General features: G+C 41.6%; 1 protein-coding gene and 1 non-coding gene across 6 annotated transcripts; one reads left to right on the forward strand and one right to left on the reverse strand.

The window, feature by feature from the left end:
• Positions 1-17,929: 17,929 nt before the first annotated feature.
• On the reverse strand, positions 17,930-87,885 carry raly (RALY heterogeneous nuclear ribonucleoprotein). Of its 5 annotated transcripts, none has more exons than XM_028998736.1 (10): positions 87,835-87,885; positions 85,227-85,302; positions 35,127-35,400; positions 30,158-30,230; positions 29,668-29,715; positions 26,405-26,562; positions 25,182-25,295; positions 22,309-22,448; positions 22,163-22,207; positions 17,930-18,410 (listed from the first exon to the last, which is right to left on the reverse strand). In XM_028998736.1, the coding sequence occupies exons 3-9, from the start codon at positions 35,380-35,382 to the stop codon at positions 22,166-22,168; spliced, it is 831 nt and encodes a 276-aa protein (XP_028854569.1). In that variant the 5' UTR covers positions 35,383-35,400; positions 85,227-85,302; positions 87,835-87,885; the 3' UTR covers positions 17,930-18,410; positions 22,163-22,165. The 5 variants fall into 5 exon arrangements, with proteins under 5 accessions (XP_028854569.1, XP_028854565.1, XP_028854568.1 ...); XM_028998732.1 differs by having other exon boundaries at positions 25,182-25,298; XM_028998735.1 differs by lacking the exon at positions 87,835-87,885 and adding an exon at positions 87,619-87,818 and having other exon boundaries at positions 25,182-25,298.
• A 55,362-nt stretch (positions 87,886-143,247) lies between these two features.
• On the forward strand, positions 143,248-143,412 carry LOC114801484 (U1 spliceosomal RNA). The gene has a single exon (XR_003751535.1). It is a non-coding gene; the product is annotated as a U1 spliceosomal RNA (small nuclear RNA).
• The last annotated feature ends 767 nt before the right edge of the window (positions 143,413-144,179 follow it).

Genomic DNA, 144,179 nt, shown 5'->3' on the forward strand with positions numbered 1-144,179 from the left:
TCTGAGAAAAGATTATATAGCAAAATGTGTGCTATGTATTTATATATATATATAAATTCAAATTTTATGTAATTTTTTTCATATCTCCTGTAAAGATGACATCTTATAGGGCTTGTGTTTAGCATATTCAAAATGCTGCTGCTGAGTTTTACAAGAATCTTATTTTTGTTGGTTACAGTGTTGATTGATTGATGTTTGTGCTGGTTTATAAATCTATAAATGCAATATCTTGCCATGAAATTAAAAATCCTCATGTTTAAAGTTCTCACCTACCCAACCTTTTGTGTCACAGAGAGGTGTCAATTTAAAACAGTTAGGTATCAATTAATTAACAACTAATTCTTCCTTTTTACATCATTTACTATTTTATTTAAATATTTTACATGTTTTGGTTGATTGCCTGTCATTTTACTCTATTTGCAAAGTACATAAATGAAAAGCACTGTAAAAATTCAATTCTGTCTCTTAATTCGATTTGTCAGGCCAATTTTGCCAAAATAAATAAATAATAAACAACTAAATTGCATCCTCATGAGAGCTATGTTGGAATGGGGGCATGAACTAATAATGGACTGTGAAATACTGAGCAAAATGATTTATTTCATGTTCATACGTCATACCTACAGGTAGAGTTTGCCAATTGCCCCCCTAATCCCCCGAAGTATTCCTTGATTAAATGATTACAGGTTGAGTGCTTTTAGTCAGGCATTTTAATAGTCTGGTCATAAGAAGAAATCATATCTCTGACCACATCTTGTCTCTGTACAGACCATTTTTTAAAAACAGCAATATCTTCATGGAGTGAGCAGCTTCCCAGAACACAGGGTGAAAATTAACACCACATTACATTACATTACATTTATGGCATTTGTTAAACGCCCTTATCCAGAATTACTTACAGTAAGTAGTTACAGGGACAGTCCTCCTGGAGACACCCAGGGTTAAGTGTCTTGCTCAGGGACACAATGGTCGTAAAGTGTGGGTTGAACCTGGGACTTTATACATATATAAATATGGCTCTATTTAGACATATCTATGTAAATATAACACACATACATGTTAGTGTAAGCTCATTACTGCTCACAGAAATCTTGGTTCTACTGTATTCCTGAACAAGGACAATATGATGTCAACGGTAAAGACCCCAGATGCCACAAAGCCCTGTGGAGATGGCAGCCACACACTTCAGCATCCATAATTAGCACAGCCCTATGATGACCCCAAAACTTGAATCATGTCACGGTCACATGCTCCGGAGTTCCAGAACAGGGCGTCCGGCAGAGGAAACCGAGCTGGAAGAACCTGTAAAAGCACATTTGCTTAAAGAAAAAAATCCAACAAAAATGTACTACCAGATATCTACTACGTGATTGCTACAAACTACATACAAAAAATTAAATTTTAATTAATAAACTCAAAGCCTTGAATGCTGTGCTAACAGGGTCATTCTGTATTTCTTTATCATTTGTCGCACTTCTATTGGGAGCCACTAGGTGGAAGTACTGTGTGACCTAGACAGATGGGTAGATAGATAGATAAATTTGATTGACTAAGCAAAGGAAGTGACCTGCATTTCACCAGAGAACTGCCCATGTGATGTGTTCATGCACTTTATCACTTCACACTACAGGCTCCTAATGACTCTCTAAAAGTGCCAGCATGGACAGGAAGTCATCAGGAAGTCATTAACATCTGAGAGTGAGTAATACTGAGAGAAATAATGTGCTAACCCTAACCTGTGCAGTGTCTTTTAATAACCTCATCTTCCTCCTTCTTTCAGATTTTTCATCTGGTCCAAACGTGGTCCACAGGTACCCTTCTCTGGATACAGAAGAGAATTATATCCCCATGGTGGCCCAGACTAGATTTTCCAGATATGGGAAGTCCAGACACAAATGTGGACCAGAATCATTTTCCAACCTATTTGCAAAAATGATCATCGTGAAGACATCGTGCAAAATTATCCCACATCAGGAATGCTGTCAGCCGGAATCGTAAGACAGGATAAGACCGAACACGTGCAGGATCAAAGCCAGATGTACCTCATCTCTGCTGGAGTTGGCCCACATGTGCATGCTGTGTATACAGGAAAACATGCGGACATGTATTTGTAGTGTATGTAGTGTTTTGCATTGTAGGATAACATTACAGTAATACAGCTGTAGTTTTTTTTATACAAATTTTGATGCAGCTTAACTGGTCACATTGACACAAGATTTTTTTTTGCAATGATGCAATAAATCCGCGAATGTCAATCGGCACATGGATGAGATTAGACAGAGACAATTATGAAAGATATGAAGCTATCTGAGCCACAAAGCTCCAGTGCAGGATAAACAAAAAGAAGCCATGCTTTGATGTAGCACAACCAATACTCTGGGGGCAGCAAAGGCCACAACAAATTGTTTCATGCTGTTAAAAGCCTTAAGGGGGAAAAAAAAAAATCTAATGATCCATTCAGGGGCCAACCCAAGCCTTTATGGGGCCCTATGCACTGGTGCTTGATTATAGAGTAGTCAAATAGTCAATGCTCATGTATTAATCAAAAGTAAAAATGAGTATTAATTTCTATATTGCAAAATAATTGATATTACCAGCATTCCCCCGAAAAGCTTCACACGGCACAAGCATGCAGCACCTCCCCCACCAGAGACGGAGCATGTGAACCCTCACAGCACCACAACATGCTGCTGGTGGGCCTTACGCACAGAAAAAAGTAAATGTGAACCTGGCCAGCGCAGGAATAATTACCAATTAGCCAATAGCCAGTTGTCGAGTTGTGAAAACAAACCAGGGTTGATGGTGAATTTTATCAGACATGTGCTGATGACAGTGCACATGGTGTGCGGCCAACTTTGTACCATTTTTATAGTTGTTTAAGCAAAAACATATTTAATATATTCTACTATCCTCAAGCAACATGGATGGTGTAGATGTTACGTGTCAGATCCCAAAGAAGTCAGGTTTTGAATTTTCTCTCAAATACCGGTGTGTGCGCTGCACTCTAATCCTTTAAAAATGCGTTTAATGATTATTGGCACTGTTGGCTTGCCACAGTGGAGGGAAAGTTACGTATCATTATTATTATTACTACTACTACTTAACGGGCTTTGCTACGCAGATAGATCCATGTGGTCTTGTTCTTTGCATATTAAGACACATTCATACAATCTAGTTTGTGCATTTGCCTATGAATTCTGTTCTTCTAAATTCCATGTTTTCCGTTATAAACATATTTACTTGCCTGAAAAAAACTGTGTGATTATGGAGTGGATGTGAAAAAGAACATTTAATGACATTTACCATTTGCTTTTGTAAACCATTTACATGTAAACAATAATTCACAATAATATGTGCTTCACAATTGAAATCAACATAAAAACATCAACTAAAATACAATACCTGGAATACAAACAAACTTGCATAATGATAATAAATCACGTTTGGAAAGTTTGCGAGTTTGCCCGCCTCATCCCCCCTCAACTCGAGTACTGTACTGTTACTGTACTCACAACTCAGTTCTACCTCAGCAAACACATTCATTTTGGAGCAGTTGGAGAATGTAGACCTGCATACCTCATGGACATGCGCTTCTCAGTCTGTACCCACACGTGGGGTGGTGGTGGCCTAGCGCTTAAGGAAGTTGACCCGTAATCAGAAGGTTGCAGGTTTGAATCCCGTTCCACCAAGGTACGACTGAGGTGCCACTGAGCAAAGCACCGTCCCCACACACTGCTCCCCGGGCACCTGTCATGGCCGCCCACTGCTCACTCAGGGTGATGGTTAAAAGCAGAGGACACATTTTGTTGTGTGCACCGTGTGCTGTGCTGCAGTGTATCACTTCACTTTTACTTAACTTTCACACACCATCAGTGCTCTCCAAACAGCGTCTTTCCCCACCAAAATGTATCTTGGTGACACCACGGCCTACACCAATTTACACTAGCTTTGTCAATCTGTTGCCTAGACATATCTTCCACCATTGCTTCCCACCATTCTTATTGTGCCAGTAGAATTGCCAGGTCTTGCACCAATTCCAGCTTCATGTTTCATGGTCCTGTTTTGTCAGTCCCATTGGGGCTGTCAGACTTATTGTTGGATTCTTCACCTCATCACCTGGCTCCTTGTGTTCTTCTGCCTACTTGCCCCAATCTCCCACCATTTTGATAGTGCCAGCAGGGTTGCCAGGTTCACAACTGAAATTTTGTCCTTAGCACCTGGCTCTGCCTTGGCGGAGCTTCCAGCTCCAGTGGGGTTGCCAGGTTCAGCACCAGTTAAGGCTCCTTTATCCCTGTCCCCATCTGCCTTCGGTTTAAGTGGAGCTGCCAGGGTCAGTGGTGGTGCCAGAAGGTCTGTCAGTCCTGACTGCACCTGGACTGCACTCAGTCTCCCCTCTTTTCTCTCCTAACCCTCTCTCCATTCTCTGTGTGTGTCTCTCTTCCCTGTCCTTCTGCAGGGAGGGGTGGTCTCCTGTGCTCCAGTGCCCCATCAAAGCTCTCCTGCCAAGTGCAGTCATTGGCTTCCAGACCGGAGGAGAGAAGCTCTGGAAAAAGAGGTCCTGAGGGTTTTTAGGCCATCTACTACATGGCTGGCTCCTGCTTTATATATACACGCTCCTGCTATATGTATACATGTTTGTGTGTGTGTATACATACATACGTACGTACATACATACACACACATGCACACACTCTCGCACACACACAAATATGTATGTACACAGATATGTATAATACCACTATATATATACAGTGGGGCAAAAAGTATTGTGCCAAAGTATTGTACAACTTAAAAAGATGAGAGAGGCCTGTAATTTTCATCATAGGTATACCTCAACTATGAGACAAAATGAGAAAGAAAAATCCAGAAAATCACATCCTCTGATTTTTAAAGAATGTATTTCAAAGTCAAAGTCAGCTTTATTGTCAATTCTGCCACATGTACAGGACATACAGAGAATTGAAATTGCGTTACTCTCAGACCCATGTGTCACGACCATGCGGGCATGATGCGGCGGGTGAACGGAGAGGAGGACGAAGAGTGACGAGGAATGACGAGGAATGAAGGACGCTTTCACCTGACATCACGGAACAGGGGTTTAATGGTGAATCACAGGACAGGGGAGACATCCGAGACGTAGACACTGGTGAACATGGAACATAACTTTAAAGACCTGACAGTGAACAGAAATGAACAGGGCAGCTTTATACAATTAACACAGGTGAGAACGATTAGGGAACATTACACAGGACAACAATTAAACTCCGGTCCGGATCCTGATCCTGATCCGGACCGGAGTACCGGACCGGATCCTGACACCATGGTGCTTACAAGTAACATTAAATACAAACAGTAACATTAAATACAAAGGTATACAGATAAGCAAATGTATAAAATTTTAAAAACACAATATACAAATAAGGGCACATGGTGGAGAGTGCAAACCACATAAACAATGTGAACAATGTAGTGCAACAGAGCTTGTAAGTGTAAAAGTGATAACGTGACAAAGTGACAAAGTGAGGTAGTTGGCAGACCAATGCTGCACAGAGTGACCGGTGCACGGTCAGTTTGTGTGTGTGTGTGTGTGTGTTAGAATTCAGAAAGTTTGTGGAGCAGAAGAGGGGAGTGAGGGGAGTGGGGGCAGAGCCAGGAGAGAGTTGAACTTCCTGACAGCCTGATGGGTGAAGCTGTCCTTCAGTCTGCTGGTCCTGGCCTGGAGACTCCGCAGTCTCCTCCCTGATGGCAGCAGGCTGAAGAAGGTTTGCATTGGGTGGGTGGGATCGGCTGCTATGCAGAGGGCTTTTTTGGTGAGGCGTGTGCTGTAGATGTCTGGGTGGGAGGGGAGAGGGACACCGATGATTCTCTCAGCTGCTCTGACTATGCGTTGGAGAGTTTTATGGCAGGACATTGCAGGCTCCAAACCACACAGTGATGCAGCTAGACAGGATGCTCTCGATGGTTCCTCGGTAGAATGTGTACATGATGGGGGCTGGTGCTCTTGCTCTCGGAGGAAGTAGAGACGCTGCTGTGCTTTCTTGGCCAGTGCAGTGGTGTTATTTGTCCAGGAGAGATCCTCAGTAATGTGCACACCCAGGAACTTGGTGCTGCTCACTCTCTCCACGGATGCACCATTGATGGTCAGAGGAGCATGCTGAGTATTTCCTCTCCTGAAGTCAACAACAATCTCTTTCGTCTTCTCTACATTCAGGGAGAGATTGTTGTCTCCACACCACGTGTCCAGGCGGCTCACCTCACTTCTGTAGTTAGACTCATCCCTGTTATTAATGAGACCCACCACAGTCGTGTCATCCGCAAACTTGATGAAGAGGTTGGAGCAGTGTGACCGAGTGCAGTCAGCAGAGTGACGAGAAGGGGGCTCAGCACACATCCCTGAAGAGCCCCCGTGTTTAGAACGATGGTGCTGGATGTGTTACTGCTAACCCGTACTGCTTGTGGTCTTCCTGTGAGGAAGTCTAAAAGCCAGTTACACAGTGAGGTGTTGAGCCCCAGCTGGATCAGTTTAATTATGGTGGGAAATTAGTGGAAAATTAGTATTTGGTCACTAACAAAAGTTAATCTCAATACTTTGTTATATATTATATGTTGGAAATGACGGAGGTCAAACGTTTTCTGTAAGTCTTCACAAGGTGTTCACACTGTTGCTGGTATTTTGGCCCATTCTTCCATGCAGATCTCCTCTAGAGCAGTGATGTTTTGGGGCTGTCGCTGGGTAACACGGACTTTCAACTCCCTCCAAAGATTTTCTATGGGGTTGAGATCTGGAGACTGGCTAGGCCACATCATTGTCATGCTGAAAGACCCAGCCACGTTTCATCTGATGGAAGGAGGTTTTCACTCAAAATCTCACGATACATGGCCCCATTATTCTTTCCTTTACACGGATCAGTCGTCCGGGTCCCTTTGCAGAAAAACATCCCCAAAGCATGATGTTTCCACCCCCATACTTCACACGTAGGTATGGTGTTCTTTGGATGCAACTCAGCATTCTTTCTCCTCCAAACACGACAAGTAGAGTTTTACCAAAAAGTTCTATTTTGGTTTCATCGGACTATATGACATTCTCCCAGTCCTCTTCTGGATCATACAGATGCTCTCTAGCAAACTTCAGACGGGCCCGGACATGTACTGACCTAAGCAGGGGAACACGTCTGGCACTTCAGGATTTGGCGGCGTAGTGTGTTACTGATGGTAGCCTTTGTTAGTTTGGTCCCAGCTCTCTGCAGGTCATTCACTAGGTCCCCCCGTGTGGTTCTGGGATTTTTGATCACCGTTCTTGTAATCATTTTGACCCCACAAGGTGAGATCTTGACGTGGAGCCCCAGATCGAGGGAGATTAACAGTGGTCTAGTATGTCTTCCATTTTCTAATAATTGCCCCCACAGTTTATTTCTTCACACCAAACTGCTTACCTATTGCAGATTCAGTCTTCCCAGTCTTGTGCAGGTCTACAGTTTTGTTTCTGGTGTCCTTACACAGCTGTTTTGGCCATAGTGGAGTCTGGAGTGTGACTGTTTGAGGTTGTCTTTTATACTGATAATGAGGTGCCATTAATACAGGTAATGAGTGCAGGACAGAGGAGCCTTTTACAGAACAAGTTATAGTTCTGTGAGAGTCAGAAATCTTGCTTGTTTGTTAGTGACCAAATATTTTCCACCATAATTTGCAAATAAATTATTTAAAAATCAGAGGATGTGATTTTCTGGATTTTTTTCTCATTTTGTCTCTCATAGTTGAGGTATACCTATGATGAAAATTACATGCCTCTCTCATCTTTTTAAGTGGACCAACCTCCACAATTGGTGGCTGACTAATTACTTTTTTGACCCACTGTAGATACAGTACAGGTCACAAGTTTGGACACACCTTCTCATTCAATGTGTTTTCTTTATTTTCAGAGCAAAGGGTGACTATTTGGAAGAAACTAGAATATAAAACATGTTTTCAGTTATTTCACCTTTTTTTGTTAAGTAAATAACTCCACATGTGTTCATTCGTAGTTTTGATGCCTTCAGTGAGAATCTACCAATATAAAGAAAACACATTGAATGAGAAAGTGTGTCCAAACTTTTTCCTGTACTGTACACACACACACACACACACACACACACACACACACACACAGTGTCCCCCAACATACATGTGTCTGTGTGTGTGTGTATACAGTACAGGCGATGATGGGGGACACTGTTTGTGCGTGTATATAGTTTAGTTCTTAATAGATTTTTGTGCCTCATCTCAAGTGTGACATATATTTCCAGTCAAAAGTTTGAACACATCTACTCTGATGGCTGTGGAGATATAGAAGACTAAGAATTTAGAAGAATCCAATGCAGAACCATATTTAGTATTTTGTTGTAGTGATTCGCAGCATATCACTTTTTCCACATTTTACAGCCTTATTAAAAAATGGATTAAAATGTTTGTTTCCCTCTGAATTCTACACACAACACCCCTTAATAACACTGTGAAAAATGTTACTTGAATGAAACCTGAGAAAACAGTGATGCGCTGTGAACACTTAACAGATGCACTGTTTATTCAGATTTGCTGCTTCAAATGCTGCTTGTTGAGATGCTCATTAATGTGACTGAATGATAAGAAAGTATTCAGCAAAACCTTTAGGACTGTTGGAATCTGTCCCTGTTGTCTAAATTAAGGAGGTGGGAGGAGGACCAATAAATGACTAGGTGTGTTTAAATGTTGACTGGTGGTGTAAACATTTGTGTTCCAACGTGTTCCATTCGCTCTTTCAATTGATAATCAAAGGTCAAACAATTAAAAAGACTGAAGCCATGACACTGTAAAGGTACAACGTAATTGAAAATGTTTTCTGCAGTGTTTGTTTCATGCTTTGAAGGGAAAATACGTAGGCAGCCTGGCTTATCTTTTCAATTGTCATGTCTTCTTCCTTCTGGACATACGCTGCAACTCTTTTTTTTTTTTTTTTGTTTATTTTTGAATATTAATTGAAAATGGTAAGAATGAAAAATAAATGGGCTGTTCCTTTCTTTTCTTTATTAAATTGACTGTTTATGAAGATGTGTAGCTTGCTTTTGGATGAGGTTCTTTTACTCTAAATGTTCTCTGAAGCAAATTAACTCAAAAGTAAATGTAAAATCTAATAATCTGAACATTATTAATTTGAAAATAATAACTATGATAACATCTCTTTATAGATCCAACTAGCCAGAAAGGTTACAAAACCTGTGGGCAGAGATGGTGGGGAAACACACAACCACCATATCCCACAATGTGCAGTTAAAATGAAAGATATTAGCCAGTCTAACTGATTTAATTTACAGAACATAAAGCACATTTACTCCATTTAACCTGTAAAAGGATATATGGTTTGATATAACAAATCAGCTTTAATGTATGTGGAAATGCCATCAGAACATTTCAATCTATCAAACTGTTATTGCCAAGACATCAGGTTATTAAGCAGGATTTTCCATAATTTAAAAACAGCTCCCCCAAAAGATAACGTATAACGTTGGGTGCAAGTTTATTTTCTGCTTAAATAAGAGACTGACAGCTATTCTCAGTGTTCAGCAAGCTACTGTGAACTGCAAGTCAAGCCCTCAGGTTTGTGCACCTCGAGTTTCATCTCCCGATTGTGCAGAAGGAGATGGTCAGATAATTCAATGCAGACGTAAACGTCAGCATGAAAGCCTTTGCAGGGCATAGACGTCTGACCTCTGGAGTGTGTTTGTTCAGCTTTGCTGTATTAGTCAGCCTTGCTTCTCAGTATTGAGTTTGGCTTATTTAATTTGATCTCAGCTCCACCACCGATGTTATCGGCCAGTCATCATCTTTGTTTTCCTCTGGGGCACTTAGAGAATAAGCCAGAGGCAAATCACAATTTTATTAGACTTACAGACATTCAAGGACCACACAAGCTTCTAGCAAATGATTTAAACATCCAACTGTCTTCAAGGTGTATATATTTCATGGAAAATATATAGTTTTTGTAATAAATACCTAAGAGTAAAAATGAAGATTTTATTTTGAAATTATTGGTTTTGACTGAAATTCTCATCATTGAAATTCTCTTAATCAACAAATATGACAGAAAATAAAAGTGTTGGGCTGAAAAACAAGTGTTTCCACTTCACAAATAATAATAAAAAAATAATAATAATAAATGGTGCATATGTTTCTGCTTTAGCCAAATACGAGAAGCCAATTAAATAGTTTAGTTTTTGTGCTGAGAGGTATTTTCACCCCAGCAACTGAAAAAATGCCAGGTCAGAACAAATTGGTGTAATAGGTCTATCATCTAATTGGTAACCAATTAGATTAATTGGTAGATAGAAAAATTGGTCTAATAGCTCAGTCATCACCATCATGTAAGTGTGGTAGATGATCTGAGCAGCAGGAATTTCAGCAGAGTGTGGAGTGGGAGTGTACCTAAATAATTTTAGTTTTCATATTTAACAGTTGTCAATTAGTTATTAATTAGAAACCAATTAGTATAATTAGTAACCAATTTGTCCAATAAGTCAAAGTGAACTGATAGGTCAGAACTAATTGCAGTGTAATAGTGTTCACTGGGTTAATAATGATTAGATGTTCATATATACTTTACATGAATTCATGGCAGGACTAGAAGGAAGTTGGTGTTTTTTCCAGAGTGACTTACAAACAGTAGTTACAGGGACACTGGACACTCTCAGGGTCAATTGTCTTGTTCAGTGACACAATGGTAGTAAGTGGGGTTTGAACCTATGACACTGCTGTATTCTGGTTTATAAATGACCATTGACCACTTTTAGGACAAATGTGTGAAGCCCAGAAGAACACAATTAAAAGTGAAAAATAAGAGAATCATTTGACGTTACCAAAACATCATTTTAAAGGTACACAAATGTACAGGGGCACAGTGCAAGGTGTCTAGAAACAGATCATAACTGTCATGGCATAAATTTGGGAACAGCCTGGGAACAGATGCTTTGTGAGAGTAACTAAAAATAAAGAGAAAAGGGAGATTACAGGAGCTGTTTGTTTGAGGATTAAAATAATCCTCCTGTAATTTTAAAAAGATTAATGGCTCAAAGAAATCGAGAAATATGTTGTGTTATGTCTGGATCCTAATGGAGAAATCTAAGTAAAAAAACAATGGCATCTCATAAAAAACATACAAAATGACAAATAGATGTGAACCTAAAGTAAATCTTTCTATATTAAAACATAATCTCAAAAGGTTTACAAACAGATACTCTATGCAGTATTAATAAGAGATTTAACACCCATAGCACTATAGTAATTCAATGTGTGAATATGGCCACAACAGAAGAGTTGATCAAAGACTTCAAGGGATTGTTTGAAAGGTAGATAAAATGCCTCAATCCACAAGATACAGAATATCAAACCCAACCTGACTTAAAAGGAATATCATATGAGCACTGTACAAAGGAAAACATAAAATACCAAACTGCAGTTTGCCAAATGCATCAGAGCAAGTCATGTCTTTCTGGCAGAATATCATGTGAGCAGATTAAACTAAATTCAGTTTTATGAAGCATACTTTTCATACAGGAAATCAAGCAAATCTTTCAAATAAATTATATCTTTCAAATAATAAAAACTTGTTATGGATTTGATGTCTCTGGCACTAGGTGTGCACAATACCATGATATCTAGAGATTTGTTCATGTCTTCATGGGAATCACTCATCATAGTAAACATAAGACTGAAACCACTATTTCATAATGAAAATGATGAGGAAGGAGGACAGATATGAAATTTAGAGAGTAGGTGTAGAGATGTAGATGTAGAGTGAAAAAATGGACCAAGTACAGAACCTTACAGTACCCCAGTGGTGATGTGTAGTGAAGCAGAGCCCTGGTCAACATTTCCCAAAAGCATCTTGTTTACATACTATATGCAGAGTGAAGAAAAATCAATGACTGAGCACAGCTGATAGTTTGCAACATTTTTTTTTTATATGGACCAACCTATTTTCAGAATGTGCACCACTGCATAGGACAGAGGCTGAGTAGGTGGCTGAAAAGGAGAGGTAAGGAAGGGCTTCAGTACTGTACTGTATATACTAATGTACTGTAAAGAAATTATAAAAGTTGTGAGAAAATATACTGTATCTTAGTGCAACATAATGGTTGTGTCAAAAAAAGAATATTATGCTTTGTCTGTCATTGTGTAATTTTGATTACTCAAGTACTAAAGAGAACAAGTATTACAGTGTTCTTGAAACATTTCACTGTTCACAAACAATTTTATGTTGGCCGAGTAAGAGGGAGCTCCACGCATGCAAAACAGCGTTCTTCCAAAATCATCAAACTGCTGCTAGATGTGGTGAGTACTTCATGTTATCCAACTGTCCTGAAAAATAATCTGCTGATTTATAAGTTATGCAAGTTCTAATGCGTACATATGGTATGTAGATGTAAAAAAAAAAGCAAGCACTGTATTAAAAACTCATCTGATGTTACCTGGACATAAAGAGGCATGGCACAATAGAGGTTACAAGAATAAACAGTTTCTCATTTATTAACACAGGTAGATTATTTTTGCAGTAACATGTAAATCCTGTACTTTGACTTTTGCCATGGCAAAAATCATGGACTTTTGCCATGGCATGGCCCACACACCACTCCTGGTTGCCCACATGATCTTCTGCCAAATCTACCCCTGGGCACCTCAGCCAACCCTAACTCTTTGGGTGCGAACTCAATGAAATGGCATCTCTTGGCCCTCAATTGAGCTACCTGACCCCCCCATGGTCTTCTGGATTGTGGTCTCAAAGCTTTGGCACACAGAGAAGGGCAGATCTCATGCTAGATGGTCACCCATGGGGAGATGGACACCCCCTTGAGCTTGCAGAATGTCCCAACAATGCCTACTCACATTCATCCCTAAGTGCTGGTCCTTGACAAACACCATTCCCCACTGGGGAACCATGTTGAAGTCCAGCACTGCGTACCCCTCATACGGGAGGGACAGCCCAATCACCGAATGCAGGGTAAGTCATGGGATTTCTGCAGCCCCCTTATCTTCATACTGCCAACCCAGCACGTGAACAGGCTGTGACTAAATAGGGTGACCTGTGAACCAGTGTCAAGGCTACAAGCACCAGCCTACCTGCTACAAGATCTCCCATACATAGAGCTCCTATATTCTTGATATGATAAGATAAGATAAGATAAGATCAACCTATTAGTCCCACAAGTGGGAAATTGCATTTGTCACGGCAGAAAGTGGATAGAAACAAAGGTAAATATGTATATGTATTTATCTACAAATGTTCAATTGGAATCTGCACAAGTACAATGGGTATACCTGTACGATTGGTAACTACCAAGGTGTATTAGATGGAGCTGCTCAGTGCTGTCAGAGTTTCCTGCATGGGGTGGGAGATGTTGTCCAACAGCTTAGCCACCATTCTCCTGTCACTCCAGAGGGCATCCTAGAACAGAGCTGGCCCTCCGGATCAGCCTGTTCAGTCTCTTCCTGTCCCCAGAAGAGATGCTGTTGCCCCAGCAGACCACACCGTAAAAGATGGCTGATGTCACTACAGAGTCATAAAAAGTCTTCAGGAGTGGACCTGTACTCCAAAGGACCTGAGCCTCCGCAGCAGGTACAGCCTGCTCTGCCCTTTTTTGTAGAGAGCATTTGTATTGTGAGTCCAGTCCGGTTAATTGTTCAGATGAACCCCAAGGTACCTGTACCTCTCCGCAGCCTGAATGTCCATACCCTGGATGTTCAGTGGTTGCAGTGGAGGATGTTTGTGCCTGCGGAAGTCTACCACCAGCTCCTTGGGTTTTCCGGTATTGACCTGGTGGTACTTCTGCTGGCACCAGTCCACAAAGTCCCATGGCCATGCTTTGTATCGTGCTTTAAGATTCTACAGCTGAAACTGGGGCTTTAGTCAATGAAGAAAAAAAAGATGAAGATGATGAAGGGTATGCACACTTAAGCAAACATATTTTTCATTGACTATAGTTAAGATGTTTTTGTACCCGTGGCACACACCTTTATATCTGTATTTTCTACTCCAATGCAAAAATTGTCAGTAAAAGAAAGACCCATAATGTGCCACATACTTCACTAAGATAATCTTGCATATATGCTTTTACTTAGCTTTGCCTGCAACAAGAATCATTTCCAGATGGCCAGGTGCTCACAGGAAAGATAAAAGGTCCAAAGATCTCCCCCTCACTCCACTTCCTCCTGCTGGCTTTCTTGCTGTCTGTGAAGCATATCGGAAACCTCACAACTTTTGATGAACTGTTGGTCGATTTGTTACCACTGTCCTGGTCAGAGAAGTAAATAAAAATAAATGATGACATGCATACCAGCTGTGAAACCATGTACTGTGAAATGCTGAAACGTACTGCAGATTTTCAAACAGGAGAATACAAGAACATCCACAATGACTTTCATTTTCTCTGAGCTTGCTCTGCACTCAAACAATGATTTGTTAACTTAATTCAATTATGACACCTATTTCAACACATTTGAATTATGATATTTGAAACTAAGGCAGGCAAACAGAAAGGTCCTATGTGTGGAAATGGGTGTCATAATTGAATTAAGTTAACCCAACAAATATTTTTTTGGTATAGTGTTCAAACCCCCAAACACTTAAAAAAATATATGCACTTAGATTACCATTATATACATGGATAATAGAACAATCTAATGTGAATAAATATCAATTGGACTGCTTGGTGTGCATTGCTGCTACAATCATTTGGTTTATATGCTCAATATATGCAACTATATGCAACTTAAATTTTGGCTTGTGAAAAACAAATAATGATAAGATGCCTTGATAATTTGCATAATCTGTCATGACTCCACCCTTGAATAAAGAACACATTTTATGACTGTAATAGCTTGCCTTTTTCTGATGGGGGCAAAACTGTGTAGCTGTATTAAATCTACGCAACTATAAAATAATGTACACACTTCAAATGTTTGCTTTCATACACAATTTATGAAAGTCTTTGGGAGAAAGCACAGTAATTCATGTGAAAAAATAAAATTATTATGGTGAGAAACACACTAGAGAAAATGAAATTAGTGTGTGTGTCTGTGATGAAAATGCTAATTATTGTGGGTGGTCCACTCATGTGGCACAATTTGATTGGCTCTGTCATTTCAATAAAACAGAAAGATTCCAGAATTCTAGTCTGCTGCCAGTAAGGATGAAAGAACTCAGTTGGCAGAACTACTGTGCGTGAGCATGACCTCTGGTGGCCCTAGCCTTCATTAAAACATTCCAAAAGTCCCAACTAGAATAAATGTTTTATTATCTCTGCTCTGCATTATGTTAATAAGGTAACTTTAACATTTCCTCACCTCACAGCCTTGATCCCTCCGACTTTTGCTGATCCAGGGTTTACGTGGGAGAGAGGTCATGCTTGTGTATGAAATTGCTGCTCGACGAGTGGTCAAGAGGTCTTTTTTCTCCATGGAAATGCATAGTTCTATCTGGATTTGTGTGCATATCTACTTTTTTAATATACATGCTTGAGCTGCAGTTTTGCTCTGCATTTAAGATGATGCATACATGAATTGGTTCAAAAATGTACTTAGAAAGAAAGTTAGAAAGTGAAGCGATTGTCACTTGTCATACACAGCAGCACAGCACATGGTGCACACAGTGAAATTTGTCCTCTGCATTTAACCCATCACCCTTAGTTAGCAGCGGGCAGCCATAACAGGCGCCCGGGGAAAAGTGTGTGGGGATGAAGTGTGTCGGCAACCTTCTGATTACGGGGCCGCTTCCTTAACCACTAGGCCACCACTGCCCCACTTGGTGAGCAGCAATGTTTGAGTAGGTGGCATGTGTTGAAGTAGCATCCACATGAATGTACAATCTAAGGTTCCCGTCAGAACATTGCTGAAGGCCTCACACTTCCTTTGCCGTCTTGTAATCTTTCCACTGGTGCAATTTTTACAGTAAGCAAGCACCACACATGCACCTTGCCCTCCTCACAAAGTAAAACAGTACATGATTAATCAGGCAAGAACATTTACAACTTAAAACCACTAATAAGTATCCCAAATCCTTACACTTGTCCAACAAATATGGCACCCACTGTCAGGTGCCTTTATAACAAGATGATCAGTGGTGCTAATGTTATGGCTGATTGGTATGTGTCTGTAATCAGTGTGTTCAGCTCATTTTCCATCAGACCGCAGCTCAACTCTTCATTGCAGTTCCTGCTCAGCTTCAGCACTCACTCACAGCAGAGCGGGTGGGAGGATGAGTAACGAACCTGTTTTATAGGTTCACGCATACCCAGACCCTGACTGAACACATTGGCTGAAACCTGGTACCCACCATATCCTGACAAGGCAATGTGCAGGAGCGCTAATCAAAATATGACTCAACATCATAATTCAACAGGCAGAACATGTAGTGTTCAGAACGAGGAAAGTCAGAGGTTCCCTGTGGTGCTTCTTGGAAATGAGGGCGATAGGTGTGGTGTGCTGAGTAATTTGCTCCTCTCTGATGGCCATCTATTCAGAGATAGTCCTTCTGCTGCTGCGTCTTCACCTGGATCCTGCGGGCAGTCCTCCACGAGAAGTTCCCTGCCGCCCTGAAACAGAGAAGGATCCAACACCAGTAGGCAGCTCCATTTTATGTTTAACTGTTGGTGTGTGGAAGGTGGGCTTACCTCTGGTAACCGATTAATGCTGCGCTTTCTTCTCCTGTTCTGCCCCTTCAGGTCGCGTATATAAAACGTTTAAACAACGTATGTAGTTGACAAATGGACACAGCTTAAAAAAGCCAACCGACAGCCATCAGACAGACAGATAGTATTTTTATTTTTATGCCTTTATCATCATGAAGAATTGTTTTTTTTAGTTTTGACTGCTTTACTCATTTGAAAGGGGAAAATTGTTAGGTTTTTTACTACACACACACACACACACACACACACACACACACACACACACACACACACACACACACACACACACCTAGAGAGAGAGAGAGAGAGAGAGAGAGAACTTTTTCCTTAATATCACTGAATATGCACTTTTTCCATCTCCATTTTTTGTCCTTGCTTGACCTGATGTTGGATAGCATCATCGTTAGCACAATTTCCATATTTGCCAGATCTCTCTGACACTGTCTAAAGCATGAAGTGCATTCGATGCTTGTCATAAAGCAGCATGCCAGACAAAATCCTGAGAGGGCTGTGTTCAGATTTGGAACTGTCAGGTATTGTGAAAAAGTCCACTGAAAAAAAGCCAAGACGTGCTGTTCTGATATAATTTTTTATATTTCTAATATGGATTTAAGTGTTTTCTGATTAGTACTTCAGCATTATTTTATGAATGTTTAACCACACAAAAAATCTCAGCTGAAAGTTGGTTTTTGATGCTGTTTGATTTACTTTATTTAGTTTGCATGAGCTGCCTACATAGGATAGATAATATCCACATCAAATCGGAGATGACAAATTAGTGACCAGGGCGAAATGTTTTGGAAGAGCATTCTTTACCAAACCAAAAGCTCTAAAAAAAAGAATTCCATCCCTGAATGACCCTAACTCTAAATACTAGATGTTTCAGAACATCCCAGCAGCAGCGATTCAATTGCAAGCCTGCTGTCATCCACAAATCATTTCTTTTGATCTGCCAGCCTCTGTTCTCAACACGTTAACATTGATAAATATGCTTCATGGCGGCTCACCAGAAAGGCCTTATAAGGATCTCTGCTTCTTACAGGTTCAAGTGCACGGCATTTTTAAACAACACACCTACGTTAGTTCACGTCAACACTAATCCAAGTGATTTCTGACCCGCGGTCGTAAGATTGGCATCTATTATTAATGCCAAAGCCGATGTGAAATTCATGAAGCGTTTCTCAGGCCCATCCACCCAGCTTACTACTACTCACAAACTACTCACACACACGGCCCACTCACAAGTTATTCTCCTTTATTTACAGCTGCAAAGCTCCCCAGAGGCCGAGGAGAGATGTGCACAAGTCATTAAAAATAACAATTGTCATCTATTTCGGAACATATTTCTTGGAACATATAAATGGAACAACAAACAACACAAGAAGGGGGAAAGGGGTGCCAGACAGAGAACAGAGGAGTGACAGTCACTTCAGGGGTTTACACCACACAGTAGAAAAAACATCAGTCCGCACATTTTAGCAAAAGGTTTGAAAACGCTCCTTTGAGTAGTTCTTGAATGGACCCTCTAGGATTCTCGGCTCCTTCTTTTCCTTCCTTGCTTTCGCTCCCCCCCCCTTCCTCCTCCGATGGGTGGCCTGCCTATCGCGTTGATGACTGATTTCGGTTCATGACGGCACCCCTCTGTTTCAGTATCTTCCTGCGGTGTCTGTGGTACCAAAAGAGTTTCCAGGGCGCCGTCAGCTCCAGCCTCCCCACTGACTGTACACGGAGAGGAAGAACAGCATTAAGACAAGCACACTAGCAGGGGAGGACGAGAGGCCGCCGCGTAGAGGGGGGAAAAAAAGGCAGCCATGCCTGGATTACTGTCGGCTTTCACATGTGGTTCTGTTCTTGCTCAATTGTTTTCAAAGCCGAATAGCTAACATGAAATATTCTCCCCCTTCCCTTCTAGGACAACAGAAGGAGGAAAAAATTCAAGGCTGCTGTCAGTCATATATCAAGGGACACATCCTGGTGAGCAGGCGAGAGCAAGGGGCAAACACTTTCTCATTTTCACACTTTCTCACCCATGATTAAAGCATGAATGCATTTACAAAAAATGCAAAAAAAAAAAAAAAACACTTGGTGCCATTTATTTTTTGAGCCTTGAAATAGAATATTTTGTTGGGGGGGGTGGGGTGAAAGAAAATCATTTGGCGCATACATGAGAGAGAGGGGTCTGTGCTTTAGTTTGGGAGCCCTGCCATGGTATGTTGGCAGAATCTGCTTGCCCTATTCTTCCTGACATATTTGGACAATGCCATCATTTATAATGTTCATGTTGTGGGTGCTTCTTCAACTATGATCCATTTTGATCTGGCAATTTGTAGGAAATGTATCTAACAACATTTTACATTTACAGCATTTATCAGACGCCCTTATCCAGAGCGACTTACAAATCAGTAGTTACAGGGACAGTCTCCCTGGAGCAACTTAGGGTTAAGTGTCTTGCTCACAATGGTAGTAAGTGGGATTCGAACCTGGGTCTTCTGGTTCATAGGCGAGTGTGTTACCCACTGGGCTACTACCACCCACTGTAAATGAATTGATGCATTTTACTTTTCTATCCTGATAGTGACTGTGATTATATATTTATCTTACAAAACATATTTATCTAACAACAAAAAAACACTTAGGCGGAAATGACATAAAATACCATGAACGTAATGTTATTTCATTTAAAATAAAAGGAAATACTGAACATTTACAATTAAAATTGAAGTACATTTAAACTCTATACTTACTTTATGAAAGTTACATTGGGAAATGTGTGTCATTACAGAAAGGCCAAGATTTCATGGGTAGCACCCCTTCAAGAGTACTTTCAAAATCTTTATACTAAAAATAATAATATATTATAAAATGATCTTTAATGATTATTCGTGAACCAAATGAGGAATTAAAATCATGGCATTTTAAAGAACTGAATGCAAGTCGATCTGGATAATTAAATAATAATAATAATTTAGATTAACAGTTAATTTAATCTAGCTGTTCCTAAACCATATGCATCCTTCAAAAGAAGTGTGTAGAGGACAGGAATGGGCGGAGTCCGGGGGGACGGACCCAACATGACCCAATGTGCTCGACCACACAAACACCCCCTTCCCCTCCAGACTCCACCCATTCCTGTCCTCCACAAAGTGAAACACATGACGTTGCAACTTTACGAAAAATGTAATAATGCAGAACAATATGTGAAGAAAACCACTCAGTTTTCCCTTGGCCAACAGCTGTGATATAAATCCTGCCACGCCGGACATGCTGATGGCCACATCGGATGTTGTAATGCGAGGAAGAGCGTAGACTGTCGGAGGAGGAAATCTCCAGTCATCTCAGCGAGGATAAGTGCTGTTGATAACATAATTGCCCGTGTCAGCTGGGACACAGAGTGACAAATGGAGAGGGGTGCCTTGTTCATTTGGCTTTGGTCTACAGAGCTGTGGATAATATTTGTGTAAAGAGGAGGGGGTGCCACAGCATGGCCTTTGTGCTGTTTGTGTTGCCAAAGAATGAACCATGGCGGAAAAGTCACATTAACGCTGAGCAGCTCTTCAAACAACACACAAGGGATCCAAGAGAAATCAGAAACAGACTCTACAACACTGTGGCATGTTTGCCTTGTGAAGCCCGTCCACCAAACAAGCCAGCGAAGCACCGTGTGCCTGCCTTAATATTAGATTAGAAAAGTCAATCTTAATATATTTCCCTCGGTTTCATGAACTTTTGCCACAATGTTTTGCATTTGGCCAGTATTTCATTCCAGAGCTGTCACTGTGGGCGGGTACTTGGGAGTCACGCCCCTTAATTAGACAGTCTGTCCAAAATTAATTTCTATTTTGTGTATTTTTAAAGTACATTTAAAAATATTGTTTTACAATTGTATACACTCCAGGGGTATACAATTGTTTAGGGTCCAGGTTTAGGGTCCTTGTTTTTTCATGAAAAAAAGCCTGAACAGAAACATTACAAACAGAATAATAAATAGTCATAGAAAAAGTTGTACTGCTGATGTACAAGATTCTGTACTAGTGTGGTTTTATTGCTTCTTTAAGACCAGTGAAACTGTTTTCAGCTATACTGAGCTATACTTCAGCGAATGTGAAAGTGAAGTGATTGTCATTGTGAAACACTGCAGCACAGCACATGGTGAGACACCGAAATGTGTCCTCTGCTTTAAATCATCACCCTTGGTGAGCAGTGGGCAGCCATGATAGGCACCTGGGGAGCAGTGTGTGGGGATGGTGCTTTGCTCAGTGGCACCGGAGTACCTTGGTGGTTCAGGATTCGAACCGGCAACCTTCTGATTACGGGGCCGGTTCCTTAACCGCTAGGCCACCACTGCCCCTATAGCTATACTCATCAACAAACACAGCATTCCACTGAAACTCATGACTGATAAGGTTACTCTCTACATGTATGCAGATATTCATTAACAGATATTTATTCATTAACACACATCATCAGTCATGTACAGAGCATCAACATCTGGAATGGAGTTCTGACCCATTTAATATCCTTTTAATACACAAAAAGAAGGACATTCAAAATGACCCTAAACGGCAGGGTCCTTATTACTATAACAAAAACGTGTGGGGCTATTATCTAATTGCATTGGTCATGTTAAATTGCTCTCACAACTCACAACTGCTCTCTCAACTACATCTACGGTTATTTATCCGTAGTTCGGCCTACAGGTTGCAACAATTGTCCTTTCACCAGATTGCTTGTCTAAGTACATAGAGTCTAATTCTACTAATTTGATGGATGTAGGGTTTACAATTTATTATTGATCTCATATGCAACTATATATTAGATATATATATTATATATTAATTATATATATTAAAGGTTTGCAGGGTGATGACTATGCCTTTGAAGTATTATTGTTCGCAATGTGTCTGCAAAAATGCTGCAGTTAATTTTTCCTACATTTGGGATTAGTACATGAAAAAAGACCCAAAGAAATAAAAATGCCTGGTTTCGGATTTGGCTTGACCACCAAACCTCTCATCCTGGAATGTTCCAATGGTAGTCATTTAAAACACAATTGTTTTCAGATGACCACCATTGCAACACATATTCATTTAAATGTCCCAAATATGAATCCCTGCGTGTAATAATGACTTTAATAGTTTTAGTACCAGAGCCAGCTGGATAAAGCATTAAAACAACTTGATTGATCTCCACAGTGATGGTGGAAATCCAGCCTCCCTGTTCTTGAAATGTTCCTGCTCAGACTTGAACTTGTGATTTTTTTTTTTTTACATATTTGCAAGCTTTTTTAAACATTAAATTCAAAGTGTAATTTAAGGTGATCATGTCAGATCCGTCTGTGGAAATCCTCATTTCAGAAATCAGCATCATCAGAGTTGGGGGAGGATGCCCTGCGTTGCTTTCGTGTCTCAGCAGCTTGACCAGTTTCGGCCATGCAATGTCCAAACAGCCAGAACAGTATCACAAGGACTCACCTTCTATTGCAGAATGGAATCCACTTCTGATAACTGCTGGTTTTCCTGTGGACACATTAAATATCTGTAGTTCTGGATCTGTCACAGGTTACATGGCAAATTTCAGGTGTCTGGCACGATATCTTGTTGTTGTATTTATCTCTTACCACATCGTCGTCACACTCATCCTGTGTCCCCTCCTCTCCGTCCTCCCCATCACTGTTCTGGTTGTCGTCTGCCATCTCCTCTGTCTCTGATCCCGAATCTTCCTGAGAGACTTCACTCTTACAGTCCTCCTTTCGTAACTCTGGACACGAAAACACACACACACACACACACACACACACACACACACACACACACCTTTTCATTTCTTAATATCACAGAAGCATCACAAACTATTCATATATTCATTTTTAAACCCCCTCATCCGTGCTATGGCTGTGATCAGGAGTGTTTCAAAGCACTTTCGGGGCTCCGGGCAAGAGTGACCTGAAATTTCCTTACATCAAACAAAACCAGACTCACCTCCAGGACATGCTTTTAGGCAATATGTGAATATTATAAATGGTTTGACCATAGCTGCTTAAAAAATGAATTTACTTTTTTGACTGGCAGGACAATAAATATATTAATATGTTCATATGAGACCTTGTTGGAATCCACCATGTGTCATGGCTTAATATATTTATTTGAATTATTTGGCAGTCGAAGGTTTGAACAAAATAAATCAGTATTTAGTTCTGTCTTTCTGTAACAATAGTTTATGAAGACTTCAAGGACATAATTGGAGAAGTCTCTGTAAATGTTTCAGTAGTTTACAGGTGGTCCCTTATTTGGTAGAGCTGGACACAAACATTAACAGAAGCATTTATCAGACGCCCTTATCCAGAGCGCCTTACAATCAGTAGTTACAGGGACAGTCCCCCTGGAGACACTCAGAGTTAAGTGAGTATTAAGTGGGGTTTTAACCTGGTACTTTGTAGAACCACTAGGCTACTACCTCAAACTCGGATAAGGGGGGGAAGGGGGGTGGGACAACACCATAATCCAATATTACACAGTTAACGTTTGCAGCTATTGTGTGTGTGTATATATATATATATATATATATATACACACACACACACACACACACACACACACACATATATATAATATCTATATTTTTAACGCGAAGTGCTTGGCATTGTGATACAGTGCAGCACATCACTCGGAGAAATGTGTCCTCTGCACCCTTGGTGAGCAGTGGGCAGCCCGGGGAGCAATATACCCATATATCCGCAATATCTAGCATCTATAATATCTAACTGATGTAAAGCTCTGACATTCTCAAACAGCTCATTTTTCCCTCTATAAAAAAAAACAAATGTACTTGGAGAATCTGTCATAAATGTTACATTTTATTGAAAAGTCTATTGATGATGACCTCATCCTTTCGTGGAATGTACTGGAACTAGAGAGTGTTTACAAGTGTAATATATTATAAGGACATAAAATAAATGCAGTTTTTTTCATCAATACAAAGTGGCACAGGCACAGTAGAAGACATTTTATCCTCTAAGAGAAGACAAATCCAACCCATATAGAACCACAAACTGAGGAAAATGAGGAGAACGCGTGGGAGATGTGACACAAATGTGTGCTCTGTGTGTGTTTGTCAGGCTTTGGGCAGCAGTGTTGCTCAGTGACATTAACCACGTCTCCTGGTCTCACATTCCTTCCACAGCAGTGCACCACAGGGGCTAATCATGTTTTTAGGTAGGGAAGAACAAATGATGTGAAACAGAACATGGATATATTTTGTTCTGCAGTACATAAATCAATAGCTAAGCTTTCTTTCTTGCGCACACACACACACACACACTAATATATTTTAGTATATATCTATATATATATATATATCTCCTCCTGATCCCTCTTTTGCAATATGATTAACAGGTATGTCTGTTTAATTGCTTCACTGTTCTCTGACTTTGGCATATCAGTGTTTAGACATAAAATGTCATTAGCAACAAATCTCTAAAAGGAGGGGGAAATTCAGCCAGGTCTGCTCAGCAGTTTCAAAAAGCACAGCTGGGTCAGTTTTACCAGTCTGACCATGGATCCCATGGATCCCTGACTGTAATTCCCCATATAATGTGCAATAGGAAACTTCAGGATTGTGGTAAATCATTCTAATTGCAGCATATTAAATAGATGATTAGAACCTTTATGCATGATGAAGAACTTAAAAGATACAGATGTTGAACGATCATAATATTTCACATGAGACCTGACTGTGAAATTCTGCCATCTGCTGGTTTTGTCTTCAGGCTAACAAATGTGATTGTTGTGTATGAGTCAAATTGTCATAAAGGTAAAAGTTTTGTACTGCATGTAGATTATATTGTTATTAGATTTTTTAATTGCAATATAAAAAAGGCGCATATAACACACATATTTCTGGTGAATTATTCAAGAAAAAAAAAATCATAGCACCTTCAAATAGGCTGACATGCTAATTTGCCATAATTTGTACCTTACATTTTAATAATAGATTCTAATGCAAGTTCCAAGTCCCCATCAGGTGGAGTGACGTGGTACGAATGGCCGTGTTAAAATAAAAAACTTTAAAAGGCAGCACCCCAAGGAAATTGTTCCTAAATCCATGGCTCTGTAGCCCTGGCGAATATTATAGTCTCATTATATACTGTAAAACCATAATATTATCTTTATATCCTGGTATATCAAATATGAAGCTCTGAGCAGAGCCAAGCAGACACTACGCTCCCCTGCTGAGGAAAAAAGAGCACTGACCGTTACACCTGCTTTATGTATGGTATATGTACGTTTTTAGATTGGACACATCAGCTAAGACCAGCTTTGACCAGCAAGTATGACCTGCTTACGTTGTGTGTGTGTTGGTCATGCAGGCCATACCAGCCCAACCCCCAGGATTATGTTCTTTTTTTTTACATGTTTGCGGAATAATTCGATAATTCGATAACGTCCTTTGTGGTTATTGTTTGATTGTTAGTGTGCTGCATGGGCGTCCCACCTGTGGCACTGTATTTGTCCTCTGTGATCTGCTCCAGGCGGCTAAGCAGGGCATCGATGTTGGACTTGATTTGTGTGAGCTCTGATTTGATGGACTGCAACTCACTGGATTTCACTGCTGGTCCCCATGAAAGAACCAGAACAACATAAACACCATTAAATAGAGACAAAGAATGAATGAGAAGGCTGCTCATTTTCAGAGCAAATCTACAGTGACTTAATGGGATGACCGGAGGCAAGAGTTGTTCGAGCCAAGCGCCATTTATCCAGGACTGCCCAATAAGAGCCCTTAAGGTCATGTGAGCTCAACACTGTAGTTTCCAGAGTAATAGGAAACACCACCCATAAAAAAGACAGTAATAAATGATTTTTGACAACTGAAAGCATACATATAAAAAATGACTGGCTCGCATACCCACAAAAAAAGTGAAGGCTGACGGAAGGAAGGTAACAAGGTCTAGTTAAAATGGTGCTGTATGCATTGGTAATGGCTCTGCTCTCCATTATTACAAATGTTTAAAATATGTCTGTCCTGTCCATTCAGTGGTTCTCAAACTTTCCACAATGAAAATACTGAGTTCTGCATGCACCACCATTATGACAAGCATTTAAAAACCACTATCATATTCCTATTTACCTCATTTAAACAGGATGCAATTTTATTTTAATGTGAATTTGAATAGGATTTATTATACACTGACAAAGTAAAGAATTATACCTACACTGTATTTCAACACACAAGAGCTGTGAACAATAATCTCTACTTGTAGGAGACCAAGTGCAACCAGTGGGAGTAATACAACGATTTGAGAACCAAAGTTCTACACTACAGGACAAAGAAAGTCCTTCAAGATGCCTGCAATGGTGGTGCTGTGCTTCTTGAGCTGCAGCTACAGATATAAGGGTAGCAAGAAAAAATCTTGAGAAGGCAAATTTAAACAATATTCCAGATTAAGATTGATGGAAGATTCGTATAATGCTACATATTCATTTAACCTAAAAGATACAGTGGCTTTAAAAATGTATACATTAATGTAAACACAAATGATCATTTGAACAAAGATCAGCACTCAAGCTGGGCACAGCATGTAAAGACTTCTAATTTCTTATTTCATTTTAGAACATGTGTGGACAATTTTGGTGCTCAATATAAGGGCATTTTCAGAGTATATTCAGAATATATAAAATGTCCACAAAAAAGGACAGAACATGGCTGGAACTTACATTTCTGCTTGATGGAAGTTGCTGGTATGATCGTAGACCTCGCCAGCAGTTTGACTGGAATTGACTTTACCCTGCGCACCAGTGGCATGGCGACGCGAGGCCGCTTTACTGGTACAACCCGGGGCACTGGGGACACTCGACCTCGATATTCAAAAAGCCTAGTAGCAAAACAAGAGTATCAAAATACAACACACGAGCTGAGCTAATATGTATTTAAAAGGTAACGGCCTCAAATGTGGCTCAGTCAGCTTTCAGCATTTAAGTGTGAGAAGTTGCACATAATAAAATCTGAGAGAACTCACACATCATAAACTGATCTGTGGCCAGGTTCTATTATATGGTGCATTTAGATTTATGGCATCGGTTATATATAAATACACGCACACACACACACACACACACACACACACACACACACACACGGTGTGAAAAAGTGTTTGCCACCTCTCTTTTTTTCCATGTTAGTCACATTTAAATGTTTCAGATCATTAGTCAAAGACAACAAAAGTAAACACCATATGTTTTTTTGAATGAAGAATTTTATTATTAAGGGACAAAAATTCAAACGTACATTGCACAATGTGACAAACAGTGGTTCATCAAATCTGAGTTCACTATCTGTAGCCACACACAGACCTGATTACTTCCACACTTGTTCTTAGTCAAAAAACACTAAAATAAGAGCTGCCTCAAAAGCTAGACATCATGCCGAGATCCAAAGAAATTCAGGAACAAATGCAAAAAAAAAGTAATTGAGATCAATCAGTCTGGAAAAGGTTATAAAGCCATTTCTAAAGCTTTGGGACTCCAGCGAACCACAGTGTGTGCCATTATCCACAAATGGTGAACACATGGAACAGTGGTGAACATTCCCAGGAGTGGTCGGCTCACCAAATACACCCCAAGAGCGCAGTGTCGACTCATCCAAGGGGTCATAAAAGACCCCATGTCACGCCACAGGGCTGGGGGCATGCTGCTGCATACGGCTGATTAACAGGTTCTAATCGCTCCCAACCAAGGTTCATTGAGCAGGAGCGATTAGGACCTGTTAAATACAGAGAGCAGCTGCAGGAGGATGTCTCTACATTCATGTGGTGGTAGTAGCCTAGTGGGTAACACACTCGCCTGTGAACCAGAAGACCCGGGTTCGAATCCCGCTTTCTACACTTAACCCTAAGTTGCTCCAGGGGGTCACTGTCCCTGTAACTACTGATTGTAAGTCGCTCTGGATAAGGGCGTCTGATAAATGCTGGAAATGTAAATATAATGTAATGTGGATTCTAAACCTTTGGGTCTGTTTTCATTCCATTTGTTTCCTTTTTCAGTCATCAAGCTAACACCGAACAGGATCTGGAGGACTTGCTGTGATAAATGGAACCATGAATTCTTCTGTCTACCAAAATAGACATTCTGAAGCAGAATGTCCAGCCATCTGTTGATGACCTCAAGCTGAAACGAACTTGGGTTCTGTCGCAGGACACTGATCCAAAACACACCAGCAAATCCACCTCTGATTGGATGAAGAAAAACAGAATGAAGACTATGGAGTGGCCTCATTGCAAGTTACCACAAATGCTTGATTGCAGTTGTTGCCATTAAGGGTGGCCCAAGCAGTTATTAGGTTTTGGAGGCAATCATTTTGTCACACAGGACAATGTAGGTTCGGATTTTTTTACCCTTAATAATAAAATCCTTCAGTTAACCATATTCAGAGTTTACCTGTGTTGTCCCTGACTAATATTTAATATTATTTGATAATCTGAAACATTTAATTGGAAAAAGTAATAAATCAAACACTTTATCAAATCACTGTATACACACACACACACACACACACACACACACACACACACACACACACAGCGTGACAAAATGTATTACTATGTATTTGTCAAACCAACTTGTATACGGCATGTTACAGTTTATGAAAACTGCATTATGTATTCTTATTAGGTATGCACACAATTGAAAAAAAAAGGTTCTTCATTTCTAATTCTAATAATGTGTTGTATTTTCATTATAATTTACATCAAAATTAAGTAACATCATGGAAAATTTGTATTTTTTTATGCACCTCAGGAAATAATGCCCAAGGCATATCAAATGAAAGAAACCACGCCTAAGAAGCTGCATTTAGTTGAATTTAGCAGATTGGTGTTGAGAATCACCCCTGTGCTGCTTTACAATGGTACATCCAGCAACCTTTCTTCTACGCTTAATGAAAACAATCCAGCAGATCCTGGATTGCGCAGGTACTTCTGTTCTGCTGTGGTGATCGAGAGGGTGTCACATGAATGAACTGTGATGTGATAAGTTCCAAAGAAGCTTTCTGCCGTCCAGACCCAGAACAAGACAGCAGCTGCTCCCCCCGTCTCCTGGGTAGACCCAAAGTATTTGGAAATCACTTGAAAGCAGACTGGGATTAAATTATTGGGTCTCATCCCTTTTCATATTTTGGTCCAAGTCCAGTTACACCAGAGGGGTCATAAGTCAGCCGTGGACATCACAAGCCGAGTATAAATAATGTTGTCAAGACGCGTTAAAACCTCCATATGAAGTGCAAGCTATGTCGAAACATGTGTGGACACAGGCATCCTGCAGCGCCAAGCAGCAGGGTTTCCATCGCCACTGAAGAACATTCCAGCCAAGCAAGGCCAACGTTCTGCGAAAACGTGCTTTTTAAGGTCATGCAAAATAGATGTCCTTTTTTATTCGACTTGATTTTCTTGTTTTTGTATAGAAAGAGAAAGCGTATTTATTAGCTGTGCATGGTTTTAAATTCTTTAAGCAATTGGGATGCATCCAACCGAATTAACCCTGACACAACACGCTCTGCTGAGAAAGAGCAGATAACATTCCAGAGGTAATGATCACCAATACTGGAGACTTATGCACTGGTAAAAGCCGCACTATGGGAGATTTGGGATCCAGGGCTCCCCCTACAGGTTTTCAGTGTCCTTCTCTTTAAACCACTGTTGAAAAGGCCATTTGTCAACACTAGTATTTGCATGTGCATTTGAAACTGGACGAAGATCAGATGACATCTAAGAATGCCCCCAAGTCAAAATGTTTCCCCACATCCCAGTACATGGTTAGCTACGATATGCAAGAAACTGAATACGGATTGTAGAGGAATTGGTCCACCAAAGGTAATTGTGCAAAACCAATTATTTGTTGTTCTTTTTGGAAGATAACATTTTAAAGGTTTTGTTTTTGCCAGGTTATCATCCAGCGGTCGACTATAAAATATCTCTGTTACTCACCTGTCGTAGAAGTCATCTCTAAAGTAGTCGTAGTCAAAATCGTAGCCACTGTGAGATTTAAAAAAAGAGGAAAATGAAAAGTGTGAGTGTCTCTGTGCCGAAACCTGGTTTCTGAGCAGTTGCTTGGAATGTTGCCCTGAAAAATGGCCCTATTAGCTCATTTCAGCTTCATGCATATTCTATATTTGGGGAACGTAATATCATGTTTTCACAGAAGCCAGTCCAGCGGACGTTTGAGTGCATGCTGACAAGAACGAAGCTTTGTGTTTCTTTTTCATCTTGACATTTGCTACAGACTCTCCTGCCGGCCAACAAAGGTTAAGGGCACCTACTTCACTCGGGAGACATGCATATCAGCGGAGAAAAGGGAACAAAGTAGAGCAAAAAAAAAAAACAAGCTGACGCAAGCATTTCTGAAGAGGTGCGCAGGGTTCATGAAAATGATTCATAGATGTCATGGAGGAATTCTGACCGCGCAAGAGGGATCTACCTGTACAGAGCCGCTGCAGATCTCTTTAGTCCTATTGGGCGGTTTGGCTTGGGCTCTCCTGCCATGTTGATATCTTCAGAGTAAAAAAAAGAAAGAAAAAAAAAGGAATAAAAGATAAATAATAGATATGCGTACATTATTTAAGTCACACGTCCATCCTCCTGCCAGCGCTCCAGATTCCTGGGTTTTTGTCTGGGTTTAGTTCTGAGATTCTCAGGTCATTTCCACCTGCCCTAAAATGCACTTTTCAGCCATTTCTTGTTGTTCATAAAACCTCCTGTTTTATGTTTGTTTGTACATACATACATTTTTCACATTTACTGCGGGTCTACAATGATCAATGTTTTCTTTAGTCTTTTTTTTTTAGGAAATAACACAACATTAGCAATTTAACTGGAAATTTGATTAAATCTTGAGGATGCTTAATCTCAATGGGTTACATGCTTACACACTACAAAAATGGTTCTGAATGTGTCTAGTTGTTAAAAGTCATCTCGAATTTAGCCCCAAATCACAAAAAGTAGGTCTTATTGGGCTGTTTTACTGTTTTAAAAGATTATAACCTGGCAACACACACACTTCTATGATAGTAATCTAAAGAAAATCCATGATGATTGAAATCAAGAAATGGCTGCACCTGCCCCATTGTCTTGTGGTTATTTTGGATTTAATTTTTGTTACTAATTCACCAACTCGTCAAATGTTATGAATTGTATGATATTTGTACATTTTTAATTAATTGTGTGGAAGTGGTCACACGTGAGTGCTTGATTCTCCTCAATCATTCATTTGGAAACCACTAGTTCGAATCTTGTGAGTTCAGTGTATTCTCAAAGGAGATTGATTACGTGGGGGCTGGACCCTTGAAGTCTGGAATGAAGCTGGGATTGAGAGGAGGGCGACCCACATCCTCAACCCTGTCATGCGCTTCTACTTCTTCCCCAGTCACCGACAAAGCGCAAGACTAAACAACACGTTAGACATTATATGCAAATCCACAGATACTGTATGGGATAATGTTAATGGATTGGATTATTTAGAATATTTAGCTATAATTTAGAGCATAAAATATGAAACATAATTGAAAATGTAATATGATGTTTGCCTTGAAACAGATAAATGAAGAGGTGTCTAGATGTCAAAAGAACAGCAACTGTCTTAAAGTGAAACTTCTGAACATCCTCAAGTTGATTTGGGATTTATCTGAAGAAGAATTCAGTGTGGAGAGCATCCAGTGGATGCATGAAACATCAAAAGCGAAATGTGTGGGAAACATTTGGAGGGATTTTCAAATGATTCCTGCTCACGGAATTCCTTCAATGATACACTCTTAGCAGTTCAGTGACTGCAGGGACTAAAACTTTAATTCTTCAAAGAATCTTTTTTTACCCCTTTTATCACAAATAGTCCTACTGGAATATATGAATATTTGAGTTCTCTCACTCTTTTGTTCTAATAATTCTATTAAAGTGGCTGAAGACTGATCAGCCACAACATTAAAACCACTTACAGTTGAAGTGAAAATATAAAAGTTGTTACTTTGACAAAGACAAAATTTATGATGACAAGAAACTACAGCATCAGATTGTATTCATCACAGCATGCAATGTGGGATGTTCCCGGTCTACCATGGTAAAATCTATGAATCTGGTCCAAGCCAACAAGATCTACGGTATTGCCAGTTGCTGGGAACCTTAATGCTGGTGCAGCACCGATTGTGCCTTTTATTTATGAATATAGTTATTATATAAATATATGTGTTGATGTATAACTGTAACCTACTGTATGGCAGATGCCACAGGGAACATTCCTAGGTGAACTCGCCAGAGTTGTTTTTGTGTAGAAGCATAGATGTCTCTGTGACTTAACGTGTCCATTAAGGAGCACTTATCACAGATGTTTCTGCATAATGGAGCTCGACGTTGCACCAGGTTTCCATCTCTGATTCCCAGGTGTCTCTCTGGGCCTGCAAAATGCGACACCTTTATTGCTCTGTTCCCTAAATCAGGCTCTAGCGCCGTGTCACAGCCTGCCTTCTTCTCTGGTGTTGCTGCCTTGCCCTTCACTCAGCCTGCCCTTTTTTGCACTGCCTCTCCAGAATGAAAAAAAAGCAGATGGGTTCCATCTTTGAAAGGCGCTCCGTTCAAGGTCTCCTCACTTCAAAAGGAGTTCTGCTTGCCACTTTTTTTCTTAATCTCAGGCTTGTTATGTGTAGATTTTTCCACGGCTTCAGTGTGTGGAGGCGTGAAAACACTACACGAACAGAGCATGTTTAAACAAGACCATTATGTCCACATGTTCTTTTCGTGCAGGTCCTTCCTTCCCTGCATCCTCTTGTCTACGTCTAGTGAAGTACCTGAGCTGCCCTCCCAAAGCCCATGGGTTACATGTCTAAAGGAGGCTCTTTTTCAAACGCCCCTCTGTGTTTTGGGGGGCGGATTGCACAGCAAGTGGTGAGAAATAAAAAGCTTTGGGTCCAGACCATGGGCTACTAAAACCCTCCCATTAATACAGTGGCATGATGCAACAGCGAGCAAACACCGTGACTGTTATAAACGTGGCATGTTGAGCGCAGGTACATCTTTACAGCCAGTGCCTCACTTGCACGCTATCCAGAACCGCTGAATACAGAACTGGGTCGCACATTCACAGCTAGGCACAATTTACCCAGTGTACCTTGGAGACATGAGCCCACGACAATAACCAACGAAAGAAATACGTTGCTGGGTGGGGTATCTGAAGTTCTGCACTATTCTTTCATACTTTGTTCTATTCTACAAGGTACAGTAGACAGTAGTAGACAGACAGAAGTATACACGACTGTGTCTCCACACATCTGTGCGCTATTTCAAATCACCTCATGGTACTAGGAGCAGAGACACTATATAGTTGTCTTTTGTGCAGGTGCTATTATGCATGTGTGTGAATTTAATTATGCAATTAAATGCATGTGTGTGTGTTAAAGTTTAAAGCACAGCAGCACAGCACATGGTGCACACAGTGAACTTTTTCCTCTGGATTTAACCCATCACCCTGAGTGAGCAGTGGGCAGCCATGACAGGCACCCAGGGAGCAGTGTGTGGGGACGGTGCTTTGCTCAGTGGAAACTCAGTGGCACTTTGCCAGATTGGGATTCGTACCTGCAACCTTCTGATTACGGGGCGGCTTCATTAACCGCTAGGCCACCGCCGCCCCAATAGGCCACCACTGCCCCAATATATATCTGAATAAAGCTGGTACATTGGCTGTTAAACTGGTACATTGGTACAAAATATATATTAAGGATCCCAGAATGTAATAAATTAAACAAATCACAGCTTTTGAGTCCAACTGGTAATTTATGTGAAAACTGCTTCATCGGCACTACAATAAGGGCAGAACTGCACTTAGCCAGATCCTCTCTAATGATGTTGTTTTCTGTTCTCTCCACCAGAGGGAAGCATGCAGCCACCCCAAAACAGTGGTCCCCTCTACACGCCTGCCCAAAACCTCCAAGGGCAGGCGATCATGTTACTGTGAATGCTGTGCCGGTTGTTCCGGATTGTACAAGGGACGGGAAAAGAGAGGATTTAGGAAGGAGGGATCAGAAGGAGAGGTGCGCTGGATGACGATACATTATTGAACAGAAGAGACAGGTGTGAAGTGCACTACTGCTGTGGAAGTGTGTTAAAAAGCCATGACATCGATAACGACACCTACTGTATTCACTTTAAACAAAATGAATGAGTAGTGCAAAGGATTGCAACCATATTACAATAATTACATGTGATACCACATGTGAAAGTGAAACTGATTGTTTTTGTCATTGTGAAACACTGTAGCACAGCACACGGTGACACAATGAAATGTGTCCTCTGTATTTAACCCTTGGTCAGCTGTGACAGGCGCCCAGGGAGCAGTGTGTGGGGACCTTGATCAAGGGGACTGTGGGTGTCGGGTTTCAAAGCCCTTTGGTTACTAATTCCTGTTCCTTATGCCCCGTTTGTTACAGATCTAAATTGCTGTAAAACGAGGGTTGTTTGTGCACTGAGGAATACTTTGTCTCAGTCAAAGATCGCGATGTAATGATGCACTCAACTTTCGACTCAACATTCATTTTCTGGCCATGATCCAGTTTTCTCACAATGCATTTATCAGAGGTTAAAAGTGTATTAATAAAGTATATTAAAAAAAAGCTAGAAGCAATATCCCTGTTATGGCTGTGTGTGTATTGTAAGTAATATAGAATTGTAATGAGCAATGTTAGTAATTCATTCCAGTATTCTGCCAGAGGACTCAGTAAAAATGATCACTCGTAATTACTTTGTAAATAATTACTTCGTAACAAATACCTGCTTCTATCATTGTTCCCCTCATCAGCACACCCAACCCCTGTAATTAGGGAATGTTGGATGGAGCAACACTTAAAAGGCATCTGCGATCCGAGCTGTTATGCAGGGCGTGAATTAAAGATGAAAAAAAAAGTAATATTTTGCTGGTTAATGCAGGAACAAATTAGAGCAAAAATACCACCCCCTGCCACGAACACAACCTCTCTTCAATTCTAGATAATAGCATAAGGCATGTCTTCCCCACAGAGGAGGCTTAAATTTGGTGTTAATCCAGTCTTAAGAAGAAAACATGGAGAGATACCGAATGCAGGTAAACACCGGTTTTAAAGGGGCTTTTCTGCAGTCAGAGCTTAGTATTATTCGGTACAAAAGCGCAGTTAATCATCGTGTCTTGAAAAAGATCAATGCCTTTTTCAAGCGAGCCCGCTCTTCAAAGGGAAGATGAGGATGTGGACGAGAAGAGGAGCTTTGCACTTTGGCCTCGCTAAGCCTGAGGAAGATTAGGACGGCCCGTGATGGGGAAGAGTGGAGTGACATTTGACGTCGGTTTCGTAAAACAACTGGCCTCAAGAAATGTTCAGAGTGAAGAGATAAGATGAAGCCAAAGAATACAAAGATGAACATGAGTGATGGCTCACCCAGGGTCTGTCCGGCTAGGACGCGTCCGTTTTCGCCGATGACGGCACCGCGGGCGTGTCTCTCGCTGGCGTACTGGACAAAGGCGTAGCCCTTGTGGACGGAGCAGCCAAGAACCCGGCCATATTTGGAGAAGATGGTTTCCACGTCGGCCTTCTTCACCACCGCCGTGTTCAGGTTCCCGATGAAAACGCGTGAGTTGATGGACTTGGGGTCATTTTTGTTGGTGATATTGCTGGTCTGAACTTTCAGTGACATCTTCAATCAGGAAGAGAGCTGTAAAAAAAAAAAAAACACAAAGAACATTGGTTCTCTATAAGAGAAGTCCTTCTATAAGTCCTGTGTGTATTTTATCCCTGTAGTTGCTATTTCTAAAAAGTGATGCGAATGAAATGACTGCTTAATGAATTTCGGGCTGGCGTCCGGCTCGGTAGAGCAGTTCGATACAATGTGGCCCGACTGTATAATTTACTGCAAGCCATAACATTTTAAAAAGCATTAACACTGACAGCACCGCATTATTATTTACTGTTCTGCTTTTTCAAAATCCTCTCACTCAGATAAAAAAAAACAAAAAAACAATAAATGATAGAAGTCCTCGATGAGACCCGATCACTCTGCTGGAGTGGCACAGTGTGTGACGGACCTCGGTGTCCACCTCCTCCAAAATAAATGTCCTTCGCGGAGCGAAGATAAGACAATCTTATTAAAAGAGACGTGGTGTCAGGGTACCTGGGAGCTCTGACCCCAGTTGAAGAGCCCACGCCTCCCTGTTCAGTATGACACGTTTTCTGCAGCTCATTGTGTTCCGCCTCTCCGACAGTATTTCATCAGTTGAAGGGCTCTTAAACAACCTTGCCCCCCAACCTATGGTAACCATGGTGATGCACACGTTTTGGCTAGGTCCTTAACATTGGTCTCTTATCACAATAAGGGGAGAGGATAAACAACTTGCCAATAAATACTTCTTTACTGCTAGTTATTTTACCATCATTATATATGTTTATTTAGTAAATTCCGTAACTCTTTATCCAATACGATATACCGCACAAGCTCATGTAAAATAAGCCATCTTCTCACTGAGAGATCACAATATCAAATTCCGTGTAAACCCCAACACAGAGAGCTGAATTTCAGGAAATGGAATGCTTAGTGCAACACTCGCCCGACATAGATAATCAGGATAGCATTAATCTAACAATGATGCAAAAATCCCTATATAGGAAAAATTGATGATGTTTCCTCCTTTTATATATGAAAACCACTTCAATTTGGTGCTGAAATGTACAAAGGGGCATGTTACCAAAGAGAAAAAAGGCAGAGGAGTCTTTTTTTTTTTAGACTTTAATAAACTGTTTATTATATCTGGTTTATTTGGTGTCGATATGTGTTCGATATGGAACGGTATATCGCCCAGCTCTTGTCACCAGCTCAGCTAGTGTGCATGCCTTTGGACAGCAGGAGGAAACCTGGGGAGCAAAATGGGGAGAGCGTGCAAACTCACACAAAGTCAGAGCCCAGACGCACAGCCTTGTAGCCCTGGCACCCACAGCTTAATCGACCCTAGGGTCACAGAGACTGGATTATTGGGTCAAACTACTCAAGGCAAGGTCCTACCGAGGACAGCAGCCAACCCACCATAGAAAGCAGACAAATGATATCAAGCAGAAATTTACAGCGCCTCACACGCACTACCACATCCAACAATAGGATTATTTCACTGCTAGGAAACAACATTCAGGCAGAGCTGGACAATTTTATACAACAGAACAAAGGCTTCAGAGCAGACGGGGAGTAGATATGAACGGTGTGGAGGAATAAGGAGTTTACAAAGATTTTACAACGTTTTGGACCTGCTACACGTCACAACTGAAATGAAATGTAACTGCAGCCAAGGTTTTCTGAATGGCCCAGCCAGTGCATTAGGACCGATGAATATGATGATGAGTGAGCGGTTTTGGCCGATCATTCTGCTGCTATTTACCACTGTGCAGATCCCTGTAGATGTGTCTGGCATTTTCTTGAGGCGCGCACTACAGGGACCATCACTTACTTGGGCTACTCGTACAGCATTTTTGCTTTTGCTGGCAGCTGTTCTTCCTTGTTTGCAAGCAATGAAATATAAAATGTGCAAGTGTGGGGAAGATGGGCAGGGAGTTAATACTGTGCACTCGGACTAGGCCCAAGTCTGTCCCTTGAGGACATGGCGTTTGCATTATAAGCTGGCTCCCTCTCCTGGCTTTGTTAGTTAATTATCCTCACTCAATCTGCATAATTTTAATACCATGCTGCCCAAAATTGGGACTAAGCAGATTATTACAGAGCCAGGGTGCCATGTCTGCATTGCACTTTCAGCATTTTTCTATGAAGGCGCATTTACAGTAAGGGACATGTGCAAAACCGATTCAAAAGTTGCGAACCACCCCTCAGACATCAGGTTTGACCTTGTGTGCTCCTACACTGGGAATTCTGGGAGCAGTCAAAGCTCTGTCCTGCATATGTTACATGACAGCATTTTCCTTCTCTCAGTTGCAGGGTCTCCAGGGGATGTTGTGGCGATAGGTTAACATGACATATTCTTTCTGGTTCAGTCCCACTTTACTTTACTTTACTTTACTTTACTTTATTTGGCAGACGCTTTTATCCAAAGCGACTTACAATGGGAAGACACCAGCAATTCTCGTTCGATTTCTATAGAATATCAAGTATACAAACTAAGAGCCCTGATAAGGCTTAGACTTGTCATTGAAGAACATGCTCGGAGAGTGTTGGGTGCTAGACTAAGAAAAATTATAATGTATTTATACATTTTGTATTTATTTGTTAAATGTGTATGCATGTGTATGTGTTAAATTTGTCTGTAATATTTTTGGAATAAGAAGGTTTTCACCTTCTTCTTAAAAGTGGTGATAGTCTCGGCTAGTCGTGTGGAGGAGGGTAGGTTGTTCCACCAGCCAGGGACAACAACGGAGAACAGACATGATTGGAATCGGAGACCCCGTGAAGAAGGAATTTTTAGTCTCCTTTCGTTTGCCGATCTGAGAGAGCGTGTAGGAGTGTATCTAGGTAGTAGTGTGTTGATGTAGGAGGGCGCAGTTCCATTTACAGCCCTGTAGGCAAGCATCAAGGATTTGAACTCAATGCGAGCAGCTACCGGGAGCCAGTGGAGGGAGGTAAGGAGAGGTGTAACATGGGTGTATTTTGGCTGATTGAAGATGAGGCGGGCTGCCATATTTTGGACCATCTGGAGTGGTTTTATGGTGACTGCAGAGGCTCCAGCCAGGAGAGAGTTACAGTAGTCGAGTTTGGAGATGACCATTGCCTGGACGAGGAGCTGCGTAGCCTGTTGTGAGAGAAAAGGCCGAATCTTGCGAATGTTGTAGAGAGTGAACCTGCAGGATCTGGAGATCGCAGCAACATGATGGTTCAAACTCAGTTTGTTATCTATCCAAACCCCAAGGCTTTTTGCAGATGCCGTGGGTGTTAACAATAGCGATCCAATTTGAATTGAAAGGTTTTGCTGAGGAGAATTGTTGCCCGGAAAGATCAGAATCTCGGTTTTGGATAGGTTGAGTTGGAGGTGTCGCTCAGACATCCATGCCGATATGTCTGAGAGGCAGGCCGAAATTTTTGTTGCTATAGTAGCATCTTCTGGTGGGAATGACAGATAGAGCTGGGTGTCATCAGCATAGGAGTGATAGGAGAAGCCATGTGATTGGATGATGTGACCAAGTGAGCGAGTGTATATTGAGAATAGAAGGGGGCCAAGGACAGAGCCTTGTGGAACCCCTGTGGTTACCCTAGAGAGGACAGATGTCTCACCTCCCCATGATACCTTGAAGGACCTGTCGTAGAGATAAGAGGTGAACCAATCTAGTGCGGTTCCTGTGACTCCTAAATCAGAGAGTGTGGTGAGAAGAATTTCGTGGTTAACTGTATCGAAGGCAGCAGATAGATCAAGTAGAACAAGGACGGATGATCTGCGGGCAGCTCTTGCAGCACGAAGGTCATCCATCATTGCCAGGAGGGAGGTTTCAGTAGAATGCCCTTTCCTGAAACCAGACTGAAAAGGGTCAAGAAGATCATGCTTGTGGAGAAATGAGGAAAGTTGAGCCAGGACTGCTCTTTCAAGAATTTTTGAAAGAAAAGGAAGGTTGGAGACTGGGCGGTAGCTATCCAGTAGAGATGGGTTTAATGTGGGTTTTTTGAGCAGGGGAGTAATGACAGCCTGTTTGAAAGCAGTGGGGAATGTTCCTGTTGTGAGTGAGGAGTTTAAGACATGTGTCAGAGCAGATAATATGGTGGGCTGTATGGACTGAAGGAGGTGTGAGGGGATTGGATCCAGGGAGCAGGTGGTGGGGTGACTAGACTGGAGAAGTGTAGACACGTCTGATTCAAAGAGGGGAGTAAAGGAAAGCATGGGAGGCTTTGAGAGTAAATGAGGCATTTCATCTGAAACTGTAACCTCCAGGCAGAGTTAATTACATATGGTCAATTCATTTTTATTGATGTTTCATTTTATACACCTTTTCCATGCATACGTTTTGTACATATGTATTTTTGAAGCATCTGATTGTGAGTTTTTTGACAGGCATGTTGCACAGGAGGACAATATGGTATCCAGATGAGACAACGAAAAATTTGTGATGAAGGGCAGAACACTGGTAAGATGAAAAACTGAGACTCTTTGATCCTTTCAGCTTCCTCCACCTAATAGAGCTTCAGAACCACATCATTTGAAAGCTGGTGTCTACTAATAAAATATCTCTCTTGATAACAGTGGTGGTATAAAAAATATTTCAAGTAGAGAAGAAGAAACATTTTTACCAAACTGGATACAATTGCACAGGGGACTATACATTTACCAGGATTTGCATTTATTTTAATGATGTGTTATGTGCACATTTTCTACAATTGATGGGACTCCACTTTCCTGGATAAACTTGCATGTAAGGCGCACTCATTTAATACTGCACCACACTTGGGAAGGGCATCTCTCAACAGCATGGCCACATATTTATTATATTGTACTCTAAAGGACCCTTAATTACATAGGAGAGGAATATAGATCACTTTTCCATTGCACCCACTGGTAACATTGAGTTTAAACTAGTGAGGGCAGTTAATTTTCTCCGCTATAAGGACAATCGTTAAAACACGTCTGAGGGCATGCATGAAGGCCAGACAATAAGAATGGCACTTTCATCCCTAGGGCAAACTGGCAAAAGTCCCTGATTTTTTTCTGATCACAGCCTTAATACAACATATTTCTACTCATAAAACCAATAGAAGGTCAACTAACCAATAGAGGGTACTAATTAATGAGACATGCTTTCTGATCACGTTTTAAATGACTGAGGGACCTGTGCCCTTCTTAAAACAGCACAATGCATTTCCTGTATTTCTGAAATATTCTAAAATCAACCTTGCATTCGCTTATTTTTTTCAGTTTATTGAAGTCATTTACTGCAGCTCAAATCACTCTTTGGTGAGGATGGATTTGAATGTCAGAACGAAAAAGATGGACCAATGAAACAAACAAACAAAAAAAACAGTTAGACCAAGGCTGAAATTAAAGATTGAGTCACGAGTAGATGAGCAATAAAATAGTCTGAAAGGAGTGTTGGGGAATAAAAAGAAGGCAAGCATAGGTTGTGAGACAAAGAAAGCAATACAAAGCCATGGGGTACACAAGCAATACTATTTAAAACCCAATTATCACAAAGGCGCAACTCAGATGTAGGCAGCTCGAGAGACATAGACAGCAAAAAAGAAGCATGGTTAGAAGACAAGAGTTTGAAAATGAATAGTTTAGATGAACAGGGCAGTGCTCAGGAGATGTAGGCTTTGGAGAGTGGATAAATGAAGGACAATTGACAATCAGAATACCAACAGATGCTGAAGAAATGAGAGTGAGGTGAAAGGGGCAGTAGAAGACGAATTTTCAGCTCCACATAGATGGAAGACTGGATTACAGCAGATAAAGAAGTCAACAGGAAGAGAAGGGGCAGCAAGGCAACGAGATGTGCTAGAAGGTATACCAGACAACATAGTGGCGAGCAGAACTTTAATTAGTTAAAACCAATCAGAGGACACACTTCCACCTCACCATCAAGCCAGCAACCGCGCAGTTACAACTCGGCCATTTAATTGGACTACTGTCCTTGTGCCAGGGAAATGGATTTATTGAGCAATGCCTGACTGCGCTATGACAGGTAGCAATTTGCTTGTTAGCACTGCACCTTTTCTGGTTGAACTATTACTTTACAGATCATCACAACAGAAAAAAAACCCAACAATTTAGCTGGTGGCAAATTGGTACCATGTTGAGCAGCAAATCCGACCACGTATCTCTACGTTGTGTGTGCTATCCTTATTTTGCTAATGAGACATACATTAACCCATGTTGTCCAAAGGCAGATAAACAGAGAGAATCTGGAGAACTTCATGACTCTAGCTTGGAAACTCTTATTTGTAGTAGGGGCGTGTATTGGCAAGGATCTCTCAATGCGATACGTATCATGATACATGGGTCACGATACGAGACGAATCACGATATAATGTGTTACTGTACATGTTGCAATATTCCTCAGTTCACTCTGGTTGAAATGCCAGGATTTAATTCAAGCACCATTAATTGCACCATCTACAGGATTCGCACGCTCACTAAAGAAAATGTTCGACAGCACCACCCGATGGACTAAATTTCTATAAAGAAATATACATCAACAACAACAACAACAACATTTATTTCTTATATAGCCCAAAATCACATACAGTATGTCTCAATGGGCTTTGACAGGCCCTACAGTTGACACCCCCCACACTTGACCCTTCTGTCAAGTGTTTGATGTTTGATGTCCCTGTATCAGTACATTTACATTACATTTACATTTACAGCATTTACCAGATGCCCTTATCCAGAGCGACTTCAAAGGTGAGTGTGTTACCCACTAGGCTACTACCACCCTTTTCAATAAAATATCACTACTGTATCTTGAGTATCATGATATATTTCTGTATCGATATTTTCTAGCACCCCTAATTTGTAGCATGTTATTTCTTGCATCATTTTAGACATTCTTAGAGTACTAAATTGCATACTGGTATTCTGCTCTTTCCCTGTTCTTCTCTTTCAATGTTAAACCTACATAGCTTATGTATTTGCCTTTGTCATAATGTAGATATAAACTTCACAAGATAAATTATAAACCTACCGAGTGTTCATACCTTCACAGATTTGACCCATTGAAAATGTTATACATAATACGATCATATGCCAAATTAAGATGGCAGACAAGATAAAATTGTCAGATTGTCCATTCCCAAGCATTTTAAAGAACAAAGTAGTTCAGAAAGGATTTAAAGTATATTTTGCATTTAGATATCCTGACAGTTCACAGGACTAATATATCAATATATAAATAATACTATGAATCTTGCCCATGTTTTTATGTGCTTAATATTAATAGATTATTTAACTATGTTGCCAGTGCACCCCAAGCACATCCCAAGGTTGTGTAGCAATTTTTCCCTCATCAATGTACACACAGCACCTCAAAATGACAGAAACACACTGAATTATTTACAAATAAAAACTAAAAGATCACATGGTCCTAAGTATTCAGACCCTTTGCTGTGACACTCATATATTTAACTGTCCATTTCTTCTGATTGTCCTTGAGATGGTTCTACACCTTCATTTGAGTCCAGCTGTGTTTGATTATACTGATTGGACTTGGTTAGGAAGCCACACCTCTGTCTATATAAGACCTTACAGCTCACAATGCATGTAAGAGCAAATGAGAATCATGTTTCTGCTGCACTTAAGGTTCCTAAGAGCACAATGGCCTCCATAATCCTTAAATAGAAGACGTTTGGGATGACCAGAACCCTTCCTAGAGCTGGCCATCTGGCCAAACTGAGCTATCCAGAGAGAAGAGCCTTGCTGTGAGGTAAAAAAGAACCCAAAGATCACTGTGGCTGAGCTCCAGAGATGCAGTTGAGAGATGGAAGAACACTGTAGAAAGTCAACCATCACTACAGCTCTTCATCATTCAGGGCTTTAGTGGCCTGACGGAAGCCTCTCTTCCATGCAATACACATGAAAGCCTGGATGGAGTTGGCTAAAAAAACACCCGAAGGACTCCAAGATTCTCTGGTCTGATGAGACCAATATAGAACTTGTTGGCCTTACGTGGTATGTGTGAAGAAAAAAAGGCACTGCTCATCCCCTGTCCAATACAATTCCAACAGTGAAGTATGGTGGTGGCAGCATCATGCTGTTGGGTGTTTTGCAGCTGCACAGACAGAATGACCGGTTGCAATCGAGGGAAAGATGAATTCGGCCAAGTACAGGATATCCTGAACAAAACCTTCTTCAGAGTGCTCAGGACCTTATACTGGGCTGGGCTTATACCTTTGTAAGAATGGACATCACGGGAGCCTGCTTTTGCCTTGCATAACAGATGTCTGCAGGGGGAAGTATGACATTCCTGTGTCGATGGTTGTGCGTGAAGATTCGACACCTCTGTTTTACATGCCTTTTGTCTGACGGTTACGTGTGAAGTATCAGCCGTCAGGACCGCCCACCCTCTTTGTCTTCCCCAAATGGGAGGCACCAGGGGCGTGACATCAGAAACAACAGGTTCTGATTGGTCAGTGACAACTTCCTGTAGACCAGTGACAACTTCCTGTAGGCCAGGGGTATAAAAGTCTGCTCACATGTGGAAAAAGGGACCTCTGAGCTTCTTGCTCAGGGGGTTTTCCATCGGAAGCCGGGAGGCTTCTGAGCCTTTCTCTCCCCCTCTCTTTCTCTTCTCCCTCTTTACTCTTTCTTCTCATTTTTATTTTCTCTGTAACCTTGGTACCTTTGTACATTCAATATTCACATGTAACTACAATAATTATTTACCGGTGTTAATAAATTAGAAACTGTTCATTTTTAACCTCTATTGTGCCATGCCTCTTTCTGCCAGGTAACATCAAATTGGAGTGGTTGAATACAGTGCTTTGTGTGGAGGGAGAAAGAGTTTTTTCTACACACTCTATTCTCTTCTCCAACACCACATGGTCTTCACTGTTTTTACACCTTCCAACAAGACAATGACCCTAAGCACACAGCTAAAATAATGAAAGAGTGGCTCCTTCGTGTGACTCCATAACTCTTCTTGAATGGCCTAGCAAGAGCCCTTACTTAAACCCAATTAAGCATCTCTGGCGCAACCAAAAAATGGCTGTCCACCAACGTTTACCATCCAACCTGCCAGAATTGGAGAGGATCAGCAAGTAGGAATGGCAGAGGATCCCCAAATCTAGGTGTGAAAAACATGTTGCATCTTTCCCAAAAAGGCTCATGGATATATTAAAGCAAAAGGGAGCTTCTAACAATGAGTATAAACTTTAATGAGGTCTGAAAACTTTCCGTACCCACTGTATATTTCCATTTCCATTTACAGCATTTACCAGACGCCCTTATCCAGCTTAGGGTTAAGTATCTTGCTCAGGCACACAATGGTAGTAAGTGGGATTTGAACCAGTGAGATTTGCATCTCACTCTTTTAACCATGTCCATTGTGGGTAACCAGGCACGCTGAGACATAAAAATTAACTTTCTGATTAATAGCAAATGGGTTTTGGTTGGTTAAGTGTTATTGAAAGTTATATTATATATGTGTTGGGGAAGCTGTAGTGACAGTGATCATTTACACTGAAGATGTCAGCCCAGTGTTCATGCTGAAGTACCTGTTTTCAGCGTGAATGCAACTGACCAGTTCACATGGTCTAAAAACATCCTTCTACTCAAGCTGTCACGTGATGGGGAACAGAGGAAAAAAAAAGTTTAATAAGAAATGAACAAAAGTGGGGTCCTAAAACTAAAGGCAGCATTCTCATATTTCTATGTACACACGTACATTTTACTATTGTACAAACATGTCCCTGACATGAACAAACCAAGTCTTTAAATACACTGAGGTTGGGACAGGATGTGCATTTATAAGTGAGTTTTACCATTTTTGATCCAGTCGGTTCACCACCAGCAGCTACCACACTACATTAAACATCACCCTTGTTTCCTGTTGCCGGAGGCGACTTGTTGAAGCTCTTGGGGGCCCATCAACTCGCCACACTTGTCTCCCGGCAACCGCATAATGCACCATCATTATGCAGCGGATGACGCGTGTCCCATTCCACAGCTAAAAACCACCTCAGATGGTGGAGGTGCTGAAGACGATAGTCCTCGAAAAAGTTCTCTCAGAAGTGGAGGAAAGAGAACAAATGCGTGAGAGGACTCGGGCTGGTGCAGGTGGTACATGAGATAAAAGCCTGGGCTGAACAAATATGCAATAACGAGGTCATTTTTATCTTCCTCGGGCACACAGACCGAGAGGCAGAGAGAAAGAATAAACAGCCTAATTTGCTGTCAGAATGTGATGTCTTGCTTATTACTGTCCTCCTCTGTATCATATGTGCAATAATTAGCTGGATGGAAGCTGGGCAGAGGAGCTATGAAGGTCACGGTCTGTCATATTCCATAAAAAAAGAATGACAGAGTGGGAGAAAGAGAAGGCAGTGTATTGATTGTCTTCCCCCCACTTGAGTTATTGGGTGTCTTCTGCCAATAGAACTGCTGACATGCATTGCGGCCCATTGTCATCTCAGGAAATAAATGAGTTGCGTGGCCCCGTCCACCGTCGCTTCTGATCCAAAGAAACAATTAAAAGTTATTTCTTCATTGGTCACATTCCTTTCTGTTATTTAAAATGCACTTTTTCATGGGCTGATTTACAAAGGTAAATTAAAGTTGGTTGCAGTGGTCAATAGTGGCGAACTTTGCACCAGACACTCGACACTCACTCATTTATTCAAATTGACAAAGCAGGTCGTGAGTAACTTAAAAAGAGGAGAGGTTACTGAAGGTTACTCTGTATACTGACTGGCGTTGGTTTCAAAAAGCAACCTTGAAATAAGAACACGTTTCAGCCAGTAACCCACTGTGGTGAATGATATTTGGTCACTCTGTGTTCAGTGTTTGGGCAAATTTCTGTTTCAGCCAAAAACTTTCATTTGGTTGCATCACTATCTGAAGAAAAATTAAACCTAAAAAAAATTGCTGTCAGGTAGCTTCCGAATTCCAGACTTTACCAGAGCAAGTGACCAAATGGATTTCTTTTCGTGTGCCATCATGTTCTCATCTGATTCCAGGTTCCTTCCATGGAAGGACGGAACATCAGGGTAACACCTGGTTATGAGTGAAGAAAAGCCTCACAGGCGGAGCTCCATCTACCCTTCAGACAACATTTCAGGAAGCTGCGACTGTGGCTGATAAGGCTTGCTGCACTTTGTCTTGTGTTGAGAGAGGGAGGGGAGGGCAGAATTGCTCTCTTCATTAAAAAGCATTTATTTTATATTAACATATTCTATCACGCCCTGGATGAGGGACCTTATTTCTCAGCCTCGGCTGGTTTGCCAGGGGCGGCATCTGCTGAACTTGATAAACCGTTTCACCGGGCTCCACACTGAGTGGATCAGCAGACAGATGCATAATCGAGACCCCATGAAGCTGCGGGTGTCCGTTTGCTGTGGCCACAGGCTGGGGCCGCCGCTCCCCGGCTCCTCCGACGTTAAGACCGGGGCGGTGGGCAGGCTGGCTGGGCCCGGGCTGAACCGGATGTCTCTGTAGCCCTCCAGCCCCTTTTCATGTGCTGCTCTTCTCCTCTTATCGGTGTTTATTCAGCTTTAATGGTGCATGCCTTCATACCCCCACACACACACACACGAACACACACATCCAAATCAAAATGTGCAGTCCGGCAGTTAGAACAGGAAGGATTCATTATTACATGAATAATCCGTTTATAACACAAAAAACAACGCTAAACACACACACACAGTCTATTTAATACGGCAAGATCCTCCTGTAACACAAAACACACACACCTTTGTATGCATGTGTGTGTGTTAGGAGGACCCTCAAACAGTCACCCCCAAACACAAGCTCCAACAGTTCATCTATTAAAACAAGATCCTCCGGTGGCATACAGCAAACACACTTACACACATACACACAAACCAAAAGTCCATTCATTACAGCGGTAACACACACAGCGAATCCAATAAACTGTTAAAGATCACCCACATACGCACACACACACACACACACACACACACACTCAAGGGCAACTGTAAAAAGCCAGTTCACCGTGGTTGTCAGGGCACCCAGGATCTCTACTCTCTGACAAAGACAGAGCCGGCATTTAGTGTTTAGCCGCGCGACAGTCTGATTCATTAAAGCTGTCAGTACAGCGGGAACTGGTTCTTCTGCTGAAGGTCCATCACCCATCCTGTTCTAAAAACACTGATCTGCTGGAGGATCTGCGATAAACTCCAGATCCAGAACATACCATGGCCGCTGCTAAAGAGGGTCAAAGCCCTAATCTTTTAGAAATCCTGCTCTTAAAAGAAATATGGTGTGTGTGTGTGTGTGTGTGTGTGTGTGTGTGTGTGTGTGTGTGTGTGTGTGTGTGTGTGTATATATATATATATATATATATATATATATATACTCAGTGTTTCTCAGTCCAGAAGTCAGGAACATCAGGCATCTGCCACAGAGATAAGTTTACAAGATCAAACACCCACCAACACAGTTGTCAAAATCACACACACACACACACACGTGCTGAAAACAATTTCAGCCTTTCACTTTTTTGTTTTTGTCTTTCGTTTTAATTCATTGCTCCGGCAAACGCTCTTGGAGAACCACACTGATCCTCTGCTTCACCAGCAGCCCGGACAAGATATTGATGAGGCCTCTGGAGAGCATGAGATGAATAATGCATTCTGGCCTATATAAAACATCTGTTATTTCAGAGGAATCGTAAATATTACTTGCTATCTCTGAAGCCTTATTTAAATGAAGGCCATTAAAACACTTTCTGCTGAGTGAGGAGGGACAACTGGCTGATGTTTGGCACACAGTGAATTTAGGACATTAAACAAGGGGAATAACAGTCTCCAGTTCCTGCTTACGACAGCCTGATTTATGGTCCAGCAGGCGTGAGGAATACTGAGCATTTTATAGCTCCCAGGAATCCTGGGAAAAAAAAAAAAAAAACGAAAAACAAACAATTCCAAACAGTTTAAGAGACCTATTTTCAAAGAAGACACAGTATATGGGACTTGTACATCACCAGGACAGACACAAACAGGAAGTATCTGCTCGACAGTTGATTATATAATTGTTTAAATGTTTCAGCCTCACAGAAAATAATTTTTAATGATTGTTTATGAAGAGAGTTGGGAGGAAATCAGAAGGTGGCATGGTGGTTCAACGACATGGCTTCACACCTCCAAAGTTTTGGTTGGAATCACAGCTCCGGCTTTGCATGTTCTCCCAGTGCTTCCATGGGTTCTCCGGTTTCCTCCAGCAGTCGACAGGTATGTACAGTATGTAATTAGCGAATTAGCATAGGTATGGGTCACATGTCGCAATATGTCACATGCTAGATAACCATTAATTGTACTTTTTGAGGTTTCAGCTCCTCTGAATTTGTGTGCAATTTGGACTGGTAGGCGTGGTCTATGTGTTGTTATGTGATAATTCAGTTGTGCCTTACAGAAACATGCAGGTGCACGGTGCACAGTGCTCATGTTGGGCAGAAGTACCCTTACGCAGCAGATGTATTCAGTAGTGGAAGGGATTGCAAAACCTCTGTCCAAAAAACAGGTCAAGTTGTGTGTGTGTGGCCTCCATGTGCCCGTATGACCTCCCTACAACACCTGGGCATGATCCTGATGAGGTGGCGGACGTTCTCCTGAGGGATCTCCTCCCAGACCTGAAGCATTGGTGTTGGTGGATGGAGCGAAACATGTCCCGGATATGTTCCAGATGTGCTCAATTGGATTCAGGTCTGGGAAATGGGCGAGCCAGTCCATAGCGTCAATGTTTTCCTCTAGCAGGAACTGCTGACACACTCCACACTTTAGGAGGAACCCAGGGCCAACCACACCAGCATTTAGTCTCACAAGTGTCATGATCCAGTCCGGAAGGGGTTACTCCGGGTCCGGGATCTGGAGTTTCACGTTAGTCCTGTGTAATGTTTCCTAATCATGTCTGATTGTATAAAGCTGCCTTTTTGTTTCTGTTCACCACCGGATCATTGTTACATGTTTCATGGTCACCTGTTACCGGATGTCTCCCCTGTCCTGATCATCATGTATTAAAACCCCTGTTTCGTGACATTGTGCGAATGAGTCCTTCTTCGTCGTCGTCAACTCTTGTCCTCATCTCAGATCACCTGCATCACCATGCTGTAAGCACAACCCCCGCCTGTGGATGTCGGGCCCTCATACCACCCTCATGGAGTCTGTTTCTGTCTGTTTGCGCAGACACATGCACATTTATTGGCTGCTGGAGGTCATTTTGTGGGGCTCTGGCAGTGCTCCTCCTGTTCCTCCTTGCACAAAGGTGGAGGTAGTGGTTCTGCTGCTGGGTTGTTGCCCTCATACGCCATCCTCCACGTCTCCTGATGTACTGGCCTGTCTCCAGGTAGCACCTCCATGCTCTGGACACTATGCTGACAGACACAGCAAACCTGTGTGGGTCTGTGTGGGTTGTAGACTCCATCTCATGTTACTATACTATAAAATGGCCAAGTTCTGCGATGAAGCTTGAAAAAGTGTGTTCTTAGTTTCAACACTTAGTTAAATTCAATGATTTCCTCAGAAAAAAATACTAAAATTTAATGAATGGTTGAGTTTGTTGGCATAACAATGGGTTCAGGTAAACTATTTCACAGACTTAATCATGTCGTATAGGCCTCTGGCGTACAGATTTGGGTGGGCGGTTGCAGTCTCATCAGCAGAAAATGAATTTGGCCTCCAGTACATTTACAACTTAATTTAAGGATTATCCCCCAAATCCCTAAATAACACCTGACGTATTCAGTCAAGATCCTGATGGTTCAGTGTGCAAAGGTCCAATGTACCTCAGGCAAAGCAAAAATTAAATGGGAAATTTAATTATATACACACATGTGATTGCTTCATGACAAACCTAAAACACAAAATATAATTAAATTAACAGGTTGTTTTTTGGTAACTGAAAATGAATTTTATTCCACCCAACAGTTTGTGAGGGAATTACAAAAACAGTTAAAGACATATGCCGCTGTGCTGATGCAGATTTGTATCTCATGAATTTTAATCGTGAGGCTTTAATCCATAACGCCTGTCAATTTGAATAATCTGTGGCAGCTCATCTATATATTTCATTAAAAAAAGAGAATATAAACTCAAAGGGCAGTTTGTCAACAACAAACACAGTTGGTAACCCCAGCGGTGAACAAGACCGTGTCAGTGAGTTCCGTTCAGCCTCGACGACCCATACACTGCACAGGCATATAGATACAACAGTATGAGCAGCTGATCACTCATGTCCCTCTACCTGAACAGCAGATATATGCATTGGGCATCAATATGCAATGTTGCTGAATCACCTTTATATTATTGAAGCCTGTAAAACTTGAAAATGAACCAAGTAAAGTGAATATGTTTATATTCACAAAAAAAAAAAAAAAGAAATCTCATTAGCTATGGTCTTTGAGGAGCTCGAAAGACTTTGTGCTACTCCAGCAGTCCTGTGGAACGCAGCCTCTCCCCTCACTGGCACACCTGCTGGGCAGCCTGTTGAACAGCCTGTAATTGGCAATACTATTCTGGGAAATGCGAGTGTGGGGATTTAAACGCCACAGTTTAATTGCATTCTGGGAGGTCCGGAGAAAACAACATAAAGTCTTTAGTGTACATGTAGATGCAATAGCTGAAAAAATGATGTCTACGTGTGAACTGACCACTAATCACAAAAGCATGCACTGATGTTAAATAGTACATTTTTCGGTAACTCCCAAACATAACGGCAAAACTAACCTATGCTAATTTACTTTATCATGTATAATTTACTTTATAAAAATACTATAAAAGATTTTTGAGTGCATACGTTATTTTGGTACACCATAACATACTAAAAAGTAATGTAATTTACTATACAGTGTATTTACTACACAGTATTGTAGTATGTAACAGCATAATATGTTGAATTCATGACAGTTGTTTGTATTTATCACACATTCGAAACTCTTATTCATTATGTACTCAAATGTTCTTCCTTTCCAGTGGCTCAGGCAGCAACTGTGGGTGTAAATGTGCTCATGATCACTGGAGCCAAACGGATCAAAGGGGACTGTCACCAGACTTCACCCATCATATTCAATTGACCATGTTTGATGTTACATTACTTTTCACTTAGTGTAAAAAAGATATTTATTTTCTAAAAGTAAGAAAATGTACACATGATTAATATGTGATTTGGTTCACACTCATGTGATAAACAACACCACAAGTGGCCATCACAAGGCAAGAAGATCAGTGAGCCAGAAGATAAAACACTGCCCTATGCTTGAATCAATTGCTAAAATATTTTTTGTTAAATGAATTTTATCTATGAACCTAGGAAGGCCTTGAAGAGCAGGATCCCAGCACACAAACAAAATCTCTAAGTCAGATATATTCACTGGGAGCTTGTAAAATGTTTGCCCACTGTAGCACTGAACTAATTTAAAGGTGACATTTCATACCCCTTTCCTGCAGGTTAACACATTTCCCTGGAGTCATAATGAAATAGCCTGATGCCACAAAGAACTCTTATCATTTTCCCCTATTGGAAGCAGTCTAGAACCTGGCCTGCTCATCAAGTCATTTCTCACAGCGTTCCAATAATTTTTTTTAAGAAAAAGAAAAGTAAATAGATGAATAGCCAATGTTGCCACTTATAATACGAATACAGAGACCGATTCTTCGCACCTGACTTCTCCACTATATAAGATGGTCCGCACCTGCGTTCCGGGTTCTGGAACGAGCGATCGAGTTTTCCAAGTCACGTCAAGCCTGATGAGAATTCCCTCTGGTTCATGTTAACTGTGCTTTGTTCCAGGTGTCTGCCGTGCCCTTGGCTTTGCCACCAGAGTGTAGAGTTGTGCGTGTGGTGTTGCCCGTGAGAATGTGTGACCTTCCAACTCCCCCCAAATCTGAAGCACTCGCTTGTACCTTGAATGGTCAAATAAAGTGGTGTAATTAATCTGTGCCCTTTATTCGGCACAAACAGGACTTCCAGTCACAATTTGTTCATATTGTGACAGTGAGCGCAAGTAAATGATTTATTCGTTGATTCTTTTAATTATCATCAATAATTTTTCTTATGTGGATTGTAATGACTCCAGAAAAATTGTAATCGTTTGTCCTTTTTGGCTTCTTTATGTTCTTCTGCTGGTGCCAGTAAAACCTAGAAATTACCCATTCAAGAAGTTTGGTGTCTGGTCCTTCCTGTAAAAACTTACATGAATCTATATACAGCAAAGTATGAGAAATAAAATGCATCCACACGACATGAGTGCACAGTGCCCTGTTAGTAAACCTTCAAGGGTGCATTTGGAGATGTGATGAGTGCTCCCCTCAATCCTCCCAACAGCCTTGTGTCTATTCAGAACTCACTTGTCAAGATGATTTTTAGACTTTAGAATCAGGGACGGTCTGTGATTTCTGCAGTCCTGTGATTGGACACTTTTTGATATTGACGTTGCCATTTGCTACAACATTTCTGCTGCCAGATATACAATCACAGGGTTCTGACTGAAAAAGACAAACCCCAACTTAAATGTAAATACACTTCACTAATCACACGAAACTATTTCCACACCCCTGGGACCACTATCACCTCTCAAGTTGCGACCCAAAACTTTCTACTCCTTAAATGTATTAAATGAAAAGTCTTTGCAGTTTGAACCTGAGCAAATAGAATATAATATCACAGTATGGCAACAAAAAAATAAACCTAATTACAAACAAAAATGACCAACAAGTGATGATGCTATTGAAGGGAATCTTCCGTTTTACACTCAATTAGCTGTTCATTAGTACTATTAGAATACCTAACCATACCAATCCATATCCATATCTAATATTACAGTGTGACCATATTTGGGGATATTTGGACATCAGGAGGGAGGGATTTGTGGGGGTGTGGCACATTTAGGATGCCAATGAAGTGACGGATGTTATAGACATTTCTATTCACTATATTTAGTACAGTCTGTGTCCTAAATGTGTTTTGCCATAACCAATTAGCAAATTAGCATCAGTTAGCAAGTCTTCTGAGTATGAGTATGGTGTTTTCGGTTATTGCTTCCATAACATGACTTTCTTCTTTTCTTTTGCCATGACTAAGGCCCATCACTCACTGAAACCGGTTCTGAGACCCACTTTTGGATCGCGACCCACCGACGGTGAATCTCTGGCATAGACAACCGTACGGTGTTACTAAGACCAACTGTTCAAACACTAGTGATTCATCAAGTCTGTCCTTCCATTTGGAATTTGACTTATCTTATAAATGCTGATGAATCTACATGGAGCCAACAGTAGCCAACTGGAAAAATAATATTTAGTTCAATATCTAGTGTATAGTCATTGCCAGACAATAAAAGTTACACTAGACCAAAACACAAAGCCAAATGCTTAGATATATCCACTGTGTTTGTGACCAGGACCCATAACTCCGCAGGGTCCCTCTATATAATTAGTCTCTATAACTATTAGTCCTTATTATTCCCTTAATTAATTCCTATAATTCTTATCGTTACGGATGAGCATGTCAGCTAAATGAATAAATGCAAATAAATGTAGCAGAGGCTCATGTGCTAAAGCAATTGATTTTAAGACCTATAAGGCTAATGAGGAATGTTAATATAATGGCAGGGATTATGCTAAATGGTAAATGGGAATAATATGGTGTTAAGGGAATTGAAACTTTTTCTGTTATTAATGGAAATGTTCCGCGGGTTGTGAAAAATTACAATAAGCAGTCATTCAAGTTGTCATTATAAAGGGCTGTTGGCCAAACCCAAGCCCGTAGCAAAACTTTTCTCCACGGGGCAAAATGAATGGTATGCATCCCATTTAACAAGCCCTCCGATTGGTGGGCTATCATGGGGTGCGGTTGGCATTCATTATCACCTGCTGCTGCCGCCCATCTCAATCACGGAGCTTCGCGCCCCTCGTTTCGCCTATGATGAACGAGCTGCTGGGCCACTCATCCATCTGTGGGGCAGGTCCATTTATCCACACGGCTAAAAAATAGATGGTGTATGAAGTGTAATTTGGTTCCATTGCCATGGCCCTGTCCCACTGGATGTGTCGGGCGAGTTTGATTAAATCCCCCCTATAGGAAATCAATACTTTCTTCATTAGGGCCCCCGTCAGCTTCTGCTTCATAAACATCTGACCCACACAGAGAGTGGGCGACAGGCATGTTCGCAACGACAGAGGAAGAAACGAGGGGATTTGGTCCTCCATGGTGGTGCTGCTTGACCACCTTCCTGCTCCGCTTGGGTGGATTAAACCAGGTTCGGGGGGACGAAGCAGAAGTCAATACAGGAAACGCTGAGCAGTTGGCAGGGGGTTCGCGATGCTAGCTGGGCTTCCATAGGATCTTACTATTCACCCGGCACAGTCACAGAGAGCTGCAATCCGAATGAATAAATCAACACGAGCGCAGGCGAAGAAGAAAAGGCCGGCGGAGCGCGCCACAAAGCCGGGCCGTACGTAACGCACATCTCTGAACTTCAGGCCGCTCTTCCCTGGGGCGACGGGCGGCCAGGGCCGGAGCAGAACGACTCCCCTCCAATTAAATGTTTTATTTATCCCCTGCACGCCCCGCCGGCATGATGATGCATCAGCCCGCGCTGCCCACCTCATTCTTATTTATTTATTTGTCTCCCCAAAGCGGTATTTTAATGAGTTTGCAAGTGTCACCTGCTGTCAATTTCAATTTTGGGAGCGAGAACTCCCAGAGGGCTAATTTGCTCTAGCAGTTGCCAGACTCTGCCAATTGACAGATCTCGGGAATGCTGCATGCTTTGTAAGCACCCATATCTCAAATCCCCCCCCCCCTTCCCCCACATCTGTCTCTGTGGTGCTCCTCGGCGTGAGGGAGGTGGTGCTGGCGGTGGGGGCTGGCATTCATTATCTCCTTCTGAATCATCAGCTTCCAACACCCTGGCTTTCCGCTCCGCTCTGCACATCATCCATCAGCGCCCTTTTGCCTCCGCGTCTTCGTCCCGTGCTGGAAAAGCCGAGAGCTACACCAGTAAACTTTTCCATCTCCCATTATGCCATTAGTGCACAACAGCTATGTATAAACAACGAGATAATCACCAAAAACGAATTCGAAACAGCGGCAGTGGACGTGCGTCACCACATGACAGCCTCCTATTACGGCACAGAACTCGAATGGCGGTGGGGACCGGCGAGGACCTTTCACTATTAAAACTGTAGACACTTGCCTTCAGAGGACCAGAGGAGCAACTGAGCTGAATGCCTGGATCTGACAGATGATGCAGTTTCCTTTTATTCTCCAAGATTCATTAATCAACAGACTATTTATCTTAATCAGAATTCAGAATACATTTTTTTTTCCCTTCTGTACTGTACAAGGTGTGATAACAGATGTGCATGTCGGAACACATAAATATGACTGACATATTCGAGATTTAGGAACGTATAATAGTGAAATATGATATTCATAAATATATTTCTTAAAAATGCAGAAAAGACATTAATAATAAACCAACGTGGGATATGAGGACTTTACCTGTGAATGGATCTCCTTTGTCATCACGGCCATTTGGTGCAATTCATAGATGCTGACATATAAATGTCGTATTAACATATTTTAACATGGCATTTTGGCTATTGACATCTACCAAGATGAATGGTCCTGTAATAATCTATTTTTGGCTCGCAAAGATCTTAATCAGCATCCTCCAAACACAAGGGGCACTATTTTTTACACTTTAAATTTTAAATTTACATTCCCATATTGTGAGGTAATGTGCTGACAGGTTTTACATAAATAAATTATTAAAAGGAAAAACAAAAAACCATACCGAGGGACATTTAAATAATGCAGAATGAGGAAGTAACGTGCGCGAGAGCTGTCAACCCCTGGTCTTGTCATGGCGGACACTGTGAGCGCGTGGAACACCTGCCGGGGAGAGCAGGCCACGCCCCGTGATTCCCTGCACCTTACAGGTAAGTAATAAACCAAGTGGCACGTACCTGCACTTAGGTCCTCCCATTATTTCTGATACGTGACACTCTCTCCATTTTAAAATGGTTTATAAAAACAGCATTAAAGATCATGCTCTGACTGACAGAAATGATTACACACAAGCAAAAAGGGCAGTAACATTCTGTTGTTCAAGATAAAGATGACGACTAAGTTGTTCTTTTTTTATCTATTTATGTAAATCCTGAGGATGCCTTATTTAACCAGCAAACATGCCGCAGGCTTAGATCATAGCACAGTGCTCTGTGCCTACTATGGTCAAACGAAATATATGTTGCATAAAAACCTTTATTTGCAGGTGTTTAGTTTAATTGTCTTCAGATATGTATTAACTCTGTGGCATATTAATGGTTATTCTTGGGTAATTTATGATGAATTTTCCAGCGCACGCCTGGCTGGTATCTCCTGCTGCAACTGATGACATTTTCTCCCAGCATGCCGCATTTTAGATGGTGCTGAGAGAGTGAAGGGGGAGCTCTGTACTTTTCCCTTTGATGTTCATGACCCAAGGAAGAGCAAAAGCTCTCTGACTTAAAGACTGTCATGCAGCAGAACAGAGGAGGATCGTCTCTACCTTTTTTTTTTCACCCCCCCGACTAAAACAAAAGGCTTCTTCCTTCTCTTTGCCAATAACTGTGATTTTCGACCAACAAAGAAACAAGTGTTGAGTTTTGAAAGGTTAGACATAGCGAGAGAGAGAGAGGCAGCATTATAACAGATTTACCTCCATCACTATCATTAGCATAAGATTTAAGTGACCCGTCCTGTCCTTTCCTTCATTTCTATTTAAGAACTTATGGCCCATTTAAAGTAGGCTATGGATGTGGAGAGGGTTTTCTGATGCAGTAGCACTGGGCATAATGGGGAGATTATAGTAACTGATGGGAGCGGGAACGTTTATGGAGAAAGTGCTTTGGTTTCTTTTTTCCCACTATTGCTTCATACAGTGGTTGCTAGTAGAGGTTTGTTAGTAGAAAAGCCAGCAAGTCTGCTTGGCCGGTTTGTTGCAGAAGGACCAGAAGAGACTGACAGCAAGAACTAAAGTGAAATTAGGGCTGGGCGATTAGCATCTTTTGCATGTGTATTTACATCGCTTTTAATGTAATGGCTGCTGAGGCGCTGGAATACAGAAGCAATGCATTTGTGTGAAATCATTGTTGACAGCCAAGGTTTCACGACATCATTTATTAAGAAATTGTTTGGAGCAAATGAAGCCGCTCTGTAAAATACCAATCCACTAGCACAACTGAAAGTGAATAGGGGTGTTAGAAAATATGGATACAGCAATATATCATGATATCATTTTTTGCAATATTATATTATATTGCAATAAACCATGACATCAAATATCAATATTTTTGTATACAAATGTTGTCATCAAGTGGTGCTGTCGAGTGTTTTAGTGAGGTCAGCAGAAATGAGAATCAGCATGCAAATACAGCCTCCACTCCTGTAGATGGCGCTGTACAGCTGGGTACAGACTGATCACAGAATCTTATATTTCAGATTTGTTTTCACATTTTCAGTGAACTGAAGAATTTCGCAATATGTACAATATCACAATATATTATGATCCCACTTACTACCATTGTGTCCCTGAGCAAGACACTTAACCCTGAGCTGAGTTTCTCCAGGGGGGGAACTGTCCCTGTAACTACTGATTGTAAGTCGCTCTGGATAAGGGCGTCTGATACTCTGATATTTACAATACTCTAAATGTAAATGTATTGTGACCCGTTTATCATGATATGGGTCAATACACACCCCTAGAAGTGAATAAACTGTTTGAGAAACACTGGTGAGTGATCTGGCAATATCAGAAAAACTAAAATTAAAATCTGTAGAATTTCTTTTTGCCCTATTGCCCAGCCCTAAGTGAAATATAAATTTGGTCCTAGCTCAGTGTCCTCCCTGACATGGACTTGGTGGCTACCCTATTTGTAAGCATCCTGCATCCTTATTGTTAGTAGGCACAAATTTAAATCTGTACCCAGCCATTTTCATTTGTTTATTGTGCCTGTCATCGCTACATTGACATTCCATGATGGCCAGTTGTCACATCGCTCATAGGCTGTTCCTGAGTGGGAACATAACAATCTGGTCGGCCTCAATTTTAATTCATAGACAAGCCTTTTACTGCACATGCAATTTGGAGCATCAAACACATTCATATCCTATGCCTGGTTCTGTCCGAAATTGAAATTAATTTGTCTCGGCTGATCTTTGACCTTCACACTTCGATCGTTCACGGAGACCAATTTTCAGAGCCACTGCAAATTTTATGATTGCAAGCATGGTTCATAATTTAGCTACTCCATAGCATCTCCATAATATTAGCTCAGAGCTCAGAGACGACCTGTCTTCATTATTGGAACATTAAGAGAAAGCATTTTTGGGGACAAAACCTTATGATAATCTATCATCTTTATTGACAAACAAGTTTTTTTCCTCAATATCCATTCCAAACTATTATAAACCTTGTAATAACATATATGGGATGTGAAATTAGAATGGATTTCACCAATGAACAAATGACATTTTGCAGCATTGCCATTTGGCTCAAGCCAATTCTCATTGACCCATCCAGAAATGAATGCAGTGATTGGATTTCTCCAAATCCAAATGAAGCCCTTTGATTTTGATTAATTAGTTTGATCACACAGCATTAGGCATAGACGAAATCTGCAAGCTGGAGTGAAATGGCGATGAGGATAACAACATGGCATTGGAGACTCTGAAATCCTGTGTATGCCCACAAAAGTCTGGATCAGCGAGACTGGAGCAAATGAGATGACAGAGATACGGGCTGAAGGGAATCCAAGCACGATTAAACCTGTGCCTGTGCACTCAGTAAAAACAGTTAACACAAAAACCCTCATTAAAATGTCATAAATGTTTTATGTCACAGATTACATATTCCTCCAAGACTTTAAACAGCCCTTATGTCACTTCTAAATATGTTGTCTGGTGTTTTAAGCACACCAACTTGACAGGTCTATGCAGCAATTTTTCTTTTTTTTTTTTTTTGTTAGAATCACACTTATAGATTATGCAAATTGTAAGCAAGACAGTCAAATTTTTTTTTTTTGCTGTGCATGTCAACATGGCAAAGCTGTGCCCAGCACTGTACTGACCTTGGTGCGGTGGAAACCATGTTCAATATAAGGGTTCCAATGGAAAACCCGTATAAATGTTGCACATGGATACAAGACGGTGCAGAGAGTCAGAAAACAAGAACCTCGGTTGTGGGAGCTGACACTTGGCATTCACATGGGCTCGCACTGCCACATCTCACCTCTCACCAATTTACAAACCATTTCTCTTACAGACGATGTCAGCCTATTGACTGTCACTGCTCTAGATCGGAGGCATGGGCTGCTGGGGAGGACTTGCTGTGCGGCACCGCCTGGGCTGCAGGTATCGCTGTGCCAGAATGGGAGAGCGAGGGTGAGACTGATCGTTCCACGGCGGGAGGGATGGAAGCCGGAACGTGAGGAAGAGGGGTTACGTCAGTACCGGGAGCAGAATAAACATCAGAGACTTGGACAGTCGGAGTGTCGGTGGCCCGGCCAGGTGTTGAGGTCGTGGGGGCAAGACAAAAACCGGTAGGGCAAAGGTCAAGAAACAGGCCGTCGGCGTCACGTATGATCAATCAGAAAGAACGGCTTACAACAGCGTGATACTTGACTGACGAAGAATTCGCAGGGTCCTGGTTTTTCTGAGGGGTTTTTACAATCCTTGTTGACCTTTGCCCTTTCTGCCTCTTCTGTTTCCGTGTTGGTGACTCGCAGGGGGTTCATGCGCCCCCTGGGGGTGTTCCGTTGTGGCTGTGGCCAATTCATCAGTGGAGCAAATGTTTGTTGAAAGGCTGTTTGAATCCACCAGCCGTCAAGGTGCCACCGAGGCACCCTTGAGCAGCAAAGGTGCGGTTAATTGATTCTCTGTAATGACTTTTGGTCACTTCGCTCATAAGGAGATTGATTTAGTATTGTTGCATGTATATATCTCCTGCATATTCAGCATATAGTATATAGTATAGTATACAAACATTTTTGTATGATATATATGTACTATTAAACTGTGATTATACGTAGAGGAAAAATGAACAGAAAACATTTGATTGAAGCATTAATTATGATTGTTTGCATGACAATTCATTTTCAGCTAAAATGGGCTGATTTTAACAGCCGTAAATGCATGATTCCTTTTGTATTTGTGCCTCCAGGGGTATGGTGTTGACAACAATCTTCCTCCACTGTTTTATTCCTGCTGCAACTGGCACTGGTTACTGGCCATCCTGCTTTTGCAGCTTCTTTCAGTTTGTATTTTCGCAGAGTTGTAAAAGTGAATTACACTTGGCAACTGTAGGTGGGGCTGATGAACAAAAATAGTGCCATAGTGCCACTTATTATGCTTTGTGAATCACTGAGGCTCTTGGTAAGAACATTAATGCATTTAATGCGGAAATGAGCGTTTTAGCCCAGCTTAAATTAAGTAAAGTGAAATGCTAATTCCCCGTCATAATATACTCTGTTTTGTTATTCTAACGTATTTAAAGTCACTTTTTTGTTTCTAATACAGCTTAAAAAGGTGTCCCTCATATGAACAGTAAGCCGGCTTTTCCGCTGATTTCTCCTAAGGCCTTCACAAAAGACGGCACACCGGACGTGCATGCAATATCATGCAGCCCAGTACAAATAAGACAGGGTTTCCAACACTGTTGCTTTGCAACTTGTTACTAGCGAGGCAAGAGAAAGGAAGAGAGGGAAAGGAAGAGAGAGAAACAGGGTGGAGAGAGCAGTCAGGACTGAATTTTCAGTGTTGAGTCAATGTAGGTCTCCAGTTACTTGTTAGCAAGGATCAAACTGCAGATCTCGCGGTGAGGCAAAAGGAAAGGTTCTTGAGCAGTCCTCTCTCACTGATGTAAACACACACACACACACACACACATCCTCACAATCACTCATCTCTCACGGCCCTTAAAGAGGCCAGCCCCTCAGGACATGCTGCCCTCCTGTAATCATCATTTACTCCTGCCTGTATCAGAGATCCATTAATTAGGCCTGCCGAGATCTTGCATAATCATTCACAAGCGGCTGAAGGGGATTACAGTTTTAGCCTAATTAGCACAAAACATCCCCACACTTTCTGTCTTTTTTTTAATGATAACAGAGAGAGAGAGAGAGAGAGTGCAAGGAGACAGCATGTGCAGATCATTATCATCTGGGCTGGGATGGTGGTTAACCTGCACTTTTGCTGATTGCACCATCTCCTTCCTCTGCGCTCTCCAAAGCACAACAGGAGGCCTGAAAGACGTGGTCTGGTATAGCCTGGTACTGAAACCCGGGTCATTAGTGAAGCAGGATCCCAAAAAGCAGAAAGCCAGGATAAACACAGCGCGTTTGAGTGTACAATAGAAGGCTGGAATGCACGGGGCCACAGTAATATACTCACTCACTCTTTGTACCTGTCATAAATGTTTTATGCCAGAAAGCGTGTTCGTAAAAGTCATTTTTGTTGGTTTTGTTTTGCCCACCCTGCCTTGATTTATGTTATTTTCCATGTGAATAAAGTGCATATGTATTTGTACACTCCCACGTATGACAGTTTCAAAGTGAGTTCAGTGCTTTTCCAAGAGAACAATATGAATACAAAGAATGGGACTCTTATTGACACCGTATATCAGTTTCATGTTCTCCAGGCCATCCCAGCGGTACAGAGCTAGACTGACCACTGGCCTACACACAATATGCCATAGACTCCCCAACTGGACCAAGCAACCACTATCCATTTGTAATGCAATCAAATGCAATAACGAATGCATATTCAGAGCAGAAGAAAAGGTCATATGAAAAAAACAGAGTAATGGTTATCCTCATCAATAAATTATGATACAATTTCGACGCTATAAATCGTCCTGGGCCAGCCGCCAAAGCTGAGTGCCAGGACTATAGTAGCCATGGTTTGCAAGGCCCTGAAAAGGCCTACAGCAACTGTACTGGAGGTACAGTCCTCTGTGAGAAAGATGGGGGGGAACTGCACACAAGACAACAGTATCATGAAGATTTCATAAATCTGACTTGTAAGGGAGGCAAGAAGAAAAGCTTTTGTTCCAAAAAATCTCATTATGTTTCAACTCAAGCCCAAAGGCACGAGAGAAATTTGACAATTTGGAAAGAGATTTTATGGTCTGATAAGAACAAAGCTGAACTCTGTGACCTTGGTGCTAAAACCCATGTCTCACATCACACCATCTATGCAGTGCAGTATCAGGGTGGCAGCACAATGCTTTGGGGATGCTTCACTGTTCCAGGAGAATAAAACGCAGATGGAGCAAGGTACAGAAGTCTCGCGGAACGAAACTGGCTGTAATCTGTAAATAGCACCGGGACTTGGAAGACAATGCATGACCCCCCCCCACCCTAAAAAAAGCAAAAACTAAATCTTAAAGCCAAAAAGCTTAGGGTCCTGAAGTGGCCTATTCAAAGCACTCCTCACGTCAACTGGGCATATGTGAACTGATTTCACAGAAATTTCACTGCCAAGATGTTCAGTGCTAATTAATTAAGACACGCTGGAATTGCTGCCAAAGGATGCATTAGGTCAGTTTTTAAGAAATGTGGGAATTATTTAATAATAATTAAAAATATATTCCTGCCTCTATACACCAGCCTCTGTAAAAATGTTCACATTGCACATATGAACTAATAGTCTCTCCTCATGACTGCTAAGGGCTGTGAGAGCTAACGAACAATTTAAAACTGTACAATGCAGAACGCAGAATGCAGCAGCAGAACGCAAAGAACAGAAGGCTACCGCTCTTTTCTCTTCATTTTACACTTCTTCAACTTCTGGTCCAAGTGATGCAGCCCAAGGTCAAGGAATATCCACAGTGAAATCCTTATCAGGCTTTTCAGGGCAGTTTACAGATGGTCCACTGAGCTTCAAGGTGCAGTGATGAATAAGCAATAGAAGGCATGAGACTGTTAGAAGACTGAAAAAAGAAGAACAGATGTTGTAAGGTGAGAGTGATGAACTCCGGACATTTTGATTGAGTGGGAAGAGACGCTGCTGCAATTTATTTAGCCCCTGGCCTGAGAGAGCAAGTTGTCTAGTCCAGAGGTTCCTAATCACGCTCCTGGAGGCTCTCAAACCTTCTGTGCTTTCAGAGTGCCACTACATCAATAGGTTGATGGTGATCACTTCAGCCTTTTTAAATAAGGACTGGAAGGAAAACCTCAAGCTCAAGGAGGGGGACAGGTTACCCTGGTCAAGCCAAGACTCTACATGAGCATGGATTAGAATCTCAGCAGCATATTAGGTCAATGATGGATATGGCCTGGAGGCCATAGCCGCATGACATATTTACATGACACTATAGACATGTACACATATTAATCTTTCTGAAACTGTGCTAAACTGACTGACACCCCATAAGGCATCCAGCGACCCCTCACTTCTCTCTCCTGGGTGTAAATCTGTCCAATTCACAAGTCAGCATGATACCAATGTATTCCTTCGATATATGGTGTATTATTTTAACCAGAAAAAGAGCAAACCACCACTTTCACAGTAGAACTGTGGGACACTGGGACATGGACAGCAGAACGCTGAAAAGGACAAGCTGAGGTATAACCGTAAGTCAACTAGACTGTGCATGGAAAATGTTCAGTCTATGAAGCACCTGACTTGTAAAAACTTTATCAGTTTCTTGGCATTCCGAGTCAAAATAAGTTGTAAAGCAGGAGAACAACTGTGTGAGTGCTGAGAACAGCTTTTATCTGAAAAGAACGCACTGAAGATGCTTTGATGTAGTACATGCCAGGTACATGGTCAGGCTCAGGGCAGACATGATTTGATGCTCGCCCAAGCTGTGGGTTTCCTGGAAGACCGCATAGATCTCTAGTGTGAAGCTGTCAAGCTCGCAGAAGCCAAAGGGCACGGCAACACCGAAAGCCAGACCACACCAGAGCAGGGCTTTACAAAACCCCTGCAGCGGCATTTCCTCTGACACTCGCTCCTCCCAGCCATCACATTTTGCTGAAACGAACTGCATTTGGAGTCTTGTTTACCCACAAAGCGCTGCGTCGCAAGAATGCCGAAGCAACGCCGGCTTTTCAGAACGTGTCCGTATGCTGCAATGCAAGTAAAAAAAATCCTCTACCAGAATGCAAATAAAAGCCTCCTGATTCAAAAGGTTTAGACCTTTTAATACCAAGGTCTGCATTGTAAATTGTACACCAGGGACACTACCAGGAAAAGCCAAATTCCAGTTTCCTGACCAAATTATAAAGTGTTACAGCAGTGTAAAAAGTGAATACTATCTAAATACACCTCATATTTTAACAATGATGTAATCTAAATAAACCAGGTTTATTCACATCAAGGTCAATGCTATAATATTAGGTGTGACCGATTAGTTTTTTCAGTGTGTATACTGATTACTTATGCTGCTGTTTTAAATCACCATCTAATCTGGGCACAACTGAGAATTGTTTTTTTTTAAATGCCTATTCATTTATAAAAAAAAAATTTAATGAAGAATTAATTCAATATTGTATTTTCCTCCTGTGAGAAAATTTGGCTTTTTTTTTTGTAAAATACACACACACACATACACACACACACAGGCAGACATCAGAGGCAACTGACTGAAGCAGACAAACATAACAGAGTACAGCTGCTTTACTGTCACCTAAATCCTGACCTATACACATAAAGAGCCTTTTTAAAGCAGCACAACGATCTTTCTGTTCACGCAGAGACATCACTCAAAACTATGAACCATTTTCACCGCCAGGATAATGCTATAATTCTATTTATAATTAATTCCGCATTATGGATTTTTTTAGATAACAGGCAGAAAGGCAGAATATAGAATATAGATACTTCATGTTTGGTCACATTTGGTCCTCACTTATATATAAACACACACACGTGTGCACTTCAGCTTGACATTTATTTTTTTTGTTAATAAAGGCGTGCAATGTATGATTCATGAACAGCATGTTGTGAACATCAGTATAGATTAGACTGACATTCGATATACCACTAACCACAAAACATGCAACACTGAGCAATAAGGACGAGGTGCCAAAACACTTAGTCATTAAAATGACAAACAGAATAATTCTATACAAAGGCCGGTCATGTATTTTATTATCACCGGTTAATGCATCTTAGGCCTTCATCTTTATATAATCGTAAACAGTAAAGCCTTCTGTCCCTTTTTTTCTGTACACAGGAAAATTAAGATTTGTACTGTTCTTCTCTAGAAATGACTGTTTCTGATGTCCAGTCCAAAAACTGCTGAGATTAACTGAAAGAACAACTAATAAATGCCTAATAAATGCTTCAGATGTTATACACTACTGCTCATGTGGCTTGTGACAATGCCTCTCATATCTGTTGACATACCTTTCTTGTCCTGACATTGCTGTCTGGTCTTGTATGCATTACGGCATTTTATAAATCCATGCACACTTGATTTTTTTTCATGCAAATGACAGACATCTCTATAACTGATTGTAAAACTCCCAGACAGACCTGCTATTCGACTGTGAAAAGAGCTTGGAAACCATTCCTGAATTAACTTATGCATACCAGGCCTAAAGGCCTAAGATATTGCCATAAATAACACTTAGTTTAAATAGCAGCTTAGCAAACGTCATCGTCAACACACCAGATGAAAAGGAAGCCAATAAATGAAACATAATGTTCACAAAAACGCATTAACATTAGACACAGAGGCACACTTCCTTTATATTGTTAAGTATTTACATATCTAGACTCGTTGGCATTTTAGAAAGTCCACAAAAAACAACTGTATTAAGAGAATTAATTAACAGAAGTCAGTGGAACATAAAATATCCCTGCGTCTCGCAGCTTGATATTAAATGGTTGTAAACAACAACTCTTAGAAAAAAAATCCATAATTGAAGTTTGAGCGTCAAATTCTTCCAGGAATGGAAAGATTTGCTTTATCTTTGCAAGGATGTGTTCTCCAGAGATCTGCATGAATACTCAATTCTATTTGGCTAATTAGTAGGCGGGGAAAACAACTGTCTGCACAGGCAGTACCAGTCATGTAATGTTTCATGACCATTCTAAATAAATGCACTAGTCTCAGATTAGTCAGCTAATCTTGAAAAGGCAGAAACATTCTAATATCAGAGTAGTCTTGTGTGGTCATGTGACTATGAGACATATTCTCAAAGCAATATAACAAAGGTTTTTCACGAATAAACAGATCAAAGCAAGAAAAAAAAACCACATATGAGCTATCTGTATCTTAAAAAAGAGAAACAAAATACCATTTGTGTGTGTGTGTGTGTGTGCATGTGTGTGTATATATATGTTTTTTTTTTTTTTTTGTAAATGGTTGGAGCCAATGGAAATGACTGACAGCTCTACTTCATCATTATGGATGATATATTGATTATTTCAGCCCAAAATCATCCAAAAATGTGCCAAAAATATGCACACAACTGCCAGAACTGTCTGAGAAGTATTACACTGCCACAACTACTTAACATATTCAAATGTGGTTTCTTCAATATCTGTTGTCAACAAGGAGTTTTTCCCAAAATATCGAATAAGCACGACAATATGGCAACACTGAGAGCAAGATCCTATCTTTTTCCTCTTGCTCTGTATACCTCTCACATTTGTCCTCATAATGAAACATGCTGATGAATTATCATCGCTTTTATTAGATATGGCCATCTAGTGAAATTCCTAAATATCCAATGGTAACCCCTCAAAAGCACAACCAAAGTAACACATTGAAAATATACCCCACATTACTTTCTATGTATATATGTTACACTATGCAATGTTTTTTGTTTTTTTTAATCTATTTCGATTAGTTAGCACAGGTATGGGTAATCCAGTTTTGCAGGTTCACAGAAATTGCCAATTTTCTACAGGCTTTGCAGCAGCAGCCAAGCCCCACCCAAGCTACCTGAGGGACCCAATGTTTACATGAGCTGGCTAGAAAATGTAAAAAGAGACCATTGTCTGTAAGTATTTTGGAATTTGAATCAGACCAATGGGCAAGACCAAAAGTTGTGGACAAGCTTGAAGTGCTTCAAACTTGTCACTATCATAGAGAACAGCATGACAAATTGTGCAAAGCATTTGAAACACTGCAAATTTTACACATATAAGTTTTGAGGGGGTAGTCAAGTTGTTGTTTAAACGTTATATGAATGTTTTAATGGCCTCTGTCAAGAAATACAGTTAAAGTAAGTCTTTGTCTTTGCTTCTATCTCTGCGATTTGTAATTTTTTAATTGCACAGCATGCATACATTTTTCACTTTTGTGGCATGAGACGCAAAATACATTTCTTTCATTTATTTGTTTGTTTTGTCATCTATTTATCAATGTATTTATTTACTACATTTTGTGTTCTGAGTATTAAAAAAATTATTAAAAGATCTAAAAAAATTCTCCTACTGTAGTATCAAAAATAGCATCAAGTGCCATCCTTAGTATCGTATCGAGTTTGAAATATCAGTTTTACAACACAGTACATACTGCGGTAGAAAGCAGTACACTTATTGAATTTATGGTTTTCTGAAGTAATTTAGGCACAATTTGTTAGAAACCGAAAAGAATAAGTTGCTGAATTAGCCGAAGATGATAAACTGTTGAATCTGCAGTGTGGCGGCTCCCCTCCTGAACAGGCACATTCACGCATGGTGAATGTAGAGAAACCTCATTAAATATGCATTAATCCAGTGAGTGTGAACTCTGCTAGATGATGGGATATACTTCCACTAACGCCATGAATATGCACATTCATGTAGCTCCCTAATAGCAGAGCCAGATCAAACAGAAAATTTCAGCACTTTGGGATGAACATTAGAAAAAGTCATGTCCAGTACAACATGATAGGCAATCTAGGCAGATGAAAATGCCTTCCTTTTTCCACCGTGCCACTAAGCACTGTGCCATTTAGAGCAAAGAAAGAACACTGCAGCGTAAAGCCACATGCTGGACCTGATTTCACAAGTTGGGTAAACAAGAAAAATGGGAATGAATGTCATGCTGAAGATTAAAGAAGTGCTTTCTTGTAGGAAATGAGACTGTGATGTATGAAATAATTCTTCAGTGACACTGAAGAAAATGAAAGAGAACATAAAGAAGGATTGTCTCGCACACATGCTATTAAATGACCCATCTTCCTTTCCCCACCCTCACACACCAAATCTCACCTGGCATCCTCTCCCTTGTTATCCTTCTCACAGCATCACACAGCTTGTTACATCCACCCTCCCACATCACACACATAAACCCACACACAGTGGTTTCAACACCTTTGTGAGCATCACAGTAACAACTATTATGCATTGGATCGTTGCCTTTTACCTGCATCAGTATTCAGAAGAAATATAGATGATGACCGATATAAATCAGCATTCATCAGACATAAATAGTGCAGATAGAAAGTCAAACCCAAACTCTTTGGTATTCTGTGCAATTAAAGGAAGCTCCACTAGACGGTGAACGTGTGAACAAGTTATCAACTAAATCTGTCTCCAAATACTTTGAGGATGTTATCTTGGACCATGTTCACTTGAAGGCTGCACGCTCTGTGTTGTTAAATTAGATGGTCTCCAACTAAACACTCGTTACAATTCTTCCAGTCCATATTTCATAATATTATTTATATTATCTTTTTTATCTTGGTTATCTGATGTATCACACCTTTTTTTTTGGCAAAATGCCTTATTAATTTGTAAAAAATTTCTAATCAAAAGACAAAAACAGGTGAAGAGTTCCTTGATGTATTAAACAAAGCTGCATTTTCATGTCTTGAGGCCAGGGACACTTGCAGCTTGGATTGATCCTGTTAAATCTGCTGATTAATTTCTGTACTTTTATTAATGATCTGTTTTTATTGAAGATACTGGATGGTAGTCCACAGTATGAACTGAATTATTCCACATGGCCTGAAGGAGGAGAAATTAATGTACAACATGAACTGTATTATGCATCAAATACTGTATGCAGTTCAACATGTACATCAAAAACTGGGATCTGGCTGTAAAGATGCTGGTATAATTTTGCTAACTGAAATCAACTGCACGCTGTTCACCATATTAACTGCCAAGGTTAGCTCATGTTGTCACTCATGTTGTGTAGAAGCATATTGATTTCAATTGCTGTTTTACCAACTATGTTAATATAAAGTGAAATACTGAACAAATCGAAACTGAGTTCATAAGGGACTGATGGTCTGTGTCCAAAAGAGAGGTGGTGCGCGCTATCGCTCTCTAACACACACAAACACTTGGCTCTATCTAGTCTTCTAAGCCTAAACAGATCGATTTAACTCTGTTTCATTTCAATTTGGAATTCCTTTTTAAAATTCATTTTGCTCATTTTGCTCAATTCTCATGTTTAAAGACAATGCTGGAGGAAAGAGCTGGATTGCCAGTGTACTCCGCATATGTACTGCAGTAAGAAGCTCAGCAGCGGCCGGCTGGGCCTTTAGCTGCTGGTGGATCTCCTGACCTGCAGGGATTAGCACTGGCATGACCGCTCACTTTATCCCCAGTCAGTGCTGTGGCTGGAGATCCATTCTCACAGACACACAAACACACACACACACACACACAAACACAGAGGTTTTAAAACGCTCATTTTGCTATATCCTATCTTCAACTTTTGATTTCTGAAGTCTTTCTTCAATGAGTTACAAGTATCTGAAAGGGCTTTAAAAGATTACTGATTGTCAGCTTGCTGATCTAACCTTCGTCATTATGTCTGAAAGTTGAACATTTCGTCATTATGGCTTCTGTAAGAATTGATTTAAGTTAGTTTTAAGACTTTAGGTTAATATGGAAACATGCAAAAAATGAACTGAGTGCTTACAGACTTTGCCATGAACCAGTCCCCAATGTGCTCTTTTTATTATTTCAATTTTAATTTCTGAGCAAGCTAAAAGACAAACCATTAAAAAAGTGCGACAACAGAAAAAAAATTCAAGCCAACCCAAAACCATTACATTTACATTACATTTACAGCATTTATCAGACGCCCTTATCCAGAGCGACTTACAATCAGTATTACAGGGACAGTCTCCCTGGAGCAATTTAGGGTTAAGTGTCTTGCTCAGGGACACAATGGTAGTAAGTGGGATTCGGACCCGGGTCTTCTGGTTCATAGGCGAGTGTGTTACCCACTAGGCTACTACCACCCATTATACATTAAGCCTTTTCCACAGAAATGGCTGAAGTGGACTAATCTGCTAAAAAGTGGAACCAAGATCCTCGGCTGGGCTGTGTACTGTGCACCAAATGGACTGAACAATCATCTAAAGACAAAGAGAGCAGTTTCGCATTAAACATTTAACCCCATTCAGACCTCGATTGCGGTGAGTAGTGAGGCTGCTTGGTACAATTATGTTCTTCCCATTCAGCACATTTAGACTGGCGGCAAGGCTAAACAAACTTCCATTTTTGTCTGTTACGTTCACACCAGAAGCAGAGAGATTATCAAAAGTCAATCATTTACTATGTGAGGCACAATCTCTTGGCAGCAGACAGTGGCACTTCTATTGGCGGCATGTCTTGGGTGCAGAAATCTGGCCAGCATCATGGTAATGAGCTGTGACGCAGTTTGGCAGTTACCAATTGCAATTTAGAATTCTGAGAGCATCCCCTTTTCCAACAGCATGAGGACACCCATTGTGTTCACCTGTGCTGCCAGCCATCCAGCCAAATGGTTCCTTTCACATTTCGTCTGATCCGATCATGAAGGAACTCTTCCTCAGCTTCAAAACAATGCATATCAGGCCAGGGCTGGGCGATATGGCAAAAAAAAGATCACTTTCCCATATCAAACGATTAGAATTTTTATTAACAGACTGAAACTTATCATACAAAGTGGGTTCATTTGGCCATAACCAGTAGGGTGACCACACATCCCCTTTTCTGCTTTTCGTCTTTTTGAGAACTGGACATTCATCACGTCATGGTCATCCTACATGCCAATTTACTTCCACTCACACTAGAGGATTGCTGTCCCGCCCGCTTGCACTAGCCAAATTACCGCTAGCATACCTCCTCTGCACTCTTTTTGCACTCCTCAACCTTCTGATTTCGGGTCCGCTTCCTTCACTGCCACCGTCACTGCCCCATTTTATCGCAATTATCAATCGAGATCACACAATCGCCCAGGCCTACATTATACCTACAGAGCAGTTTATCAAAAGAAAGGTGAAAATGAAGACGGGACACCCTTACACATTACTAGAAGCATTGGTTGGTTTTTTAATTTACTTTTCACTGCATATCTCATTGCAAACCACTAATGACATGTCCAAAGTTATACCCAGGCTATGTAACCCGAGGAAAACCAAATGCATGGCACTGTACAGTAGGTGATATTGGGAAGAGTAAATTCTGAATGAGATTTAAGAGCTGATTATTAGATTCTTTAATAACCTGATTTGTCCTTGGTTACCCATAAATTGACTTTTTCCTATTTCTCCAGATAAAACTGCCAGACAGTTTTCAGCAGGTCACCTGGACAAAGCTATTTTTGTTACGAAATGTTAATTTTCAAGTGGTGACAGGGTGACTTTCAATCTTAAAAGGACACCCTTCCCCCAAGAGCATGCTGGCAGTGTTTGAACACAAAAAAAGCACCCGCTCTTCTTGTTAAACATTTGCGTAGCAAAGAGTTCTCTTGTTCCGTTTCAAAACAGCCAACAATGGCAAAAAAAAAATCATTTTTATCCAGCGCCCCATGGAATTCTGGGTGACAGAATGAGGGAAACATGAATTTAGAATACTGAGGGCATAAATTATGATCCATAACACCTCCCCTACTGCAATCGTCACGGTCTGTACGTGTTTGATGGTGTTTACACACGCGGCTGTCACAATCGCACATGCACACAAAACAGGAGTCCTCAGAGAGCATGTGTGCCGCGCCGAAATCGATAAAAACCACGAAGCCTGGCACGACGCAATATCCCACTAAAGATAAAGAGCAATAAAGCCGAGCCAAAGCAGGGAGAAACCAACATTTTTTTTGCTTAGCATAATTGGTGCCAGGGCAGCTAGTTTTACTCCACGCTTGGGCATCTTGAGGCAGATGGAATTATTTTAACGGGCCGCGAAATAGGGGCTTCACACTTCCCTCACTTGGACGATGTGAAGATGAGGAACAAGCCTGAGCTGTTCCTGTGAATATGACGTGGGGGGTGGGCTCCTGGTGATCCTGAGATTTTAATAAGAGCCAGAGGGGACAATCAGGTCTTGCTGGATCAGGGCCCGGAGCAGGAGGTCATGGTGAGGTCATGGCGAGGTCCAGAGTAAGCAACGCCACATTGCCAAAGCCCTGGTCTTGTAAGGGTCACGCTGACATTTGAGGCAAAACTGGTTTATTAGCGTGGAAACGTAAGGTGCCATGTGCAAGTCGTCTTCACGTTTACTGTTGGGGTGGTTCAAGTAAAAGTGACTTCCATTTAAACAATAAGCGCAGAATGGATTTATTACAGTTTTCATCAGACCTTTCTTGGTTGAACTAAGTTGTAGTTCATCCACAACAGTTACTTTAATCTTTAACCAATGAGAATACACATTCAGCATAAAAACCCAGTTAAATTCGCACTCTTCCTTTTTCTCATTGTTCTAACAATAAAAATATATATATATTTTTAAATATGTGCACATTTCATTTCCTGGTCCATGGATAACATCCATGCACCCATATTGTACACACACTCTCACATGCTGTTAGAAACACACTGTTTCCTACAGCTAGTTATAATTAAAATGTTACTAATTTAAATTATGCAGTTTTGCTGAAAGAGCTCTAGTTCCTTGGCTTGCATGAGAATGCTGTGGGTTTTGTGCTGAGATAAACTTGGCCTAGTTTGTGCGCATCACAGTCCTGTGTGTGTGTGTGCGTTTGTATGCATGTGTGCGTTTGAGCTGGGGGATAGCGTGTGGCTTTACTGAGCTCAGCTGACAGCAAAGGTCAGCTCGCTTTGGCCCAGCAATCTGCCACATTGCACTCATACACCCCATACCTCGATTAGGAGGCCTGATGGGTGCATTAATACACACCCCCTCATCCCCAAAACACACCAAATATCTGTTACTGGGCCTTGTACAGTCCAGTCTGTAATAGCCTGATTAAAACACACTTTCTGGTGTACTGACATATATAAACAGGAGAAAAAAATGCTCTTTTCTCGCGTTCTGAAGTTGTAATCATTTACGCTTAATGCATGAACAGCAACATTTAGCAATTTTATGACTTTTGCGACTATTTCTATATAATAGATAAATGTTTCTGGACTCCTGTGCTCAAGTGTATAGTAATGCGCGTTATGAAGTCTGGTGTATTATGGATATTATCTAGAATAAACTATTCCCAAACTGCACATCTAGTCTGCTCGCTCCAAAGAGCACTTCAGCATGCGGTCCACCCATTTCCGACACCCCTATGAGTGTTTTTGGGTTTAATATACTGTACGTAATTCATCAAGTAATGATGGATAATGATGATGACTCTAATTACATAAGAGCTGATCGTATTTAGAATATTTGGAAGGGGGGCACAAGTAAACATGCATCCGTGGTGAAATACCATTTTCACAAATTTTATATCTCTCCCTCACACACTCTTGAGCACATTCAGATTTTTATTTATACCGCAGTAGGGACAATATATAGATATACAGTCTAGGTGCGTTGAAATTAATCGTATAATCGATGCATCGCAGTGAAGAGCATCGATGCAGTGCAGAACATAATTGATTATATCGTAAGGACATTGCCTGGTGATTTTCTAGCACCGGTATAAAAGTTCTTGTTAAAAAATAGTGCCGGTAGTGCATGTTGTGGCCTGATCTCAGAACAGTGCCGCTTCAGGTAGGAGTTTCTGCACTGCACTGCAATTTGTTGATCTTTACCCACTGTGCTCTGTCACATATTTTTGCGTGACCAATAGAATCTAAGTGGGTGAGTGTTCTTTCTGACACTTTTAAACACACACTCAAGCTGATCTCCAGTCTCTGAGTGTACAGAGATCTACAACTTGCATATTATTTTGTGCTACTTTCGGTCTGAATGGATGTCTGAACCAGCCGTTTTTCCGGAGTTTGTGGCTTCAGGTTGTAACGGGTTTGGGTCGGTGTGTAGTGGATTAGACTCTGGTGAAGCATGCAGAGTAAGAAGGCCCGCCAGGAAGAAAGAAAATCTCACGCCGCTGCTGGGGTTTCAATCATGCTCTGTATTTATTATACTTACAGCACCTCAGTTCCACCACGCCCAGGTAAATGTCGGTAACTGCTTATACATGAGATGGGGACATTACACGTACCAAACATTACTGCTTTTATGTAATACAAAATGAAATATTGAAGGGACCACAGGAGCTTGGACCAGTCTGCTCGGTTCTTCTGCTTGGTGGAGAGTCGATCTGCATCAGGACCGGGGCAGACGACTATCTCTCCCCACAGCATAGGGCCATGTGCATTTAAAGGAGAACTACAAGTATATATAACTGTAACAATGAACGTGTGACAATGTAGAAAAATTATGGGATTGCCTTGTGATGCATCGTTAATGAGACACTGATAATCGTAATAGAATCTGGTCTGTAAGATTACAAATCTGTTCAAAATATGCTGATCTTATATGCTGACAAAGCAGCACATAAAAACCTATGTGTATTTTGCATTTAAGGTAAATGTGATGACATTAGATAAATGATTGATTGGGTGATTGGATTAGGACTGGTGTGAAGGGTGCAGGCTGCTGTACCTGAATACATCACTTGCATGCTTTGTTTGGGGTCGTCACCCATGTGCTTGATCTCTAGATCTAAGCACCGGCCCCTAAATATATATAAAGTACAATTTAACTCTGTCTTAGTTAGAAGGTTTTTTGATGACTGCAGTGCCAAGCAGCGAATATCTGAATAAAGAGAAACTTCTGCTTCAAGATATCCAAAAATGTCTCCTGGTCTCTAAGGAAAAATTCACAACAGGTCACACCTCTTTTGTACAGTTTACAAATGTTGCATATTAATGGAATAAACATGATTTTATTTTGGCTGCAATGCCATAGCTATGTTTGGTAGTACATTGCATTTGTATATTGTATATTTTCTGTGTATTGTGCAGCATGTGCATAAAAAGATAATCATTGTCTATTTATTTAAAATACATTATTTATTATTGCTTTAAAGTCACCTTTGGCCAGAATCATATTCCTTGTGTGTGTAAACACACCAGATTCTCATTTCAAAGAGTTTTGGGGTTTTCTTATGATCTTTGGGTCCTTCTTTAAGGAATAGAGCTGGTTTCAACAAAACATAAGCACTGAAGGTTTGGCCAGAGGGAAGCTGGTTAAAGAACAGCTGGAGAATAAGCATGAAACAGCTCTCTATAATGGAGATATGAAATTCATTTACTCAAAGCAGCCTGGTACCTGACCCTCACAAAACCACACACATTTGGGCACCACAGTCATCTGCACGGTTGGTACTAATTTCAGCCTCAACTCACCAAAAAAAGCAGCTTGCAAGCATAACATCCATCTCTAGCAACATGATTATTTATCATGAACAATGGTGCCAAGGGAGATGAACAATGCTAATATGATTGATATTTTTTTCTAATATTAGAATGGGTCTTAATACAACAGCTAACTTTGACTGGCTTGTAGATTTGCAACACCATCACATGGTACGTAGTGCTGCAGACAGCACATGTCTGGAAGCTTCTACAGCATACAGTGCTATACAAAGTACATAAACACAAACTACACACAACAATTACGCAAGTGCTGATATAATTATATTTAATAAGGTACACTGCAAAGTGACAATAATAATATATTCAAATAAGAAATAGTGGAGTACGGTATGTACTAAGGTACTGCAGTCAAGAGTTTGAGCAGTGATACATAATTTAATATTATTCAACCCCCTCACGCAGCTCAGGAGACAACAGGCAATCAAGCTAAATGTTAAATTGCATGTAAAATCATCCAAATTACGCCCAGCACAAAACTGCAGTGGTGCTGGCACGCCTCGGATCCTGGGTGGCTGCTTCTTCTGCACTGAAAAGGCCCCGGGTGTCTTCCTGCTGACCCGACTGTCTGCCCACTCGCTGCGGTTGTATGTCTTGAGCTATCTCCATTTCTGTCCGTTCATCTGTCTACCTGTCTGTTATCCTCTCTCGCTCTGCCTGCCTGCACGTGAGCTTTCTTGTCTCCCTTCTTTCCACGTCGCTCCACCCTCCCGTCTTCGGCTGTGTGGCCGGAGCACACGCTCTACCCGTTGCTCATCTGTTGCCATGACCGCTACCAGGCTTTCGGGTCAATGACATTTTGCAGCGCTTGTAATTGCTCTGCCGCCTTGATTCCCTGCTCGTACCCACCACTCTGATGTGATTCTAATTGTTGCTGATTATTCCCAATCATCTGAATGCCTTGTAGAGCCGTCTAAAGGTCGCCGTGGCAAAGCCGGCTGTTTGCCGTGTCAGGCTGCCTCACCGTCAATATGTCAGAGCAGAAACATCCAGAACATCCCAAGGCTTCCGAACCCTCGCACACAAAGTCGGCTGGCCATGGTTCAGACACACACGGACACTGGGAATATAACTTCTTGAGAAGAATTTCCATGATGGGTTCCCTGGCTAGGCACTGTTGATTTAAGGGTGCTCAAAAAAAAAAAAAAATCAAGGCACTGGGGAGAGGCGGCGTTTTGCTTTATGCGTCTACCTGTCATTTCTGATTGTCTGCTATTGATTCATTCAGTTATGGAAAACACGCTGCAGACAGTATATCCTTCTACCTATTTGAGCACAGCGCCAGTCCATCACAGTGTGAACACACATACACCAGGGGCAAATTCCGGCTGGCGGTAACTGGGATGTCTTTCTACTGCTGTAGGATACAAGAGCATCTGGAGGAACAGCAACGCAGAGAAAAAGCAGAGAGAACACAGGTCTCCTAGTAAAGATTCTATATCTGTCTACATATCTGTCTACAGTCCCTGACAAACGTCTTGTCGCTTGTGTACAAATTGACCTCAAGTGCCGCTGAAATATATTTCTAATCAAGATTTTTTTTTTACATTAAATGGCTCATTTTATTCCCAAAAGCTTTTGTAATAATGTTTCAGTGCAAACAAAACTGTCAAAAAGCTTGGTAAAGCCCATTGAGTCACTTTTTGCAAAGACATAAGCGTTGTGTCCTTGTCATATGAGCCTCACCTGTGACTTATAATGGATGAATTAGGTCTCAGGTGTGTATAGGAAGAACCCCAGAACACTAGACCTTCACATCAACTGCATCTAGATCTCTGTTAACATGCCTAAGATTCACCCTGAGATTAAAAAGTGTTGATTATCAAGAGGCTGAAGATCAGAGCCACCAGACCAGAGATGTGGCAGACACCTTCAATGTGTACAATCTGTACAAAAGAACAGAGGATTAAAAAAAAGATTTGAAGAGACTGGAGACGTTTTTGACAAGCCCAGGTCAGGCAGACCCCGCAAGACAACTGCCCGAGAGGACTGATTGTTGGCTCGAAAATCCAAAGCCCATGCTCAAACATTATGAAAGATTGTATTCCTTTCTTGTTTTACCTATTTATGAAAATCCTGAGAAGATCTTTGACCACTAGCAAACAAGCACCAGCTTGAACCACCAGTTCAAAAGCAGTCGTGGCAAAGGTTGCTTGGTTATTCAGTGTCCATGTGAGTGGTCAAGCTAACTTAGTTATCAAGAATTACTAATTAATAATTGCAAGGCCTTTTGGTCTACAGAAGGTTTTATTCCAGATAACATTACACGGAAAGCCATGAACACTACCTTGTCAAAAGAAAGAAATTTTCTCACAGTGAGCAAATAAGCAAGAGCCTTTGATTTTTTAATAACTGCAGTGATAAACATCTGGAATATTTCCTACCATTACAAAAACCTGGATGGCGAGTAGAGATCCATCATCTCAGCCGAAGAAACATGGTTGGAAAACAATCTTGAAAAACCATGACTGGAGGTCACTTACGCATTTGATGAAACGTGAATTGACAGTTGAAGTCACAACTGTGTTTTATACTGAGAACAGTGGAACTGCACATGTCTGTTATGATCTGGGGTTGATTAAGATGTGTCAGGTCTCAGTTCAGCAACATTACGTGACAGTAAAAATAGGTCAGCTGACAACCTGAATATACTGAATGTACCAGCATCCATCTAAATGTGACATCATTTTAAAACATGGATTAGTCACCACAGATTACCAACCTTAAAACCATTTTGAATCAACTTTTCCACACTTAGCAAACAATCAGTTTCACGTTCAGTACAAATAAATGATAAACGTTGTGATATCGCATCAGTTTATCTCTACAACGCTGGAATCAAATATAAATGTCGGCACACAAAATATTTCAGTGCAATTTTTTTTTTCTTGCAGAGCACAGAATATCATATATTCCAAACTGACAGACAATACAGAAACAGTAGGGCTGTGACATTCCAAGTCAACTTAATACATAAAGAGAATGATAGTAAAGTGAATATAAAAATGATGAATTTTAAAGTGACAGTTTGACAGAAAGGAGCCATGGAACGTAGATGATTCAGCCCATTTACTATCATCATTTTGTGAGATGTTAAGAATTTAGCCCACAGCCTTTTAGTTCCTTTGGTGCCTCTGCCCAGCCCGGCCAGCTTCTGCAAGATTAAGCATCGCAACATAACAGCTCACCAAATAGCCCCATCCTTCATGCATTGCATTATAATTTTTATTACTTATGTTATACATTTTCAATATGTTAATATATTTTTCTAAATGTGGTGTTATATTTAATTAAAGTATTTATTACGTCAATTACACCAAATGCTAACAATCAAACTATCTAGGCCTTAAATGCAGTGGCAATGCCAAAGAGTCCTGCTACAAAAACCAGATTTCCTCGCATTACTGTTTTTTACCTTCTGAGGTTTGTAACTGCAGAATTCATCCACAGAATTCATTTTTGAAAAATTTACATTAAATTATTGATTCTGGGTGGAATAAGTATTTAACAAGAACTGTTCTCTCCTTTTAAGTCTCTCTAGCCACCCCTGGATTCATAGATATTTTTCACAGAAGCTCTGGCGACAGCTTTACCATGAGGGCCTGGAGATCTCCAGTAAGATCCAGTCTGGTCTATATCTGTGGTGCGTCCTGCATCCGACTATTTATTACATGAATCTTGATACGAAAGAAGATTAAGAGGGATTATGTTCAAACCCTGAGATGGTCATTAAAAATAATGCCCCGTGAGTGCATGTGCTTAGGCTTGTCATTCTGATCTAACCTAGTTAAGGGTCTGACTGTGACCCCCTCTTACCCACTGTCGCTCTTCGTATTCCTGGGCAGAGACAGCATGGAGGAAAAAAGTCATATTAGGAATCAGTCAGTGGTCCAGAGCTCCGAGAAAGGATACCATGTGGCTATTGACACAAGGGGACAGACGGGGGGACGGCTGCTATTCGAGGGACTGTGGGAGGCACCGTCTGTTTGGCAGAATGTCTTCCCATGTCTCACTTCCTGCATATGGCTCTGGTTCCATTGGAAAAGTCCACAGATCTCCCATTACGACCACACTGTCATACCGGCCTTTAACCCGGACATGAACTGGAACCATACGCTACAGATTTAGACAGCCTTTAATTGTATTATACAGTATTACACATTATACTGTTTACAGATATTATTACATAATGCACAGTGCATGTCTGTACATGTAGAAACCTTAAATAGCTGTGACGGGTAAATTATCATCTAATGATTAGTGCATAAATACTGCAACCATTGTCTTGTGATCAATACAAACTGTCAAAATGGACACATTAATCGCTGCAATTAATATACAACTGTTTAAACCCTACAATTAACACAGTTGACAGAGCTGCATTTAGTTTACCAGAGTCAATCCCACAAAGATGAAGGAATATTTGGACCAATTCAGATGATGCATCTTTTGCATTTATATTATTTTCAAATGGAGCAACGCATCTGCTGAGGCACTCAAACACAAGAGCAACACGCTTGTGTCTGCGCTCTATCAATTCTATTAATCTAGCTATCTGAAATACACATTCTAATTATATTTTGATGAAAGCCCGATATTTCCTGCCTCAGATTTCATGACCATGAGTTGTTTGGATAGTAAGCTTATAGACTGAATAAGCAGTCTCTGGAGCCGCAGTCTAACTGGGCAGGGTCAGCACACACAATCTGCTGCCAGATTTAAATTAATGAGACATAACTTACTGGACTGTGTCCTGATGAAGCAGCAATATCCCATAATCAAATATCGGGTCGGCTCCAACCGACTTCATAAAATCGCTCGGCGGCTCAGCAGGTAGTTAAAGTGCTAACCAAGGATACCTTTTTTATTATTATTTTCCTCATTACCATAAAATGCTAAAATGAATTCTGCTTTATCAAGCTGGATCGAGTGCAACAGGAAATTCTTCATCTCCAAAGTTCATATTGATATTGAATAAAACAAAACCGGACTGGAATTTTTTAAATACTTTTTTCATGTTCCATCAGCTGGAAGGTTTATTTGAAACAACAAAGGGCTTTTTTTTTTTAAATATGCCTGGATGCCAAAGCACTTTATTTAAAATCTGTAATTACATGTGGATAAGGAAGAGCAGCTAAAGGTGTGACAGCCCTCACTCCCTTTGCAAGATGACAGTGCAGATAAAGGCCGCTTGAGAGAAAGGAAAGAAAAAGAAAACCTTTAGTGCTTTACAATAACACAATTCTCTGCTCCTTTTTTTTAGGCCGTTTGGAAGTTAATTGAGTCATTATCTTCCCATTACGTGGCGATTTAGCCATCAGATAGAGCTGTTTCACACTAAGAGGAATTTCATTATGCCTGCCAACTGACCTCACCCATTCGTCAAAGCACTTAAAGGTGCAGCTTGGCCTTTTTAGAAAAAGTGCCGGTACTAAAGAATTGGACAATCCCACCCTAGGCCCAGTGTAAGAGTGTCCAACCAGTACTGTGTGAACATTGTCCCCATCTGGCAGTCCTCCGTAACTCATCCCGCTCATATGGAGAGATGCTACAGACACCAAAGGGGACGTTTCGAATTCTACTGGAGGACGGCCATAATTGAGAAGCATTTGGTTTTTTTTTTGCACTGCAACAGTACAGTGGAGGCATAAAAGCGCACTGTAAATGACTCATGGATCAGTCATGCTTCATTTTCTTTTGGAGCCACAGATATGCTTGAGCTGGAGGGACGCGTACTTGTTAACCCTGCCAAAAGAAGCTGTGAGACGGCTACAGCCAGCACCGCGCCTTTATACGGCCGGACGGCACTAACAGGCTTTCATTAGATCCATAAAATCAAAAAAAATAAAAGCATGTAATACTTCTTTCTTTATCAAATCAGTTCAGACAAGATGACACAATGGGGGTGAAAAAAATGGGATGATGGGATATGGCTTGGGAAATGCCAAGGAAAGAAAAGAGAGAAAGCTTTTCCATTGCCTGGTCCTTTTTCCATAGCCCGGCTATCCCATGCTCCCTTTAAAGAAGAAAGCCGGGCGTAAATAAATAAATAAGTGCAGGGGCGAAGAATGATAATGTGGCACAATTGCAGACTTAAAAAGGATTACAAACTCTGGCTGGCCCGCAGCGGCGCTCACATTGCTCCATAAAAACAGGGGCTTCTTTTTCATGGCTTCGGCGGTTCAGGTGAAATTTTAAGGTCTCTGGATTTAGTTTTATTTTTTATAGTTTATTTTTTATCAATTTTTATTAATCTGACTCACTAAAGTGAGACTGGCCTTGGTTTTTGCTGGCCATGGAGAGCAAATTGGGGCAGGGTGTAAAGGCTGAGTCACAGTGACACATGGTGGCAGAACGCTTATGGGAAATGGCACAGGAACCAGCAGTGAGTCCACCCCGTGACCGTCCGAGACGAGGCGGCCCAAAACGAAGCAACACGAGCCCGCGTGGAGACGCAGAATAATTGCTGCCCTGTATTGTGACAACGCTGGTTTGTGTACTTTCTATTTTATTCATGGTCTGTAGACGCTCCATTCCCATAGCATGTTTATTTTATGAATAGCAGCCATACAATATGTCCTCTGCAGGCTCAGAGCGAGGCAGGTTTCAGTTCTTAACAGCGGCCCATTACAACTTAATCAGCGGCATCTTTGAAAATCATACTTACTTAGCAGAGTATAAATAGGACAGACCTTAAATGCAATTCTAAGGTGGGAGGCGTGGGCTGCGTCTCACTGCCATGACGTCCAATCCTGAATCCAGAGCAACCTCTACATATTATCACAGCCTTAACCCGGTACGGTCGATTCTGAATCTCCCGAGTGACTAGGCCATTTTTTCCCCAGGTCTTTATACTGGTCTTTCTTCATGATTACATCTCAGCACTCTTATTTCAAGGGGCGTGTGTGACCGTATCCAACTAATGACAAGAAGAGCTCCCCAGGTCCACAACCATACATCAAATGGTACTTTCTTCCACGTCTTTCCTTTTCGAACATTTCAAGTCTGTATGAAGCAACTCAAAAGGTTCCATTAGAATTTGTTGTCATATTACAGAAGGACATTTTTAAAGCAGAATTCCCTAAGAAAATAAGCATATGGAATTATATAAATTGAATAAATTGCTTTAAAGTTGCAGGAATTGCACCCTTAATTTTTTATTTTTTTTTAACAGAACTTTTTAATCAATTAATAATAAATAATTATCATAATTGTCAGATTAATTAAGCATTTATGCACATTCATTACTACATAGTCAAATGAATATTTCTGTATAATGTACTGCATCATTGATTACCCTATAATATACATACTGGCTCATATTTGGGTCACTTCTGTCATCATTTTTCTCAGTCTAGTGTGTAGTATGCACAGAGCTTGGAGAAGAGCATTGCACTGAACTGTGTATGACAGCATATTTATGGATTTGACGTAGAATCCTTTAAAGTCCTCTTTTCCTTGGTTTCTTTCCACAAGCCAAAGCCTACTTCTTCTCATCACGAAGTGGCACAGCTGTAGTAAGACCACAATAGAACCGGCAGGTTCTGCAGCTCAAAAGATCACATGGCATCTATAGAAGCCGCCTTCCCATTAATCACTTCAAACTCGTTCAGTCAATTACTCAATCATTCCTTTTCACGTGGCCCTACATAACAACTCTCACTCCTGCGGCATTCTCTTTCGCTCATCAGGCTAACATTCTCTTTCATCCCCTCCCCATTCTCGCACACTTTATCGCTATATTAGGGCCGCTGACATCAATGGCTCAAATTCAATCGAGGTTCACGCTGCTCTGTCCGTACATGCTGCCTGGTTAATTCTTCCTTTGTGGTAGTCCACTCTGGTTTTTAAAATTCCATTTTCTGTTTCTTTCAGACTTTCCGAGCAATTGGTCCCTTCAACTACTGTTTTTTTTTTAAAAAAGAAAAAAGAAAAACTACAGGATTAGTGGGCACTTCTGTGTAATAGAAGTTTTGATGTATTGGAATACATGAAACCCATTTTCAAATTTGGCCGAGGTTAATGTATAATTCACATTATTCCTGATTAGGACAAGCACAAGCAGAGATCAGAAGGCGTCCGTATCCCTAACCCTGTCATCCACCCCGCACCCAGAAATCCCTCAGGTGCGCAAAACAAGACAAGAGACATTCTTTATTTGATATCCCGTCACAGCCTGGAACAACGGTACAGTGTACCAAATAATGCTAAATAAATGCATGCATACATGCATAATGAGCCTCTTGAAATATTTTCCAAGTCATCACTTCTGCTGGCAGATCTCGGATTGTTTGAGTTTGGGCTCTCTGCTGATGTTTAAGATCTGGCATGCCTTCAGGTGATCCGGACCATGTACCGCAGAGTTGAATGTGTGTGATAAATATTTCATATTCTAATCGCTCGGCATGATGTTAGAAAAGACGATTGGGCTCAGTGCGAGCGTGTTTGCATGTGTGTGTGTGTGTGTGTCGGAGGGGTTATGTTTATTTTCTTAAACCCCGCTGCAGTATACAGCACTCCAGTACATTTGTGCAGTGGCTTTGCCTCTTAATAATACCACACGCAAAGACAGACAGACGCACGACTGTTCTTTGAAGTAAAATGCATATTCTTCATTTATACACATTTCACTGCCTTTCAGATAACAGGTTTTATTTATTTGAAGGAAGGAAATAAAAAAGCACTCATTGCAGCTTAGCAATACAGTAAAAAAAAAAAGATAATGTATGGGCTTCAGAGGAAGCATGTATCACAAGAGCACAGAATTTATGAAAGATCCTGAAAGTGCTATACATATGTACACACACACACACACACACACACACACACTGAGAATAATACAAGTGCACTGCAATAAATAAAATGAACTACATGGCTGAGAATAAATGTGATTCCAGAGAAACATGCTGTTGGTCATTTTTTAATCATTCGCACTTTAGCACCATGAACATTTCGTTGTTCCAACTGGAGAACAAGGAAGCCCTATCTGTGGTGTTGATTTCCTTATTCATTTACTATATTCTGAAAACACTAATTATAGATGTCAGAACGAATCTGCCTTTTTTTTTTTTTAGTGATGATGGTTTGGGAGGTTTTGCAATCATCAGATGCAATATTGTCTTTTGTGCAAAGCAAAGAAGAAGCTGGACACTGGTGCTTCTTCTGTCCCACAAGTCTTGACACAGAACGCCTTTATGTTTATGAGGCAATTAAATCGGCCCCGTGGCCCTGAAAATGAGGCTAGTTCGCCCGGCAGATCTATAAGACCCTGGCCTGACGGATGTAATGGCGTTGCCGCGGGTGATTTACTGGGGTAAAGGGAAAGTTGTGGGAAGGAAACGAACCGCACGTACCTGTCTACCACTGCACGTCTGGCGGATGAGTGGCGTTTGGTCCCGGCGCTGGCAGGACTGCGGGTTGCAACGGATCCTGAAATTTAGAAGAAAGCAAATGACTACAAGCTCAACCCGTCCAACCTCGGCTCAAGTGTCCTGGCTGATCATTTAAAGGCCGAGGCCCATTAGAGACACAAATATCGAAGCGTAATGTCCGTCCACAACGCTCAGCGCGGAATGCTAATGCACCTCGGAACGATCCTCAAACCCACAGAGAAAAAAAAAACAAGTCTGGCACGTATTCGAAAATAGCAGGTGGAGGGACGAGAGATCGAGACCCGGTCGCCGGTGAGAAAAGAGCCCCTGCAGCTCGGCTGCGGTACGGTAGCCCCGGGCGACGCACCTGAGCCGGCCTTCCCCAGCGACCCTGAGCACCCCTTTCCTTCTCGTCCAACACCCCCTCCCACAGAATGTCAAATGTCCTTCGCCTAAAAAGAGTGTTAAAAGCGGCGTAAAGTCGTTTCAGCCCGAGGACGTGGACGTTACATCAGTGCACCGCAACCTAACTACTCGTAGGCTTGACCATGAAACCAGACGATGTCCTAACCGAGCATCTTTCAGGCTGGCTGGCAGTCCACGTCTCTGTGGACACCTTCATTCACCCTACAGGTCGGAGAGTTGGATTGAGACGTGATGAATGCGAAGGCGAAGCCATTCAGCTGCGGGCAGAGGGCAGGTCCCGGGAGGGGGGGACGTAACTAAGTGCCATTTGAGCCGCATGCCTGGCATAGTCCACGTCCAACACTGTCCCCCCATACCCCGGCGGTCTGTAGCACACTCTCTTCAGTGAGTTTCACTAACCAACAAATGTGGCCAGAAAGCCAAAACTGTGAGACAGATAATGAGACAGTAATTAATGGCACCCAGTACCAGCTCTTTAGCAAATTAGTGGATTCCTACTCAAGAAAGGATTCCCGGGGTCCTACATCCCCCTCTTCAATACCCTGCTGTTGCAATGGAGGTTTAACTTAATGCAATGTGATGGTTAAGGTTAGGTTAGGGGTAAGGAAATACATTATACCCACGAATCGGGACCCTGGGCACATGGATGAGCACATAATTCTGAAATGACAGCCTGTAAATCCCATAATCCTGAGGACCCGTACTCCTGACGTGTCTGACAAGGGTTGTCGTCGCTGAAATCTTAACGGTATCATCCCTCATGCCGTCCCACAGTCTGATAGTCGCAGCCACTGGCAGTGATCATGGAATCACAGGACAGTGTCACACAGCGATATATGGAGGGGGACATAAATAAGGACAGAAGTCTAATCCTGTAGGGTGTGCACGCGGAGACCTAAATAACACAAGCCGCTGTCAAAGGATGCGTCGTCCTGTTATGTCAGGGAGCGTTAATAAATAACGGCGAGGCCTGCGAATGCCAATACAGTCAAGGGCGCTCGAAAAGCACTTCACCAGCCGAGAGGTTTCGTGCTCTCGAGGGAGAAGACGGTGGACGCAGCTTTCGTTTGGCGAACCTTCGTGCATTTCCAATCTTAATTAGCAGCACCAGACACGATGGCAGGCAGGACGAGCAGATTCTACAGAACACCGGTCTTTGGGCAGGAGACCAGACAAGGCCCACCGGCTGCAGCCTGCCCTCTCGTCCCTCACTCCGTGTTCTCAGTCCCGGTGACAACTCCGACCAGCCAAGTGCCACTTTACATCCTCCTTTAAAATCCTATAATAATGACAATCCAGACCCCCCCTCTGGCGACAGCACCACGGAGTCCAGTAGTGATAAGCAGTGCTGATTTCAAAAAGACATTTCCACAGGAAGTAATGCAAAATTAAAAAAAAAAAAATCTATATCTTTATTTACAAGACATTATTATGCTGCAAATAGGGAAGGAAGACATTTTTAGCACATGAGAAAAACACAACACTGAAGATCATTACAGAAGACAATCCCAAAAAGCAAATGGTGAAATGATGAGGGGTGGGGGGGTCGTCTTGGGAATTCAGCCATGGAGAAGGAGGATGGATCCCGTTAGAAAGAAAAAGCCGCGCCGGAGTGGACAGCCGACTGGCGGCATGCAACAGAGCCGGCTATTCCAAAAAAATCCTCAACAACAACAACAAAAAGTTCCCAGCGGTGTTTTTTTAAGCAAAAGAATAGAAAAAGTCCGCTAGAAATAACGCGGCGTGAAAAGGAAATAACTGCATACTGCGGACCAGAAAACAAACTGCTGCTCTCGGTAAAACACGCCAAATTCCCGTGGACCGGCGAGAGAGAGAGATGTACGGTTAACGCAGCAGAAAGAAGAAAAGAAAAGAAAAGAAAAGAAAGGAAGAAAGAAAGAAAAGAAAAGAAAAGAAAAGAAAAGAAAAAACCACAAGCGCATCCAACCTTCTTCAGCCACGGAAATGAAACGAATACAGCCGCCAGTGTGGAAACGGTGTCAAAACCGGCGTCAAACGTGGGGAACAAAAAATATCTATATATCTATATCTAAAAGAAGGCTAAAGAAACAGGGATGTAGTATGAGCGAAAAAAAGAAGAGCAAGAAAAAGAAGAAGAAGAAAAAAAAAAGAAGGTAGATTAAAGATGGGAGGAATTACTCACCGGGGGGGGTTGAGAGAGATTTAAAAATGTTAAAGGAGCGACAGAGAGGAGTGGAGAGGAGGAGAGAAGAAGAGAGCGGAGGAGCAGAGGAGAGAAAAGAAGAGAAGAAAAGAGAAGAGTAGAGTAGAGAGGAGTAGAGAGGAGAAGAGAAGAGAAGCGGCGGAGACTGCGGCGCGCGCACTGAGGAAACGCAGCTTCGCCCACAAACACCGTCGGCGCGGACCGAACCATTCCTGCGCCCGCGGAGGGGGGGACGCCGCCGGCTTTTCAGCACCCTCCTGGCTGACATGTGGCGCTTGGTCGTTCGCAGTGTTGGAACATTATTCTTTAAAAAAGTATTTCTGTTCAGCTTTCGGGTTCATGGTTGAAAGTTGACACTGGACTGTGTTTGCTTGTAGCTATTTAGTAACCATCAATGAACGGTTTCATAGTATTTTGTCACTTTCCACAAGTCTTTTAAATATTACAATTTAAATTTTGTCCATCATCATTTATACAGTATTGAAAAAATATTATGCATCAAAATATTAAAATATTTATTCTCATTTCAGCTATATACACGTTAGACAGTACATAGTGAAATGAAATAACGTTTCTCCAGAACCTGGTGCTGCATGTAACATTTGAACAATTAGACAAAGTTACAAACTGACATAAATTGCACGTGTGCAACACAGACAAACTGGGCTACATAAAGTGTAAACGGGACACATTTAACTAAAACAAGTAGACACCAATGAGACAGACGGTGCTAAACATGTGAAATCTTGGCGGTTCCCAAGTCCCAAATGTGCTTTAGTTTGTGTATAACTGGTAACCAGAGCAATAAAGAGCAAAAAAAAAGAAATATCAAATTCAATATTATGTTGTTTATATGGTGTCATTAAGAAACAGCTCTGTCAACGTGCGAGTCTGGGGACGCACTTGCAGACATGCTTGGAGCGGGGAGACAAGTTGTGGCATTAATTCTGGCATTAGTGGGTTGACATATCATTTCCATCACCATAATATCCACCACAGCATTATATGGGTATATAATTACACAGATGGTGGAATTTGTAGAGAGAATTAAGAAATTGTTGTTTTTTATTTCTGATTTTCCTTCTTCAAAATGGATCATAGTTGAAAAGTACCCATATATTGAACCATTCAGTCCATCCTGCATAGTTCAATAACCCCTCATGAACCGATTCTGCAATTCTTTTTCAAGTTGGTCCGTTAATGTCCAATCATTGGAATTGCAAAACTGGTTCATAAGGGGTAAAAAGGGCACACGTTCCTTACTGTTACTGTTCAAAGGTGAACGTAAAATACAAGCAAAGCTCATTACAAACTTCCCAGTCCCAGTGTGGCATATAACTCAATTAAGTCCCGCAAGTTCAGGCTGGTGGCCTAGCAGGTAACCGAGGGGTTGCAGGTACAAATCCTGATTTACCGCTGAGCAACCCTTGAGCAAGGGGCCGTCCCCACTACTCACACAGCTGTGCTGTGTACTGTTGCACCCCTAACCCATACAGCACTATAGAGTTATCTTCTGTCTCATATGATTGTTACATATTCATAACTTTTAAGACTTGAGTTGTTGCTGTACTGTTAATATTATTTGAGGTTAGTATTGAAAGCTAACATAACTAACATAATCCTGCATTATACAGAGAAGTTTAAATCAAATATATTTGTGTTCTGATGAAAAAAAAAAACCTGTCTGCATTATGCCACTGAAATCCATAATCAAAGGGATATAGCATTTATCGCTATAAAATAATGAAAACACACTTAAAATAAATGTAAAATTATTGGCATGTACTGCTTCAGCACACACTGGGGACAAAGTTGAACTCTGACCTTTGCACACTGCAATGCATTGTCACGTTGATTATAGAAATTTAATTCAACCGTATCATTTTACCATGGAGGTGAGGAAAGGATCCCAACCAACCATAAAGTTAGTCCCATTATTCAATACTCTTGAATATAGTAAAATATAGTAAAATGAGGGCTGAAGTCTGACATTATGGTGGCTGTTATTATATTATCTTTATTAAATTGATCTATTATAATGATTTGTTCTTGTATTAAAATGAGTTTGGCAGTAGTTCATGTGTAGTACTGCAGTAAGTACAAAATTCTAAATGGTTAACAGTTAAGAATATTCATTAGTAATTTACAAAAATAATCAAATGCATTTAGTTACATTGCTTTCATATAGTAACTGGTGCCACTGAGCAAAGCACCGTCCCCACACACTGCTCCCCAGGCGCCTGCATTTCAAAAGTAATCTTCCTAACACTGTAATAAATAACCATAATGTGTTATGAAATGCCCCAAAATGCATTAGGAATATGAAAGCATAGGGAAAAATATGCTGTTGTGTGCTGACACAGTCACTTACAGACTGAATTTACAGTATGGACCCATGAGTTTCTGTTGCCTGTTCCGGCTTTTGTCTCCAGCTCACATGTGCTTAGCCTCATCTGGCGAAACAGCAGGTGTCATCCCAGCACTGACTGTCTGATCTAGGCGGGGGGAGATGGGTTCTCGTAACGCCAGCCTGCCCTTGTTCCCTGACTCGGCCGGCCAGGATCTAGAAAAGAAGAGAGATAGAGGCCCGTCAGCTGCTGCAGAGATCTATGTTGCGGTGCTGATTACAGAGAAGTTTTTGGTGGACTCTGCTGTGATCTCAGGGGTATTACCTATTTTGTGCTTTTCTTTTCTTTTTTTTTTCATTTTTTGTTTGCGCTGCTATTTTGGAAGGCAGTGCTGAGAGGTGGCTTCACGCCACAAAAGCGCTTTGGACAAAAATAACCTGAAACTTTCACAAACCATCTCTCACGGCAGGGAGAGAGACACATTACTCCTGGGTGACCGAATGCATTCAGAACTATTTTATCGTGTCAAGTCAGACACAGTTGGAATTAAGTGGCAGTCAAGTTCATCCTGAGAAGTGGTGCATTGGTTCTTTTTTTATAAAACTGTGCAATTTGCCAAGATGTTCTGAGATGGCTAAACTAGCATATTGAGTGTGTGGCTTGCATTAATTTTTTACTTTAGACCACTCATTGCTTTTGCACTCAATAACATAAGTGCATTTATCATATATTTCTGTCTGATTAATGAGGATCAGTGCAAAAATTAAAGTGTCTAGTGTTTAGATCAATTCACTCCATATTTTAGGCCCCAAAAACTAGGTCATGATAATCCTGCTAACTGGATGCATTTAATTTACATCTGCAGGCCACACAAGCAAATGGAGCTCTTCCTGCCTCATAAAAGTGTACAAATACTTTCAAAAATCAGTAACTGAACCAAACAGCGCCACTGTGTCAGTGCACAGACCTCCAACCCGTGCTGAACATTGAAGTGCATGGAGAGCAGTGGAATACTGTATTACCACCAATTACCTTTTAATAACCATGTGTGTGCTGCCTTTAACACGACTGACAGCAGGTTAGAACACAGTCTAGTCCAGGAACAGTTAGTTCCGCACCTAGCAGTGGTGGGGCAGTGGTGGCCTAGTGGTTAAGGAAGCGGCCCAGTAATCAGAAGGTTGCCGGTTTGAATCCCGATCCGCCAAGGTGCCACTGAGGTGCCACTGAGCAAAGCACCGTCCCCACACACTGCTCCCCGGGCGCCGGTCATGGCTGCCCACTGCTCACTCAGGGTGATGGGTTAAATGCAGAGGACAAATTTCACTGTGTGCACTGTGTGCTGTGCTGCTGTGTATCACATGTGACAATCACTTCACTTTCACTTTACTTTAGCATGTGAGATAACGGGAGCAGATTTCACTGTGCCGTGACTCGATCAAGTGGTAGGACAGACTGCTGCGAGCTGGTTAGCATACGTTCGAGGTTAGCATCTTCCCTTGTTCCACAAAGTGGTTTATTAGTTCAAGTAATTGCAAATGTTAAACTAAGACTGTCATGATCCGGTCCAGCAAGGGTTACTCCGTGTCCGGAAGTCGGACCAGAGTTTCATGTTCGTCCTGTGTAATCCGGACCGGATCATGACAGTAGCCCCCCTCCAAGGCACGACACCTGGCCGGCCAGGCAAAGCAGTCCACGAAGGAGGGAGGGAAGTCCATACACTGAGTCTTAATGATTCGAGTTGATGATTATATGAGAAGAGAAGAGATGAACAGCTGAGATGAATGGTAAATGAATGATGACTGGTCCAGTATTCATGATGGACGAGTGGTGGGTGTCCTGCGCAGACGGCTTCGGGCCGGCACCTTGCCCGCCGTCCGCAGGTGCCCGCCACTCACGGTCAATTTCTGGCTCGCCCTGCAGAATGGCTGCTCCTCACCTTCAACACCACCAGACACTGGACTGAGAGGCAGGGGTCAGGACCCTGCGGAAAATGAAGCCAACGTTGGCCAGGGACAAGGAAGCTGGTGGCGTCCTCCTGGCGGCGTCCTCCTGGTCTTTTACAACCATGGTGGCATGATGAGGCAGGTGAACAGAGAGGAAACACGGTGAATATGTAACACATCAAATACCCGACAGCGAACAGAAACTGTCATGATCCGGACCGGCAGGGGTTACTCCGGATCCGGAGTCTGGACCGGAGTTTCATGTTCGTCTTGTGCAATGTTCCCTGATCGTGTTCACCTGGTGTATATTTATATAATTGTATAAAACTATCCTATTTGTGTCTGTTCACCGTCGGGTCATTGTGCGTGTTCATGTCCCCCTGTCTCGTGTATTTTATATTAAACCCCTGTCCTGTGATCGTGCGAATGCGTCCTCCTTCATGCCATGTCCAGCCCACCCGTGACAGAAACAAACAGGGCAGCTTTATACACTTAAACAGGTGAAAACGATTAGGGAACGTTGCACATGACTACAGTAAAACTCCGGTCCGGCTCATTACACAGTGAAACAGATTCTGCTGATCATGGCTGCGTTTTCCAACAGTGATGATGAATTACACCCATTTTCCAAACACGCATGTAACATGAACATGCATCGATATAATGTGAATGGGTGCTGTGGATGTAGATTTTGAACTTTTCCCAGCAGGCAGAGGTGCCAAAACTGTGCAGAAATTTTATTTTTGGTTGCACTATTAGTGCATTATTAGCTCCCAGAAGTCTACAAGTGTTCTAGATGCACTACTGAATAATGCTTTCGTGGGCACGCCAAAAAAATCTTGGAGAGATTTTATAAACTACACAGGCTCAAGATGCTTTTTTAAAAAGAGGCCCAGGTTTGGTTCTGCCTGACTGCATTTATGACAAATATATTTGGCTCAGTTAATGCAATTGCAAAGAATAAGGTTTTTGGGCTGGTGGGCTGGTTTAGAGCTCTGGTAATTAAAAAACTGTATTGTCTGTTGGTGTCATGATCCGGACCGGCAGGGGTTACTCCGGATCCGGAGTCCAGACTAGAGTTTCATGTTTGTACTGTGTAATGTTCCCTGATCGTGTTCACCTGCTGTCTATTTATATAATTGTATAAAACTATCCTGTTCGTGTCTGTTCGCCGTCGGGTCATTGTGCGTGTAGATGTTCCCCTGTCTTGTGAAGTTTGTATTAAACCCCTGTCCTGTGATCATGCGAATGCATCCTCCTTCATGCCATGTCCAGCCCACCCGTGACAGTTGGACATGAAAATTACATGTGATAAAGCCTTCATACAGGTGCTGCACTCAGTATGCAGTTTATTTGATTGCACCTTTCGTGGTTTAACAAATTTAAGTTTTTCACGTCAAACAAGACAAATAGATTTAATTTATTAGCATTTTAGTAGTAATATTTTTTTCTTTTTCTGCATCAGTTCACATTTGTACACGTTTGTCCATGTCACGGCGGGTCCTGGGACATTTGGGCATACCTGACACCTGATCACAGGCCATACCCCCTGATTCACCTCACCTGACCTCCTCACTATTTAAGCATGCCTGCCGCAGTGTTCTGGTATTCAACCACAAACCCACGAGCAAAGGGAGACATGGTTGTGCTCAGCCGCTCTTGATTTTTGAATTGTGTTTTGTAGGATATGGGTTTGGTCGGAGGCGGTGTGCCTCTGGGGTCTGATATGTGTGTAATGGTCATGCGTGTTCCTTTTCAAGTGGTGTGAGTGGAGTGATCCCCGTGTGAGAGGAACCATCCCTTTCCCCATTTCCTTACTCATTTATCCCAAGCTGTTTCCTGTATGTTGGTGTGAGTATGCAGTAGTGAACTCCTCTTTTCTGTATTTTGACAGATGACACATTCTTTTGATAATTTGTCATTTATTGGCATATTATTGGACATCAATATTGATCACTTATCACAATCAGTTAAATCTTGTCTTTTTCTCTGCTGTAGTTGCTACAAAAGCTTGTATGATACTAGCCAAACGCTATGTGAAGGCCAATCCCATAAATAAAATCAGTTTTTGTATGAGGCCGTACATTATTTTGCATGGGTGTATTAGTCATCTGTCAGGGTGAACTATTGCTTTTCTACATTTTTTTTTAACTCTGCGCCCCAGGGTGACAGGACGGGATGATACCCATCCCTGTAACCATTATGTCATAAAACATTTTACATAATAACTTTTGCCTTGGGAACATTATGCCAATTTTTTCAGCTTTTCACATTAAGTGCGCATCCATTTACATTTTAAGTAATTGAGTGGCAGAAGGTCTGCATTAGTTTATACAGTGGCTGCATTATGACATAATAGCTAAAAAATAAAAGAAAATAAATTAGTATTCAGGTTGAAGAGGACGACTTTTTGTCTAACACTGGACTACCAGGTAAGGGACTCTCAACTTTCTGTTCTTGAAGCTGAATATTCATTGCGGTTAAACTGGCGGTCTTCTTCTATGTCTTTAATGTTCATGTAAACTCGCCTCCAAGCCTTCCTCTCGGCTTCTCAGCAGTAAATAAATCATGATGCCCTGTCTCTGTTGAGCATTAGCATTTTAATGGGGTGGTGTGGATGAGTGCTGAGCGGCTTTCTGTGCTCGGCTTTTAGCACCTGCAGTACGCTGTGGTCTAACACATCTTGTCCTTTGGGTTCCTTTGTGAAAATTCTCAGAATCCAGAACACTAAGTGAAAAGTTGCACTGGTTTTGGAGTGTTGACTACAAATTGGCTAAGAAAAAATTAATTGCGAGTTAGCATATTGTTAGACAGGTTGAATCTCTCAAATGTTAACAGCCAAGGACTTGCCAGATGTTTGGCCTTGTATCACAATTCCCACTTTCAGCCTAAAGAGCTGTGGAAGACGTGTGATGGATGTGCCAGTGGGGTATAAAGCATAATCAAATATGAAAACAGTTAATAAGCTTGCTCCTTAACTGCCGTAATTACTCAAGCGCATGGAAAAAGAAGCCACTGGAGGTGAGCTCTTGGTTAATGATGTATTCAGAAATGTATTGATGTACTGTTCAGGTCAGAAATCACATGAGCCATGAGACTCAGCGATGGCCCACAGCCTCAGACATGACTGGAAGAAATGTACTTCAAGATATTCTAATCATGTAGGGCCCCTGCCCTGCTTCCAAAGCGACAGGTTTCATAAATCCCTTTGGCTGTCGCGGGAAATGGAGAATTGTTAGGGTGTGTGGGCATCAGTGTCTGGGAAGAGTATCTAAATTTAATCAGGGGATGGGCAGGGAAGTAAATGACTTTGACATGTATGTATAGTTGATCTTTATTTCTCCAGATGTGCACTTCAGCAGATTCCAATTAGATGCCGTGGTTCACATTTCATGCTGCAGATGAGGGTGCATTTTGCACTACATCTTTCCCTGCAGACTTTGACATAGATGCCTTACCATTTACCACTCTTAAACAGAATGAAGGAACACTCATTTAAGAAATTAAAATAAAGCCATGGTTCTGGATGATTGAAGGGGGTAAAGACTTCTCTTTATCAACGGACAATTCGGAATGATTCTGAATGAAATCCATGGTATTGCTGTCATAGTCAGACATTTCGTACTGTCAGATAGGTGTTTCTGTGTATGTGTTATGTATTAGATGATATACACCAGAAAACACACCAGATAACCCATTTACGCCATAATTTATGATTATAAATTATTATGCTTACAACTTAAACATGGATTTACTTCAATTCACTGGACACAGCTCTATGAGCTCTAGATTTGACCACCATAGCTTGACATCTCAATGAAGTGGTAATTTAGAATGTGGACCAACCATCTTAATTGTTTTTTTCTTTTAGCCTATTTTCAAGTTATTTCATTCGGCAGGCCTGGAATGCAAAGAGGGATCAATGTGGCCTAATGTCCTTGATGAACAATAGCAAGTTTCATAAAGAGTTGATTCCGTTGGGCTGACAACTTAAAATGCACTTGTTGAATCATAGTGTTTGATTATTTGCTGCTGAATTCTAGGTTATTCTGTTCCTGTTTAAAAATAGGACTGCCAATCAATCAGATGTAATTACAATTAACCACACATTCAGCGATTAATTGAGATTCATTTTCAAAAAGAAATCTTCCTATGATGATCTGTTCTTTTCTAATTTTTTTGTAAAACACCCTGCAGATTCAAACAGTAAATAAAAATGGAAATGGAATTTAGCACAGACTAAATACTAATTAAAATCAATTGCTCAATCATGTACCTTCTGAACTGAGCGCATTACAATATTTTCACTGTGTTGTTCTAGTTCACAAGGCTTTCTGATATTGTGGTGAAAGTCCCCTTTAGGTACAGATGACTCTTGCTGTTAAGAGAATCTTTGCAAACCAGAGAATACACTTTTCTTGAGTTTTCGCTCATTTGGGAACACAATATATTTGTGGGGCTTAGAATGTGATGTTGAACCTCCTCTCTTCCTGCTAAATCACATTTTTTTTAGTTTTGTATGCACGCAATAGAGCTTAAACATACTCCCTGCTGTTGATGTAAGATTATGGGCCATTTATAGACAGTTTATATACCACGTGTACAAATTGGAAACGTAGATGCACTTGGATGTCTGTATTTTTATGATATGAACAGGTGAAGCTTATGTCAGGTCAATAGGCCCACTGCTACCATAGTCTATTTTGTGTGCAGTCTATTTGTAGCCACTGTGTTTGTGCTTCCGTTCAGAGGGAGGGGCCTTGCAGCAGAGATAGAACTTAAGGGAGGATGTCTGTGAAGATTCTCAGTCATCCAGGTGAATTTGTCTGAAAGTTGAGTCATGGCAACTGGACTTTCTATCTTTAATGTGGAGATGTCTCATTCTGCATCCACAGAACTTTGTCAATTTGATTACATTAAGGGAGGATGTCTCACATAATGGACCATAGCAGCTTTAAAACCAACACTCATGTTAACAATAGCAGCATTTTTCTATGCCATGTTTTCCATATTTAGGAAATACGAAAGGATATATTTAGGGAATTTGTGGGTAACACTGTGATTTCACACTTCCAAGTGAATCTGTTTGTCTGCCTGCTGTAGGTAATGTATGGGGCAGTGGTGGCATAGCAGGAAACGGACCAGTAATCAGAAGGTTGTCGATTCAAATCCCAAACCTCCAATGTGCCCAGGAGCCTTTCATGGTGGACCACTGCTCACAACGGATTAAATGCAGAGGACACATTTCGTTGTGTCACTGTCTGCTGTGCAGAATGTTACAGTCTCCAAGTCCAACACAACTAGATCAAATCAGAAGTGGTGGATGACTGCAGAGGTATGTGAGCTGCTCAACGGTGGCCCTAAGATCTGCAAGGGCCAATTGAGCCATTAGAGCAGCAAAGCGTGCACAGCCTCTTCCAGCATAGCGGTGACACGCGGCACATGTTCTCACAGACATCTTCAACATCTCACTGAACACCGCATTTGACTGGTGTAAGGTCAACAATCTGTTTCTGATCATGGACAAAACAAAGGAGATGATTGTTGTATCATAAGATAATGGAGGGACCTCTCTGCACTGAACATCGACGGATCTTGTTGTCACGGGTGGGCTGGACATGGCGAGGAAGGAGGACGCATTCACACAATTTCACAGGACAAGTGTTTTAATACAAACTACACAAGACAAGGGAACATTAACACGCACAATGACCCGACGGCGAACAGACACGAACAGGATAATTTTATACAATTATATAAATATACACCAGGTGAACACGGTCAGGGAACATTACACGAGACGAACATGAAACTCCGGTCCGAACTCCGGATCCGGAGTAACCCCTGCCGGTCGGGATCATGACACTTGTGTGGAGAATACAAAGTTCCTCGGTGTTCATCTAGAGGTGAACCTCTCCTGGAATCTCAACACCAGCTCAATAGCCAAGAAATCCCAGCAGCATCTCTACTTCCAGAGGAAAACCCATCTCCCACCACCCTACCTCACCACCTTCTAAAGGGACCATTGAGAGCATTCTGACCAGCTGCATGACCTTTTAGTTTGGGAACTGCACCATAATGGACTGCAAGACCCTACAGCGGATTGTAGTGAGGACAGCTGAGAAGATCCTCAGAGCCTCTCTTCCCTCCGTAATGGATGTTTATCACACACGATGCACCAGGAAAGCCACCAGCATTGTGAAAGACTCTACACTGCCCTCACATGCACTCTTCACCCTCCTGCCATCCGGAAAGCATTCTGAAGCTCTCTGGCCCTCACTACCAGACTCTGCAATAGCTTCTTTCCATAGAAAGTCACTCAGGGACTTTTTACTCTGGCCATCATGACAGACACACACACTGTTATATTGAGTAATATTATCTATCTGTAATATTATCTGTTAATGCTCCATTCCATTTTGCACAGCAATATTTGCACTATTTTACTTAGCACATTTACTATTCATTTCACCTGTTAAGCACCATCTGTATCATTGTTGTCTACATGTTTTAGTTAAAGGTTACTCTCGCACTGCCTGTGTCCCCTGTTTGCACTTTATATAGCCCAGTTTGTCGCACATGTGCACTTTATGTCAGTATGTAACTTTGTTTAATCGTTCAATGTTACACGTAACACCAGGTTCAGGAGAAACCCATGAAGTTCATTTAAAAGAACAGTAACATGGTCAGATTTCTTTGCTTTCATAATTGCTTGCATTGCAGCGTTTTCAATATTCTGTCATTTATTAAATTTTTTATTGGCCAACTAATATCTTTCTGTATCTTTCAGTGAAAGATGTTTCTCCAAATAGAAAACCCAGCCATGAAAACAATTTGAATATAGCTGTCAGGATTGCCTGCAGCTGGGCTCCACACCTGACTCAAATCCTGACGCCCCATAAATGCGCCCTTTCTGGGTCTCTGGCATTTTCGTGAACTCTCTGCACGAACTTGACCTGGTTTTGTTTCCTATGTGTGTTGAGTTCTGGCAATCGCCACACGCCTACGGGTTAGTTTCAGTTCCTTATTTAAGTTAAATCGTTTTCGGCCACCGCGCCATTGTTTATTTGTATTTCTTTATTGTTTATTTGTTAATAAAAACCCCTTCCCAACATGTCAGACCTCTGCGCTTCCTTCCCCCGTAAGTCCGTAGTCGTGACAGAATGCCAGAGACCTCCCCAAAAGCGCAGAGGTAAAAAGCAGAGGAGAAGAAACGCCGCGAAGGACGCAGCGCGGCACGGCGAACCATTCTGGTGGAGCGTTTTCTCCCCGAGAAGCCGTGGTACGCGGCGCCGCATGATGACGTCACCCCCGGGAAACTCCGCGAAACCCGGAAGCGACAACGTCGGCGGGTGAGTGGGCGGAGCGAGGACGTTGGCGTCGGCAGCAGCGAGGAAGTGACGTGGGCAGCGAGCGCAGAAGATGCGACCCCCACGATCTTCGCCATGTCGAGCCAAGAACTCTGCGCTCTGCTGGCAAGGCTCCCCGTGGACTGGGACGACACGGACGACGACGAGAGCACGGGAGACGAGAGTTGGGCTCCGCCCATCGCGCCAGTCTGCGATCGTCGCAAGGTCCGTGGGGACCCACGTCACTTCCAGGGGGGTGAGAAGCGGCAACAACAACGGCGGCGTTCCTCCAGCGAGGAGGTGGGCAGCCTCCAGCCCGAATGGCCAGAGTACTGCCCATGGGAGCTTATCGCGCCATGGGTCCAGGATGTCCGCAGGGTGGACGACCCTCGGAGTCACCGGTGGGAGGACACGGATGACGAAAGCGATGATGACGTGGATTTTCGGTGGGCGGTCGGTGCCGGGATGGCTCCGCCCAGCGTGCGCGTCCGAGATCATCGCGGCGTCCGTGATGACCCATGTGACTTCCGGGGGTACGAGGTTGACACGGACGACGACCAGGATGACGCCGTTTGGGCAGTCGGTGCCGGGATGGCTCCGCCCATCGCGCCCATCCAGGATCGTCACGAGGTCCGTGGAGACCCACGTCCCTCCCAGCAGTGTGAGGAAAGCTGGTGGAAGAGGGCGACGGGAGGTCGCCAGCCAGCAACTGCGCTGCCGGGACTGCCTCGCAGGGAATCCTCCATTCCTGCTCCAGTCGCCGACCCGCCTTCCCTCTGCCCGGACGTTCCCCAGCGAAATGGCAGCGCAGCACCAGCGTCCACACCTGCTGGAGAAGACGTCCACCCCCCTCCACACCACACACCTACCACCATCTCCAGCGACGTGCCCAGCCCCGTGTGGGACAGCCCAATTGTCCCGGGACCCTTCAGTGGGGCAGCAGACACAGACGAGATCACTACCATCCTCACGTGTCTGACTGGATCAGCATGGGGCTGGAGCGCAACCCTCTGGCAGCAGGGAGAGACAGACAGGAGTTTTCGGGACTTCCAACAGAGACTGAGGGCGGAGTTTGATCGGCCTGAGCCAGGGATCGAACTCTGCCCCTCCACCACATCCAGTGCCAGTCAGGATCCGGGGCAAGAAGACCCAGCACTGGTGGGCGACGAGAAGGTCGCTCCTCCCGAGATCCTGGCTGTGCCCCCTGAGGAGGTCCCGGAGAGCCCAGAGAGGGAGCCAGACGACCCTCTCTTCTGTCTGTCTCTGTCTGTGTGTGCGTGGCATATGTGTCCGTATGTCGCCCCCACTTCCCCTCTTTGTGTCCACCAGATGGCGACCCAGCCGCGGAGCCGAACCCCAGGGAGGAGGTTCCTGACCCGAATGTGCTGGTCCAAGGCGAGGTGGACAAGCCCCAAGGTACCCCTAAGTCCAGCCGGGGGGGTGCTCCCCCAAAGAAAATTTTGGGGGGGTGCAGTTCGGGTTGGGGACTCCTCCTGAGGGGAGGGGAGGTGGGGAAGCGATGGAGCTGGGTCCTCCGGTAGCCAGTGAGGAGGGCGGGCCAGGCATGGGCCTGCGTCTGCCTCCAGAGGGGTGGAGCGCCATAGAGCCCCCGGGTAGGCATGAGGACCCAGCTGGGACAGGCAGGAAGAGGGCCTGCTTGTCCCAACGGACGCAGAAGGGGCTAGCCGGATGGTCTGGCAATGCCCCCCCCTTGGCACCAGGGCCGGGCAGCGAGAGGGGCTGCATAGTCCCAGAAGGCACCAGCCTGGGGTGCCTGGAACAGTCGCCGGAGGCTCTGGGACAATCTCCCTGCGCGGTGCAGGGGGTGACACAAGACGTGTCAGAGGGGACATGTGGAGACAGGGCCCACACGTACCCAGATGGATCGGCCCTGATTATTGTGTGCAGGTACGGGAGTCCGGGGCGGCCAAGCGGGACCACGCCGGGGAGCCAGGCCGAGGGTCCGGGGCCGCCATGCGGGACCACGCCGGGGAGCCAGGCCGAGGGTCCGGGGCCGCCAAGCGGGACCACGCCGGGGAGCCAGGCCGAGGGTCCGGGGCCGCCAAGCGGGACCACGCCGGGGAGCCAGGCCGAGGGACCGGGGCCGCCACGCCTGACCACGCCGGGGAGCCAGCCCGAGGGACCGGGGCCGCCACGCCTGACCACGCCGGGTCCTCCAAGGGGAGGATACAGCAGGGCAGGAGCCCTGAGGTTGCCGCCGTCCGCCCCGCCGCCTCCACTGATGGTACTGTTGGGGCTCCGAGGACGTAGCCCTTGGAGGGGGGGCTCTGTCAGGATTGCCTGCAGCTGGGCTCCACACCTGACTCAAATCCTGATGCCCCATAAATGCCGGAAGTTTCCGCCCTTTCTGGGTCTCTGGCATTTTCGTGAACTCTCTGCACGAACTTGACCTGGTTTTGTTTCCTATGTGTGTTGAGTTCTGGCAATCGGCACACGCCTACGGGTTAGTTTCAGTTCCTTATTTAAGTTAAATCGTTTTCGGCCACCGCGCCATTGTTTATTTGTATTTCTTTATTGTTTATTTGTTAATAAAAACCCCTTCCCAACATGTCAGACCTCTGCGCTTCCTTCCCCCGTAAGTCCGTAGTCGTGACAATAGCCTTCACATCACTGTCCAGAATTCCAAGATTTAGTTTTCCCCAGTTTTGATTTTACTTTTCTCTTCTTTCCGACAGGTTTCTGCTTTTCTATTACAGTAGTAATAGCTCTTAATCGCTAATAAACATTGCAATCATGATGTTCTCTAACATTTATTGGTGATGATTGTGTATTGAAGGAATGTGATGTTGGAACTGGCCAATTGAAACACTATGTGGTTATTTTTTTATGTACTTATTGGCTGCATTTGCTAGTCTGTATTTCTGTGTATTTGTGTCAATGTGTGGTCAGTGCAAAGGGCTTTAGGTTCTAAAGCAACTGAAACAGAACATGTTTTTCTATGCAATAAGAATGTATTCGTGTAGTTATGGTACTTGTTAAGCTTAATGTTATTGGTCTATGAATAATAAATACATTGGATGGTATGCATGAGGTAATTGCTCACCCAATGGCAGCCATTAAAACATGCTGGAGCTAATGAAGTCATTTGGAGGACAGTGACATCTGGCATGTTTTGCTGTAGGCTGTTACTGTAAAGATGCCATAAAGAGACCCAAGGGAATTGCTGTCAGTGTACCAGGGGAGACCAGTGGTAGTCCAAGGTGGTGCTATAGAATAATGATGCACGTTTAAAGCTGAAATAAACATTGCATACGGAATTCATAGACAGAAATAACGTTGCATTGTTCCACTGAGTGAGAGAAATTAGACATTTTTACAGGGACATCAGTGCGGCAAACAAATCTTCCATCCCTGAAAAATAAAAGATTGTGGACAATGGCATTTTTTTTATCCACAATCTGCGAGATTTATAAGCAATCTAACAGAATACCTTATTCAATATTTGATTGTATTTTGCTCCCCTGTACAGCTCCAAAGGGTAACCAGGCTGGGATATCAAGCAGTACATGGCGCAGTACGTGAGTTCCTCCATCTCAAACTTAATTAAACCCAAATGAGGATACCGGCGAGACCAGATAAAAGACTAGGAGTGTAATCCCCACCCTGTGAGCAGTCAGAATCCATGCCTAACATGTAAATTACACAATGCAAAGGAGGCCTTGGAGATGAAAATGGAACGTCTTTCAATCAAGAACAAAAAAATGAAGATACCGATCTCCAGTCAAAGGAGAAATGTGACAGCCGGGTTGCCAGTCACTGTCTTGATGCCTGAGCACTTGTACAAATATCTGAGCTATGCACAGACACGTCCTAGCATACTGACAGGTGCAGAGAGTGAAAATGATTATAAACTGGCATGGGGGGGTGTTTCGGGCATTTTAATAGATCACTTGCTTGTGGAAATTAGCTATAGCTTCTTCTTGACACAGAAAACCCGAAGCTGAACTTCATTTTAACATTTTGAAAATGGCATTGTCTGTTATCTCCAGTGGGGTGGTAGTAGCTTAGGGGATAACACACTCGCCTATGAACCAGGAGACCCAGGTTCAAACCCCACTTACCATTGTGTCCCTGAGCAAGACACTTAACCCTAAGTTGCTCCAGGGGGGACTGTCCCTGTAACTACTGATTGTAAGTCGCACTGGATAAGGGCGTCTGATAAATGCTGCAAATGCAAATGTAAATCTTAAATTGGGGACGAATTTTGTTTGTAAAGACAGAATGTCGTACACTGACCTCTCTTCTCCTAGATAATGCATTTATTGTTAAGGTAAATTGTTATCCAAGAGACCTGGTGCTTGTTGGGGTCAGTTCAGAACTTTAACTTTATTGCCACAACATGAAAATGATTACATGCATGTTTTGAGCCCTGGTTATACACTGCACATGCTCACATTTCTGCGAGAGCACAGACCAATGTTACAGTAATGATGTTTTAATACAGTTCATATGGCATCATGAGAACATAAAAAAGGGGACATGTCTCAAGTGTGATTTACAGTATCACACCTGAATACAGTCATTTATTTAATCAAGTTAATTATGGGCCTACATATTGGTGTAAGACAAAAATTGAATAATTAACCCTGCAGGAGCCATTGCACAACCCTGACCCTGTATAATGCTGAAAATATGTCTGCTATGATCTCAACACTTTTTTTTTTAATAATTACAAAAAAAATGGAATGGGCGCTTATCACACCTTTGCAATAGGATTCTCTCATTGGCATTTCAAAGGTGACTGCAGCTGACACACACATACACACACACACACACACACATACATACATAGTACACTGGAGTTGTTCAGTTATTGCTTTATAGGTTTTAAAAATATTACAACGCAGGCAAATTCTGTTCACAAAGGTGAGTCACAATGCAGTTCATTGCTCTAATTTCAAACCACTGGGCTGTGAGAACTGAATCATGAATGTCAAAATGGTTCAATGATTGGACTGGACACATTACCAGTTTCCAGAGAATTCTGAATCAGAATTACCTGATCATTAACTAATGGTGCGTTGATGTTTTCTTCAAACAAACTGAACTTCTGCTGTAGTGGAAGTGTAAAAGGAGGGCAAAGAATTTCAAAGTCTTTGCTTGTTAATATTTTTCATATTCTACCCTGTTGATATCATGCTGTGAAATTGAAAAAAACCTTATTGCATTTCATGCACAAAATATGAAATCATCAGTGCATTTCATAGATGAAACTGATTTAGTGGCTTTTCCTTTCATCTAGTAAGTAATTTTAGACGTTTTTGTTGATGGAATTTAACCACAAACATCAATAGATTTTATTGAGACCAAAACTACACCTGCAAAGCTACTAATGTTCATCCAATTTTGAGGTTGAAAGTGTTTGTAGTTTAAATGGTATAAAAATTTTACCCATGTTAGTAAGAGTACTGTTACACAACTATGATTTTATTGTCTTTTATTGTAGGTCCCAATTTACTAATATATGGACATTAGATTGTCCTACTAATCCCAAACAGCTAAGGGAACTGAAAAATACACTCCAGACAAAAACTTGATTCTCAGGAAAATAGACGTATTGTCACAGTTCCCACTCCTTATTCTGATTGATTACTCGTTCCTTTATTTTACTGCTCTCTTTGGAATTGCCCTTGTCTGTCTGCCCTTGATGCCACTCCTGAATGCCCTTCTTGTACCTCTGGTACCGATGCGGATCCTTGCACGAAGACCATTCTGTGGTCCATGCCCCACTCCCTGTACTTTAATTCACCACGGTGCTGCCATCATGGACATGCTCACACTGCACTAAGCCCTGCACACCAGCATAAACATCGTCGCTCATCCTGCTCATCCTCATCCTCCCTGCATCCCCAGCTCCTTCTGTCGTGTCTGCGAATGCGCCTCCCGGCACCCCCCGTGACACTAATAAGTGAAATGAATTGTGTTCAGGCCCCAAGTGCTAACTCATGAAACTGTTAACCTGCCTTTGTCATTAAAAATGGAGTGTATCCTAGCTATATAGCTGAGTGCAGAATTTTTTAGTCCTTTAAAATACTGATAAAGGAAAATTTTAAGATAGTCCAACGAACTCGAAAATTAACTGCTAGATAAGTTTTTAACATGAATAAAGAAACGTCCAAGACATTATTATGTTTGCTCAGGGGAAACTGGGAAGCTGCTATCAGGTATTCACCCAAATAGGCCCACTACCTGGACGTGCACAAACAGCCACTTGCTTATGACAAGATGAAATAGTTAATTAATTTGTTGCTTTGTATATTTATGTTCAAATTAGTTTGAAATTAGTTTCATGTGTTAATTTTGAAAAGACAAAGCAACATCCATGTAAAAAAAAGCCTAGGTCTACAGGGAGTGCAGAATTATTAGGCAAATGAGTATTTTGTCCACATCATCCTCTTCGTGCATGTTGTCTTACTCCAAGCTGTATAGGCTCGAAAGCCTAATACCAATTAAGCATATTTGGTGATGTGCATCTCTGTAATGAGAAGGGGTGTGGTCTAATGACATCAACACCCTATATCAGGTGTGCATAATTATTAGGCAACTTCCTTTCCTTTGGAAAAATGGGTCAAAAGAAGGACTTAACAGGCTCAGAAAAGTCAAAAATAGTGAGATATCTTGCAGAGGGATGCAGCACTCTTAAAATTGCAAAGCTTCTGAAGCGTGATCATCGAACAATCAAGCGTTTCATTCAAAATAGTCAACAGGATCGCAAAAAGAGTGTGGAAAAACCAAGGCGCAAAATAACTGCCAATGAACTGAGAAAAGTCAAGCGTGCAGCTGCCAAGATGCCACTTGCCACCAGTTTGGCCATATTTCAGAGCTGCAACATCACTGGAGTGCCCAAAAGCACAAGGTGTGCAATACTCAGAGACATGGCCAAGGTAAGAAAGGCTGAAAGACGACCACCACTGAACACACACAAGCTGAAACGTCAAGACTGGGCCAAGAAATATCTCTGATTTTTCTAAGGTTTTATGGACTGATGAAATGAGAGTGAGTCTTGATGGGCCAGATGGATGGGCCCGTGGCTGGATTGGTAAAGGGCAGAGAGCTCCAGTCCGACTCAGATGCCAGCAAGGTGGAGGGGAAGTACTGGTTTGGGCTGGTATCATCAAAGATGAGCTTGTGGGGCCTTTTCAGGTTGAGGATGGAGTGAATTTGGAGTATATTTGTGAATGTGGAGATGTTTTATTGGTTTCACTGGTAAAAATAAATAATTGAAATGGGTATATATTTGTTTTTTGTTAAATTGCCTAATAATTATGCACAGTAATAGTCACCTGCACACACAGATATCCCCCTAAAATAGCTAAAAATGAAAACAAACTAAAAACTACTTCCAAAAACATTCAGCTTTGATATTAATGAGTTTTTTGGGTTCATTGAGAACATGGTTGTTGTTCAATAATAAAACTATTCCTCAAAAATACAACTTGCCTAATAATTCTGCACTGCTTGTATTGTTTTATATCCCTGCTTATTACATTACTGCTGGTGCTGGCAGATGCTTGGAAACCAAAAAGCCCTGTCAACGTTTTACATGTTGCATCATTTTTGACATGACTGTCTTTTTTTACCTTTTCCATTCACCTTCCTCCTTACGTTTTTTGGCTTACCAGAACTTATGGGTTTTGCACTTGACTCTTCATCATCTTACTGTCCTGTGCTGTTACAGTAGATCTGGCAGTGGTGGCCTAGCGGTTAAGGAAGCGGCCTCGTGATCAGAAGGTTGCCGGTTCGAATCCCGATCCGCCAAGGTGCCACTGAGGTGCCACTGAGCAAAAGCACCGTCCCCCCACACTGCTCCCCGGGCGCCTGTCATGGCTGCCCACTGCTCACTCAGGGTGATGGGTTAAATGCAGAGGACAAATTTCACTGTGTGCACCGTGTGCTGTGCTGCTGTGTATCACATGTGACAATCACTTCACTTTAAACTTTAAAAGAGCCTGGAATCACTTGCCTGCGAAGATCCACTGTATATATCCAGACATCCACGAATCTGGGGATGACTAAACTAAAGATCAACAGTTCCAGAACAATTTGTGGCTGGGATTCAATCCAATCAAGGGCATTGAATTAGCATGGATGGTGAGGACATCTCACAAACATCCAGTGATTATTGCATTGCAAAAGCAAATGGACAGAATAATGCCTAATCTTACAAGTACACTACAACAGAACTTCAAACATTGCATCCATAACTGGCCAGGCTCACAATGTCTTTATTCAGGATTGTTCCATCTGTTCTGAGGAATATAATGGATTTTCTGGTGAAAGTGCTTTTCTCTGTATATAGCAGCTGATCTTTGCCAAAGCAATAGTCCCTTGTTGGTGATGTTGGTCTCCGTGGTTTAAGTAAAGGTATAGCCAACTAAGGGCAGATCCAGTTCCAGTTCCTTAACCATCTTATTGGTAGTTTATATCAGCAATAAATGCCACACACTAGGCAAACCGTCAGGGAAGATGAGCATTTCTGTTATGATTAAATTAAACTAATAAGAACTTTTTCATATACTTCAGTGATTAGAGTGATGAAAGATCAGGCACAGATAACATGGGTCCATGTATTGAGGTTGATGCACTAAATGCAAAATGAAATTTCCTTTTAATAATAATCCAACCAAAAAATTTAATATAAATGGTACTGTGAAACTCCACCAGCTAATATGTGTGATGATATTTAAGATTTGATGTGAGGGACAAATATTTGGCCACTATACAGAAATTATTCTGTGAATGATGCTTTTAAGTGTTTTATTAAAGTTATTATAGGTCAATTATCCATAGTATATTCTTTACTGGCATGAAAATGACATGCATGATGCTTTCAGTTAGAAGGAAGAAACCCCTTTTTTTGCAGATATATAATCAAAATATAATAATGGTATGGCTGTATGTGTTTGCATGGACCTTGTTGGGGCTTTCTCAGGGCTCTCCAGTTTCCTTCCCCCATCTATTCACATGCACGCTACATGAATTAGTGACTCTAAATTGGCTGTAGGTGTGACTGTGTCTGTGAGTCTGTGTACGTGTGCCCCTTGTTATGGGCTGGCAACTCTCCCAGGGCGGATTCCTGCCCAGTGTCCATAATCCCAGCATGGTGCCGGCAGCCATGAACCTGCTAGTTATTCAAAATAATTGAATGTTATCCCATTGTACATTTAAACAATTAAATTGTTAAAGCATTTTGGGTCTATTATAATGAACAAAACAATACAGCATTTTTTTTATTGTTAGAAAAATTGTGGCACACAGAAATGAACATTAATGTTTTAATAATAAAAAAAAAGTATTTATCTGGATAAATGTTTTAAATGAAATAATGTCATGGTTGACTTTCTGTTCTAGCTGACAGCTCTCACATAGAGGACAGAGTTGTGGTAATAACGGTAAGATCCTCCTTGCAGTCCCATCTTAGATGAGCACAAATGAGCTCATTACTGAATATCAATTACCTGACAACCTTGGTATGGTGTGCTGCTCAATATATTTTCATGTAATATTTACATAAATTTACAGGCTCCAGTACATGAATTAACCATTACTGTGGTTACACAGTGTAATAAATTCTGTTTATTCATTTCCATTATACACACTTCTGAGAACTTTTGCACACAGTATCCTCTCAGTTTCCAAGGCATTACACTAGATTAGATCATAAATATTAAAAGGAATTTCATTTAATACAAACAGTCTTCTATTTGTTGACTTATGGCAACTAATGCAACGAAGGAGGCTCAAAGTGCTGCGCATTATACACACTGATGACACACAATGTCACCAAACATCAAAGAAAGTGAAACGTCCCATTTTTAAACACATTTTAGATGGCTGCCCGATTTGATCCTGTATTTGATCAGCTGAGTTAAGGATCTGTAAGCCTGGGCAAACTTCCACTGATCTCCTCGTAAAACGCACGCCCACAATCAGGCACCCTGGAGTTTATTTTTCCAACAAACAGATATTGTAATTTTAGTGACTTCTGGGTGTACATCTGCGACTCTACATAGCCACAAATGACTGCACCTCCATAAATTGCTCTTTCTATATGGTCATGTTACTGACGGTGGGTGAGACACTCGATTATGAACCATATGACCACAAAGTAACAGGTCCGAAAATAGAGGTGTGAACCTTCACTGGGCTCACGATTCGATTGCAATTATCAATGCCTCTATATCTGTGTTCAGTCTGCGCTCCCCTGATGTCACAAATGGCATAAAACGCCTGACCGTGTGCAGCGGTCAAAACGAGAATCATACTGTACTCTGTAGATCAGGCAGCCACAGTAACTACCGGCACTAATTTTTAGTTTTGAATCAATTATGTTCTGCACTGCATTGATGCAATATCGTCTACGTCTACATCGCGATGCATGGATTACCCCACTTACTGCCATCGTGTCCCTGAGCAAGACACTTAACCCTGAGTGTCTCCAGGAGGACTGTCCCTGTCACTACTGACTGTAAGGCGCTCTGGATAAAGCTGTCACATGAATGCCATGCGTGTAAATTTTAATGGCCATCTGTAGCCAATTCAAAATGAGCTAATATTTTTCATGAAACACAAACAATTTTTCTGTTTTATTATGCAAAAATATTTGTATGATTTGAAAATCATTGCATTATTTTATTGTTTTACACAGGAGAGTTGACCAACTTTTTGAACTGAGTTTTTATCCATCATTCCATCCATCCATCAAAACATTACTGTCACAACCATGCTGGCATGACGAGGCAGGTGAATGGAGAGGAGGACGAAGAGGTGACGAGATGGCGAAGAAGGAAGGATGCAATCGCATGACATCACGAAACCGGGGTTTAATGGTGAAGCACAGGAAGGGGAGACATCTGATGACACTGGTGAACATGGAACGGCGAACAGAAACGAACCGGGCAGCTTTATACATTCGACACAGGTGAGAACGATTAGGGAACATTACACAGGACAACAGTGAAACTCCGGAGGAACCCCTTCCGGACCGGATCATGACAAATACTGCTAATCCCGGAACAGAAAGGTGGAGAAGGACCCAAGCGTGGATTTTAACACATCTTTATTTAACTTTGGGGACAGGGAACTTGGAAATGCGGAAAGGAAAGGCACCAGTGACACGGGGATAACTCCACACATGTCCACCACCTGAAAAAAAGAAATAAAAACACAGACCATTACATATATTCTGACACACACCCACAAGATCCCAGAGGCACACCACCTCAGATCATGACCAAGGCTATTATCAAAAACCAAAACTCTGAAAACAAAACTAAGAAACCATATACGAGCAGCTTTGCACAAATGTGAGAGGTTCATGGTTCAAAACCAGAACCTGAAGGACTGATGTGGGCACACTTATATAGGGACAGCTCCTTTTCTCTCTGGTATTAATTCATTTTATTGTCTCTTGGAGGCAATTTAAAAGACCAGACCTTCTGAGCAGGGAATGGCCACCTTCAATCACCTTCTCACTGCCAGCTTCTTTAAAATCGTTTACATTCTTCATTCCTGGAAAGTTCTGTTCATCATGAATGGCCTATCTTGTCATGAACATAGCATGAAATGTCCTCTGAACGAACAGGTTCTGGTGTAGAAGTGAGAATAACACTCAGCATTCTAACACCAGACAGGCGAACCTCCACTGACACTGTGTCCACTCTAATGCAAAGGTACTTTGAACTGCAGGCCTGTTTCATCTCGGACCCTCAGGGATTTGCAGTCCTTCAAGGAGTTCGTGACCAACGCCAGTGTCACATCACAGCACACAAAGCATATCAAGGTATGTAGCATTTTACGCCTAAAAGACCTTTCAGACATGAAAGAAGCCTCATCTAATGCTGGTACCGTACCTCTCGGCACCAGCATTGTATCCAGAATAGTAAAACAATGTGTGAGTGTTAATGTTGTACCTATTCATAAAAGGGGTGGTGTCAATAATCCATGCTGCAGTAAAATATGGCAAGAGAGATGACCTGCTGTGCTGCAATTATAGACAAGGGCCTGAAGTTCAAATAGACAAATACCACCTTGAGTATTGGAAATTAACATCTAGTTTACTACTCAATATTTAGTCATGGGATGGAATTATATTCAGAAATGTTGGAAAATACACACACACACACACACATACAGGGAGTGCAGAATTATTAGGCAAGTTGTATTTTTGAGGAATAATTTTATTATTGAACAACAACCATGTTCTCAATGAACCCAAAAAACTCATTAATATCAAAGCTGAATGTTTTTGGAAGTACTTTTTAGTTTGTTTTTATTTTTAGCTATTTTAGAGGGAAATCTGTGTGTGCAGGTGACTATTACTGTGCATAATTATTAAGCAACTTAACAAAAAACTAATTTATACCCATTTCAATTATTTATTTTTACCAGTTAAACCAATATAACATCTCCACATTCACAAATATACATTTCTGACATTCAAAAACAAAACAAAAACAAATCAGCGACCAATATAGCCACCTTTCTTTGCAAGGACACTCAAAAACCTGCCATCCATGGATTCTGTCAGTGTTTTGATCTGTTCACCATCAACATTGCGTGCAGCAGCAACCACAGCCTCCCAGACACTGTTCAGAGAGGTGTAATGTTTTCCCTCCTTGTAAATCTCACATTTGATGATGGACCACAGGTTCTCAATGGGGTTCAGATCAGGTGAACAAGGAGGCCATGTCATTAGTTTTTCTTCTTTTATACCCTTTCTTGCCAGCCACGCTGTGGAGTACTTGGATGCGTGTGATGGAGCATTGTCCTGCATGAAAATCATGTTTTTCTTGAAGGATGCAGACTTCTTCCTGTACCACTACTTGAAGAAGGTGTCTTCCAGAAACTGGCAGTAGGACTGGGAGTTGAGCTTGACTCCATCCTCAACCCGAAAAGGCCCCACAAGCTCATCTTTGATGATACCAGCCCAAACCAGTACTCCACCTCCACCTCGCTGGCATCTGAGTCGGACTGGAGCTCTCTGCCCTTTACCAATCAAGCCACGGGCCCATCCATCTGGCCCATCAAGACTCACTCTCATTTCATCAGTAGAAAAATCAGTCTTGAGATATTTCTTGGCCCAGTCTTGATGTTTCAGCTTGTGTGTCTTGTTCAGTGGTGGTCGTCTTTCAGCCTTTCTTACCTTGGCCATGTCTCTGAGTATTGCACACCTTGTGCTTTCGGGCACTCCAGTGATGTTGCAGCTCTGAAATATGGCCAAACTGGTGGCAAGTGGCATCTTGGCAGCTGTACGCTTGACTTTTCTCAGTTCATGGGCAGTTATTTTGCGCCTTGGTTTTCCACACGCTTCTTGCGACCCTGTTGACTATTTTGTTCAATGATCACGCTTCAGAAGCTTTGCAATTTTAAGAGTGCTGCATCCCTCTGCAAGATATCTCACTATTTTTGACTTTTCTGAGCCTGTCAAGTCCTTCTTTTGACCCATTTTGCCAAAGGAAAGGAAGTTGCCTAATAATTATGCACACCTGATATAGGGTGTTGATGTCATTAGACCACACCCCTTCTCATTACAGAGATGCACATCACCTAATATGCTTAATTGGTAGTAGGCTTTCGAGCCTATACAGCTTGGAGTAAGACAACATGCATGAAGAGGATGATGTGGACAAAATACTCATTTGCCTAATAATTCTGCACTCCCTGTACACAAACAGTACAGGCCAAAAGTTTGGACACACCTTCACTTTCAATGTGTTTTCTTTATTTTCATGACCATTTACGTTGGTAGATTCTCACTGAAGGCATCAAAACTATGAATGAACACGTGGAGTTATGTACACACGTACACACGCACACACACACACACACACACACACACACGAAATCAATGTAACAGTATTCAGACAATGTTCTATTATTAAAGCACATTATTAATTCACAAAGTCTCAGATGCAAACATATTGGTGACATTCGCTTATGATGCTTGAAGGGTTCCTGGGAGGGATTTAAATTTTTTTTTTCTATTTTTATCCTGTAAAGCATGCAGTAAAATTGTGAATAGGCATGAGGTAATTTGTGAAACTTTAACATAACCTTTCACATGAACTCAGTTACACTTACAAGGTACCTCAACAAGCAGTTAACAACCACTTACAACCACTAAATCTGAAATTCATATATGTTCACTTGATTATGTAAGATTCTAGAAATATGATATGAATAATATTACATCAAGCAGAGTGAAGAAACTGACCACTAGCCACAGACATATATTGGTATGCTACACACACGTACCCATCCTCTCCGCTATCTTGGTCTGTCTCAGCTTAGCAAATGCCCTTGGGGAGGTCTGCAGGTTACACATGGTCAATTACATGGTGAGACCTTTGATCTGAGATATGTTGAACATTTCCTCCCACCGGGATAAACTGCCAGTGGCTGAGTGTCTGAGTACAGACTCAGTGATATTTGATGAAATGCCACAGTTAGCGACATTGTGTTACTTAAGGACCGAGCTCCTGCCTTGATGTCAGTGCTGTCACACTGTCAGCTGCAAACTGAAGCCTTGGCCATATGTGTGGGTGAATTCTAATTTAAATGTCTGCACAGGATTTAGATACAAGATTTGACGTACAACATTGTTAAAAAATTATATATATCAGTACAGTTTTAAATTAATATGTATCTTTGAACCGGAAAATCTCCCACACCACCCCTCTGCTACGCTCCCTCCACTGGCTCCCAGAAGCTGTACGTATCAGGTTCAAAATACTGAGGTTGGCCTACAAAGCCAGACATGGAGTAGCACCATCCTACCTCACAGCCCTTATTATACCTCGCACTGCACCTGCAGTACTGCTCGCCTGGTCCCTCCATCTCTGAAGGTAAAAGGAAGACACTCATCTAGACTCTTCTCCGTCTTGGCACCTCGGTGGTGGAATGAACTTCCCCTCGAGGTCAGAACAGCTCAGTCACTGAGCACCTTCACACGGCAGCTCAAGACCTTTAGATTTTAGAGAATATTTAGATTAACTTGTAACCTTCTTATTGTCTAACTTGTGTACAGAATCTACAACAAGAGTGAATAGTTGGGGGGTCCTAATGAACCAGAACTGATCACTTCATTGATGGTAACATGAGAGCACGTTGTAAGTCGCACTTGATAAGGGCGTCTGCCAAATGCCTTAAATGTAAATGTAAATGTATCTGGCACAGCAGGTACTTGCTTATTTTAGATTGGCAAGTCCACTGGCCACTGTACTTTTGAGATAAATATTTGCAGACTTTTTTGAAGGTTTTGTTTGAAGCATCATGGAATCTCAACGTAAAAGTAATTCTATAAATGTCAAGATCAGATTTTGGTGGGGTGGGCTCCAGAGTTTCGTGCTGTCTGTTGTCTTCCTGAATGCCTAAATCATGTGCACTTATCAAATCAGAGTAGTCCTAACATGTTTAGTCCTTGCTGGGTCATTTTTATATGACTGTTGGTGTTATGCTGCAGGTGTTAAATGTATTTGTCACAGGGGGAATTCGATGACGTACTTGCAGACATACTTTGGGCGTGGGGATAAGCCGTCGTACCGGTAGAGGACACTGGGCGAGCGGGGCAGGAGGACCGGGGGCGCCTGGCCGGCGAGGAATGAGGAAGCAATGGACGCACTGCAACGCAGCGGGGAGTCAGTTCAGGATCTTTGGGAAGGACCGGGGCAGAGGAGAACCGGAAGGCGGCGGGGTTCAGGATGGTCCGGGATCTTGGACTGGACGGGAGTAGGTCTTGGGTGGCAGGAAGGAGCATGGAATCCCGTCTTAACCGATGGGTCAGGTAGGTTCAAGGTCAGGGGCAGGTAGAGGTTGTAGCCAGGAAGTTCCGGTCGGGGTTCCTTTCGTGGTTTCCAGGGGATCAGGCAGTTCTCGAAGTCGTGGGCAGGCGAAGGTCGTATTTCAGGAAGGTACAATTATCTTAGGTCGGGGGTGAGAGAGCTAGCGTCTCTGGCGAGTAAACTCATACAAAGAGTGGGCGTGTCTCTTTGGGGTTACCTCATTTTTATACTTGCCACCGCCCGCCTCCATTTCCTCTTTTAACTAGCCACAATCAACTAGGGGATTTTAACTACTCCATAAATAAATGAAAGTTGTCCATAGTTGTCATCTGGACCATGGACAATGCTGGCTGGCTCTACAGTTGTAAAAATAGGGTATTGTGTATAGGTTTCTGGTGCTTCTGAATCCCCTTGGGCAAGAAGGTTTTGGGCAGACCGCTGTTTGTGTGGCTTCCATCGCCGGAAAGCATCTGATGTTCCAGCCTCGTAGCAGATTGGAGCAGATAGACAGCAGGTGCGGCCAAGTGCTGTTTAATTAACGTTGGCGAGCCGGGCGCCTCAACCAGCACCCGCTCTGCCAAAATGCATTTGTATCTCCCATAATGAGCAGATTAGCCCAGGCTTTGTCAGCACAGGGGACCGAAGCTTTGCATGGGGACAGCGGCACCACAGATGAACAGAGAACAGAGCCCAGCGAGACAGACGGGTCGATGGACAGACGAACGGTCCACTCACTCTCCGTCGCGTGGCTCTCTTTGTCTTTTCCGGAGCTTTTTCATTATCAAGCTTTGTAATTACTTGCAGATTGCTGAGCTGGTCTGATTAAACATGGCTGCCGTGTTTTGCCCGTCCTTTGGCCAGGAATGCATAATGAGGCCGGTAACAAATGACCTCACAACCCCGCTCCCTGCCAGGGCACATTATTCTCAGCATGCGACTCGATCACACAGGGATTTTAGGAAGGATGTGCACATTATATTAACCCTTACATTAAACTAATGCAATGGTTCAAAAAAGGCAACTTGAGCTCAGACGTCACATTTACTTCAATTTCCCATCCTTACAACAGAAGGGGACATTTTGTGAATTGTGTTTATATGTGTCCACACATTTTACTTTCAATAAATAATGAATTAATATACTTATTTATGCCACAGGCAAAGAACGAGGGCTGACAAACTAGCGTGACAAACTATGTTAACAGTTAACAGCAACGGCTCATCCAGGACACCGTTCCTAATGAAGTGAATATACGTCACTTGGTGCTGTCTATACAACATGAAAGGAGCTGAGAGGTGATTTTAAAAAAAGGTGTATATCTGACTAATGACGCAAAAATACTTATTGACTTGCAAAAAAAAATAGCTCAGTCGCCTGGTGGGCAGTCATTTCTAAATAAATAAAGCATTGAATGAAAAAATGGGCTGTACACGCTTTATAAGACTGACACTCTACTCTGTTTACTGATGATATTTTTAGTGTTCTTTTGCATTATCTGAAGAAAATAGAAGACAAAAACACATAAATAAAGAACTGCTGATTGTGGCTCTGAGCTGCTAAAATATCAGAGCATTTGCAAGCCTTGCCTTTCCCATCATCTTTCATTTGTCTGTGTGTATCCAAAATGGTACCACACTGAGAGTTCTGCTGAAAATTAAAAGCTTTTCTTATGGCTGAAATGGCTGGAATACTGATTTTGAAATGAAATTGCAGGTCTGTGTGTGTGTTTGTGTGTGTGTGTCTGTGTGTGGGGGCGGGGGGTGCTCTTTGTTTTGTGTGGTTTTTTAAAATGACTTTTGGGGAGAGATGTAGGGTGACCAATTATTCCATTATACAGACATTAAGATAAAAGTGCTGTATGTGCACATGACACCAGAGTTCATGTTTCACACAATTCCAATCGGTGTTTCATCCTGCATCCTGAGTCAAAAAGAACTTTCCAAATCGGGAAAGAATAAAATATAAAATAAAATAAAATATTATAGACAAAATGTAGTGTATAGAGCTACAGCACAGTTTAGCCAGAATGATTAGAATCGGATGTTTAGAGAATCTAAATAATGTAAACATTTGGAAATTCAAATTGGTAGGAAAATTTTTTTTGCTCACAACATTTCTGAAAAATTTGCACCCAGACTTTAGCAAGTATGGTGCTTTGTACGGGCTGAATATGGAGTTCTCTTAAATTCATTCCAATACAATATCATCAATGGATCATAGAGCATAATAAATGTTTAAAATATCACTAGTCATGAAATAAATGTGAACATTGTCAGCCAAATCTAATTTATATAAATGTTGTGCCATAGACAAACCACTGCCTAGTATGGAAACAGCACTGCTCACAACCACAACAAAGCTCTGCGGAATGTAGTGTGGTGCTTGGAAAAAATCTACTTTATAGCTACCTTATTCCAAGTTTAGCCCGAGGAAAGGGAGGCCATAAGCCGTTCAGGCTGCCTCCATCAGGCGAACTGTACTGCATCTGATCCAGTACCAGTAGGGTTTGGGACAATTTCTTCCACTAATTTCAATCAGCTCGCCTACAGTAGGACTTAACACACATGTGTATAAATGTGTATAATTATGTATATTTGCTATTTCTCTATGTGTGTATTATAATTGTGTGCATTTTATAAAGAACTGCTGCTGTAAGAACCCTTGCACATAAACAGTGCACTCAGATGCACTGCACGACCATAAAAATGATTTAATACACTTTGAAACAGGAAGTAAACACAGGTCCACAGCAACTGGTAAATAACTAGCTTAAGGTAAATAGATTGGATGCTGAGGGACAGAGTACGTCAACTCAAGGTTTTGCGGTGGCTGTGTAACAGAGTGAGTTCTAATGGTGGATGCAGTGAGAGGGTGCGACTGGTGAATGGGAACACCAGAAAGGCTAGTGTTGAATAAGGTTGCATTTGTAGGATAAACAACAAAAATGACTCAAATTGTTGCTACAACAGTCTTGTACAATGCGACTCGAAACCCTATACTGAGACATTAAAAACAAGACCCACCAAGACTTTATACTTTATTATATTCTGTAAAACAACATAATCGGTCTATAAAGTCACAATTTGTCAATTTGCACATTATCAAAAAAAATCTGAAATTTTATACAAGCTTGTCCAAAAAAAATAATTGTTCAATTTCTGTATAGGCAACAAAACTTTGATTTTGCCAAAGTTTGACCTTTCTGTCTTGGTTAAACAATAAATCTGTTTTTCAGTGAAACAAATTCCTTTCAATGCATTAAACATCATTTGGTAGGGTTTTAGATTTTCATCTGAGCTATTTCAAACACCTATTGATTAATTTAAAAAGTCAGGTTAATAGCAGGTGTTTCTACAAAATAGATAAGCGACAAGACTTTAGTCAGGGACTGCATATATGCCATATTAGTGTGTCGTAAATAGTGCAAAAGTGTTCTACAAGCAGATTGTGTTCTACCTGCAATTGTACATGAACGTGTTCTACAAGCAGAACCACCACAGAACAATTTTCTGGGCGAGGGGCGGTTGTTCAGTCTCAGCACTGTGTTGATCATGTACGCTGTTAATGCTATCCGTCAGGCTGCCTCCACTGGCAGCTCTCAGACACACACTGGTTTTTCAGCTGATACATTGTGAAAATGCTAAATTATACATCCGCTCTTCCAGTTTAAAGTGCTCGCTCCGCTTTTGATTATATACAACGTAAATAATAAAAGTGCCAAATGGAAAGATGGGTTTAATGATTTAATGTACAAACTGCATGTGTAAATCCATGTACATCAGGCACTTTGACACTTATGAAAGCCATATATACTATATACTATAAAAAAAAGCAGCAAGTGACCAACTGTATTATTCAGCACTTTCAAAATGTATTGGCTGAAGCAATAAAAAAAACAACAACATTTGTGTGTAAGTTCACAGACATACATGACTTTCTAGATTTTTATTCAGTGAGAAAGATAAAATCTAGTGAAGATCTATGCATATCTGTCGAATACAAGACTCACTACTACCTTTACTGAGGTGTCAGTGGTGTTTAAAAGATGGAAAGTAGAAAGAGCTAGGGTTGCGCAGAGAAGGCTGAAATTAAAGAGTGGAAAGCTCTGGAAACAGACCCAGGTAAATGTGCAAGAATTGACCATTTTTTCCCACTAAAACAAGCTTGCTGTTTGTAACGTCAAATGAGGACGATGAAACGGGTAAGCAACATGTTGAAATGTGCCTGCAAACCACTGTTCAAGTTAATTCATTATCAGGTCAGTGAATTGTGTGGTTGTGGCATATAACATAACGTTACATATTTTAAATAAAAGTATGATGCAACGCCACATAACTGGGAAATTTTGTCTTGTAACCCCTCAGTCAGAAGCACCGAGCACCAGCTATGAGCCCACCAGTCCGGAGTGCGCAGGTAGGATTACTTATTCAGTGAATATTCTTAGAACTCATATAATGAAGCCTTTGAACACTTAATTGAACAGAATAAAGATCCTGATATTGTTGAAAAGGATGTGAGATGTGCCTCATCTTGAAATAGTTTTGTGAAGCAACTCTTTAGCATTGTGAAGCAACCCTTACTTGCAACGAATTGGAACATTTTTAGAAAAGGCTTTACAAGGCTTTTATGAACAGTGTGCTATTGCAAACACGTAAGGCTTATAATTTATCAATGATAAGTCGCAATCTAAAGTGGGCCGGTCAGAGGCATGAGACTCTAGCCCTGCCCGAAATGTGCTCATTTGCAGCTTCGACCGTCTCGTGTTTACAAATGGCGCATACTCGCCTACTCGCGTGCGCCTTAATGCACTTGGGTTTACGGTATCTTGCGAAATGGTCCGTAATCCCTGCATGACAGAAGTTCAGTTTCATGTTCTGTAATGTGCGAGTAAAGATTGCTTCTCAGCATGACACTTTGGTCAGCATTGTTTTGAATTTAAGAGCTGGATTAATGAACAACTGACTTATTGCAATTGGTGAAAAAAGGAAGCAATTATAAAATGAACTGAGCACGAGTCCTACAGCCATCAAAGCATAAAAGTGTATTGAGTGGATTGTGGAACAAATGTGAAGATTTTATAGATTACAAAACCAGAATTATAGGACATTCTAGGGCTTTGGAAAAATCACTAAGCTTATTTAGACCTAAGCAATCCAAAAAGATATGTATTAAACATCCAGCTCATGACAAACCTATTGTTATATGCAGCCCCCCAAAAAACTGCGGTGAGGTGAATGTACAGTAATTGAGTGCCCTGGAAGGACACGGCAGCCAATGCAATTACCCCTGCAGATATTACACGGCATGATAGAATGAGGACCGTGCATAAAAATGTCCTCGACAGCATAAATCAAAGGCCTGAGCCATAATCACTGTCCAGATGCCTCACACGTCGTCTTCTATGCTCCTCTTCAGTACTACTAGAAGACAGCTTTTAATAGAAACGTTGGTTTTTAGAGCCAATGACAGATCGACTAACCCTTGTATGTGTCACAACCATTGTTTTCCCATCTGTCAAAATATATGGGACTGTTTCACCACCAAATGGAATTGTGGCAGCAAATTGAGCACTAGATCACTACTCGATTGGTGGTTATTGATGTGACAGCTCATTTCATCTGTCATTGGAACATTTGAATGTCATTCGTTAAACTAAAAGGAGTTAAAAGACTCACGATCCGTTCTAAAAACCCCACTGTAACCATTGTATATATTGCTGTGATACCTACAGTATATTTTGCATAAGCAACAATTATCACTCTATATTCATGCAATAATGTGTAAAATCCTGTATATTAGTGAAAGTGAAGTGATTGTCATTGTGAAACAAAGCACACGGTGCACTCAACAAAATGTGTCCTCAACCTTGGGGAGCAGTGGGCAGCCATGACAGGCGATTTTTTTCTTGTGCTACCACTACTCTGACACCACTCACCTCTGATATTTTGTCAGATATTTTAGTCTGAATCAGCCTATGACAATCTGAACAAAACAAATACCACAGCTGATACCACAGCTGACACTTTCACAATATTCTAACATCCTTGTTGTGACCTTGCTGAAATCACCACTGTGATTTGGGGGCAGTGGTTACCAAGCAGGTATGAAAGCAGACTCATAACCAGAAGGTTGCACTTCAGAACCACCAAGGTGCCACTGATGTCCCCAAGGTACCGTCCCCACACACTGCTCCCTGGGCGCCTTTCATTGCTGCCCAATACAAAACGATGAAAGTGGGAAAAAATCCTCTTTAGAATTTTATTCATACTTTTGTCCATGGTCTCATCAATAATGAGGGACAACTCCATAGTCATTCTATAGTTTCTCAGACAGATTTTTCTTAAAGCTTGCATGCTACCTTGAGATGGACAGATGTGTGAGGATTATCCTCTGCTAATGTCTTACATAAAGTGACGATTGGATGAGCAAGAATAAATGACAGGTTATGCTCAGCAATAAAGTAGCACAAGTGAATTTTTAAATTAGCCATTGAGGGTGGAAGAAGTCATTAAGTTAGTCATTAAGAGTGTTTGTTGTGGCTGTTGCCCTTGCCAAACGTGAGGTGTGCTGTGTGGCCCATATAGTTGTTTTTGGTGGCCTGTCTTAATTTTAGTTTTAGTCTAGTCTTTGCATCTTTTTAGTCTTTATTAGTCTTAGTCACGTCAATACTCATTTTAGTCTAGCAAAGTTTCAGTCGACTAAAAGTCAGCATTTAATTCAGAATTATCCATGAATATTTTTGTCTATTTGGGATAATTTACTCAAATTTTTTCTAATGCTATTCTATTTAACCCAGTCAAAATAGTACAAGTAGAACAGACAGAAACAACATTTTCTTCTAGTGACACCCACTTCACAATTAAAACATGCTTATTATTATCTTATAGACTCAAGAATACTCTACATCCTGATTTGTTACATATTTTTCAACCACACATTCTGCAGCGTCTCTACCACCTCAGGCGCCTGAGAGACTTTGGACTGCCCTCCAAGGTGCTCAGGAACTTCTACTCCTGCACCATGGAGAGCATCCTGAAGGGAAACATATCAACCTGGATCGGGAACAGCACCATGCAGGACAGGCGAGCCCTACAGAGGGTGGTTCCATCAGCTGAACACATCATCTGTACCAAGCTACAGCAAGCAGCGCTGGACCAGGGCCAGGAAGATAGTGAAGGACCTCAGCCACCCCAACAATGGACTGTTCTCTCTGCTGCGATCAGGGAAGCGCTTCCACTCCCTGAAGTCCAACACAGAGAGAATGAGGAGGAGCTTCTTCCCGCAGGCTATCCAAGCTCTCAACAATATCAACAATAACTCCAATACACTCCAGCACTTTCTCTTTCACTTTCAATCACTTCTGGACTCAATCCCACTAGAAATCCTTGCACAAACTTTTAATTTAATTTTTAACTCTTTGTACCTTGCACATTTTTTCCCTGTTATACTTCATCACTTTAAACTTTGACTCCACCAATTTCAACACCTGTTACACATATTTTATGACGAAAAAAATGTAATATTTGGTTATGTTTGCAATATTTGCATATTGGTTCATTGTTTACTTGCAATATTTGCAATACTGTGGTCTGTAGCAGTCGCTAAGAGCATTTCACTGCATATCATACTGTGTATTACTGTGTATGTTACAAATAACATTTGAATTTGAATTTGTTTTTTTTTCCACTTTATTATAAAGATCCAAACATTCATCATTTTCTCCCTCCATGTGCTAAATGGTCACAAGTCCTCTGAAATCGATTTAATGCAGCGAATGCGTATTATGGAAGTGATGTCATTAATGCGACCAGATGGGAGAAACAGGAAACAGAAATGCTGCATGAAAATAATAATGAGGAAATTTGATGAAAAATTTGGAAATTTCATCTCATTTTCATCAACAAAAATGAAGATACAGTTTTTATCTTGTAAACTGTAGTCTAATATTTACTCATCTACAAAATTACATGATTTATTTCTTTATAGTCATTGTCACATGACCAGCATTTACGTTGCATCTTGACTTATGTTGTATCTACCACGTCATTGCCACAGGTTTATTAATAAAGATAGTTCGATATTTTTTTCTGGCTAGTTCTATAATAGAAACTTCCTTGCGCACAAAGTTAAAAAGCATGCTCCTGGTTGCTGGAGCTTTTGGCACCAGCTTTGGTGTCTTCAGCTGGCTTCATGAACATTCCTTACAGATTGCATTGCCAGTATGGGAAACACAAAACACATTCACACATGGAGTGACCGCTGGATCTGTATCAATCTGTTTAGGCAAGACCAAAGGGCCATCTCTGCCTATTTCTGATTGGCTTATTGTTGGTGTAGGTGAGAATGAAAGCTAAGTTCTGATTCTACCTCTCAGCTGAGCGAACCCAATTTTTATCCATTAATTTTTTCCGCAGCCACGTTGGTATTCAGGAGATCTGGTGTGGCACCTGAATGCTATCAGCTCTGCTGAACATTATGGGTGATGGGTTAAAAGCAGAGACCATATTTCATTGCATGCGCCATGTGCTACGTATGGCAATAACAAAAATTACACAAATTAAATTTGAAAATTAAAATAAAACTCAACTAATAGTCCTGGCCATGTGTCATGACCTAACATCTCTGGGTGCTCCTGTTCCATGGTCTGGAACAGAGTTTAAATTTTTGGTAATGTGCTTCTGATTACCTGGTTTTGTGTACCTGTTATTATGAGTATATATGTATTTTTGCTGTGGGTTGTTGTCGTTCGGTCATTTATTATGCTGTGTGCTGTTTGATTCATTTATTAAAACCCTTTGTTTGTGAGTTGCACATTTGCAGCCTTCTCTTCCATGCCATGTCATGTGAACCTGAAACCATCACATAGATAAACTATTGCAGAGCCCTCCTGACCTGCTTCAGAAGTTAGACTAAATATTCAGAATGAGGAAGTTCTGTAGCACTCATCATATCCTTTTATATTCTTGAAAATAGTTCTGGAAAATAAAAGGTCACAGAAATGTATCCTTTATAAAAATGCTATAAAAGAAGCTATATTCTAAACTAGTAGGTGAGGGGTTAAAAACAATCTACACTCTGAGAGGATTGCATTTGCCTGTTTGGTCTGCATCTGGTAATCAACCAATAAGGTGTCTTGTAGAAGCTTTGACGTACATGTTACGCAAGAGACAGCGCTCCATGAATATTCTACCTTAAACTATTATGGATGCACAAAAATTTTAAATGAACAAAAAAAGATAATGGCACCAATTTGCCAGCATAAAGCACAATTGTTCTTCAGCTTCCTTTATATATACCTTCTCTGGCCACCTGCTGTGGCCAAACACATCCTTGAAAGATACCTCCTGTTTAGACTGAAGATTGGTGAGAATTGGCATTATATGAGATGGTGGAGCTCGATCCCCTTACAAAACAAGTAATTATTGAAATGGTTGCTGGAATTTACAATTACTCAAAGACGTGCACCAGAGAGCTCTTTCTCCAAATTTTCAAACATACCCACAGAGAATAAAATTTAGAAGTCATGTGCTTCTCCTGAAGCAACCACTGTCAGGAATGCTATCAGCTCTGGGTGGTAGTAGCCTAGTGGGTAACACACTCGCCTATGAACCAGAAGACCCGGGTTCAAATCCCACTTACTACCATTGTGTCCCTGAGCAAGACACTTAACCCTAAATTGCTCCAGGGAAACTGTCCCTGTAACTACTGACTGTAAGTTGCTCTGGATGAGGTGGTCTGTGATTTGAATTTAAGTTGTGCTTTTATGGAAGGTTACTGCTTGCATTTAAGAAATGGAAATGATATGGGAGATGGTGACTAAGGTAGATCTGTAATCAGCCTAAAATGTTTGGACTGACCCAATCTGACCCAACAAGTACAGCTTTTTAAAAGCCTGGCTTTCTTTTTGCGTGCAACGAGCACTAGACTAAGACAGAACTAGTCAAGGGAAAGAGATGGGATGTACCAGAGAGATGTTCGTATTAAGTCTATTATTCTAATCAGGGGATTCTAATCAGCCGGACTCATTTTCTGCTAATACTGAAAGATAACAGGCTCAGCCGACGGAAGGACTACACAAACTTAGGTCGCATTATTGACTTCATACAGGAACAATTACAAGGTCTGGGGAAAATGCATCATTGTAGATGGATGTTCAGAGAACATAGAAAGAGAAAAAAGTCAGAATCATATTACCCAAGTTGGATTGTGAGGGGTCAGCCTTAGAAATATTAAGTTACTGTCCTAAACTTGTGTCTACAGACCCTGGAACAGAAAATGGTTATATATCACAACGCCAAGGTGCCACTGAGGTGCCACTGCGTAAGGTACTGTCCCTGGGTACCTTTCATGGCTGCCCATTTCTCACTACATTTACAGCATTTATCAGACACCCTTATCCAGAGTGATCTACAGTCAGTAGTTACAGGGACAATCCGCCCCTGGAGCAACTTAGTATGGTAGTAAGGGGGATTTGAACCTGGGTCTTCTGGGTCTTCATAGGCGAGTGTGTTACCCACTAGGCTACTACTACTCACTAAGGGTGATGGTAAAAATGCACATTTTGTCATGTCACGGAGTGCTGTGCTGCAGTATTTCACAATGATAATCACTAACCTTTTGTGCGCACAGGATATTTTTTTTGCTATTTCATGTATGAAGTCAGTAGTGCTCTAGCAACGGTATTTACAAAAAAAACCTTAGTTTTCTTAGTTTTCTTAGTTTTCTTAGTTTTCATGGTGCTTTCTCTCCAGATGCCTGATAAATGCAGCCATTGTCGCAGCTGTGTCTGTCAAGGTTGTTCCACAAAGTCGGCATACATAATATACATAATAAATAACATTTTTTGCCCATGCCCATGATGCCGCCCTGGCCTACGGCCCATGTCAAGAATTGGCTTCACAGACATTTCCGTATATTTGTTTGCCGACTTTGCTATGATGCGTGTCATTGAGAAATGTGCTTGCACCTTAAACTGCACCTAGCACCAGGACCAAAATACTGCCCTCAATGTACATTATATTGCGCCAGTGGCATTTAGTTGATCCAGCAGTTGTCTTCTGTTTTAAAGGGCATGTTATGCATCTAATTATGATAAGAACATAATTTACATCTGATACATTACAAATAAATTTAGTCATTTAGCTGTATGTCTTTTTTTCCTAAAAATTACAAAATGAACAATCCCTGAATCTGAATTGGTCTTTTTCAGTAATATTCCACAGTGAATTGCTTATATATTTATTATGGATATCAGAATTCATTCTTACTATACAATTTACCTACTGCACTCATCTTCTACAAGACCTACTCTTATACGATGCTGACAAACAGCACTAGCATGCCGGAATGTAATCTTTCACTTCCTTCCTTCCTTCCTTTTTTTTATGATGATTTAAAATAACCCAGCCAGTGGGGATGTACACATCTGTGCTTTTTTTAGTGTCGATCCCAAGCCTCGGTAAATGAGGAGAATTGTGTCAGGAAGGCCACCCAGCATAAAACCAAATAATTTATGCAGACAACCAGACCGGTTGATCCACTGCGGCGACCCCTAATGGGATCAGCCAAAGAGAGACGACGATGATGATGATTTTTAATGATTTATTAGTTATCTTTTTAATGAGAAAAAAAATTCAAGGCGCATTTTATAAAGTTGTATGTTAATGATGGAGAAGTCAACCATAAATCTAATTCGAAAAGTGCGCCTGGTGGCACTTCTGCATCGGTTCTGAGTGGAATATTTATTCTATGGTATCTCAAGGTATATCTCTGTGTTAACCAGCTGACGGTAGCAATTTATTCAAGTAATCCGCCTGCATCCTACATCCTGTGCGTTTTTGCACTTCTTGCATGTTGTCCTGATTCTGACAAGTCAAGGCTCTTCAAAGTCACGTTGCAAAAATAACAGAGGAACAAGAGAATTGTCGGCCCAAAATAAGTGGCTCACCCATCAGCACCCTTTTCAAGTATTTTCTGCCGCGTCCAGTTTATGTGCTTGAATTAATGTGGTCCGTATCAATTGGTTCCTGCAGTGGTTTTATGCTTGGAAACATCCCAGTTGGATCTTGGTCAAGGAACAAGCTGTGCAGAAGCAGCTCCTCTGCAGGGCGTGATCAAACGAGCTTTACTGTGCTCTCGACAGTGACCTTCAGCACAAGCGCTAAATAGACGAAATGGCTTAAATCCCCAGTGTATCCATCTTCTCCTTCATCTCTGTGAAAACATTTTTTCTCTTCGTGGTGTCATCAGAGCAGCATGGTTAAACAGGAAAGGTTTGATTTCTGCAAGTTGTGCCACTGAAGACAGTTTGTCAGCCCATGCTGAATATTATAGTGGGAGGACCATTAGTAGTCCTGTTAGGACATGGCTGATGAATGTATGTGTGTTTGACTTTGATCCTTGGAGAATCATTCCAAAAATATTTCCTCTAAAGTTTCTTGCATGATGACCAAGCGTGGGCTAGATCTCTTACACATGCTGCTTCATGTCTTATTCAGTTTGTAAAAATGGTCATGTGAATCTGACTTTGAACTGGGTGGGACTAAAATGGTTATGGAAAGATGTGAATGTGTAAAATGTAATTGATATAGCAACACTGAGAATCAATGGTTTCTGAAGTTTTGAATATATCCCTAAAAACACAAGCCAGGATTGGAATAATTCATAGAAAACAACTTTACATTGACACACTGTGGAGGGATGAAAACGTTGCAAACAGCAAGCAGTGCAAATGTATATTTGGCTGACTGACTGGAACATTAACCCCTTATTGAATTTTGAAAAGTTTTGCAATCCATGTCATCAGACACAGTCAATGAAATGAAGTGAAATTCATCAACTTGTACTTGCAGCAAGGAGAAACGACCACTGGCCAGGGTTATAATGTAATGCATATAAAATATTGAGAATTCGTAATACGTCTGCTGCAATACATGAAAACCTGCTTCACATACTGAACACAATGGTGCTGTGTCATGTCATGGCATTCATGAAAACAGACAGTAGCAAAATCTGAAATATATGACAGTGTGCACTCCACCACCCATTAATTTATGGCTTCATAGGCAGGGACTTTGAAGGGCATGTGCTGCATTGTTGCTATGTATAATTGATGGATCACAGAGGCGCGCACAGCTGCAAAGAGCAGGTCATGTGGCAGGAAGCCGCTACCAATGCAGCTACGATGATCCCTGCACTCTGCTGGCAAAAGGTTATCACCTACTCAGAAAGGGTCATCCTGCTTTCATCAATTACAGTTGGTACTCTATTAATCCAGTGCTGTGGCAGGTGCCAAATGAACGATTACGAATCTCATGAAATGTGGCCATGAATGAGCCACTGATAAGAGTTAATAAGTCCTCCATTCACACATATTAAGCTAATTCTGTTCGTAGGTAGAATTACATGGACTGGTTGAAAGACTAAGTAGATGACAGAATAATTTTGAGGGCATCATTATCTTATACTATGATGGATAGATACTACTGGACTAGTGGTGGTGGGGAGTACGCAACCTTCCAAGGTCCTGGTTTCGTATTCGGGGCCCCAGCCATTTGTTTGCTTGCTCTCCCCATATTGCAGTAGCTTTTCCTCTGAGTTGTTTCTTCTACTGCCCAAAGGCATGTACAGCAGTTTAACTAGTTACTCTAAATTGGCTGTAGGTTTGAGTGTGTAGGTGAATTGTACGTGTGCCCTGTGCCCATGTCCCATTTCTGTCAGACATGACCCCTGATCCGATTAAGTAGATATGGATATTGTTGGATTTAGGGTAGAGTAATCAAAGGAATTTGCCATCTTTATATGTCTACTTTATTTATCTTGTGTTGCACACAATTAAGGTTAACAAACCTAGACTATAAGTTAAACCCCCAAAGGTGCTGCTTTCTACAGCTGACTGGGCAGTCTTCCAATGACACCATACACAGAAATAAGAGAGATACCAAACAAGGTGCCAAACCACCACAGAACAAGACTCACTGGAATGGCGCTCACAGTGTATACACAGTGCTTACTGTGGTTACAGCATCCTCTATGCAAAAAGGTTTGGCCAGCTGGTGTGTAGTCGCAGCTTTAATTTATTGTCAACATTAATGTGATGTTTAAATGATAAGCATGTTGCTGAAGTTCATCAGGTTTGGGATGGACACCCATTAGTTGATGATAAAGTTTACTGACAGATGACAGACTGATGGCTGAAAGGTATAACAAACTATCTAGCAACATAAAATTAATTCAAATGTGGGTGACATGGCTTGGTTCTTGTGGAGGTGCTACTCATGGAGGCTGTAATTTAACCAAACTCATTTTGAAATATATCACCACACAGGGATGGGAAGTGTGGACCTGAGACTGACAGAGGCTCAGCTCAGTCTGTTTCGAATGGCATGGGCATTGAAGGAAGCATAGGTGTAAGATTTTCAACTAATGGCTGACATGGTAATGTTTCAGCTAAATTTGTTGGTGAGTAAAAAGTAAAAAAAGTGAATTTGTCATATTTGTCATGGACCTAACTATTTGTCATATGTTGGGGAGTGAAAACGAAGTGATTGAAGTTGTAAAAAACTGCAGCACAGCACACAGTGACACAACCTTTAACCCACCACCCTTAGTGAGAAGTGTGAGGGGGGGTGCTTTTGCTCAGTGACAATGCAGTGGTACATGGCAGGCCACCAGGAGTTTGCCAAAAGGCACCTGAAGGACTCTCAAGGCAAAGATTGAACTCTTTGGCATGAATGCCATGCGTCACGTTTGGAGGAAACCAGGCACCTCTCATCACCAGGCCAACACCATCCCTAGAGTGAAGCATGGTGGTTGCATCATCATGCTGTGGGGATGTTTTTCAGCTGCAGGTACTGGGAGATTAGTCTTTCAAAAAAGGTGAGACATCACTTTGGGCCACACATTGTAAGATTGGGCATCGCAGGACCATGCTTTTGTTTTGCATAGCGACCGTCTACAAAAAGATTTGTGACATTCCTGTGCCAATTGTTGTGCATGAAGATTCAACACCTCTGTTTTTCATGCCTTTTGTCTGACGGCAACGTGTGAAGTGTCGGCCGTCAGGACCGCCCACTCTCTTTGTCTTCCCCAGATGGGAGGCACCGGGGGGCATGACATCAGAAACAACAGGTTCTGATTGGTCTGTGACAACTTCCTGTAGGCCAGTGACAACTTCCTGTAGGCCAGGGGTATAAAGGTCTGCTCACATGTGGGGAAGGGGTTTTTGACTTTTTCTTTTCTTTCCTTTCCCAGCTGTCTTTCCATCGAAACCGGATCTTCTGGTTTTCAAGTCTGCTCTATCATCTCATTATTTCCCATGGCTCTGCCTCTTACTCTCTCTCTCCCCCCCTTTACTCTTTCTTCTCATTTTTGTTTTCTCTGTAACCTTGGTACCTTTTTTCAAATATTCACATGTAACTACAATAATTATTTATGTGTTAATAAATTAAGAAACTGTTCCTTTTTAACCTCTATTGTGCCATGCCTCTTTCTGCCAGGTAAGTTGGACTGGTTTTAATACAGTGTTTTTACAACATGAATGTATTATGGCTTTGTATTAAATGTATTAATACATACATGTATTAAAATCTGCTTTAATTTAAATTTGTGAACATTTTCCAGCTTTAATGTTAAGTAAACTTTGTTGAGTCAATCTTTGGAAGAACCAATTTTATAGAAGAGTAGAAATATTGTCACTATATTTCAGGCCTGTCAAAACTATCATGTTAATTGTGTTATAAACATATTTGTTTACTTCCTGTGTGGCTCAGGCCTATGACACAATTATCCCAGCCAGAGATAATAGTCATATAATAGGCAAAAGGCACAATTTTAGTCAAAGAGCAAATACACTCAACCAATGCGAGCGTATGTTCGCTTACATTTATGGACATATGAGTCTGCTAGCCTCCTCATTCCATCTCTTAGCTGATCTCATTAGTGTTAATTAGCAAATTGTGAGCTGTGTGTAATTGCTGAGAGTGAGTGTGACGAGAGGACTCCTCATTGCCTAAAGTGAGATGAATCTCCTTAATTACTTTGTCCTTTGATCTCTGAATAATATGCTTTGGCAGCTTGGAGACGAGTCGCACTAAATACTCCCACCAACGATCCATTATCGAGTGGGAAGTTTTTTTTTTTTTATGTAAATCTTAAACCCAAACACATTTGTTAATGCCGAGGGGGGAAAAAGTTGACTTTATTTCGGCTCTTGTTTGCTCTTGTGATTTATATTCAATTTGTCCACTTCAGCTTAAGCTTGACTGAACCGCTATTATCACTGGACGCATTGTAAACATGACTACACATTCAGAATGAGAAATGGAAAATCATGGACAACTTTATAATACACTGTGGAAGTGAAGAGAAGGTTTTTTTCATCTGACTTGCTACGCTTATTTCTGTGATTTTTTTTCTTTGTTTTTTACTTTTGAGTGACTCTTTTTTGTGCATTTTACCTGTCATGTTCATCATTAATGCACTTTGATGTCTGTAAACAGAATCAGTTGACAGACTTAAACGCTATCGGTTCAGTGCTTGGTGTGCTGGTACCTGTTCAGAAAATTAATGAAGAACTAAGAGATTAAGTGAAGTTATGCTGGATATGGCTTTAATCTCTGGTCATCAAGTTGTTTCAAGTTATGCAAGTTGTCCAGTAAAATGTGATGCTAGGGCAGTGGTGACCTAGCAGGTAAAGAAAATGGACCCGTAATCAGAAGGTTGCAAAGTACCGTCCCCACACACCGCTCCCCATGCACCTTTCATGGCTGCCCACTGCTCACCAAGGGTGATGGTTAAAAGCAGAGGACACATTTCACTGTGTCACCGTATACTGTGCTGCAGTGTATCACAATGACAATTCACTTTGAATTTTTTTCACTTTCATGCTGATATACTTAAAGAACAGATAGTTCTTAATACACCCTATAAAAGATTGAGTGAGGTATACTTGAAAGAGACCAAATTACATTGTGTTTAGAACAATGTTCATTTTGTGTTTTCTGATATAGCAAAACAACACTGTAGTTATCAGGGAATGTTCCACAAATGTTTGCTAAGTGGTGAACAGAAAGCTTTTAATAATTTAGTTATTACTCCTAGACTCCTATTATTCAATATTGCAGTGATTCTTTCTCCAGTTAAACTTTATTTGGAGACAAGATGTTGCCTGATGTTTAATTTAACTGGCACATGCCCTTGAAACCTAACTGAAGTAAAATAATTATATTATATAATTATTATTCTCAAAAAAAGTAAAAATGTATAACTTATTAATCAAAATCAAATCTAGGAAATTCTCTCAGAAACAATGTCAGGTTAGGCTGTATTAGCTTACTAATGTAAATGCACGCCATACAACTTTAGACATTCTGCTTTTGCATTTTTTTGTATTTTTTCCCCAAGGGTCGTGGATATTATTACCATCATCCCATAAATAGATTTTAAATGTTCATCATGGTTGTCATGACCTCGCTAAGCCGAATACACTTTCTGTTCTTTATTCAGATGCATTCAGACACCTTGACAAATATGCTGTATTTAATCAGAGTGGTGAACCGAGGACATCAGAGAGGTGAACCGAGGAAAATGCCACACTGCCATTATCTAGAGCAACATTTTTGCAATAACCATCAATCACCCTATCAGCAGATGCTTCCAAAGCACTGTGTCATTAATTGATGGACAGGACCTATTCTTTTATTCATTTGAAATTCGTAAGTAATAAAAAACACAAATTGCAGGCTCCTCTCTTTCCATACATTTTACAACCAAAATATTTTATAGTTTATTTATAAAAGCTGAGAAGACCGCACAATTACACATTGTGCCAGAAATCCACCATCCTGGTCAGCAATGGTCAGTTTTAGACCACTACTGACCACATAATATTTCAGATCACTACAACAAGGGTCAGAACCTGACTGCTTTTGAAGCAGACGTTTTCTGTGAAACCTTATCCAATTCATGCAAGGCTAATTAGTAAAGATGGCTAGAGGGTATCATCACTGACATAAATATCTGCAGGACATCTAGAGTCCAGGTCTGTAATTGCTTACCCCTGGCCTGGAGGATGTCTGACGCAAGCTGTGCATGGACAATAGGGTCTATATGATGGTACATGCTATGAGTGATGTGTGAGTGTTCACTGCTGGGGTATTGCAGGTGGGAGATGTGAGGGAACAAGGGTATTTATTCCATTTTAACATAAGGCTGAGCATGTTTCAGGCCGGCAGGATCTGCTGGGACAAAGTCTAAATGTCAGATTTGCCAAGCCAAAGCAGTTTCTCATTGTTTTTAATCCAGATCAACATGTTCTGTTATTCACTTTGGGATTTTTTCATTTTCATACTTTAAACTGTTTTTAACCCCTGCTTTTCACGGAACCATATAGATGACTGCCCATTACTACGATTTTCTTTCAGCAAACCTGCTTTTGAGCATCATTTACAAATACTCACAGTATCATTGAACTAAAGCCAAATCTTAACACCACATCTGAATTAAATATCATTCCGTCTTTGGTGCGGGTGGCTCAGGCTTGAATCTCACCAACCTCACCTTGTCATTTCCTTCGGGTTTGAATCCCGAATCGCCAAGGTGCCACTGTGGCCCCCTTGATCAGCCTTTCATGGCTGCCCAATAATGATAATTGTTATAAATGCAGACGACACATTTCATTGTGTCACCATGTGATGTGCTGCACTGCTTCGATCACTTCACTGTCACTCAAATAGACAAAGTCTGCATTTGGAGCGGATGAAAAGAAATCATAAAAACACATATGTCGTTGGTGCAGTGGCATCTAGTCAGCCCATAACCACAAGTCACCGCAACTGATACCTTTAGTATGAAACAGAGATTAATGTGGCCAATGTCTGTAGTTGGCTTCATTATTCAGTTCTGAGTGATTATGCATAATCCTCACAGCATAGATCCTCTCCCTGGAGAAGTGGATTAATTCGGACACTGAGACAGAAAGATAAACCAGATGCCTGCTTCCTGTGCCATAATCGCAGCAAATGACATTTAGATCCTTTGAAGAATCGTCATTTGAAGGAGATACAACATCAAGATATTGGGCACTGATAAAATGTTAAACAGAAATAAACAGGTGAAAATGAACAGACAAATGAAAAATTCTTGCTTTAAAGGTTTCTTGGTATTCCCTGTTATATAGGGAATCATCACTAGATGGCAAAGTCCGACTGATTGATGACTCATTAGTTGTTATATCTTCTTGTGATGCAAAAGTAGCACAAAACGTTTGGGTTATTCCCATCCTGAAGAAACTCCATGGTAGATATCATGGACAAAGCCAAAAATTAATCTTGATGTCCATCGGAATGGGTTGTGACATTGGAAAGTATGTGACATTTATCAATGATCTTAGTACAATAGACTACAGTTTCACTGATTAAAAAGCGATAAAATCTGTCTTCGTAACACTAGAAATGTATAAAGTGTATCAATTCTAATCTATCTTATTCTACTCTTTTCAAGGATGAACAAGAACATTTCTAAATGACCCCAACCTCTTCAAAGGTAGTGCAACTCTTTAGAAAGTTCTTCGGTTAGCACTTCAGCACGTATTCTACATGCTTTCTATAAGCTTTCTTACTGTATTACCTGCCAACAGAGTTTTGGACTGAGGAATTCTTAGCCCAGATCTTGGTGAACCAGAATCAGAATGTCTTACTGTCTTCAAAGCACTTATGTAGGTTGCTCTGGATAAGGACGTCCAACAAATGCTGTAAATGTAAATTAATGTAAATCAGATTTCATTTTGCCTCTTGTGGACTTCAAAGACTACTGCAGGCTCCTTTAAAAGTAATATGAAAGACCACAAAAAAATATATCTGTGCAACATGCTGGTCATTTATCAATAGGTCAATATTTAATGAAGCTTTTTTATATTTTGTATTGATCTCCTTTCTTCTGTCCCTCTGCTTTGTCCACTAATTTACAGTATGTACTAACAGTGACACAAATTGGATTTTATTGGTTTTATGCACCCATTATTCTCATTGTATTGAAAAAACTCTTTCAGTAAAATGTAATGGTTAATACACTAAAATAAAGAAAAAGGGAAATATATTGTGGGGTGTAAAAAGACCTGCAAAAGGCCAGTAAAACAATCGCTCCTCTGCCCACCCCCTGGCTTGACTCCATTTCCCATGTGATAGGCCAAGACCAAAAGGGCCGGGGCCGCTAAGCTTTCGTGCTGCCTCCAGTTACAGCTGCAAATAACACAGAGACCTTGAGGCCTATTTAAAACCCTGAACAGCTGAGAGATGGTCAGAGGAGGGCGAGAGGCAGTCGCTGTTCTCGGCTGCTGCTTGGGAGGCCATTGCAATAATCATGAGCAGGGTCCCCTAAGCAGGCCGGTTTGTCAGCGTAGCTAAGTGACAGCGCTGTGCTTTCAGGCTTTATCATAAACCCCTCAGCCTGCCGGCCCCCTCGTCCACACACACTCGTCCAGCAGCTGAATCAGAAAACAGCCCACATCCTCTTTGCCTGTGCAGCGGAAACATCTTGTGGCATATTAGATTCACACTAGTGCACTTGGCCACTTTCACAGTGGACCGTTTTCCGCTGGATGCTGTCTTTTTTAAACAAGTATGTATAGAGTATAAAATTGTATAGAGATTTTTTTTGTGATTACATGGGTGGTTTTTTTTATATTAAAAGAGGCGTGGCTGGGTGCATTGCAGTGAAATTGCATGAAAAAAAGAAAGAAAGTAAAAGACACATGTTTTAGAAATGTTTGGGTGTGTAAAAAAAAAACGCTGTATTTAAACTCATCTGATGTTACCTGGACAAAAGAGGCATGGCACAACAGAAGTTACAAGAATGAACACAGGTAGATTTCTATTGCAGTTACATGTAAATATTGTATGAAAACATGGTACTGTAAGATGGGACGTCGCAGGACCATGACGTTTCTGCGCTTTTGTTTTGCATGGAGATTCAACACCCAAGTGTTCCATATTTGTCAAATGTCAAGAGGTGTGAAATACCTGCCACAGGTTCTTGTGATACCCCGCCCTGCTTTTGTCTGCCCCAGACGGGAGACCACGGGGGCAGGACAAGACAGAAACAACACATTCTGATTGGTCGGTGACAACTTCCTGTGGGCCAAATTGTTCACTTGTGGTCGGGGATCTTTCATTTTTCTTTTCTATCGGAAGCTGAGGGAAATTTCCCCATCAGTAAAGGAGTCTCTCCTACTTTACCTATTTTTCTCATGGTTTTCTCTGTAACATTGGTACATTTTTACATACAATAGTCACATGTAACTGTGATAATAATTAACTGGTGTTAGTAAATTAGAAACTGCTCATCAAGAGCAGTCAAGAGGTAAAACTGGGAAGAACACAAAAGAACTGTATTAAAACCACTCCAACTTGATGTTACCTGGCAGAAAGAGGCATGGCACAATAGAGGTTAAAAGGATGACCAGTTTCTAATGTATTAACACCAGTAAATTGTGAAAAGAAAGAGTAAAGGGAGAGAGAGAGAAGCCATGAGAAAAATAGGTCAAGTAGGAGAGACTCAGTTACTGATGGGAAAATTTCCCTCAGCTTCCGATAGAAAAGAAAAATGAAAGATCCCCGACCACAAGTGAACAATTTGGCCCACAGGAAGTTGTCACCGACCAATCAGAATGTGTTGTTTCTGTCTTGTCCTGCCCCCGTGGACTCCCATCTGGGGCAGACAAAGGCAGGGCGGGGTATCACAAGAACCTGTGGCAGTCATTTCACACCTGTTGCCATTTGACAAAAATATGAAAAACGGAGGCGTTGAATCTCCATGCAAAACAAAAGCGCAGAAACGCCATGTCTTCATTAAAGACAAAGCATAAAATGCCATGGAAGTGGAATTTCTCATCTTACAGATGCATGACACTTATTAGTGATATTAAAACCACAAAATGCCAGGGATTCTACTACCTTGTGGATCCTTTTTCATTGCCCTGAAAAATGTGAATACTGGCCATTCTGCTTTCCCGTTCAGAGAGCGGCAGCTCAGACGGTTGGATCTTGAATTTGATTACTCACATTTGTCATGCTTGTATATTTTGCAATACGCTAAAGAACCAGACGCTTAATTTTATTTATTTTACACAACTTCCTGTTTGAGCCAAACGTTGTTGGTGAATGATGTTGATGACCGTGAATGCCCGCTCAGTTCTCTAGGCTGCTCTCCTCCTCGTCCCGCCTTGCTCATCCTCATTAGCATTTAAAGGTACAGACAGCATCCTGGGGAAATCTCATTGTGGGACTGGATCAAAGTGGATCAAAGGTGAACAAAGCCTACATTTTGGAAAGAGACTTCAGATACAGTATTAGGGGACACAAAAAAATCGTTTCATGGGAACTTGACTGGTATTTTTTTCAACTAATTTATATTAATTGTATGGACAATTTCACAATGTTTAGTTTTTAAACAAAACTAAAACTTAAATACTGTAGAGGACTATAAAAGAAGAAAAAAATAACAGGACTGCTGATTGCTGAGTTTAACTGTAGTTTGGTGATGGCAGTGCATTGAGAGCTCTGACTGCTTGGGGGAGGAAGCTCTTGCAGTGTCTGGCAGTTACAGACGGTAGGAGGGAGAACAGGGCATGTGAGGGGTGGTGAGAGTCCTTCAAAATATTGCAAGTTTGACGGATGAGGTGTTTCTTGTAGAGCTGCGAGATTATGTCAAACACCCATGAATGACTTGCTCATGTATTTTCACTTAGCACACAAGAGAGACAACTTAGAGATTTAGGACAACCTTTTTTCTGCTTAGCACTCGATCAAAATCTGTAGCAAAATTTACTTGGACATAAATGTTTTTTTAGCATTGCACACTAAGCACCAGATTACTAAAATAGGGAATAGAGTAAGTAAAGTGAAGTGATTGTCACTTGAGAGACACAGCAGTTCAGCACACGGTGCACACAGTGAAATTTGTCTTCTGCATTTAACCCATCACCCTTGGTGAGCAGTGGGCAGCCATGACAGGCCATTAACTGCTAGGCCACCACTGCATAAACTATGAACTATCCACAGTATTTAGAAAATTAAATTTTTATTTCATGGTAAAGCACAAAAAAACTCACAGTGACAGTCATTGTAGGGTTCAAGTTGCATCTATTCCATCATGACAATTTCAGTGTGTGAATGGAGGGGTTAACAATTCAGGAGGAAACTGCACAGCCACAGGAACCCTGCACTGCTGGCACTGCAGACGACAGCTTGAGAGGGCAAATCAGGAAGATGAATTCTCCCCCTGCACTCCTCTCGTGGGCACTTATCACTGTTCCGAGTCCTCTCCTGCTGCCGTTAATCCAGCAACTATCACCAGATTTATGTGGAACGGGGAGGAATTCGCGTTTAAATCCATCCTCCAGATATTTCCAGATTCATGTCTGCGGGAAGCCTTGCTGGGGCTCAGGCTCACCGTACAGACAGAGATAGAGACAGACGTCATTCTGAAGACATCTATCTTTACGTTCAAGCAAAGTCTTGAGAATTAGTGTTAAGAATTTATGTAACCAGTGTGTGGTGTGAACAGCCACGTCTAGGTTTTATTGATTTTTTAATTATATGCCATAAATGATAACTTAATCCAATGGGAATTTTAAATGTCTCATTACTTGGGATGCTTTGTTGTATTCACTCATGAATACATTGGGTTTCTAACAATGTCTCAAACGTTTTCTTAATTTCACTTAATTTAAAATTTCACTTTAATTTCACTTTAATTTAAACCCCTATTGCCGAAATACAAATCTGTTAAATTCAACCCCCATATTGTGTTGCTCTGACCCATCACCTTCGATTCTTTAACTGCTCCATATTCACTTCTGATGTGTACACCTCTGTTGTTTGGCCTTTTGTTGTAAGAGAACCCGTTTGGTCACACAATTCAATTCATTTACGATTATCTGTGCCTCGATGTCAGTGCATCACAACATTTACCCGGGCGTGGCAGAACTGAGGTGCTACAAGTATAATAAATACAGAGCGTGATGGAAACCCCAGCAGCGGCATGAGATTCTCTTTCTTCCCGGCGGGTCTCCTTTCTCTGCATGCTTCACCAGAGTTTCCTCCACTACACACCGACCCAAATCCAGACAAGGCAAGTGTTACGAAAGTTGGGACAGCCAAGACTGAAACACCCACCAATGAGAGAGCAGAGCTGAATAAAGAGATGAGTTGCCAGAATAGAGGAGGATCAGTTTAACTTTCGAGCCATGAAGCTCGATGAAGATGAAGAAACGAGCCTCTGGTCGGAACTTATTAAATGCTTCAGCCTTCCAAGCATCATGGAGTCAGACTCTTCGACGTTGGAGAGTGAGTAGAGATGACCACAGGGGCATCATGCCCAGCAGCAGGTTGGTGGCCACGTCCCGTGCAAGATGGGGGGGGGAGTCCAAGGGGTGACATTGACATTGAGGGCCCCACTCGAGCACCAGGCCTTCTGACCAGGAGAAATGAGGTTCATGTTGGAACAGCCAGGTTTACTGAATGTTTTACTGGTGAGTGTCCAAGCAGCAAGATTGGTCCAGAGAGAGTTGTCCAGGGAAGTGATGGCGATGGAAGTGGACATTGTCTCGACGGGGACCCCCAGGTGCCAGAATTAACAAAGGCTGTGGTCTTCTCCTGGTTAGAACCAAACATTACGATTACAGGCAGGGTGAGACAGGAAGGAGACGGCTGAATTATCACTGATTTACATTTTGTGAGCAGGTGTCGATCAATGCTTCAAAGGAGGCCGCCATCTCATTTCTGATACGGGGCACCAAAACTTCGTAGAACAACATCGGGTGCATCCAGCTTAGGGTTTGAATTCAGGGTCCTGAATTCCACTGAATTCCATCTAACTGAGCACAGACCCTGGGGCAGATGGCACAGACGAGAGGTCACATCTTTTTCACTGTATGGTTGACAGAACGCTGTCTTTAGTTCTTCGCTGAAGGCGGTGTAAGTGAGAGACACTGCCGATGGTGAAGACAATAGGTCTTACTTTGTCAAGTGAGACGAGGTGAAGCTGATGTGACTTTACAACGACTGAGTACCGAGCCTCCTGTCGGCACTGATCAAATGCTGCGAGAATCACCTACTGCTGCCTTCCCGAGCATCCCGTGATGGAGTCATGTGACACCTAGTTGTTAATTCAATGTGCCGTTACACACAGAAATGCTTAAGCTGGAAGCATATAGTGGGTACTGTAGGGAAATAAGTACCGGATGCATCAACTATGAGCTCTGATCTTCAGTTCTTTCAATAGATTTTCATGGTTTTTTTTTTCTAAAATTTATTGAGAGTTTATTTGTTCTTATAAAAATGATGGTGCTTCAAGGTCAAATCTGCATTTATCTCCTATATCCATGGTCTTTGGTGGGGGCATTGTTTGCATTGTGTTGTGACGGCGAGGAGACGCAGAGCAGAGCAGAGCCACTGTCAGGTTTGACTGCAGCAGAGCTGATTGACAGCATTGTGTCTCATTGCTGCATCTACCCACACATGAGCACAGGCGGTGACAGCTCTGAACTGGGGCACGTCTTCAAAAGCGCAGCAGGCAAAGCAGCAGGATGAGCCAGATGCACGAGACCTGGATTCACGTCAACACGAAGGAAATGTTTTGATGTCTGGATTTTGCTGTGGGATCAGACCGTCACCACTTCCAGTCGTCTTAAATACTGTACATTTTTGCAACAAAACACAACCATTACGCCGCGTATGCGTTGTTCACGTTCAATGATCAAGTATAACGAAAGACATTTAACAGCTTGACCTTTTTTTCCCATCTGCATTCTGGAAGTTCATTTCAGAACACTTGCACTAAGCAATATTTGTGCAGGCAGATAGAAGGTCAGCTTTCTCCTAAATGGTTATAGGCAGGGAATTGATGAAGCCAGGGCTTCATCAGTGCACACAAACAGCACAAAATGGATAACCAAGGTTACTGGAACTGCCAAAATAAACAGAAAGAAGTACATTCAGTCACAAACTGTACATCATTCAACCCGGAGTATCCCTCAGTGGCTAGAGGGCCTATTTACAAGAGTGTCAAGTGCCATTGTCTTTACCACTCTATACACAAATATATGAACCTGAAGTGTTTTTAACTGACACAAATGATAGACTTGCCATAAAGAGCTCCTACTAATTAACCAATCCATCCATGTCACCATCCAGTAATCCAGTGGAGGCCTAGCGCCTAAGGAAGCGGACCTGTAATTGAAATGTTGCCGGTTAGAATCCTGAGCGGCCATGGTGAGCCGAATCCTGAGCAGCCACGGGGAAGTCTTGTTGGGGTGGATGATACTGTATTACTGCTGGGGATCCTACATTTACAGTATTTATCAGACACCCTTATCCGGAGCGACTTACAATCAGTAGTTACAGGGACAGTTCCCCCCTGGAGACACTCAGGGTTAACTGTCTAGCTCAGGGACACAATGGTACTAAGAGGGATTTGAACATGGGCTTTCTGGTCCATAGGCCAGTGTGTTACCCACTAGGGTACTGCCTGGACAAAGCACAATCTGCTTTGTCTGTGGCAACCTTTTTTGGAGCTACATGTTCAGTATAAAGGAGGTTTTCAGACATAATTCAGGGGGTTCTTTCCCAGTGAACTGTTGCACAAAGACTTATGATTTGATTCTGAAACTCATGAATTTTTGGAAAAAACGTATTAACATTGCAACCAAAAATCTTGTACTGTCCACTTTCTGCCACTAGTAAAGTATAATCTTATCTTAATTATCGTGTTTTTACATATCAATATGTGTATTGGTATAAAATGTATTTTATGTTGTAAAATGTATTTTATGCTAGATAGACCATATTTGGTATCATTCAGTCTGATATTAAATGCTGACAATGTTTTTGAGTATGTGTGTGTGTGTGTGTGAAAGAGAATAGTCTTTGAGCCAGATTGTTGATGGAGGATAACGTTGAGTAAGAATGTTTAATAGGAGGGCTCTGGTCTCCTTCCAGAAGCTGGGTCATCCTAAACGTATTCAAACCACTGGTCCAGCACAAGCCTAGAGGTGTTACCCAATGCTGAAGATATAAAACAACTATCACACCCAAGAATTTTGTCTTTCGTGGGTTTTCTGTTTTCCCTCCCAGTCTGAACTTTCATCGAGGTTCAAGCTGCTCCTGGAGGCAGCGCTCGACTTGAACTCTTCGTCCAATGCATGACTGCATAGGCAATCGGCGGCCACGGGGCACGATACGCAGCAGCCACCCAACAGAAGGCCCGAGCAGACGTGGAAACACGACAAGCCAGTCTGATATGTGTCGACAGCCGCAACAAGGTGACGCTGATGACAGCTGAGAAGAAGGTAACACTCTTGCAAGTCTCTCAATAATCAATGATATCGCTCTCTGTGCACGCTGCTGATAACTGCTTCCTGATTTGCTGCATCTCCTCTGTCAGCCTTAAGCCAGATTTTGCATCAGGGTTTGCAAAGTTTCCTGTTACACCAGCCTGCTCATGTAATATTTGAACCTGATATTTAGTTAAAGGTATCGTATACTAATTCTCATGATTAGGTGTGAATGAGAGTGCAAATGAAACCGTGTAACATGTATTTAATGTCACCCTGTTTATGATGTTGTAGTAATAGACATGTCTGTTCAAGAAAATTTTCTTTTGAGTTTTCCTGCATTTAAATAAGGTCACTACACCAGAAAAGATCTCATCTGCTCTAAATTAAAATCTTTTACTAGTAATAGTGAATAATTCTGGGGACGCCCTTGTTATTAGCATACTAATTTTAATATTAAATATTACCACAAGACTAACTCGATGGACAAATAGTTAATTGCTGGTAGTTCTTCATATTTTAGTGTAATCCATGTTTGGGGATCATCTTAGCCAACCGATATATTCGACACGGTTGTTTAAACTGGATTCCATGTACACATTCCTGTGAACGGTGCTAATACTTACCTGGCATGGGAGATACCGTGATCAAGAATACGGTTCACCTTGAGCGAGGCTCAGCCATTGCACTCCGGCTGTGCTGACCCCTGTGAATTCCCCAAATGTGGGGAATCTCGACTGCATAATTTCTGGTAATGGGAGACTGTGTTTGCACTCTCCCCTTAAAAAAGGGTGGGCAGTGGTGGCCTAGTGGTAGAGGAAGCGGCCCCATAATCAGAAGGTTGCCGGTTCGAATCCCGATCCCGATCCGCCAAGGTGCCACTGAGCAAAGCAACTTCCCCACACACTGCTCCCCGGGCACCTGTCATGGCTGCCCACTGCCCACCAAGGGTGATGGTTAAAACCAGAGGACACATTTCGTTGTGTGCACCATGTGCTGTGCTGAACTGTTCCTATCCCTGCCACTTTTCATCAGTTCTAATTAGGAGTATTGTGATAAAAAAAGTAAATCAGTTAATCAGTAAATTGCATGATAATTAAAATGAGGGCTATGTTTTTTCTGGCCTCAATAGATTTTATTTGCATACTTGTTTGTTTTCCTTGTGTCTCTCTCTTCCAAATCGAATAACAGCTCTTTTTAGCGAACCGACTCATTTGCCTCTGCTCACCAGGCTGTGAGAGTTCTACGCATGCACTGATATTCCCTCCAGTACACGAAAACAGGCTTGAAGCTGAAAGCTTGGATTCATTCGTAAAACCCGCTGTACAAATTTCTGTGCAGTAAATGTTAATAATTTCTAAGCTTGCAAAATGAAATTGATACTTAAAAGGGTGTACATGCATTAATAAGTTCAAAATGGTCTCACAATGACATTATTAGCATTTATTGAAATAATTCCTGGGACAATTTATCATCCAGCAAAATGTGTCATCGTGATAGGCCTAGTTCCAACCTATGTCCCTTCACTTGTATCAGAAATCATTGCGCTG

The sequence above is a fragment of the Denticeps clupeoides genome, chromosome 12 (genome assembly GCF_900700375.1).
Source record: "Denticeps clupeoides chromosome 12, fDenClu1.1, whole genome shotgun sequence".
NCBI lineage: Eukaryota > Metazoa > Chordata > Actinopteri > Clupeiformes > Denticipitidae > Denticeps > Denticeps clupeoides.

Excerpts from the sequence above, each read along its gene's own strand:
- raly (XM_028998732.1), bottom strand. The coding sequence starts at position 35,382 with ATGTCACTGAAAGTTCAGACCAGCAATATCACCAACAAAAATGACCCC. Across the intron at positions 29,716-30,157 it reads TCTGCAGCGGCTCTGTACAG|TGGCTACGATTTTGACTACG; the intron begins GTAGATCCCTCT and ends TAAATCTCACAG. Across the intron at positions 26,563-29,667 it reads AGAGATGACTTCTACGACAG|GCTTTTTGAATATCGAGGTC; the intron begins GTGAGTAACAGA and ends TTTTGCTACTAG.